The 144,179-nt window shown below is 38.3% G+C and overlaps 1 protein-coding gene across 4 annotated transcripts; it reads left to right on the top strand.

The window, feature by feature from the left end:
• Positions 1-28,656: 28,656 nt before the first annotated feature.
• Positions 28,657-141,526, top strand: LOC105481321 (cullin 3). Of its 4 annotated transcripts, none has more exons than XM_071073457.1 (16): positions 28,657-29,067; positions 56,942-57,139; positions 78,842-78,955; positions 99,648-99,808; positions 101,111-101,225; positions 103,178-103,406; positions 108,102-108,247; positions 108,938-109,114; positions 111,210-111,380; positions 111,960-112,067; positions 114,512-114,636; positions 117,180-117,276; positions 119,365-119,499; positions 133,427-133,613; positions 137,131-137,276; positions 141,059-141,526. In XM_071073457.1, exons 1-16 carry the CDS (start codon positions 29,002-29,004, stop codon positions 141,188-141,190), a joined length of 2,307 nt encoding a protein of 768 aa, XP_070929558.1. In that variant the 5' UTR covers positions 28,657-29,001; the 3' UTR covers positions 141,191-141,526. The 4 variants fall into 4 exon arrangements, with proteins under 4 accessions (XP_070929558.1, XP_070929560.1, XP_011739130.1 ...); XM_011740828.3 differs by lacking the exon at positions 28,657-29,067 and adding an exon at positions 51,837-52,263; XM_011740829.3 differs by lacking the exon at positions 28,657-29,067 and adding an exon at positions 58,357-58,482 and having other exon boundaries at positions 57,009-57,139.
• The last annotated feature ends 2,653 nt before the right edge of the window (positions 141,527-144,179 follow it).

Below are 144,179 nucleotides of genomic sequence, written 5' to 3'. Positions count from 1 at the left end.
AGAATCAAACACTGCACCCCTCATCTTGCTGTTCAATTCTCTTAAACTTCACTGTGGCTAGGATTCTATGTGTCACTTCCTGGGTGAAGGGAACAGCCTTATGAGGACAATCGCCAGCTTTCGGAGGGAGCTCTGCCTGCATCTCTCTTGTTTCCTGTCTCCTCTCTCTCTCTCTCTCTGTTTTTAACCCTTTCCCCTTCACTGTTCCATTCCCTAATTTTTTCCCAGGACTTTCACCCTTCCCTAAAGAAATCATCAAGTAAATTCAATTCCACAATCCCAGGCATGGAATGCCAATAGCAATAACAATAGTTAACATGGATGGGGTTTATACTACATGCCAGGGGCTATGTGCTCAAGGCTTTAGCATGTTATATGATGCTCAAGGGAATTATTATTATTATTATTATTATTTTGAGATGGAGTCTTGCTCTGTTGCCCAGGCTGGAGTGCAGTGGCACGATCTCGGCTCACTGCAACCTCCATCTCCCGGATTCAAGCAATTCTCCTGCCTCAGGCTCTCGAGTAGCTAGGACTACAGGCACGTGCCACCAAGCCTGGCTAATTTTTTGTATTTTTAGTAGAGATGGGATTTCACCATGTTAGCCAGGATGGTCTCGATCATCTGACTTTGTGATCCGCCCCCCTCTGCCTCTGAGTGCTGGGATTACAGGTGTGAGCCACCATGCCTGACTGGGAATTATTAATTCTATTTTATGTTTGAAGAAGCTGAAGCTCCAGATAAAAAGAATGACATTCCTGGTGCCATAAGGCTGTAAGATTCTGATCCAGACCTCCTGTCCTGGGCTTTCAGCCACCATATCACCTCTTCTTTCTCCCCTAGCCACCCAGAGCCATCATCTGCTCTGAAGAAGAGAGAGCTGGGGTCTGACTCAGGCTGTGAACACCTGCCCCAGGGAAGGAAGGATTAGGGATGGGAAGAAGCAGAGGAGAGAGGAGGTGAGAGTCATTCTCCCAGGGTGCAACTCCCCCACCTACCCTCCCCTAACACGTCCTCTGCAGAACCAAACACATCCTGCAACACAATGACTCATCTCCTTCTGAAACTTCATCTGGGGGTAGAATACGAATAGAAATTAATGTTCTTCCCATTAACATAACTTTGACTTTATTTCTTACAAATGAATATCCTCATCTTATTCGGCCTAGAAAGCATTGTCCTGACTTTTTCCTAGATCACATCATGAAGTATCCCATAACACGAAGCCCAAATCATCTTTCCCGAGAGGGGAGATGGGGGAAGAAAGGGAGAATGGAGAAAAGAGTCTCTGTGTTTCCTTTCATAGTATAAATGTATGATACATTTTGATTAAACGTTGATGACTTTTTAATATTGTCTTTAGAACTCTACATGAAATAGGGAAAATAGCCCCCAGAAAATGAATCCTGATGTACAGTTCTAGGAATTCAGGAATACCCAGAGATATCAAATGAATGGGGATGGGTCAGGCGCAGTGGCTCATGTCTGTAATCACAGCACTTTGGGAGGCCGAGGCAGGCAGATCACTTGAGGTCAGGAGTTCGAGACCAGTCTGGCCAACATGGTGAAACTCTGTTTCTACTAAAAATACAAAAATTAGCTGGGCATGGTGGCGTGCTCCTGTAGTCCCAGCTACTTGGTAGGCTGAGGCAGGAGAATTGCTTTAACCTGGGAGGTGGAGGTTGCAGTGAGCTGAGATTGTGCCACTGCACTCCAGCCAGGGTGACAGAGCAAGACTTCGTCTCAAAACAAACAAATGAAAACAGCAACAAATGTATGGGGATGGATGGCTCCATCTACAAGAGGCTAACTTATGTTCATAGAGACAGGGCCTATGTAAGCCTGCTAAGTGACCCAGCCTCCCGCTCCCTGGAAATCATCCATGCGATGGTAACCACAGTGGCTTACAAAAGTTAAATAAAATAATAAGAAAAATAAGCAAGGCAAACATGCATTCATAGATTTATAATGTATTCAGGGCAAAAAAATCCATTCAAAGTTAATTGCTAAGCAAATTAACAGACTAACTGAATTGTCTGGAAATGGTTGTTTAGTTATGGGTAACATAATGCAGTGTGTTAAATACAAACTATTGCTGACCCTAGAGGAACTTTTATTTAAGAAGGGGGAGAAATTATGCCTTAAAGCACTCGTTTTGTAAGTGCTCTGCCGTCTGTTGGGGTGAAAGACTATATAAAGGCCAGTAATTACCATTATCACTAATTATCTGTCACTAGAAATCTTTTTCAGTTTACCATTAGCATTAAATTTAAAGCAAGAAGCAGACTTATCAAATCCTAGAGTAGATTTGTATTCTCTATAGAGACATGCAGTTTACAAAACACTTTGATATTCTAATGTGGACTTTAAGGCCCAACATATAGTATGCAAGTCAGCTGTACCTCTGTACATGAAACTGCCTGTCCAGTCTTCAGAACCATAGGGCTATATAATCTGGAATCTGTTAGGTTCTAGGTAAATGGCCAATTACCAGACAGACTCTGGTAACTGTTAGAGGATTAACAGATATTTCTAAAGGAGACTCTGCCCCTGGCATGGAGGTCACAGTCCTTCACAACTCTTAAGATTCAGTGATTCTGGGCCATGAAAGAAAAAGATTATATGTGTTTAACAGATGAATAAAACACTCATTCACTTACCTTATACCATTCACACAAATGCTTAAAACAGTAGTGGGCCCATAGAAGAAACCTTATAAATGCTGCTGCTGCTGTTGTTGTTGTCATTGTTATCTGTATTTGTTGTGTAATGGCTATTGGCTTCTTGGCTTGGATTTTTAATTAGGTCATTTGTAGAGATCTACTAGCTTTATTTTAAAAGTGTTGAAATAACAGATAATCTATTTTTTTTTTTTTTACTAACTTACTAAGTAGACTCTTAATCTAAGTAGACTTCTTTCTACATTATTTCAATTTGTGGATTGATTTCTCTTTCAATGCACTGTAAAATGAAATTAACCTGCTATTTGACTCGATCCTAGGGTTTACCCAGGAACTAAATAATATTTTCTAGAAAAACTTGGCAGCTTCCCTCCATGGTGTATCCTCAGACATTAGAGACACCCTAAAAAATCTAAATGCCTCAGTCTGGCATTTAAAATGCCCTTGACAATCTGATACTAGAATGTATCTCCAGCCTCATTACCTTATTGTCCTCTATGTATATCTTGGGCTACAATAAATCCAGACTATGTAATGATCCTTGAACATCAGTCTAATTAATCTAGAAAATTTACTGAATATGTATATATATAAAATATCTTTGTTTTGTGCTTTTGTTGGTGCCATTTCCTCTTACAGAAGTTAATTTCTTCCACATTTTACCCACCCACTAAGGCTGTGGTAGATAGGTCTTAAGAAATGTATCTGCCCAAACTCCCTTCCCTGATAAATGCCATCCTTCACCTCAGTCCACTAGAGCTGCTAAAGGAATGGGCAGAGGTGACCATGTGTTGATCATGTGCTCCCTCTCCTACTTTCAGCTGAATTAATCATGTTGGGTGCATAGCTGACCCAAATTCAACCAATCAGATTCTTCTCCTGGGAATCTGGAGAATAACAGAGTCAGTTCAACATAGAAAGCTTTGTGAAAGCTCATCTAGGGTCTGTTCACAGGTCAACACCATGTCAAACCAAAGTCATGGGCAAGACAAAGCTATGGATGATCAGAGACCAAGAGTAAGCAAAGAAAGTCAGTTTGCCAAACAGAAGAGAGCATACTTGCAAAATGATGCATAGAAGAAGGATCATGCAGCCACGTAAAGAAAAAGGAATGATGATCCTCAGCAGCTCTTCAAGTTGCAGCTCCATTCCCAGCTGTGTCTCATTTACGTGAGTGCGCTATATCCTAAAAATAAATCTTTCAGTTGGAATTAATTTGAATGGATTTCCATCCCTTACAACCATTGAATTTTGCTTTTAAAAAAACACCCCTGCTCAGATGACAATTCTTCCATTACACTTTTCTGAATCGTCCCAGCTCAGATGATTCTTGCCTTGCTCTGCTATCTTGTCATGACCTGTCTGCTTTCCTGTTCTCACTGCCTCCCCACCTAGCGGCTTAACCCCCCATCCTAAGCCCTGGGATAGATGTTCTACCCTCCAAGGACTAGGAGAAGGCCTAGTTCAATCGCCTAGCACTACTCTGATCAAAGTTAAAACAGATAGATTAGTTTGTTACTATGACAAAACTCCCACCTCTACCCTTACTTTGATAATTTGGTATGTGAGATCCTCCTAAATTGATCCTACCTTGACCTGACCAGTTATTTTCTGAAACCCCAGTTCTAAGGCCAGGGACTCTGGTGGGCCTCCCTAACCTCGTGAAGCTGCTGGTGTTAGAGCAGTGGTTCTCAACCTGGAGCGATTCTGCCCCCAGAGCGCATTTCCACAAAGGTTTTTTGTCTGTTTGTTTTTTTTATTATTATACTTTAAGTTCTAGGGTACGTGTGCATAATGTGCAGGTTTGTTACATATGTATACATGTGCCATATTGGTGTGCTGCACCCATTAACTCGTCATTTACATGAGGTATATCTCCTAATGCTATCCCTCCCCCCTCCCCCGACCCCACAACAGGCCCCGGTGTGTGATGTTCCACTTCCTGTGTCCAAGTGATCTCATTGTTCAATTCCCACCTATGAGTGAGAACATGCGGTGTTTGGTTTTCTGTCCTTGCGACAGTTTGCTGAGAATGATGGTTTCTAGCTTCATCCATGTCCCTACAAAGGACATGAACTCATCCTTTTTTATGGCTGCATAGTATTCCATGGTGTATATGTGCCACATTTTCTTAATCCAGCCTGTCATTGATGGACATTTGGGTTGGTTCCAAATCTTTGCTATTGTGAAAGTGCCGCGATAAACATGCGTGTGCATGTGTCTTTAAAGCAGCATGATTTATAATCCTTTGGGTATATACCCAGTGATGGGATGGCTGGGTCAAATGGTATTTCTAGTTCTAGATCCTTGAGGAATCGCCACACTGTCTTCCACAATGGTTGAACTAATCCACAAAGTTTTTTATCACAACCTGAAGGGGAGGGGTGCTACCAACATCTAGTGGGTAGAGACCAGGGATGCTGGTAAACATCATACAATGCACAGGGCAGCCCCAACAACAGAGAATTATCCAGCCCCAAAAGTCAATAATGCTGAAGTTGAGAAGCCCCACTTTAAAGTACTGGGCAAATGACTTTGAGCAAGTGATTTAACAATTTTACGTTTCAGAATCTCCCTCCATAAAAATACAGATATATTTCCTGTGAAAATATCATAGGACTGAACACAGTGCCTTTGGAGCTTTAAGTATTCTGTCAGAATTATTTTTGCACAATGAAAATAAGCATGTTAAATGTTTATGCTTATTAATAATCCTTTCCTTATTCTAGCTATACAGTGAGGTTGGAAAAACTCTTGGCAAAGATTAATTCCATGTTTACTAATCCAACCTTTCAGAATTCTAAAGCCTTTGATCATATGCTCCTCTTGATTTTTTAAAATAACACTTTTAAAATAAATTATTTTTACTGGGGTAGAATATACATAATATTAAATGTACTATGTTAATGATTTTTAAGTATACAGTTCAGTGGTATTAAGTATATTTATACTGTTGAGTAAACATCACTCCCATCCATCTCCAGAACTCTTTTCATCTTACAAAACTGAAACCCTATACCCATTAAAGAGCGATCCCCCAGTTCCCCACGTCCTAATCCCTGGCAACCACTATTCTACTTTCTGTCACTATGATCTTGACTATGCTAAGTGCCTCATATAAATGGAATCATACAGTATTAGTTTTTCTTCGATTGGCTTATTTCCTTGTGTAAAAATTTTTAAATTTTTGTTTTAGATGGAGTTTCACTCTAGCCCAAGCTAGAGTGCAATAGCATGATCTCAGCTCACTGCAACCTCTGCCTCATGGGTTCAAGTGATTCTCTTGCCTCAGCCTCCCTAGTAGCTGGGATTACAGGCACCTGCCACCACGCCCTGCTAATTTTTGTATTTTTTGCAGAGACGGGGTTTCACCATGATGACCAGGCTTGTCTCAAACTCCTGACCTCAGGTGATCTGCCCACCTCGGCCTCCCAAAGTGTTGGGATTACAGGCATGAGCCACTGCACCCGGCCTTCTTTCCTTTGGCATAATGTTCTCAAGGTTCATCTGTGTTGCAGCATGTGTCAGGAGTTCATTCCTTTTTGCAGCTAAATAATACTCCACAAATAAGTAAGTATGTAGATTTTGCTTATTCATTGATCCACAATGGACATTTAGGGTGTATCTACATTTTAGTTATTGTGAATAATGCTTCTGTGAACATGGGTGTACGAATATCTCTTCAAGATCCTGCTTTCAATTTCTTTTGGTATATACCCATAAGTGGAATTGCTGGATCATACAGTAATTCCATTTTTAGTTTCTTAAGAAACTGCCATAGTATTTTTTACAATGGCTCTACCATTTTACAATTCCACCAACAGTGCACGAGGGTTCCAATTTGTACACATCCTTTCCAACAGTTGTTATTTTCTGTTTCATTTGTTATTTGTTTTTTATGGTAGCTGTCCTAATAGGTATAAGGTAGTATCTCGCTGTGGTTTTAATTTGCATTTCCCTGAAGATTAATGTTGAGCATCTTTTCATATGCTTATTGGCCATTTGTATGTCTTTTTTGGAGAACTGTCTATTCAAGTCCTTTGCCCATTTTTGAATTGGGTTGTTTAGTTTTCATTGTTGTTGAGTTTTAGAAGTTCCCCATATAGTCTAGATATTAATCTTTGATCAGATACATGATTTGCAAGCATTTTCTCCATTCCGTGGGTTACCTTTTACTCTGTTTAGTGTCTTTTGATGCACAAAATGTTTACATTTTCATCAAGTCCAGTTTGTCTATTTTTCCTTTTGTTGCCTGTGCTTTTGGTGTTATATACAATAAATCATCACCAAATTGAATGTTGTGAAGATCTTGTCCAACGTTTTCTTGTAAGAGTTTTATAGTTCATTCATATTCTCCTCTCAATTTATTTTTAGAGCTTTATTTTTCCAGATAAAGTCTTTAGCCTGGCTGGGCACGGTAGCTCACGCCTGTATTCCCAGCACTTTGGGAGGCCAAGACAGGCGAATCACGAGGTCAAGAGATAGAGACCATCCTGGCCAAGATGGTGAAACCCTGTCTCTACTAAAAATACAAAAATTAGCTGGACGTGGTGGCGCATGCCTGTAGTCCCAGCTACTTGGAAGACTGAGGCAGGAGAATCGTTTGAACCTGGGAGGTGGAGGTTGCAGTGAGCTGAAATTGTGCCACTGCACTCCAGCCTGGCGACAGAGTGAGACTCCGTCTCAAAAAGGGGAAAAAAAAAAGAAGTCTTCAGCCTAAACATGTGCTGGGTGCTGGGTAAAATACACACAGATAAATTACCCATTGACAAAACCCAAAGGTAGTTAGTGTGTGCACATACACACACATTTTAGAGTATCACTTGCCACTAGAAATAGAAAAAGCTTTTAACAGCAATACAGAAATAATGCTTCTATGAACATAAGTGTACAAATCTCTCTCTCTATATATATTCTCTCTATAAAATATATATGTATATATGTATATATCTATACACATACACACACACGATAGAATAGGCTAAACTGCTAAGCAAACAGAAAAATATATATAGCAGTTCAAACCAGAAAAGTTGATTTCTTGCTTAACATCCAAAATAAATATATATATATATTTTTGAGATGGAGTCTCACTCTGTTCCCCAGGCTGAGTGCAGTGCAGTGGCGCAATCTTGGCTCACTGCAAGCTCCACCTCCCGGGTTCACGCCATTCTCCTGCCTCAGCCTTCCGAGTAGCTGGGACTACAGGTGCCCGCCACCACGTCCGACTAAGTTTTTGTATTTTTAGTAGAGTCGGGGTTTCACAGTGTTAGCCAGGATGGTCTCGATCTCCTGACCTTGTGATCTGCCCTCCTCGGCCTCCCAAAGTGCTGGGATTACAGGCATAAGCCACCGCGCCCAGCTCATATCTGCTTCTTTTTTTTTTTTTTTTTTCGAGATGGAGTCTGGCTCTGTCACCCAGGCTGGAGTGCAGTGGCCGGATCTCAGCTCACTGCAAGCTCCGCCTCCCGGGTTTACGCCATTCTCCTGCCTCAGCCTCCCGAGTAGCTGGGACTACAGGCGCCTGCCACCTCGCCCGGCTAGTTTTTTTGTATTTTTTAGTAGAGACGGGGTTTCACCGTGTTAGCCAGGATGGTCTCGATCTCCTGACCTCGTGATCCGCCCGTCTCGGCCTCCCAAAGTGCTGGGATTACAGGCTTGAGCCACCGCGCCCGGCCTCATATCTGCTTCTTAACCACCTTCTTTTTGGAAGTGACACACATAGCTTCTACTCTTAGGTCTGGTAATAACTAGTCATGTGGTCATTCCTAGATGCAAGACAGCCAGGAAATGTAGCCCCTGCTAGAGCAGCTGCCTTCCAGTAACTGTTCTATGTCTGCACTCTCCAACAGGGTAGCTATTATGTGGTTATCGGGCATTTGGAATTCGGTCGTCCAAACTGAGATGCACTATAAGTGTAAAACGCACACCAGAATTTAATGACTTAGTATAAAAATAAGAATGTAAACATCTCAATAATTTTTATATTGATTACATATTGAATAGCAATATTATATATAGCGTTAAATATATTACTAAAATTGATTTCACTTGTTTTTAAAATATTCTTAATGTAGCTATTAGAAAATTTTAAATTACACATGTGGCTTGCATTCTATTTCTGTTGGATACTGTTATAGAAATTAGCTTTCTCTGTTACACAGATTATCTTATAGAATCAGGATAGAACATACATCTGGGCCACTCACAGAACTACAATGAGGAATTGGAAGGATCTCTGAAATCAAAATGTGTACTCTCTCTTTTTCCTTTTTCCTCCCTCTCTCACTGGAGCCACATGGTTACTGGTCTTTGACTACCTGCTGGCTTTGCCCTTTTTTCCTCTCTCTGCCTCTACGTGTATCTCCCTCTCTTCCTCTGTCTCTTTCATCTCTGTTCCAAGCCACTGTGTCCAGGAGGACGGGGTCATGTGGCTTGCTGTGCATTCACCAAAAGTAATGGTAACAGGTTCTCAGGAAGAGGGCACAGCTAGGTCAGACAAATTGACTGACATGTTTGCTTAGCATATAAAATGTGTAAACACGATATGGGCTTGGCAGCTGTCAACATTCCCCAGTTTTTACACTTAACAGACTATATTTGCTTTGAGGCCTTTTGTAAGTACTCTGTTGAATAGGTGACAAATTTAATCTCAGAGTGTATTATTTAATTCATGTCATCACTAAAGAAAACATGTAACTAATCTTTCTTTCTGGGGCTTGTACCAGTGCCCAGAAATAGTCAGCATCACTGATAAGCCTCAAATTTCCAACAGTGTACCTTGAACTCAATGCCTATTCATATAATAACAGACTTTGCCCGTGAGACCAGGCTCACCATATGCATCAATTATATGAAGCCATCAAGTTAATAAATGGGTGACCTACCCCCAGATAGAACTTTCTTATAGGTCTGGAACTGTCAAATTTAGTTCCTGAGGGTGTTTTGGGCTGGTCTCAATAAATGGATGACCTTCCATAAATGAGTTGATGAAGAGCAAAGAGACATAATTCAATCAATTATTATTGGATTACTTTATAACCACATCATTTTCTGTAATTTAAGAAATGTATCCAAGTGGCCCCTGTTAGAACATATACATGTGACCTACAGATATTATTAGATTACCAGATGCTTTTATATCTTCAGCAAGTATTTTTGTGCCAGACAGTTTCCTAAATCCATTCTCATCATTAACAATTTATCAGAAATAGATTTTTTGAATATTATCTTTCCCGAGGAAAAAAATGGGGCCCATAAAAAATGGAATAAAGAGTAGCAACTTTTGTTGAAAGATAGGATTTGGTTCACTTTAGAATATACCCATGAAAAGTAAGCTTTAGTGGGATGCTGCAGAGGAACCCCAAATAGATCGGATGTGGCCTAGGACCCTGGGCACTTGGGAGGGAAGGGAGGTAGGAGATAGTGCAGAAAGAGAAGGCAGTGGTGGCCCCCAAAACACTTTCTGCCTACTTTATCATTCTGATGGAACTTGAGCTTTGACAATGATACTCTTCTTTGCTGCTCCATTTCACAGCTCAGCTTTGGGGCTATGGTCTTCAAAGTCGGTAGGAATATTCTAAGTTCCTGAGGGTCTTTTGGGCTGGTCTCAACAAATGGATGACTTTCCATAAATGAGCTGATGAAGAGCAAAGAGATATAATTCAATCAATTATTATTGGATTATTTTATAACCACATATATGCACTAAAAGACTATTTAAAACATTTAAAAACATTAAAACACTTCTTAACCTCCATAAATCTGTAATACAATTTGAACTTATTTTTTAAACTTGGGTTTAGCATTTAGCTGAATTTCATTAATTTCTCCTCCCTAATAGCCTGAATATTCTGTTTAAGATAACAACATTTGGTTCACATTATCTATAGCAATATATATTTCTTTCATATATATTAATATATTTTTTCAGGCTGGTATTCAGCAGGAAGGAAAATGGCTAGGAAAACTCAATAAAAATAGTGTCACAGTGTATATGGATTCAATTGATAGGAAATTTTATTCTACCTTTTACTTAGAAAAAATTTTTAGGTCAATAAGACATCAAAAGCTTTTTAAAAGTTGACTAATGGATTAAGAGAAAGTTTATAGGTTTTTACAACTCTTGTGGTTCATAGCAAAAATTAAACACCATTTAGTAGAGTTCAAATTTAAGATGTTTAAGGTGGAAAAAAAAACAGTAACTAGAAAAAAAATTTAACTAAAATTTTCATTGCAAAAAATTATGACTAATGCAGAAAATTAATGCAGAAAATTATGACTAATTTTATTTTGGCCTAAACACTGATAAAATATTTATGGAAAAATTATAACTTTCTTAACTTTTAACAATATTCACATATACATTGTGTTAAGATATCCTTAGACGAAAAAAGAATACCTATATGAGCAACTGCAAAAATGAAAGAAGGGTTTGGGGAAACTTCTTTAGCCAATTTCCTTAATATAAGGACTTGGATAATATGTAAAAGTGACTGGGATCTTTAAATAAGAGGTCAAGAGTGAAGACAGGGTAAGCCGGGTGGGTGCAGTGGCTCACGCCTATAATCCCAGCACTTTGGGAGGCCAAGGCAGGCGGATCACGAGGTCAGGAGATTGAGACCACCCTGGCTAATATGGTGAAACCCTGTCTCTACTAAAAAATACAAAAAATTAACCGGGCGTGGTGGCACACGCCTGTAATCCCAGCTACTCGGGAGGCTGAGGCAGGAGAATCACTTGAACCCAGGAGGTGGAGGTTGCAGTGAGCTGAGATTGCGCCACTACGCTGCAGCCTGGGCAACAGAGCGAGACTCTGTCTCAAAAAAAAAAAAAAGATCGAGTAAGCCAAGAGGACTGTTGGCTTACTAAAATAAAAGAAAAGGGAGAATAAAAAAGAATGTTACTAAGGTAGGAAACAGGCAAATCTATAGACCTCTGAGGAGTTGGTTTCCATAAATATGGGCCTCTTTCCCAGTAAGTTGTCACTTCCTACATGCGCTGTTTAGCTTAATAGTAGAATTTTACCATAATCGAAAGTTAAGTAGGCTTACTAAAATTCTTGCGTATTTTGTTTTGGCAAATTCCATAGTTACTATGCCAATTCGCAGGAGTCTGACATAAATGATACATAATGCTAGAAAATTGAGTTTAAAATACACTTCTATTTTATATTCTCATTCCCATAATAGAGGAACAGAAAATTGAGTCTAATGCTGCTGTGTTACTGACACTTCAAAAAAGATTTAATTAGTTTCTCTGACAAAGCAGTAAATCTTTAAATTAAAGAGTTCAGGAGTGCTGAGCCCCATAAATTCTCTAAGGAAATTTAAATAGGAATAAGTTTTAAACGCATCCTTCTGGTGCTTCCCATGAGGCAGCCAGTGCTGCCCCTGGACAAATGTCAAACATAAATATACCTCAAATTTAGAAGACTCAATCACAGGCATGTAGTATTAATAAAATAACATTTCACGATGTTAAGAAATTAGAAGTCAATCTCCAAAATGCTGGAGAATGAGACAGAAAAAAAATGTCAATAAATACAAAAGGTCACCTTCTTCTACAACAATAAACAACATTTCATAAGTGCTTATGAAATACTATGGCTTATTTTAAGTGTTTTACATGGACTGAGTTTTTAATTTTTTCATCAACCCTATACGATTGAGGCTATTATTCCCATTGTACAGATGAGGAAACAGGGGCATAAACAGATTGAGTAACTGCATAAGACTATACTGCTGGAGGGTATCTATAGCAAAAGCTGTGGCTGTGCCAACTACATTCCCTTGGGCGATGCATACCCAAATCTCACATCTACCTGCCAGGGCCTGTGGCAGTCTATTTTGTATTGTGCAAGGCAGACCAAAAAAATCCAGGACTAGAATCAGTACCTACCCTCTTCCAGGACCCATTAACCAAGGACTCGTGCAATTTAGTGTATAACATCCAGCTCCCTCACCCCTCAAGTAGGAAAATCAGAGGCCCATGTTCTGTATTGGCTACCAAGAGCTCCCAAATAAGATTAAACTCTAGCTATCCACAGTCATAACTCACTTGAAAATTCATCACTTATTGTCTGCCTTCCCTCTCCATTCCAACTTTCTCAGTTCCTATCACAGATTCCTAAGATCACCTTCCAAATAAACTAATCTCACTCACATCCATGTCTCAGGGTCTGTTTCTGGGAACCCAAACTAAAAGGGACCACTATTCAGGATTAGAACCCAAACAGCCTGGCTGCACAGTCTATAAGATTAATCACTACAATACACTGCCCACTCTCAAAAAGTTGACACATATTTTGTGAAAATTGTCTCAAGTCACGATAGAAGGAAAAACCATTCCCCATTTTACATCCCAACTTCCTGTCAAGAATTGTGAAGGGCCTGAGATTTTATTTTTTGCCAGCCAACAAGTTAGCCTGCCACAGAGTATGATAAAGATTGTTAGAAGACACAAGACTCGTGGGGCAGAGGCAAGAGGCTTTACTACTCACAGCAAGAGAAGTAGACAGAGCATCAGCCTTTTCACCAGTACCCCAAGGCCCAGTTCCCACAGGGCAACAGGGACAAGCCCAGATAGACAGCTGCACATACAGCTGATTGTATTATGGTAGAGAAACACTAAAGTTAGGGAACTCTAATCTTTTATACTGAATAGTAAGCATGCCTGCTGTTTGCTCCGCAAAGAGACATTCTCTCCGTCTTTCAAGGCTGTTCTATAAAAATCATTGAAAAAATAGTCTGTAATAAAGGAAATCAGTGCCTCACTTGCAACATGTGCAGATATGCAAGAGATCAACGGAAAATTGTCTTCCAGCACTTCCATATTCTGAAATCAAGAACGATGTTTATAGTTTCATCATACACTAATAACGTACAATTATGCCTGATAGAAAATGGCAAAAACAAAGGGTAATTTTTTTAAAATGTTGATCACCTTGTTCTTTTCTGTCTTTGCTTTTTTGTTTTCAAAGCATAAATACATTTTGATTTGATACCCACAATAATCCTGTCAGGTTAGTATTTTATAGCTGATGGAAAACTGACTCAGAAGACAAAGTGTTTCACTGACACTCATCTAGTGAGTGATGGGGCTGAAACTTAAACTCAAGACTTCTAACTTCAAAGCTGCCAAACACTTGACTAATTGTACTGGAATCAATGGACAACTGTCTAGAACTTAAAACCTAAGAGGAGATTGAGTGGCTCTCTTCGTTTCTTCAATGCTGCCACACATCCACATCAGGATTTCAAAAATAATACTGAAGACAAATCTGGGGGAAAAGGGATAGATTGTAAGTGGAGGAAAGGACACAAATGTTCTTTTTATTTTTTAATGTTCAACTCCCCTTTCCTCTGTTCATGTGTTTTTAGGGTGGTTTGTACCATGGAAATCAGAGGAAAAAAAAAAAGCCCAGGAAAGCTATGGGTTTAGAATTGAGCTGTGAAACAATTTCCAGAATTATCAGAATTACGGCATTTTCACCCAAATGGCTGCAATATATATGTATTAAATACTTCAGAATTTCATGCCTTTTTCCCACTAGGGAAATCTGCAGAATATGAGTTCATTCAGAAGCTCAAGCTAATGTTACACTGTCAGACATACTGTTTGTAGCATTAGGGTGCCCCTGTTTACTGCATATATGATGCCTGAAAAAAAAAAAAGTATATAGATCAAATTCTAGTACATCAAATTAGAATTAAAGTGTATTATGGAAAATTTTTACTTAAAGGAATCTTATAGCGAATCCATTTCGTAAAAAACAGCTGTACTTAGCGACACACAGTGACTAGTGGGAAAGCCTTGACCAAAGAGTAGAAACCCTGGGATTCTAGTGCTGCTGAACATTTGTGTCATTTGTAACAAGGGGTGGGGACATTGAATTAGATAATCTCTAAAGGTTTCCAGTTCAGTTTTGCCTTTCCTGGAGTGCTAACAGCATTGGCTGTAGACCCAGACAGATAAGAGTTTCTGTATCTGCTGCTTACTGGATATGTACTCTCTGAACGTTATATAACCTTCTTACGCTTGTTTCCTAACTTGTAAAATAAGAATAATTCCCCACAGTTCAAAAGACACTTATATTAAATTAGATAACATTTATTTTTATTTATTTATTTATTTATTTATTTATTTGAGAAGGAGTCTCACTCTGTCGCCCAGGCTGGAGTGTAGTGGTGCAATCTCGGCTCACTGTAACCTCTACCTTCTGGGTTCACGCCGTTCTCCTGCCTCAGCCTCCTGAGCAGCTGGGACTACAGGCGCCCGCCACCACGCCCAGCTAATTTTTTGTATTTTTAGTCGAGATAGGGTTTCATCGTGTTAGCCAGGATGGTCTCGATCTCCTGACCTCGTGATCCGCCCGCCTCGGCCTCCTAAAGTGCTGGGATTACAGGCATGAGCTACCGTGCCTGGCCTAAATTAAATAATATTTATTGCTTTGTGCAGTTCTTGGCACTTACTGGGCACTTGATAAATTGTAACCAAAGTCATTTTTAATTCTATGTTTTCATAATCAAGTTCACTTAATGTGAGATTTTCTATAATACAAACATTTTCTGGACTCTTTTAAATAATGTCTGACTACAAGTAATTTAATTCATGCATTCATGTTTTTCCCAACATTTTATTGAAAATTTCCAAACCTATTGTAAGGTTGAAAGAACTGTGCAGTGGTATTATCACTTATTTTTCTACCCGTCCCTATATCCATCCAAAATCCTTATTATTTTGATGCACGTCAAATCAAGTTGAAAACATCAGTATACATCACGCCCAAACATGTCAGCCTGCATATTGTTAAACAGAGTTTAGGATAAAGAGTTGTTTGTGGTTCTTTTTTTTCCTTTTGAGCTAAAATTTCACATATAATAAAAGTATGTATTTATTTTTATATTTTAAGGTGATTCAGATATTCAGAATTGAATCACCAGTTATATTTGCTGTAACACAATGCATTAGAATGGCTTTAAAATCTGGTGTTAAAGGGAAACCTCACCCTATAGGCCAGCTGAAACACACCAAGTTACTCTTTAGTTGACTGATCTATTTGGGCACATGCAACTTGATACACAGTATACCCAAATCCAGAAAATGATAAACTGCAATAAAAGAAGTTCTACTGTGGTTACTAAAAAAGAAAAAAATATATCTTAACCATAGATGGGACATTTAAATAAATATAAATTTTCTGGTGAACTGAGAAAATTTTTTCGCTTCAAAACTTGTTGAAACTTTAGCTCCTTTCTCTAACAGAGAGAGAACACTTAGCAAAACTAAATCTTTTCTCGAAGATGGTGGTCATGAGTAAAGATCATAGTAACACACAGAAATAGAGAAGTTGCAGATGGCATGGAAATTGACTGACTCTGTGGGACCCCATACCCACCCCAAACCACGCATGAGAGTTGTATTGCTGTATTGGTTTGTTGGTTTGGTTTTGCATATAGATATATATATATATATATATATATATATATATATATATATATATATATATATAATTTTTTTTTTTTACCTGTTTATTTTGATGGAATTTATTTCACCAGAGCAGAGACAACAAAGCCTGATTCTTAGGTCCTGGTTACTTAAGGTTTTTCTATATACTGTCCTAAATTCACTTTGAACACACTGGGAGCTTTTTCAAAGCGAGGGGACAATTCAGCAGGGCAGTCAGGAACTTGGGTCAGAAATGCAGCCACGCACACTTCCCCCCGGAGTTCTGCCACCTGCTAGCTTTATGACCTCAGGCAAACCTCTTCACCTTGCTAAGGTATGAGTGTTTTATTTTGTTTTGTTTTGTTTTGAGACGGAGTCTCGCTCTGTCACCACACTGGAGTACAGTGGCCTGATCTCAGCTCACTGCAACCTCCGCCTCCCAGGTTCAACTGATTTTCCTGCCTCAGCCTCCCGAGTAGCTGGGATTACAGGCATGCACCACCATGCCCGGCTAATTTTTGTATTTTTAGTAGAGACAGGGTTTCACCATGTTGGCCAGGATGGTTTTGATCTCTTGACCTCATGATCCACCCACCTCAGCCTCCCAAAATCCTGGGATTACAGGCATGAGCCACTGCGCCCAGCTGGTGTGAGTATTATTACATTTTCAGTCTATTACTGAAAACTGTAACATGGTAGTTTATCAAGGTCTTAAGCATAGATTCGCCATTTTTCAGTCATGCAGCAACATCCGCTTAATGCCTCCTAAGTGCAGAACACTCAGAATGATAACAAAAAATATTTATTTTAAATTTCCAACTTTTAGGAGCTTCATCCCATTATCTTGCGTAATTGGAATAAAATGTTTGAAATAGACTATTCAACAGAAAGATGACATAGTTGTGAAATATCTGACTCTAGAATTGGACAAACCTGAAATTAGACAAAAGGGTTTGAATTCCTCTCTCATGACTTACTTATGTGGTGACCTTAAGCAAGTGACTTCACATGTCTCTGATATGACACGTTACTTAATCTCTTGGAGATAAGACTTTCTTATCTGTAAAATGAGGAAAACAACAAAACACAAGCAGACATTTACTAAGTGCTTATTATTTGCAAGGTGCCGAGTGAAGCACACTCCAACATCCCCTAGCTCATTTAATTCTCATGACCATCTCGTGAGGCAGGTACTGTTACTATCCCCTCCTTTATGTTTTTAAAAAGGAGCACCCAGGGGCATTTGGCTAGTTAGTACAGAGCCCAGGGTTGACCCCAGTGCTCTCTGTCACAATACTATTATAATAATACTCAGTCACACAGGACTGTGTGAGCATGACATAAGCAATGCAGCCATGACACAGGCACACATGTGGTGTTTTATCAGTGGTAGCCCTCCGTTCTGTTGCGAAAGTATGCCCCCGAGAAAATGCCAGAAATTGTACCTTAGATATTTCCTTACTTTAGGAAATCAGGCCAGGTGCGGTTGCTCATGCCTGTAATCCCAACACTTTGGGAGACCAAGGCGGGCAGATCACCTGAGGTCAGGAGTTCAAGACCAGCCTGGCCAACACGATGAAACCCCATCTCTACTAAAAATACAAAAATTAGCTGGGTGTGGTGGTGTACAGCTGTGATCCCAGCTACTCGTGGGGCTAAGGCAGGAGAATCAGTTCAACGTGGGAGGTGGAGGTTGCAGTGAGCCAAGATTGTACCATTTGCACTCCATCCTGGATGACACAGCAACACTCCGTCTCAAGAAAAAAAAAAAAGGCCGGGTGTGGTGGCTCATACCTGTAGTCCCAGCACTTTGGGAGGCCTAGGCGGGCAGATCATGACGTCAGGAGATTGAGACCATCCTGGCTAACACGTTGAAACCCTGTCTCTACTAAAAATACAAAAAAGTAGCCAGGCATGGTGGCACACACCTGTAGTCCCAGCTACTTGGGAGGCTGAGGCAGGAGAATCACTTGAACCTGGGAGGCAGAGGTTGCAATGAGCTGATATCGCGCCACTGCACTCCAGCCTGGGTGACACAGCACGACTCTGTCTCAATTAAAAGAAAAAAAGGAAGTTAGTAAATGTTTCCCAAAAAAGAAGCGACTAATTACAAATAAATCTGACCTGAAATACGAACTTCTATTCCCAAAGGGAAGTTTCCTTGTTATGCCAGCTGTTCACGTCTTAGGGAGACACATGCACTTTTGCTACCAAATTGTAAAGACAGGGTCAAGCGCTTGAGGGGTTCCACAATGACTGATAAAACATTTTTGCATCAGTCGAGTATAAACATTTCTGCACTAAACATCCCAATACCAAATTCTCACATACCCCCTCACTCTTCTTAGGAGGGTCCAAAATGAACCCAAGATTACACTTTATTCTTTGGAGATGTCTTGATTAATTTGTAATGTAATGTGCCAGTTTCTTACCAACAAGCAAGAAATGAAGAACTGAATCCCAGCATCCTTCTCAGGAGGCAGATTATGAGAAGAAGAGCTCCCAGAAGGCCACACGGGCCCCTCTCCTGAGAGTCTTATATTTGTGGTTTCTTACCCATATATTGGCTCAAGTAGGACACATACTTGAATCTGTCACATTATTTTTCACGTGTTTTATATAGATGTGTCTGTCTTACTAGAAAGTTTGGCAAAATGATAAGGCAGTTTCTTTTTCTTTTCTTGAGATAGGGTCTCACTCTATAGTCCAGGCTGATGTGCAGTGGTGCTATCACAGCTCACTGCAGCTTGACCTCCTGGACTCAGGTGATCCTCCCACCTTAGCTTCCTGAATAGCTGGGACTATAAGCACACACCACATCTGGCTAACTTGAAAAAAAATTTTTTTCTGTAGGCTGGGTGCGGTGGCTCACACCTGTAATCTAAGCACTTTGGGAGGTCGAGGCTGGAGGATCACCCGAGGTCAGGAGTTTGAGATCAGCGGGCCAACATGGTGAAACCCCGTCTCTACTAAAAATACCCTGACTCTACTTGGGAGGCTGAGGCGAGAGAATGGCTTGAACCTGGGAGGTGGAGGTTGTAGTGATCCAAGATGGCGCCACTTTACTCCAGCCTGGGTGACAGAGCAAGACTCCATCTAAAAAAAATATAACTTTTTTTTTTTTTGTAGAGATGAGGCTTCATCATGTAGCCCAGGCTGGTCCCATAGTTATCTATTGAGTCTACCTGAGCATGAAGCTAATTTGGTTTCTGTGATTTTGTGCGTTTGGTTTGCTTTATTTTTGGAGCAGAGCATTTTGGAGGGTAAAGGGCTGCTTGCTCCCCAAGTTGCATTGTGTAGGCAACCACCTTGTTCTCATTTGCCTGTGGCTAGTTTAGTCTATAGATCACATAAAAGCTGGTAACAGGGAATAAGATTTCTCCAAGAGCTTCTGAAAGAGCAGCCCACAACCCCTGACAGGAGAGTGCAGGTGTTTGCGGAAATGTGCATGCCCATGGTAACTTCTGCAACAAGCCTCACCTTTCCGTGGGGACCTGGCTATGAGGTACTTTTCTTTGCTCTCATCATCCGAGAACTGTTGTGGATGAGAACTATTCTTTCAGTGCAGTTTGAAGCCTGAGATCATGCACATTCATTAGCCAAACACTATTTTATACACACACACACACACACACACACACACACACACTCTTCCTCGACATTTCCCTTCCTACTCATTAATCTCCATGTAAATCTCTTCAGAAAGAGATAAACAAACATGCTCTGTACTAATAAGCGGTAGCGGTTGACTCCCAAGATCTATTCCACCTCTATGACTAGTATTAACTATGCCCGTACCCCTTGGCACTGAATGGATTAAAACAGGAATGTAACCTAGTCTTGGCTGATGAGCCATGAGAGAGAGTCTCCTGCCTCTGGGAACAGTTTCCCACCTCATAGTACAATAGTACAGACCCACAAGAAGGAGGCAGTCTCTCTTCTTCCTCTGGTCTGGACTTTGTTGTGTCTGGGATACCTATAATGACTGCAGCCACCTTGCCACCAGGCAAGTAGGAGGCCAGGGCCAAGAAAACTGTCACAACGTTGGGCTGGGGCCCTGCGATGTAGCATGCCTGGAATCCATCCTGCCTCTGGACTTCGGCTATATGACATATTTGATTATGCCAGCTGGAGTTAGGTTTTCTGTTACTTGCAGTGGAAGGCAATTTAGCTGATTCAGATGCTATTTAGTTGCTATAACAGAATACCTGAGAGTGAGCAATTTATAAAGAAACAAGGTTTATTTAGCTCACAGTTCTGTAGGCTGGAAAGTACAGAAAGCATGGTGCTAGCATCTGCTTGGCCTATGATGAGGGCCATGAGCTAGGTCAAAACATGATGAGGATCAAAGGGGAAGTGAACATGTGTGCAGAGAGATCAAAGAGGAGGAGGAATCTCACTTTATAACAACCTCCTTTCAGAGGATTTTTTTTTTTTTTGAGACGATGTCTCACTGTCACCCAAGGTGGAGTACAGCGGCACGATCATGGCTCACTGCAGCCTTGACTTCTCAGACTCAGGTGATTCTCCCATCTCAGCCTCTCAAGTAGCTGAGACTACAAGCACACATCACCATACCCAGGTAATTGTGTGTGTGTGTGTGTGTGTGTGTGTGTGTGTGTATTTTTAGCAGAGGTGGGTATTCGCCATGTTGCCCGGGCTGGTCTTGAACTCCTGAGCTCAAGAGATCCGTCCGCCTTGGTCTCTCAAATTGCTGGGATTACGGGCTTGAGTCACTGCACTTAGCCAGGGGAATCTATTCCTGGAGCACTAGTCCAGTCTTGTGAGAGTGAGAACTCACTACAGCAAGAATGGCACCAAGTCATTCATGGGGATCCGCCCCCATGATTCAAACACCTCCTAAGAGGCCCCACCTCCAACACCGCCACATTGGGCATCACATTTCAACATGACTTTTGATGGAAACAAAAAAACCATAACCAAACCACAGCAGATGCACTATAATTTTCACGGGCAAACTTAATTGTTAGCAGTCATCCAATGTCATGTATTTCTCCAGTTACTCATCTACTCTATTGCTTTGAGTAATTATAATTACTAATATGCTTTGAGTTCAAAGGTATTAGTTGTTGATATAGACGAGAGTCTGCTGACTTGTTTTAAAAAGCAGTATTTCGCCGGGCGCAGTGGCTCACGCCTGTAATCCCAGCACTTTGGGAGGCCGAGGCAGGTGGATCACAGGGTCAGGAGATCAAGACCATCCCGGCTAACACAGTGAAATCCTGTCTCTACTAAAAATACAAAAACAAAATTAGCTGGGCATGGTGGTGGACACCTATAGTCCCAGCTACCCAGGAGGCTGAGTCAGGAGAATGGCATGAACCTGGGAGGCGCAGCTTGCAGTAAGCCGAGATCACGCCTGTGCACTCCAGCCTGGGCAATAGAGTGAGACTGTCTCAAAAAATAAAAAAATAAAAAATAATAATAACATAAAAAGCAATATTGGGCCGGGCGCGGTGGCTCAAGCCTGTAATCCCAGCACTTTGGGAGGCCGAGACGGGCGGATCACGAGGTCAGGAGATCGAGACCATCCTGGCTAACACAGTGAAACCCCGTCTCTACTAAAAAATACAAAAAACTTAGCTGGGCGAGGTGGCGGGCGCCTGTAGTCCCAGCTACTCAGGAGGCTGAGGCAGGAGAATGGCGTAAACCCGGGAGGTGGAGCTTGCAGTGAGCTGAGATCCGGCCACTGCACTCCAGCCTGGGTGGCAGAGTGAGACTCCGTCTCAAAAAAAAAAAAAAAAAAAGCAATATTGCTTGTATTCAACTAATTTGTAATCCTTCTCTATCCCTCCCACAATTGCTCATTAGCATGTAGCACTGGTTAGTGTAACATTGAGAGTAGCCATGAAAATTCATCAAAAACCAATGGGCCAGGCGCTGTGGCTCACGCCTGTAATCCCAGCACTTTGGGAGGCCGAGGTGGGTGGATCACGAGGTCACGAGATCGAGACCATCCTGGCTAACACTGTGAAACCCCATCTCTACTAAAAACACAAAAAATTAGCCAGGTGTGGTGGTGGGCACCTGTAATCCCAGCTACTCAGGAGGCTGAGGCAGGAGAATGGCCTGAACCCAGGAGGCGGAGCTTGCAGTGAGCCGAGATCGTGCCACTGCACTGCAGCCTGGGCGACAGAGCGAGATTCTGTCTCAAAAAAAAAACCCTTCTTTACTAAAAATACAAAAAATTTGCTGGGCATAGTGGCCCACGCCTGTAGTCCCAACTATTCAGGAGGCTGAGGCATGAGAATTGCTTGGATCCAGAAGGTGGAGGTTACAGTGAGCTGAGATCGCACCACTGCACTCCAGCTTGGGAGACAGGGCAAGACTCTCTCCACAAAAAAAAAAAAAAAAAAAAAAAAAAAAAAGGCAGAAACTAGTAAACATGCACGTATCACTTACCAAACCTAGACTGAAAAAACAAAGACGAGATTAGAAATTAATCATAAAATAACTTCTAATATTCTTTGAGTTCAAAGTATGTGTGGGGTGTTGTGTTAAATACTTTATCTACATTATTTGATTTAATTCTCAAACTAGTCTTATGAGGTTGGTACTATTATCAGCCTAATTTTACTAACGAGAATAAATGGGGCTCACTTCACACACTGCAGAATTTGGATTAGAACCCAGATAGTCTGACTCCAGGACTGGCACTTTTAACCGTGGTGCTCTATTTAGTTTTACACTTTAAAGTATGAGTTAACATGGCAATGCACAGAGCCACTGCTAATCTACGTGGTGGCTTTGTGCAAATCAGAAAAAAACAAAAGGCCCTGCCCACCTCCAGAGCAAATGCAGCTCCACAGCTTCAAAGCTTAGAGTGGAGGTGGCGTCTCTGACCAAGCAAACAGGTGCTACGTCCTCCAGGTGATAACGGCCCTTGCAGGGCACAGGCCTTGGAAACACAGGCCTAGTCTCCATTTGCCTCCTCAGCTAGACACCTCCCTACAGTGTACAGACTCTGTAACTCTATGAGGGGCTTTACCATAATTTATATTAATGTATGTTTTTTACTGTTACCACTCTAAGGGCTTGTTTACAAGCTCTCCACACGAACATCCCTTGTTAGCCTCTCCAGATCTAATGTCCGCCTTTCTCCACCCTGGACAGTTGTACCCTTGTGACTTTTATGGATTCCATCAATGGCTCCCTTGAGCTCTGGCTTCCAGTTAGGTTCATACAACGGGAGGCACCAGTCAGAAATCCCACGGAAGGAGGAAAGTGAGGCGGGTATTTTGTCTGTGGGCAGCCTTCTCACTGTGCCAGAAAGCAACAGTAGCTTTGGTTCCCCGCTAACGCCTCAGGTTGTCAGGCAGCTCTCTCCCACAGTAACAGCAATAATCTCTGGTGGGCCACTTCTCCCCTTTTGCCCTTCAAGCCTGGAAGCGGTGCAAGGTCCCCCGCTGTTGCTAGTCCTAAGATGCTTCATCATCCCTTGATCACGCTCTATCTCTACCCATACTCTATGAAAGTCCCGTAGTTAAACTTCCCAATTTCCCTGTTGGAGTGAGCCATCTGTTTCCTGCCAGGACGTTGAGTGACACATGGGGGAAACAAACTTTCACTATTTTAAGCAAAAATGGAATTTGGGGAAGGCATGTTTGGAGTCACAGAAACTAGGGGAGGTAGGAGGACCAGGGTTGGAGAAGAAGCAGGAACTGGAGGACAGCTGGAAAGTCGAGGAGCAGGAATTGCAACTAAAGTCATTCTGTGGCAAGAGCCCAGGCCACCCACTGCCACTGCTTGAGTGCCCACCAACCATCCTGTGTCCTTCAGTCACCTACTCAACAGTCAGAGCTTCTAGGAGAGGGTCTGATTGCCTGTGTCTCCCACTCAAGAGTCAGAGCTTCTAGGAGAGCGTCTGATTGCCTGTGTCTCCCTATACCTCCACTCCCAGGCCGAACTGGGCAGAGGACGGGAAAGATCAGGCCCCTCTGACTACCGTGGTAGGAAGTGGAAGCCACTATCCACCAAGACCACATCCAGTGGGTGATTCCTTTAAAACAAGAGACCAGGGTACTAATAGGAAATACCTCCTCCCCTCCACAAGAAAGGACAAACATCACTATACTAATTAATAGAAGAATATGAAACCGCCTTTACAACAAGCATCTAAAGTAGTTTTTTTCCTCAAAAAAACCCAAAGATTCATGTAGAGATAGCCACTTCTCAATGAGAATTTCAGTAACAGAGAAGTTCCATACCATTTTCAACCAATGTCTCAAAAATGAAAATTCTTTAAAAGGTTTTTAACTAGGTTTGATGTCGAGTTGCTGGTTTTATCCTAATAAGGTGTCCACTTGTCACACCATTGCAGAATTGCCCATTAAAGGGATTCTTTTGCCCAATATCCAGCCATGAAAAAATGAGAGGACTCAGAGACCAATAACTTAAAAATCAATTTACTCTAGGAATTCATGTCATCTATTTCAGGCTAGAAATAGGTCCCAACAATTTTTTTTTTTTTTTTTTTTTTTTTTTTGAGACGGGGTTTTGCTCTTAGGGTCCAGGTTGGAGTGCAGTGGCACGATCTTGGCTCACTGCAACCTCCACCTCCCAAGTTTCAAGTGATTCTCCCGCCTCAGCCTCCAAAGTAGCTGGGATTACAGGTGCCCGCCACCACACCTGGCTAATTTTTTTTTTTTTTTGTATTTTTAGTAGAGACGGGGTTTCACCACATTGGCCAGGCTGGTCTTGAACTCCTGACCTCAGGTGATCCTCCCACCTCAGCCTCCCAAAGTACTGGGATTACAGGCATGAGCCACCATGCCTGGCCTGGCCCCAACAATTTTATATCTTTTAGTCTCTTAAAGGTTCTTTTCTTTATGAGGGCTCCTTCTCTCAGATTCTGATTTCTACCAGCTCTAGATATAAGAGTTAAGAATATAGTTTTTTTAGGAACTGAAGACAATGGGGTATTCACCAACAATATGTCATCTTATAATGCACATGGTACATGCTACTACCCTAAATATATACAACTCCACATCTAATGGCCTATTACACTTATTAGTTGCCTAGTAGAGACAAGAAAGTAGAAGATCTAGCCCTTCCATTCCAGGAGCTGATAATATCTATACATCTTTGCCTTCCAACTTGAAAAACATTTTCTTTCTCTTAACATAGTCTTGGTCTACTCAAAACCATTGAACAGGTCTTTCAAATGGAAATGGTAGGCTTCGAGCTGTTTTAATAACCAATATCTGTACAATAAAATCAGCAGATCTGAAACCCTGATTAAAGTGACTTGGTATCCTGAATACCTAGAAACTGATGGTCGAGAAGAGGCTATTACTTCCTTTTACCAGCTCCTCACACCTTATATTGCTCTTTTACAGACTGGGATGTAGAAAAGGGGCTGGCCCACCCAAATGCCTGATCTCTCTGAATGCACGTGCTCCATATGCATAAATGGAAAGAATAAATCGAAATGAGGCCACTGTTTTCCTGTTTTCCTGTTTCAGGACACTGTCAGCATGAGTAGGAATATCAATCGCCAGGCATGCAAGATCTAGTGAGTTCCTATTCCAGTGCTGCTTTCTCTGCTAGATCAGGTGGCAGTTTGTAGCAAAGCAACATCCTGAAAGTTTATTTGCTATTTGCAAGTCAGGGAATATGATTGGGCACAGAAAAATAGTCTACTACTGCTTCAGAAAGTATTTCATAGACATTTTGAGGATGTTGCTTCCATAGGAAAGAAAATATCTGATTTCTGGACTGAAGTATACACAAAGTTGGGGCCAAATCCAACGTGGGTCTGTGGTTTACAAACTGTGAGATGTGAAAAAGGATGTGATGGCAGGTCCCATCTGTCTCATTCACCCTAGTTCCTGACATACAGTAGCCATTCAATAATAATTATTGAATAAATGAATAACTGAACAAATAAATGAGCAGATTTCTTAATGACAAATTCATTTTGAAGCATTTTTTGGTTAAGCAACACCAATATATGAAAATCTGGGTTCACAAAATAAATACATTAGAGTTACTATACTTACTATATGCTTTACAATTAAGTTGAAATATACCTTAATGTAGTGGGTTTCTAAATGCTGGCCCATGAGGTCTCCTTAGGTTCATAGTGAAATAAGAAAAATTAGTGTGACATATTGTCCATCATGAGGCTGTTCAATTCAAGGAACTGTCCTTTATTCAAAAATGAATCTTCCCCCATTTCTGAGGTTAAAATACTTTTTAATAAATGATGGGCATAATCTATGCTAGTTGTTCCTTTTTAATACTCTTGCCAATATAAAGTTGCCAAACCTATATTGACTCCCTTGCTTATCAGAAAATATTTTATTAGTCTGAGAGATCCAAACGTCGGCGACTGGCTTAGTTTCCAAATATGACTCATTTTATAAAAGCATACAAGTGCTTTTGTTGTTGTTGTTTTTTAGAAACCTATCTATTGAATAAAGGAAGTAGTATAACCTTGGCTTTAATGCCCATGTTAATGACAGCCAACAGGTGGTAAGTTGCTGCTCCATGCCTAGCTCTCAGGGCTTTTCAAAACATATTCATCCATTTAAATTTCACAGTAGCCCAAGGAGGAAGTATTGTTATTGTCTCCGTTTCACAGATGAGGAATTCTAGGGATTGTCAACTCCATGCCCCAAAGGATGCACAACACAGCTAGCAAAGTGGCAGAATTGAGATTCAAACAATGGCTCCAAGAACATATATTCTTTTTTAAAATGTATTTTTTTGGTTTCTTTTTTTGATTCCTCAGAGATCCCTACTCTGAACATATATTCTTACATTACTAAGAAACTGGGTCATATGAGAGTACAACGAAGAGAAAAACATTGTTATTATATTATAATGTTATGGAAATGGAGGTTCAATTAGCGTAGAGATTATAAACTCCTCTTCAAGACTGACATTATCTTACACTGAAGTCAGAACCTCTCCCAATGTTAGTTTATCAACTCAATTCTTGATAACCTATTTTTAGCTTCAGTATTTGCAGATACTGTCTTAAGCAACATTGTTGCTTAAGCTCCTGCTTTAATTAGCCAATTCCAAAAATCTCCCACAAAAAAAACCCCAAGAAAATACGGTATTTGCAATGGAGTGTTTCAACCAAGAAGGGGCTTTAAGCGCAACACTCAAAAGCTTAGACATCAGGATTAAGTTAATTTAGGGCAAATTCAACCTTATAGTCAACAAATAAGTGTATTTCACTTTATATTAAGTTTGTTATGTAAAAGTATTAAAATACCAGCTTCTAAATGTAGCTATCCATCCCCCAAACAGATGCTTCTTTAAAATAGGAAGAACACAAACTTTAGTTGGAACTCACATATTCCCTTGCAGAGTCAGAAACCCAAACATAACAGCAATTGGGCAAGTAGGTAAATGAGGAAGTACAATTCATAATAAATGGACAGCAAAACCGATGAGTCAAATTAGACATTTTGACTATAAAGCGACCAAACGCCTCTCCCCAAAAACCAAAAGCCAAAACCTTTTCAAATATACAGCAACTGAATCAGACGGTAATTTTGGCTTTAAAAATCTACAATACTCTTGGTAATGCTAGAAATGATTTATCTGGTAGGTTAAAGTTAGGTATCTATCATTCCACTTAACATCATTTACCAAATGCTGCATTTCATTAATGGAGCTGTCAGTTTATTCTGATGGTAATGAAAAACAGGTTTTAACATTAATAAGCCCTGGGTCCACCAGAAAATAACAGTGAATCAAGAGGTCCTGAGGTTTATGCAGTTTAAGGTAACTCTGTAGATTAAATTTCCACCCTCCAGTCCTGAGAGCTGTGGTGTACACCCTCAGTCCGAATACCTTGTTGAGCATACAGGACAGTCATTTCCGACACTGCAGGTAACTCCTGCACAGACTCTTCATTCAAGTTGCTGGCTTCTGCTCAAGTACCCATCCCTAGCCCACATGCCCTAGAAAAACACAGGAACCAGTTCGGGACGTAGTTATGCATCCAGCACCCCACGCTCCTCCCCAAGACTATCCTCCTGCCATCCCAGCTCAGTGGGGCCCAGCCCACTACAATCCAGCTCCCGCTCTCCGAACTTCCCCCGCCCACTCTCCCCACGTGACCAGGACCCTCCCAACCGCCGCCTCGAGTTCCACCAATCAGCAACCACCTCCGCCCAGAATCCGGGACCTGGCGCTCCTCTTTCAAAAAGGCAGCTTAATCCTCCCTCCCTCAGCCACGCCCCCTTTCCGCTTCCCCGCCCCGCCGGTCCCTCCCACTTCCCTCAATTCCCTGTTCCCCTCCTCCCCTCCGGTGGCGCCCTCCCGCTCCCGGGCTTCGCCCCGCCCCACCAGGGCAGCGCGCTCGCTCTCTTCTCGCGAGATCTGAGCGTCCCCGCCGCGGCCGCCGGGCTCCCCCTCCCGTCCTCCCACCTCCCTCCCCCGGCATCTCTCACTCTCCGGCTCTCCTCCCTCCCTCCTCCCCCCTCCACCCTCTGGGCCGGATCTCGTCTCGCTCAGGCGGAGGAGGAGAAGGAGGAGGAGGAGGACGACGTTCGGCCTGCGCAGTGAGATGTTTGTCCGCCGCCGCCGCCGCCGCCATCGCAGAGGAGCGCGATAAAGGGAGCAGAGCCGGGCGTGAGGGGGACCCTGCGGAGCCACCGCGCCAGCGCAGCCCCCCAGCCGCGTCGGAGCAGCCGGAGCCCGAGCCGCCGCCGCCGCCGCCGCCCCCGCCGCCGCCGCGGCTGCCCAGGGGCCGGCCAGCTCCCCAGCCCTGCCCGGGGGCCGCGCCGCCCCCAGCGTCGCCCCTCGCCTGCCTGCCCGCCTTAAATGTGACACCGGCGTCGCGGAGCGCGACCTGAAGCCGCCGCCGGGGAGGGGACGAGCACCATGTCGAATCTGAGCAAAGGCACGGGCAGCCGGAAGGACACCAAGATGCGGATCCGGGCCTTTCCGGTGAGTCTCTCCTCGGCGTCCGGGACCCCGGGGCCGGGGGCCGGGCCGAGAGCCGCACGCGAGGCCCGGGCTGAAGTCCCCCAACAGGCCGCAGGCCCGGCCTCCCCTCCCCCACGCTCGCCGGCCGCGGGGCGCGAGCCTTCCCGGCAACCGGGCGGCGCGGGGCCCCGGCGCGGCCGCCCTCCCGGGCCGTTCCCCGCGCCGGGAGTCCGGGCCTGGCGCCGCGCCCCCGTCCGGGAGTTGCTTCTTCAGCCGCTCCACGGGCGTCGGCTGCGGCCGGAGCCCCTCGGCCGCCCCACGCCTCCCCACGTTGCCGGGGTTGTAGGCCCAGGCTCCGGCGCTGTTAGCAGCGGCGAAGTCCTCCCTGTGTGGGGCGTGTGTGGAACTTTTCACGTGGGGTTTCGTTACACTTTCAAAAATTACCCAGTCTAGCTTGTAGGGTGATGAAGGGGCTGCCCTCTCACTCTGCCCCCCTCCCCAGGCCCTGCCCCCGAAGCAGTGACAGTGGTTCCACGGAATGCTCAGTGGTCATAAACTAGTAACATTGGGTGTATTTATAGCGTCTTTCATCCTACAAGCCTCCTAAACACTTTACAAACTGTTGTGCAGGATTGCCTCGCCACTCGGAGGAAGGCCGGGTGGGAGGAAGCAACAGAGAGCAAACCGGACAATTGGTTCTCCATTTCTCAGCCTTGGGAGCCCAAAGAATGAGTGTAGTCGCCTTGCAGAGTTGCTTTCTTTCATCACTTTCAGTGACAGCAAACGTGTTCTGTTCAGAAACCTTTTCTTTTTTGGCATTACGTTGTGTCGTAGCCTTGTGGTGTTTAGCATATAGGGTATAACTTTGGGTGTCATATCTGGTTCGTCCACACTATGGCAAGCAATTAAAATGTATTGTTGTTAACAAACTGGACATACTTGCCTATGTCGCTACAATAAAAGGCGTACGTCAAGACAGACGAACTAGCAATCGGACAGAAGATTTTAGAAAGCAAAATTAGAGAAAGATTTTGGTCTTCCCTTCTTAGATTCATAAATACTTCGTATGATGTGCAGGCGAAAGAGGGAGGTTTGTTGTCACTTTTTAAAGAGAGCTTTTCCTGAAGTGCAGTTGCCTGAGAAAATACTTATATTAATATGATTGCCCCAGTTGAGTCAAGTAATTTAGTCTCAGAGAACATGAGGACCTCTCTGAATTCCTAAAATTTAAAAAGATACAGCTCATGCAGAATTCTGAAATTGCAAGAACATAAATACTAAAATCAGTGTGCGAAAACCTCTGCTTTGTGTAAATAGGTACGGTGTATTTAGGAGAATTAAGTGTTTTGATAATAATTAAAGATTTTTGGAATGTTTCGAACTTTTTTCTAAGTAAACATGAGAAATGTTGACAATAGAGTACTAACGAAGCTTACTAGTATGTTTTCCCTTATGATTGGGCACAGAGCTGGGTTATGAATTTGTGATTAATATTAATTTTCCTACTAAATTCTGATCACTTTAGAGTTTAGAATTACTTAGAATTTTATGAAGTTAATAGTTTTATACGACAGGTTTTCTTTTTCTTTTCTTTCTTTTTTTTTTTTGAGACAGTTTCGCTCTTGTTGCCCAGGCTGGAGTGCAATGGCGCGATCTCAGCTCCCAGCAACCTCCGCCTCCTGGGTTAAAGCGGTTCTCCTGCCTCAGCCTCTGAGTAGCTGGGTTTACAGGCAGGCGCCACTATACCCGGCTAATTTCGTATTTTTAGTAGAGACGAGGTTTCTCCCTATTGGTCAGGCTGGTCTCGAACTCCCGACCTCAGATGATCCACCCACCTCGGCCTCCCAAAGTGCTGGGATTACAGGCGTGAGCCACCGCGCCCGGCCTATACAACAGATTTTCTAGGAGTGTTTGCGGCCTTACACTACTCAATTCTTGAAGTCTTACGTTCTGAATAAGATTTTTTGCTAAAATGTGGAGGAACTCAAATTTGACATCAACTCACTCAAGTGAATGGCGTTCTGATTGACCAGCTGTACGTTCATCTATGTGTAATCAAACTCTGACCACTTCAGGTTTCCCTGCTCTTGCCTGTTTTGCCATCATTTAATTTGTTCAGTAAATATTGAATATTATGTGCCAGGCACTGTTCTGGGCGTCTGTCAGGATAGCTAGAAAGACCGAGATCCCTGCCTTCTGGAGCTAATATTGTTGGGGAGAAGAGGTGGGAGAGAATTTCATTATTCCTTTAGCTGACTAGTATAATAACGTTGTGTGATACGTTACCACATAATACTGGAACTTAATTTTTTTTTTTAGCTTCGTTATGATTATGAGCTAATTTGGACCCATTCTGTCTATGACTTTTGCAGGTTTTTCTGAAAACCTTACAGAAGTAAGTGACTAGTTTTGATATTCAGTAGTTAATAGCTGCTGATTTCTAAAAGAATTTTTCATTACTGTTTAATAAGTATTAATAACATTCATAAGTAGTTCCCATTGAAAAGAACTATTATAGTTTATGACCCTTTGTTACAAATATATATATATCTCAGTGGTAGGGTATTTCATAGTTTTATCTTGTTAACCGTGTGCTTATGGACCTTCAGAATTCCTGTCTTCCAGATTAGCAGTCTTGTGCATAACTACAGACTGCATGAGTTGCTGGTCAAAAGTAGTTAATGCATAGTATGCCATAAGGAAAAAATATGGCTGGGTGCAGTGGCTCACGCCTGTGATCCCAGCACTTTGGGAGGCGGAGGCAGGTGGATCACCTGAGGTCAGGAGCTTGAGACCAGCCTGGCTGACATGATGAAATCCCATCTCTACTTAAAATACAAAAAAATCACGGGGTGTGGTGGTGGATGCCTAGTAATCCCAGCTACTTGGGAGGCTGAGGCTGGAAAATCGCTTGAACCTGTGAGGCCGAGGTTGCAGTGATCTGAGATAGCGCCATTGCGCTCCAGCCTGGGCAACAAAAGCAAAACTGTCTCAAAAAAAAAAATTGTTTATGGTTATACATATGTACATCCTTAATTGTTTATGGATCCACATATGTACGTATTTTAAAATAACTGTATTTTACATCTGTTGTTTGGATATATAGTTACTATAATTTAAGGGAAACTATAGTTTCACCAAAAGTCTTAAGCACTCGGCTGGAGAAGGTGGTTCACACCTTCACACCTGTAATCCTAGCACTTTGGGAGAGGCAAGCCGGGTAGATCACCTGAGGTTAAGAGTTGGAGACCAGCCTTGCCAACATGCAAACCCCTGTCTCTACTAAAAATACAAAAATGTACCAGGTGTGGTGATCACACACCTATAATTCCAGCTACTCGGGAGCAAAGGCACGAGAATCATTTGAACCTGGGAGGCAGAGCTTGCAGTGAGCCAAGATCATGCCATTGTACTCCAGCCTGGACAACAGAGTAAGACTCTGTCTCATAAAAAAAAAAAAGAAAAATTGTGTTTAAGGTGGACAACATGATGTGTTGATAATGTATGCATTCTGACATGCTTACTACCATCAAGCTAACACAAAATCACCTCTTTTTATTTTTATTTTTTATTTTTTGAGGTGGAGACTCGCTCTGTAGCCCAGGCTGAAGTGCAGTGGCATGATTTCGGCTCACTGCAACCTCTGCCTCCTGGGTTCGAGCGATTCTTCTGCCTCAGCCTCCCGAGTAGCTGGGATTACAAGCATGCACCACCACGCCTGGCTAGTTTTTGTATTTTTAGTAGAGACAGAGTTTCACCATTTTGGTCAGGCTGGTCTTGAACTCCTGACCTCCTGATCCGCCCGCCTTGGCCTCTCAAAATACTGGGATTACAGGTGTGAGCTACTGCACCTGGCCAATAGTTCTGGTTTTTTTGTCTGCATGATGAGAACAATTAAGATCTACTTCCTTAGCAAATTTAAAGTATATGATACAGTGTTATTAACTATTCTTACCGTGCTGCACATTTGATCTCCACAATTTATTCATCTTACAACTTGTACCCTTTGATCAAAATCCACCTCCCCATTTATTTCATTCCCCAGCGTGGGCCACAGAGCACGCTGTCTTAAAAAAAATAAAAATAAAAAGTCTCAAGCACTCTTCTCAGGTTGTTTTACAAAATTAACTCGTAGAAAAGTATAGAATTATGTTTTGAGACTGTTTTGTTTTCATTGCAAAATAGAGTGGTAATTGAACTTACTGGATATTTTATAGATACTACTCCAGATAAATTTCCATCAATAATGTCAGATTCTTTTTAGTGTTTTGAGTGCATTTTTTTTTTTCTTTTTTGAGACAGAGTCTTGCTCTGTCGTCCAGGCTAGAGTGCAGTGGCATGATCTTGGCTCACTGCAGCCTCCACCTCCTGGGTTCAACCGATTCTTGTGTCTCAGCCTCCCGAGTAGCTGGGACTACAGGTTTGTGCCACCACATCTGGCTAATTTTTATATTTTAAGTAGTGATGAGGTTTTGCCATGTTGGCCAGGCTGGTCTTGAACTCCTGATCTCAGGTGATCCGCCCACCTCTCTTTCCCAAAGTGCTGGGATTATAGGTGTGGGCCACCGCATGCAGCCTTAGTGCATATTTTAAGTATCATTGTCTGTAGAAGTTATAATACACAGTTTAATGCACAATTTGCATTTTTAAGTAGACCTTTTCCTAGAAATTCTTTTTAAGATGGAAGACAATAAGGAAGTTTCTGTTTTTGTAAGCTGTTGACAAAGGAAAAGTTTATTCCAGTTTATAAGCTTTCGTGCATTGCACAAAGTATATCATTTCACATCTTTTTGATAATGTTTAAACTTTTATTTGTATGCGAAGAAACAACAAGGACCATATAACTTTTTAAAGAAAGGAGGCAGTAATTGTGAAACTCCTGGAAATAATGTGGGTCTGGATCAAATAATCTGCCCCAGGGAGTCTCTTTCTTACTCCTGGGCTTTGTTCCACCATGTAGGATTAGTTGCTGTCAGGTAAATCTTTTATTATCTTTATCTTTGAAAAGTGATTTCTTACCATTTTTACTGTATGGGGTTTTGTCCATATGGGTTTGAGGAGCTTGATTAGAGTTGGAGGGGTTACATTTGAATGAAAATGCCGTCCTGTCCTCTGTCAAACAGTAATGAAGCCTTTCTTGGCCTAGCCTTCAGAGTTTGGGAAACCTGTTATGAAGGTGAGTGTCTCCAGAATGTAATCATGCTCTTAAGATCTCTACCTTGGGGTCCTGGAAGTAGCTTCAGTTAGTTTATAAAAAGCTTGCTAACTCACCATGAGAAAGAGTGTTATGATGAAATGCCCACTCCCTAATGCTAGATGAACTCCACCTGTGTAGCATGGACAGCAACTGTTTGGAAGTGATTGTTGGCTGGAACATACAGAGACTCACATTAGTGAAACAGTTTTATGTTCATTTGTGATATACTTAACAGGAAAGAGTCTAAGGGCAGATGGGTACAGTTAATCTTTTTTTGTTTTTTTTTCTTCGAGCTACAGAAATATTTGTTAGATTTGAGGGAACAGCTTCTATCTTCATAGTAGGTTTCTCTTTCTTAGGGAAGGTAGTTGTTGCATAGTACTACCTGGACTGGTGCATAGAGGAAAGCTGGATGGTAGTCTTGCAGATCACACAGAGCAGAGAATTAATTATAAATTTGTTTTTCATTTTTCATGTTACAAAACAAGGTGAAACAGATTCATTAAAGTGTTACACTCAAACTGATACTGTTTATAGTTTTGGGACAGCCAGTATTGTCATAGCTGTCAGTACCCCTCTGACTTTAGAAGTTAGAAAAATAAAAGCATACAGTTGTTATTAACAAAGTATTTATTTTGCCTTGTCTTTCTAGATAGCAATTCAGAGGAACCTGGAAAATTATTAGTTCCAATAGTGAATTAGAAACTATTTAAGTAATATGAGATATAATGTAAAAATTTGGCTTTTTAAGTAATACATAAGTCACAAACTTGATTCAGACAAATTAGAGACTGCTTCATTTGTTTGTACATCATTCATTAAATGAAGTTAAGGGATGAAAGCATTTGTCCAGTTCGGGAAGATTATATGATTAAGGCTAGAAAAAGTGGTATGCCTTTTCGTTATATTGTACATTGGGAGACTTCAGCGGTAATTTTTTGTTATTTTCATTCCAGAGTACATGGATGCTCTTAAGTAGTTTTGTTAGGTTTATATAAAAGTTACTAGACAATTTGTAGTTTTAAATAATGCAACTTTTTTAAAAAGTAGTTCTTGCTGGCCCATTGTAAGGTCAACAAAATGTAAAGGTATTACTAGTAAGAACAAATCACTGAGTTAACACATAGTTTTTCATGACTATCATACTTTACTTCAGTTTGCTTAACTGTTTCCCTATTGCCAAATATTTGGTTGATTCCAGGGAGTCCATATTTTTTCTATTAAAGAAGATTGCAACTGCGACTATTTAGACACATGAATATTTGAGCCCGTCTCTGATTATGGAATTATTGAGCTGAACATAACTGAAATATATTACCTAATTGACCTCCATAAAGGTAATAATAATAGCTAACACTTTCTAAATGTTTATCATGTACTCTGCATGTCTAAACTTACTCATTTGAGCAACTCTATAGAATACTATTGTCTGTTCTACAGATGAGGCTTTGCACGACTAAATAATTTGCTTAAGATATTCTTCCAAGTGGCAGAACTAGGATTCTGACCCAAGCAATCTGGCTCTGAAGTGAGCACTCTTAAGAATTAATTGTATTTCCCAAGGTTGTATCAGTTTAACTTCTGTGTAGCAGTGTCTTACCCAACATAATGTATGTTTAATTTTATAGGTGAAAAAATAGTACTTTAATGCTTTAATTTGCATTTCTTTGACTACTTAGGAGAACAAAACTGTGAATAGAGAATTTTCATGTACTTTTGCACTGGAGTATTCAACATACGAATATAGGGATGTGACTAAAAAGTAAAGAGACTGAAAGCATAGTAGTTAAGAGTGTGGGCTTGAATACCAGCTCCACGTCTTTCTAGCTGCATCACCCTTTTTTTTTTTTTTCTTTTCTTTTTTTTTGAGACTGTCTCGCTCTGTCACCCAGGCTGGAGTGCAGTGGCGCGATCTCAGCTCACTGCAACCTCCGCCTCCCAGGTTCACACCATTCTCCTGCCTCAGCCTCCCGAGTAACTGGGACTACAGGTACCTGCCACCACGCCCGGCTAATTTTTTGTATTTTTAGTAGTGACGGGGTTTCACCGTATTAGCCAGGATGGTCTTGATCTCCTGACCTCGTGATCTGTCTGCCTCTGCCTCCCACCGTGCTGGGATTACAGGCGTGAGCCACCGCGCCGGCCTCTAGCTGCATAACTTTTAACAAGTTAACTTAACTTCTTGTAGTTTCAGTTTTCCTCTATGTAAAATGAGACTGCTAATAAGACCCACCTTACAGGTTTGTTGTGTGATAAATAAAGCTTTAAAATAGAACTTAGCACATAGTTAACTATTGTTATACCAATATTTAGCCATGATTAGGCCAATATTAAAAATTGGATGTTATTTTTGCAAGCAGTTACATTGAATGCCATACACTTATTTGAGCGGTCCTGTCATATTATTGTACAACTTCTAGAACTTAAGTTTTGAAAAGCCTGCAGAGCCAGTTTGTGAACTGTGCTAAGAAAGCATTCTCAAAGGATATGGGTTTAGTACCACTGGGACACTTAAAGAATCCTGTTGGCTCTTGAGGGGTGGCTTCAAAAACAGAAGTTCCTATATGATTCACACATAATCCTTGGAATAACTGTGTAACCTCTCGTAACTTTATTGAAGGAGTAAATACTCATTTGGTTTGCATGTTCTATAATATGTACATTGAGTGTTCATCTAAAAACACATCTAGTTTTTCTTTTTTCCTTCCTTTCCTCCCTTTCTCCTCCTTCTCCTCCCCTTCCCCCCCCTTTTTTCCCCCACTCCTGAACTAGGTTGTGGTCCCTGTCCAAATCTTATACTAGACACCCTTTTGTACCCACACAGCATTTAGCGTAGTGTGGGTGGTTAGTGAATGATTGATTAAATGAGAAACTAGTCCTCTAAGCTAAACCATAGTAATTGATAAATTCAGTAAGTCAGTACAAATGATGCTCTGAAATGTTTGAAGTTTTCTAGCTCTAAGTGGTGAAGTCTTAAGATGTAGTAGTGTGTCATTAAAGATCTTGTGGCACTTTCTGTATGTAGCAGGGTAGTCAGCCTAGTCTCCTGGAAAAATGAGTTGAAATTATCAGTGACCCTGAATTGGGAGTCAGAAGGCTTAGTCTGTGGTCCAGTCTTTCTGTTTACTAGCTGTGCTCTACATTTCACTTCCTCCACCAGGACTCCCCTTCACATCTCATCCCTTTCTGTCACACTGTTAAATTGTACACTCTGGTCCCCTATTTCTCTTGCAGATTAATTTCCCTGTATCTTCAGCCTATTCCTAAAATTCTCTTGATTTCTTTCCACCTGAAACATGGCTTTGCCCTGAGGATGCAGGTTTATCTTTTTGAATTGAGGTTTTTATTTTTCTTACAGTCCTTGAATCATTGGGCCCAGATGTGGTTTATTGCCATGTTCATCATCTTTTTTGGCTTGAGAATTACCCTGCTGCTCTCTCCCTATGACCATCTGACTTCCTGAACTCATGCTTCCTCAGTCATTGAGGAGTTTAATACCTTCCTCACAGATACTATGTTAATACATTCCTCACAGATATGTCTGGCCTCTATCTTAATTTTGTTCATTGCCTGTGGAAGTCATTTATTTATTCAATTTAAAATACATTTATTGTGTGTTGCTGCTATGGGTCAGGTACTGGATCTACAGTGGCAGTCAGGCTTGTATTGCAGGGTTCTTCACGCTGTCTTAGAGCTTGTCATCCTACTGCTTTAAAAATCTTCCAGCTCCAATATTGCATTCTATCCTAGCTCTTCTGTTTGTTAGATGTAGGACTTTGAGCAAATCACTTAGTGTCTGTCTGTTCCCTCTTTTGTAAAAAGGAAAAAATGATGATACCTACCTCATAAAATTGTTTTAAAGATGGAGTTAATACATATAAAGCTCTTTAGAATAGTACTTGGCACATACTAAGCATTATAAATAAATTCAAGCTGTTATTATTTAATTATTCTATCTTGTTGCTTCGTTCCTTCTCACATTAATGTGCCCTTTGGTCTCGGGAAGACCCTTTCATTCTCCCAAGCCATGGTGCTTTCACTTCCACCTATGTTACCAGTTGCCTCTTTCTTACTACCTCCCCAGAACAAGGCCAGAAATAGCAGCAGAAAGTATCTTGGATCCTTCCACCTATTTGCTCCCACTGAACTTATTTTCTAGCTGCTCCTGGAGAAAATTGCAAGACAGTGGTCTCTAATTTAGCTGGACTCTCATTGCCTCTGAGCAGTTTCTTTTGTGTCCCAGGTCAACTTCCTCTCCCCTTTCTTGCCTGAGCTATTCCAAACTTTAACATTGTCCCTAAGCTCTCTATTGAGAATTCTCTTACTGCTCTTGAAGAAACCTAACTGCTACATCACTGTGAAAAAGGAATGTAATTAGGTGAAAGTTCAAAGTTCTTTCAGCATTCTTCCCTTTCAATTATATTATTTAATCTGCATCCTTATTCATTCTCGACTCCTTCCCTCTGGTCTCAGTGAAGGAAGATGTCTTTTCCCTGTCTTCTGCATTATAGTAACTACCTCCTTTCACAGCCAAGATTCTTGAGAGAGGAGTCTGTGTTTCCTTTTTTAGAGCATAGTTTTCTTGAGGCCTCAGTCTTTTTTATGACTTTGATCAGTACGGCAGTATGCACCCAGCATATAGTACACAATGTTGAATAAAGAAACTAACAGACTCTTTAAGTTTGTTTCCTCCTCTTTAAGATGAGAACTACAGCGGTCTTTCACAAATTGTTGAGGATTAAATGAAATCATACCAGAAAATGCTTTCTAATAGTGCTATCACTAAGACATTTAAAAGAATTTCCCAATGATAAAATCAAAATTTTCAACTATAATTCTGTTTCATGTAGGGCAGTTATTTTCAAACGTTTACAGGGAGCCTGGAGGGTGTCTAGGACCCAGGAGGCCTAGGAAGTGTTAAGTAGAAATCTTCCAGATCTCCCTCTGTGGTCCTTAAGAGCAGCTCCTGTGTTACCATTTGTATGTGGGGTTTTGTAAAAGATTTCATTTTAAGAAATTCTGTTAACCATTGCTTCAAAATCACTAGTTATTAATGAATCTTTTTTAAAGATGAGGAGAATACTATTTGCTCAACTTGATAACAGTTAATAGGAAATTGAGAACTGATCCTATAGTTGCCTTAACTCCTAATCCAAGTCTGTTGCTACTAGACAGCATTCTGTTTTTTTAAATTCGGTTTTAAAGTTGGAAGTGTAACTAAGCAAAACTTCCTAATTTGACCTCCATTTAGTACTTGTAATCATTGAGAAAGGAATGGACCCAGATTTACTCTTTAAATGAGAAATGTTACTGCTGAGCAGATGAATAAAGCGACTTCAAAGGGGAATTTTTACCTGCTTTAAGAAAATACAAGATTTCTTAGCGATACTTTTTTATAAAAGCAAGCCATCACCGCTAAGAGGAATTCTTTGACATATGTGTTTTTAAGTCATTCTTACCTAGAACAGCTCTTAACTGAGAAACTCTTAGCCTCTTCTGTTTGCCCTGTCCTCTCCAAAGTGATGGTGAAAAATTCCTTTTTCTTTTTCATCTCCAATTCCTTTCCATTTCCGCTAGAGGTTGTCTTATAAGATTAGTGACAACTTGTTGGATGTCTGACTTGTGGTAGGCTGTTTTAGATACTTTGAACTAATTATCTGAAATCCCCAAAACAATTTTAAGTATGTTGTTGTTACTCTTGTTTTAAATCTATTTGGGTCTCGGGGAGGACTAGTAAAATATTTATGATATTACATATACAGCTGGAGAAGGGCAGAGTTGGGATTCAAATTCCAGGTATGTCTGACTGAAAAGTTCGTGTTGTTTTCATTATACAGAAAATTAATTCTAAGGTTACGTTTTTAATTATTAGCCAGGGGCAGATCTGGGGACCCTGAAGCTTATACAGTGCACTACTCTCTTTACAAAAAGAATCTAACTTTAGGTTCCAGGTGTTGGAAGGAGACTTCGTAAGCTTCCTTTGTAAGCTTAAGTAATGGCTTTAAGTAAATGGACCATTTATAAAAGGAAAAACTTTGGAAATGTGCATTGTTCAGTAACATTTGAATATATAACTTGTTTACGGGGACCGTAGTGTGTATTGACTTGAATAAAACAGTCAAAAGCATAACCTGTAAGAAAGGCTTATTATTACTAGTTGACCTATTTATGAGTTAACACTTTGCTACTCTAAATTGTAAGGCTGACTACACACATTAAAAAAAATTGGTTAATAGAAATCTAAGTGTATACTTTGCAAAAAGTGATTCCTTGAAGTTAATATGTTTAAAATACTTTGATTTTTAATTTTTTGTCTCTAAGAATATACTAAAGTGATAAACAGTGAAATGTATTGGAAATACAAGGATTAAATTCCCTAGTAATAATTTGCTACTTTTGGTGTATGCAAATGAGACATGAAAGCAATATGCTTTTTTGATGAATGCTATCACTAGCCAAATAAAATAATAATTTGCGTGCTCTTATTTATGTTAGTATTTTGATTTTTAAGCACTAAAAGTGACTCCTGTAATCTTTTTGTGGTGCTATAACAAAATCCTGCAGACTGAGTAATTTATAAAGAACAGAAATGTATTTTCTCACACTTGTGGAGACTGGGAAGTTCAAGATCAAGGTGCTGCAGTTTCTGCTGTCTGGTGAGAGCTGCTGTCTGCTTCCAACACCACGTCTTGATGCAGTTTCCTCTCGGAATCCTTTGGTGGGGAGGAATCCTGTATCTGCACATGGCAGAGGCAGAAGGGCAAAATGTAAACTCTGTCAGCCTCTTTTATAAGGCCACCTAATCCCATTCACAAGGGTTCTACCCTTATAAGTTAATCACCTCCCGAAGACCCTACCTTTTTTTTTTTTCTGACTCTCACCCAGGCTGGATTGCAGTGGCTTGATCTTGGCTCACTGTAGCCACACCCTCCAGGGCTTAATGGATTCTTTCACCTCAGCCTCCTGGGTAGCTGGGACAACAGGTGCAGGTCAGCAGCTATTTTTTTTCTTTTTCTTTTTGTAGAGACAGGGTTTCACTATGTTGCCCAGGCTGGTCTGGAACTACTGGGCTCAAACGATTGCACGCACGTTGGCTTCCAAAAGTGCTAGGATTACAGGCGTGAGCTATTGCACCTGAATTACCGTACCTTTTAATACTGCTAAATTGACGATTAAATTTCAGCATGAATTTTGGAGGAGACACAGACATTCAAACCGTGGCAGAGACTTTTGAGAGAATCTGTTCTTTCTTGCACAGATGAGGAACAGAGGTCTAGAGAAAGTGGTTTACCAAGGGATACACTCCTGACTTGAATTTATGGAAGAACCATGACCAGAAGCTTGATTTCTGGTTAAAAGCTCTTTCTCTTTAGCAGACTGAAACAAACATGTAGCCATAGTAACTCAGTGTTAACACTGGCCTATTTAATTATAAAATGGTTTCTCAGTATTGAGCACTCTGATGATTTGAGTTGACATGGTACTCTGGAGGGACACTCAGCTTAGGACCCTTGGACTCCTTCATTGCGCTGTGTGATCTTGGATAAGCTCCTTAGCCTCAGTTTCTTCGTTGTAAAATGAGGAGGTTTTAACTTGGGGTTACCTTAGGCTCATTTGAGCTCCAAAAATTTCAGTAAAAGACAGTTATGTGTTTGTACATAAATCTAGGCACCAACTACTAGTGTTTTCCTGTGGCCTTTGAAATATTTTGTGTGATGTTGCAAGAATTACCTACTTTTTTAGTCTTAGATTTTTCTTTAAACTATGAATGGTATATTTCAGTGATGATGGTTAAGTTCCAATGTGAAGCAGTGGGAAAGTTAGCTGTGTTCTTGTGTGCATTTTTTTGGTGAGTTGACAGTTGCAGGAAAGTTTTAAACAGGCTTATAGCAGATTTTTGTAACAAAATTTATGTCATAGATCTTTTGCTGTCATATCTTATTTGATTACAGTTAGAGTCATTCAAAGACAGCAAACTATGGCAGTTCAGTATTTTGTATGTTTTTTTCCTTTCCCTTTGGGTTATGTGTAATTGATTTAGGTACAGTCAATTTGTCATTGTCTTACAGTTTATAGAGTTTTTATACATTATCATAGAAGAATGTGTAAAGAGTAATTTTATATACATGTGACCCATGTATAAATAGTAGTGTTAAATAGTATAAATAGTAATGTTTTGGATTTCATAGTATATTGGGAAATACAACAAATTTTATAGTGTTGATTTTAGATATAATCACTCATTTTCTTAATACAGAGGGTCTGTACGTATGATGTCTGAATTCTAGTTATGATGACTACTGTGTTTTTTGGGTAAAATGTGTTTAAGGGAATCCTGTAACATCTCTTTTTTTATGGGTAAAAATAGCACCAATCGTAGAACAGTGACAAGCTTTTTACCTCAATGAGAGTACTTACATTATTGTATCTTACTTGTTGTGATCATTATCACATTTTGAAATGTTATACATACTTTTTTTTTCCATATATGCGAAAGTCATTCACAGATATAGTTAAAAGAGTTGTTAGTACTTTTAGCTCAATTGCTCCGTGACTTAAATGCACTTAAACAGGCTAATCTGGAAGCTTGACCTTGTGTCTTTGAAAAAATTGTTTCAAATTTCCCAAATTCTCAAATTGAGTTTTGGATAGCCTACTCATGTTGAGGACTGAAATGCAAATCATAATTGAACCTTCTATTGAGGATTTAACTTTCTCATTATGAATGTTACTGTTCTGTAATGATATTAGAGCCCAATTGAATTTTGATCAAGTTGTGATTTCATGGAATTGTCCCATGCTGCTGTGCTTTTCTAATTGATAATCTTTTTTTTTCTTTTTCCTTGACATCAGCTCTTTTTTTGGCAGCACTCCTCCACTCCCATCTGTTCTCCACTGTAACCAGAGAAACCAGTTAACCAAACATCAGTAGTTTTTACATGCAGTTTTAAGTCACTAATCAAGGCTATATGTCTCTTCTGCATGGGCGGGGAAGAAATAAACAAACATATTTATTGAGCAAGTGCTGTGTGCCAGATGTTTTCGCAGACTTTCTTAATTACCCCACAGTTCACCATCTCACATTTCTCTGGCCAGGAGCAAATGAGGAAAGTGAGCTTTGAAAGGTTAATTTGTTCAAAGTCTGTTTGAATGTGTCCCGCTGGTCTGTTTTTCTCAAAGCTTGGATCTTTGGCTGTATTTTTGATGGTTGATGTTGCTTAAGGAATAACTGATGGATAAATGGTATTATTGCAGATGTCATAAGTAATTGTATACTGGTTGGTCATCAAATAAGACTCCTTATCGTTAACTGCAAATGGACTATATTCAGATCATATTTTTTGAATATTATCTATACATTGTGCTGTGCATTGTAAGGGATACACTAACATAAAGGAAGAGAGACTTTATCTACTCTGAGGTGCTTAGAGTTTGGGAGGGAGCTTCCTTATCTGATTTTAAAAATACTGCCATTCCTCAGATACTTGTACCAAAGCTTTTTTTTTTTTTTTTTTTTTTTGAGGCTGGAGCTTGAAATTAAGATCAAGTATTTTTGCTTGTTTATTTTTTTTCTAGCTGTGTCATTCTGAATTGCCTGGAATTTCAAATTCTCACCCTTTCCCCCACCCACCCTGTTCTAAATTTTTTCTTGTAGAAAATTATTCACGGAGGACTGAAGACTTCTTGTCCTTTGTATGTAGTAGATGTTAAGAATTCGCTTCTTTTCATTTTAGTTTTAATTTGTCTCATGATGTAGTTTTCTCTCTTAGTAATCACAGAAACTTCAAGATGTGTAAGTATATAATAGACTGACATGCTTTCAAATTCAGGCATTTTGAAGGTTACAAATCAGAAGTAACGTAAATGAACAGATTTTGCTTTAAAGAAAACAAAGACCGTTACAGACTTATTTTTGTCATTGATACTTTACTGATGAGGAAATTGTAATCCTGGATTGGAGGGAGGTAAGGAGGCAAAGATCACTTTTAAAAATTAAATTCTTGACTTCGTTTTTAAAAGTCTCACTAAACTATATGCATTTAAGAATCCTTAATTATATCTTTCCTTTAAAAAAGCTTTTGTTTCTTTTTCTGCTGAATGAATTTACTTTGCTTGCTGATCATTTTGTAACTTGGCCTTCTTGGGGAAGGGTCCTGTATACCTCTAATAATTAGATAGCAAATATTATATGTTTGTATATATAGATGATAAATATGTGTGCAGTTTATTGTTTTGCTGAAGCATTGGTTGCTAGATCCCTTAGCGTATTTGCAGTTATTGCAACTTAATCAGTTTTATCAATGGGATTAAAGCCCTGCTCAAATAATTTAGAATGTTACTTTAAAAGAATGTTACTACTCTTTAAAAAAACACATTAATACATAAAGTTAGAGCCTTTAAATTTTATTGTTCCTGGAATGAAGTATAGCCTAAAGTTTTTATTGTTAACATACTGATGAGGTGAGAGTTGAACATTTAGTCATTTTAAAAAATTTTCGATAGCAGTTAGTGTTGCTTCTGTGTCAGGGATGGGCAAGTGGAAAGATTAAAGTTCATTAGTAACATCATTATTTTGCCAAGGCTGTTGACGTGTATTTGATGCCAAGACCCCATCGTGTGGATGTATTAATCTGCACTTGAAGTCCATTTCATTTGATACGTAGTTTTTGGACTTGTTTGTTTTAGGGATAGATTGTAGCTTATTGATCCGCTTCTGAAGGGCCTATTTCGTCTGCCATTTTTTTCCCAGTTAATATTTATTAGTAAAATTAATGATTAAGCAGCCTTCTGAGTGAGGCCTTTAGTTAGGTGAATGGGAAAAATCTGAAAATATTGCTTGATGTAAAATTTAAAAGTGTGTTACTTGTACACTAATTCTGTTAGAAAAATATTTGATTATTTAAAAATTAGATTACTTGCTGAGGGTAAACACATTCAACCATTTTCCTGTATCATTGTGACTTATAAGTAAAATGTTTGTGTTGTCAAAATTACATTGGTATAACATGAGTAAAGTGTATTTATTCAACAGACATTTGTTTACAACCTTCAATGTGGCATTGAAGAAAAATGCATAATCACTTAAGAAGCTCATAGTCTAGTGAAAGAAGATGCATAAACAGATAATTAAGCTATATGGGAGTGTAGTGGTGGTTACAAACTGTCACTAGTAGTTATAGACTATCACCACATTCCCATATAAACAAAAATACACTACAGTTTATTTAGTGTATAGTTAGGTAAATATAGTTTACACTATAAAATATCAGGGAAGAACTGAGAAGAAGTTGTTAACTTTGCTTGAGGAGTTCAGCAAAGGATTCCTGGAGGTTATGACACCTGAGCTGTGTTCAGAAGATATGTAAAGAATCAGATAAAGAAAAGGCAAAGCAAAGGAGGACCAAAAGCAGGGGGAAAAAAAAGATATGGGAACTGAAATAAGTGGGGAGGGGCTGTGACAGTGATGGAAAGATAGTGAGAAATAGCAAGTTGTGTAAGAATTCCCATTGGTTTAATGTTGTTAGGAAATACATGTCAGACAGGTGTGGAGAAGTGAGCATAAACTAGGTCTATGCCTACTATGCTACCATAGAAGGGTTTTGAATAGGGTCGTGGTATGCCTGTGTTTATTTTGATTGTGATTTTGAAGGAGTAGATTCCATGACGTTGGAGTTCATAGTGTTTGGAAGGCTTTTGCAATGAAGTGTGAAAGTTTTTGGTTTTTTTTTTTTTTTTGAGATGGAGTCTCACTCTGTTGCCCAGGCTGGAGTGCAGTGGTGTGATCTCTGCTCACTGCAAGTTCCACCTCCCCAGTTCACACCATTGTCCTACCTCAGCCTCCCAAGTAGCTAGGACTACCAGGCGCCCATCACCACACCCAGCTAATTTTTTTGTGTATTTTTTAGTGGAGATGGGATTTCATCGTGTTTGCCAGGATGGTCTTGAACTCCTGACCTCATGATCCGCCCACCTCTGCCTCCCAAAGTGCTGGGATTACAGGTGTGAGCTACCGCGCCTGGCCCAGGTGAAAGTTTTAAGACCGTAGTAAAGTTGACCCTTGAACAACATGGGTTTGAACTTCATGGATTCACTTACTGCATGGGTTTTTTCCAATGACTATATTGGAAAACTTTATGGAGATTTGAAAATACTCACAGATGAAATGTGTAGCCTCAAAATAACAACAACAAATAACTGTTACGAATGCATACAGTGTATGTAGATGCTAGTCTGTGTATCATTTACGACCAAAAAATATACACAAATCTATTACAAAAAGCTAAAATTTATTAAAACTTAGGCACACACTTACAGATTGTACATGGTGCCATTTGCAGTCAAGAGAAATGTAAACAAGTGTAAAGATGCAGTATTAAACTGTAACTGCATAAAATTAACTGTAGTACATATTGTACTGCTGTAATACATTTTATAGCCACCTCTTACTGCTAACAGGGTAAGCTCAATCAAATGTTGCAAGTATGCACTTAAAATGCCTTGTGGCTAGGTGCGGTGGCTCACACCTGTAATTGGAGCACCTAGGGAGGCCAAGGCAGAAGGATTGCTTGAGCCTAGGAGTTTTATTTATTTATTTATTTATTTATTTATTTATTTATTTTTGAGATGGAGTCTCACTCTGTCGCCCAGGCTGGAGTGCAGTGGTGCGATCTCGGCTCACTGCAACCTCCACCTCCTGGGTTCACGCCATTCTCCTGCCTCCGCCTCTCGAGTAGCTGGGACTGCAGGCGTCCGTCCCCACACCCGGCTAATTTTTTTGTATTTTTAGTAGAGACAGGGTTTCACTGTGTTGGCCAGGATGATCTTGATCTCCTGACCTTATGATCTGCCCACTTCGTCCTCCCAAAGTGCTGGGATTACAGGCGTGAGTCACCGTGCCTGGCCCAAGCCTAGGAGTTTTAAGACCACCCTGGGCAACAAAGCAAGACCCCCAGCTCTACCAGAAAAATTTAAAAAATTAGCCATGCATGGTGGCACACACCAGTAGTCCCAGCTGCTCAGGAGGCTGAGGCGGAAGGATCCCTTGAACCTGGGAGTTTGAGGCTGCAGTGAGCTATGATTGCACTACTGCACTCTAGCCTTGGTGATAGAGGAAGACCCTGTCTAAAACAGAAAAACATCTTGTGACTAATATCTTCATTGAGCAGTTTCTCTTTGTAGTACAGTAAAAATTTTCTTTTGCGGTTTTCACATATTTTTCATTATGCTTAGTGGAATACTGTAAACCTGGAATAACCCAATGGAACCCATTCGACGTGCCCCTAGTGAACCTGGAAGTGCTCCTACAAAGCAGAGAAAAGTCATGACATTACAAGAAATTGTTGAATTGCTTGATGTGCACTAGATTAAGTTCTGCAGCTGTGGTTACCTGCCATTTCTAGGTAAATGAAGCCAGTACCATTGTTAAAAGGAAGTTTGTGAAGCCGTCACTACACCTGTGCCAGCTGGTGCAAAAACTTTGTGCTTTTTGCAAAATACTTTTTTTTCTTTTTTTTTGAGACGGAATCTCGCTCTGTCGCCCGGGCTGAAGTGCAGTGGCGTGATCTCAGCTCACTGCAAGCCCCACCTCCCAGGTTCACTCCATTCTCCCACCTCAGTCTCCGGAGTAGCTGGGACTACAGGTGCCTGCCACCACGCCCAGCTAATTTTTTTGTATTTCTAGTAGAGACGGAGTTTCACTGTGTTAGCCAGGATGGTCTCGAGCTCCTGACTTCGTGATCTGCCTGCCTCAGCCTCCCAAAGTGCTGGGATTACAGGCGTGAGCCACCGTGCCTGGCCTGCAAAATACTTTTTTATCTCATATTGAATATGCAGCTTGTATGTGGGTGCAGAATTGCTGTAAGGAAAGTATAGTTAGTGATTCTAATATGAATTGAGGAAAATGAAGTCATTACATGACAAAGTCAAGGGAAGGTGAAGGATCTAAAGCTGGAGAATGTAATGCCAGCAAAGGATGGTTTGATAATTTTAGAAAGAAGTTTGGCTTAAAAAGTATCAAGGTAACAGGAGAAGCAGCTTCTGTCGATGAAGAGGCAGCAGACAAGTTCCCAGACACCATCAAGAAAATCATTGAAGAGAAAGGTTATCTGCCTAAACAGGTTTTTGATGTAGACAAAAGGGCCCTATTCTGGAAAAAAGTGCCACAAAGGACATTGGCTTGTAAGGAAGAGAAGCACATACTAGGGTGTACAAGGCAGGAAGGGATAAGCTAACTCTGCTGTTTTGTGCAAGTGCAGTTGGGTTTATGATCAGGGCTGACTTTATCTATAAATCTACTAACCTCTGAGCCGTGAAGAGAAAAGATAAATACTGGCTGCCAGTCTTTTGGTTGTACAAGAAGGCCTGGACTTCTTTTTCTTAATTGGTTCCATCAGTGCTTTGTCCCTGACGTCAGAAAGTACCTTGTCAGTAAGGGACTGCCTTTTAAGTATTTTTTCTATTGGACAATGCACCTAGCCACGCAGAACCTCATGAGTTCTTCATCACTGAAGGTATTGTATCCTTGACCTTAAATAAAGTGTTTTAAATTCAGCCTGTAGATGGGGAAGGTGGGGGGTTAATACGTACCTTTAAGGCTCATTAAACACAGTAGTAGTAATCTATGGAAAAGATTGTCATTGCTATGGAAGAGAACCTCAATAGAGGGAACATGATGAAAGTCTGGAAGGGTTACACCATTGAAGATGCCATCATTGTTAAAAAGCTGTGAAAGCCATCTAGCCCGAAATGATAGATTCTTGCTAGAGAAAAACTGTGTCCAGATGTTGTACATGACTTCGCAAGATTTATGACAGAGCCAGTCAGAATCCTGAAAGACAGTGTGGCTGTGGTAAAGTGGGGAGTGAAGGGTTTCAGGATATGGATCTTGAAAAAATTCAAGAGCTAATGGACGTCACACCAGAAGAATCAACAGAAGATGTCTTGATGGAGATGAGTGCTTCTGAACCAGTGACAGATGATGAGGAAGATGTAGAAGAAGCAGTGCCAAAAACCAAATTGACATTAGAGAATCTGGCAGGAGGTTTCTGATACTCAAGAATGCTTTGACTTTTATGACATGAACCCTTCTGTGATGGTGGGCACTGAAATTTAAAAAGTGGCACAAGGATTGGGACCAGATAGAAACATTTTTAGAGGAATGCAAAAGCAGAAAAGTTAGACAAATTACAATGTGTTTTTGTAAAGTTACAGAGCATGGCTGCCTCTCCTGCCTCCCCTTCTGCCTCTACCTCCTCTATCTCTTGTGCCTCTGCCACCCTTAAGACAGCAAGACCAACTACTTCTCTTCCTCCTGCACCTCAGCTTACTGAATGTGAAGACCAGAAGGATGGGGACCTTTATGGCAATCCACTTCCACTTATTGAATACCAAATACATTTTCTTTTTCTTAAAATGTTCTTAATTTTCTCTCTGTTGCAATGTTATTAATATTTTTTCTTTTTCTTATTCTTAGAATACAGTGTGTAATATCTGTAACATACAAAATAGGTGTTAATAGACTGTTTATGTTATTGGTAAAGCTTTGGGTCGACAGTAGGCTATTAGTAATCGGGGGACTTAAAAGTTACACACAGTATTTTGACTGCACAGGTGGTCAGTTTTTCCTAACTCCCACGTGGTTCAGTGGTCAACTGTATTCGGGATGAAAAAATGGGAACATATTTGAGAAATATCTTGGGCTTAATGTCAGTAGTACTTGATGATTGAATAAGAAGGAGATGAGAGATAAGAAAAAATGTAAGACTTCTGCTTCTAGCTTGTATAATTATGTAGTTTGTATTGCCACAACTGAATTAGAGATTACAGGAAGAAGGTTTGGGCAGGTTTGAATGGTGAGTTCACCAGGGATTTTTGATGTGTTGAGTTTGATCTGTGTCTGGAGCATTTGATTGGAGACATGTAGCAGGTGGTTGAAACAAGAGTTTTAGACATTGGGGGGAAGATCTGGGCAGGCAGTATAGATTTGGGAGTCATTAATGCAAATACCAGTACAGAAGTCCCCCCCATCCACAGGGATCTGTTTATTCCAAGATCCCCAGTGGATACCTGAGACCATATAGCCCTGAGCCCTGTATGTACTGTTTTTTCCTATGACATTTAATTTACAATTTAGAAATAATAAGAGATTAGCAACAACAATAATAAAGTAGAACAATTATAACTATATTGTAAAAAAAAAACATGAATGCCGTCTCTCAAAATAATCTTGTACTGTACTTAACCTTTGTGATAGTATGAGATGATACACTGCCTATGTGATGAGATGAAGTAGGGTGAATGATTGTGGCCATACTTCTGTAGTTTTGAGTTGTGACAGCAAAACTAGTGCAAATTATTTTTCCTTCTCCACAGTTTCATGGATAGAAGATGTGTTCTTTTTTGTTGTTGTTGTTTTCTCCTGAGACAGAGTCTTGCTCTGTTGCCCAGGCTGGAGTACAGTGCCATAATGTCAGCTCAGTTCAATGAACCTCCACCTCCTGTGTTCAAGTGATTCTTGTGCCCTAGCCTCCCAGGTAGCTGGGATTACAGGTGTGTGCAACCGAACCCATCTGATTTTTGCATTTTTAGTAGAGATGGAGTTTCATCGTGTTGGCCAGGCTGGTCTTAAACTTGTGGCCTCAAGTGAACCGTCCGCCTGGGCCTCCCACAGTGCTGGGATTGCAGGCGTGAGCCACCATCCTGGCCAGAAGATTTGTTCTTAACATAGATCTTAGCAATCTCAGCTTATCTTTTTTTTTTTCCTTATTAAGTAGAGAACTTTCACCTTTTCACTTAGAGGAAGCACTTTATTGCTTCTCTTTGGCATTTCTGAATTGTCAGTGTCACTACTCTTGTGGTTTGGGGACAGTATTAAGTAAGATAAATATTGCCGGTACACAAGCATTGTGATTTTGATCTGATAAACCAGATGGCTGTTAAGTTACCAAGTTTTTACGGGTGTGTAACATAGTGTAGAAATGCTGGACAAAGATATAATTCAGGATTCACATCCTGAGTGGGATGGCACGAGATTTCATGATACTGCATAAAACGGCATGCAATTTAAAGTTTATGAATTGATATTTCTGGAATTTTTCATTTAATATTTTCAGGCAGTGGTTGATTGCAAGTAACTTAAACCAAGGGAGGTGAAACTGTAGATAAGAGTACTATTATAGTTTATCTTCTTTAAGATATGGACAAACTTGGGAAATCTGATAAAAATTAGGGACCTACTCTCCAGAAAAGTGAACTCATAGTATACTTGGAAAGTTTTGTTTATTGTTTTAGGAACCTCTGGAATCCCTTGCAGTCAATCTGGAGTCTCTTAAGTTTTAGAACCCTACATGTACGGCTAACAGATGTAACCATGACAACGAATGAAAATACATAGGGACCCAGTAGAGAGTGAAAAGAGCCAAGGACAGAGTTCTGAGGAGGAAAGTGATTTAAATGGCTCTGGAAAAGTAGTATATAAGAGATGTAGGGGAATAATGTTTTCTAAAAGAAAGCTACATTATACTGAAGTGCATTTATCATAGTGGTACTTTTAAGGTGCCTTTGTTTTAGTGCATATCTGTATATTTGCTAAGTTTGAAAAAGCTGTATTTCTTTCTGACATTTATTTGATGACTGTTGATGAGAGTTCAAGAGACTCTATCATTGGGCACTTTCCTTAATTGATGTATGAGGGATTATATTGTGCCCTGGCTGCATTAAATCTGCTGACATTCTCATTTAATCTTCATGACAGCCCTTTGAGATAGATACTGTTATTGAACCCAGGACTTAATTTTCTCAAGGTCACATGGCTTGTGAGTAACAAAGCTGTGGCACAAACCTAAGCCTGTCTGACAGCAAAACCTATGTTCTCTACCAATATACTATGTTTACCAAGATAATCAGTGACTCATACTGTGATGTTACTTTACCATATTAGCACAATGGAATGTGACGTTAGTCCACTGATACGGACTAGGTTTGGGGATATATAAGCTCTAATCCCAGCTCTGTGATTTTGGGTAAGTCATTTAATCTTTCTGGGTCTATTTTCGTTGCTGTCTTTTTTTTTTCTTTTTCTTTTTCTTTTTTTTTTTTTCTTTTTTTGAGACAAAGCCTTGCTCTGTTGCCCTGGCTGGAGTGGGCTGGCACGATCTTGGCTTACTTCAACCTCCACCTCCCGGGTTCAACCAATTTTCCTGCCTTAGCTTCCTCTGTAGCTGGGATTACAGGCACGCACCACCACATCCGGCTGTTTTTTTGTATTTTTAGTAGGGATGGAGTTTCACCATGTTGGCTATGCTGGTATCGAACTCCCAACCTCAAGTGATCTGTCCACCTTGGCCTCCCAAAGTGCTGGGATTACAGGCGGGAGCCACTGTGCCTGGCTCTACTTCTCATTTGTTAGAAAAATTTTTAACCTTAGCTATCACCAGAAGAACATTTTTTCCTGTAGCCCCATCTCTTATCTATCAATAAGGCATGAATTAAAAAAAAAACAAAAGACTGCATACAACCTTGTGTAGTAAAACAACTCTTGATGTATATATGTATGTATATAGGTGGCTCACGCCTGCAATCCCAGCACTGTGGGAGGCCCAGGCGGACGGTTCACTTGAGGCCACAAGTTTAAGACCAGCCTGGCCAACACGATGAAACAACTCTTGATGTAACGTATGTATATATGTTATAATAATGTGAGAGTACTTGTACAATGTTTGAGGCCTCTTGGTTTATAGTTTTAAAATTCTTCAGCTTCTAGTGGAAAAATTCAGTAATTTACTCTGGGTAGAGACCTTTTCATACTTTTTTCTGGCTTTCAGGGGATTTTAGGTTATAGAGCCTGAAAAGATCATTTGATGTTTTGCTCAGCTATTAGCAGTATAGGTATCTTTGAGGCTTATAGTTGACATTAACTTTGCTTTTTTTTGAAATTGTTCTGAGTATTTCGTTTTATCTGTTTGTTAATGTCAAGGGGTAGTGTCTTAGTTTGCTTTATTAGAACCTCAGCATATGCAATCAACAAACTAAAACCACATTGCACATACATAGCTATGGTATCTGAGGCCATCATTATTGCATGGCCTTGAATCTTCTGTTTGTGAATAGCCATATCTGTGCATGTTAATATGGATGACATCCTGTCTATCAGGATATCTGATTAAAAATAGGTAGCAGTATAGGTGTAGGGGTAAATTCTTTTACAGTCATTTGACATCAGTCTGTGACAGACTTAGGTCTTGCATAGGATTTCGGTAAAAGAAAAGAAATTGTTCTGTTAAAGTTCCTTCTTAAGCTCTCCAGAAAAGATTAGAATAACAAGACTCAGTTTGAGTCATTTGCTTAAGGATCCTCTGGATTGAGAGTTGAGCTGGTATTTTACTGCCAGGGTGACTAAAATAACTATTTTGCCTACTCCTTCCTCTTTTCACATTCATACACATCAGACATGACTTCGAGAGTATTCCACTAACTCAGTAATTTTTATCCAGTTCAGATCAGAAGTATCTGTGAAGCTGATCAATGTTGCTTAGGTTGTAAATGGAGAACTTGGAGATTTTATGTGGCATTTACAGAGGGGTCATTAGTCAAATATTAGCAGAAAATCAGTCACCAAGTATGAATGCTTGTTATGTGCCAGATAGAGGCTGAGGAATTTGGCAGTGAAAAAAAGATCCCTGCCTTCATGAAGCTGACATTTGGTTGTAGAGAGAGAGACTAGGAAAATAATGAAGAATATGGGTTGGAGTTGGGGATCAGTAGTGAGGTGAGGCTGTTACTGTAAAGAAAGTGGGCATTTAAAACTTCACTGTAAGATGACAGTTGAGTAGAGGTTTGAGCCATGTAGGAATCTGAGGGAAGAACATTTCAGACAGAAAGAATAGCAAATACAAAGACACTGAAATGAGCTTGTTTGATGTGTGCCAGGGAGTGCATGGAGCAGAGTGAGCAAAGGGGAAAAATGGATGAAGTTGAGAGATTGTCAGATCGAATAAAGCTTATAGAACGTTGTAAGGACTTTGACTTTAACTCCAAGGGAAATGAGAAATCATTTGAGGATTTTTTGAGCAAATGAGTGACATGATTTGATTTATGCTTATAGAAGGTCACCCTGGTTTGCCTGATGATAGCAGGCCAGTAGTGGAGATAGAGACCAGTTGGAGGTGATGGTGGTTTGACCAGGATAGTAGCAGTGGAAGTGGTGAGAAAGAGTTGAATTCTGGGGATACATTTTGAAGTTAGAGACAACAGGATTTTCTAGTAGTGGGATCAGAGAGTAGTTGATGATGATCACAAACTTTTTGGCCGGAGCAGCTGGAAGGATGGAGTAGATGTTTGTTCAGTTGGAAAAGACTTCAGGGGAAACCAACTGAGGGAAAAGATTAGGAGTTTTGTTTCAGACTTGGTAACTTTGAGATGCCTTCTAGGCATTCAGATGGAAATGCTGAGTAGGTAGCTAGATATATGACTCTGGCATGTGACAGAGGGGGCTAAACAGAGAATGTATCAATTTTGAGATTGATTTAAAACCATGAGAATAGATAACATCAACTCCACCTAGAAACTGAGTGTGGCTAAAAAGAAAAAAAAAAAAAAAGAAACTGAGTGGCTAGATAAGGAATCAAGAACGTGAGCTTTAGGATTGGAGGTTTAGGTGATAATTAAGAGCCAGTAAAACAGACGAACAAATAGGAGACAGAAATAGAAGAAACACAAGAGATTGTAGTGTTTGGAAGGTAAGTGAGGAATTTGTTTCTTTTTCTTCTTCTTCTTTTTTGATACAGGGTCTTGCTCTGTCATCCAGGCTGGTGTGTAGTGGCACAGTCTCCACTCACTGCAGCCTCAACCTCCTGGGCTCAAGCAATCCTCCTGCCTCGGCCCTACTAAGGAGCTGGCACTACAGGTGCACGCCACCATGCCCAACTAATTTTTGTACTTTTAGTAGAGACGGGGTTTTGCCATATTGCCCGACCTGATCTTGAACCCCTGGTTTCAAGTTCTCCTCCTGCTTCGACTTCCCAAAGTGCTGGGATTAGAGGTGTGAGGCACCATGCCTTGCCAAATTTGTTTCAAGTATTAGAAGTGATCAGCTCTTTCAAATGCTGCTGGATAGGTCAAGTAAGAGGAGAACTGAGACTTTGACCATTAGATTTTAGCAATATAGAAGTCACTGGGGGCCTTCTCAAGAGCAGTTTCAGTGAAATGGTAGAGATGAAAGCCCTATTGGAGTAGATTCAAGATAAAATGGAAAGATGGAACTTGGAGACAGTGTATGTAGAATCTCCCCTGCTCGTTGCCTGTGGTTTTGCCATAAATGGAAAGAGAGATTAGATGGTGCTGAAGGAATATATAAGTTTGTGCGGATTTGTTTTTGACATAGGAAACTGACAACTTTTTAATCTTTTTTTTTTTTTTTTTTTTTTTTTTTTTTGAGACGCGATCTTGCTCTGTCACCCAGGCTGGAGTGCAGTGGTGTGATCTTGGATCCCTGCAGCCTGTGCCTCTGGGCTCAAGTGATTCTCCTACCTCAGCCTCCTGGGTAGCTAGGACTATAAGCATGCGCCACCACACTCAGCTAATACTTAAAATTTTTTTTTTGTAGAGACAGGGTCTCACTATATTGCCCAGGCTGGTCTTAAACTCCTAAGCTCAAGTGATCCTTCCACCTCAATCTCCCAGAATACTAGAATTGCAGGCATGAGCCAGTCCGCGTGGTAAAACTGACAGTTTTTAGTATGAATGGAAATTGTCTACCAGAGGAAAAATTCTGATGGTGCTGAGATGAGTGATTACTAAAGGGAGACCTTTTCAATAGGTGGTTTGGCATAGAACTAGAGATTTACTTTGTCAAATTTCATCCTGTGTAATATTGCCTTGGGTTCTTGTTAAAATGTCGAGTCTGTTTCTGTAGGTCTGGAGTAAGGCCTGAAATTCTGCAATTCTAACAAGTTCCTAGGTGTTGCTTATGTGTCTGGTCCTTACGCTATACTTCAAGTACAATAACTTGGCACTTTGAGCTCAAGATCCTAGCAGGTTTTATTGGCATAAAATCAGATTGGTTGGTGTGTGAATATGATTGGAATTTGTATAGTGTCTTATCAGGTTGTTTTTACTTTCTCAGTGGAATAGGAAGCAGTCATAATCATAGAATGAGGATGGAGGATATGGTATAAAATCATCTAGAAGAGTAGAGTCAGTAGACTAGTGGAATTGTGAGGTTGCATGAAGGCTGCACTTACAACGTTAGTGGTTATGAATTTAAACTCACATGGACCAAAAATATGGGCATATGTTATTCTTCATTTTCTTTCAGCTATACGGATATATGTCAGGAGTATGTGGGCTGTTGGGATTTAACTTGGCAAGTATTTTGGTGGGAGAGAGAGAAGGGGTAAGTGACTTACAGGTATATAAATCATTATGATTTTATTTAAAGTGAAGAGTTCTGCTCCAGGTAAGATTGGAGGGAGGTCTTAAAAGATTTGAAATTGCTTCTAACAGATTTAGAAACTATTTTTAAATGTATCCCTTTTTTTCCCCCCTGTTAAAACAGGTTGTTAATGTTCTTATGTGTCATACAGTTATAAAATATTTACTATATATGGACAAAATATAGAAAGACTTTCAACCATTGGTTTTTTTTTTTTTTTTTTTTTTTTTTTTTTTTTTTTTGTCTCTTCTCTCTCTTGGATATTACAGATGACCATGGATGAAAAATATGTAAACAGCATTTGGGACCTTCTGAAAAATGCAATTCAAGAAATCCAGCGTAAGAATAACAGTGGTCTTAGTTTTGAGGAGCTCTATAGAAATGCATATACAATGGTTTTGCATAAACATGGAGAAAAGCTCTACACTGGACTAAGAGAAGTTGTTACCGAACATCTCATAAATAAGGTATCAAACTTTAAAGGACTGTTGCTAATACTATATTGAATGTAGAAAATCCTTTATACCATATTGCACTTTGACTGGAACTATTCTTTTTAAAGGCACCAGAGCCTATAGAAATTACTAATTCATGACTATTATAAGCACTCATGAAAAATTTATAATCAGCTAAATCGAGAATTTTGATAATTGAGAAATGAAGTTTGTGAGCTATAATGCATTCTATAAATCATAATGAAGCAAACTCAGTAATTCACAAATGTTTGTTAATATGTTAATTACAAGGAATTTTTTTCCTTAAAGTGATTTAATCAGCCCATTTTTACTTTCTCATTTTTCTGTATATTTGAACACAATAAAACTACGTTGTTTAAAAGTATTTTTAAGACAGTTCGCTAACTAAAATTCACTTTAACTGAGTTCTGTGGTACATGTGAATTTTTTTAAAAGATAAATTATTGGTGGGCTGTGGACATTATTACAAATGGTTCTCTGATTTCAGAATGATATATTTTTTTTAGAACAAATGTTTTTATAGAGCGAACTCTTCCATTGCATGTAAAATGTAATTTCATTTAGAAAATAACTTCTGTTACAATGCCTTGCTTTAAGATTGTCAAATAAAATGTAAAATACCACACAGACTGATAAAAACTTCTCATAGTCTTTATGTGGTATTGGGGTATTTATTTTTTAAATTTTATTTTGAAAAAAAGTTTTATGAATAGCACGATGTGAACTCTTGTGTACCCTTCACCTAGATTCACCAGTTGTTTACATTTTGCTACGTTTTTTTTGCCAGTTTTTCTGTTGATTACTGTTATCATTATTATTATTGCTGAACCATTAGAGAATAAGTTTTAGATTTCATCTACCCTAAAAGACTTTGCAACATTTCTTTTAAGAATAAGGAAATTATCTTACTTAACCAAAGAACAATGATCAAAATCAGGCAGTTTAACAATATAATACTGTTGCCTAATACATTCCTTATTCAGATTTCACCAATTGTCCTGTAGAGCGGTGATTTCCTTTATAGCAATTTGTTTTCTGATCCAGGATCCAGTCCAGGATCTCATGTTCAATTCCTCAGCCTTTCTTTGTCTTTCAGCACATTGACATATTTGAAGAGTATAGGTCAGTTGTTTTGTAGATTATCCCTCAGTTTTTGGTGTGTCTGATTGTTTCCTCATGACTAGTTTCAGGTTATGCATTTTTGGCAGGAATAATACGTAAGTGATGTTGTGTCCTCAGTGCATCACATCAGGAGGCACTTGATGTCAGTTTATCCCATTATTGGTGATGTTAACTTTGATCATTGGTGTCCGCCAGATTTCTCCACTGTGAAGGTACCTTTTTTCCCTTTGTAATTCATAAGTAATCTGTTCAGATATATTTTGACACTGTATGAATAATCCTGTTCCCTAGAAACTTTCATGTGATGGTTTTGGCGTCCATTGATGATTCTTGCATGAATCATTATTACTATGGTGGTTCCAAAACAGTAATTTTCTATTTCTACTCTTTCTTCTGTAATTTCTTTCTCTTAAAGGGAATTACATGAGCCATGCAGTTAGTATCTTATGAAGCAAGGTGATTGTTCTTCACACAATCAGCAGTTTTTTATTAAGTGCCTATTATGCACAGCTTTCAGTGATAATATAGTGGATGCAAAGAGATACATACTGTCCTTTCCTGGGGTTTTTGTTGTGATGTGAGAGATGGATGATACACACATTGAGATAACTGTGTGAGGCATTATATAATTAAGTGGCACGTGAGTTCCTTAGGCAATAAATGGCTTAAGAATTCAAACAAAGGAGAGGTTGCCCTGGGCTATAAGATTTTATGGGAAAGGATGAAATTGAGTTGAGCCTTGAAAAATATTTGGGATATATATGAACAGTGTGGTGGAAGGCATTCCAGGGTGGCAGATGTTGTGAAATTATATAGAGATGAACTGGTTGGTTAAACTTACGTGGTAAGTAGAGTTTGAGGCATATATTAATTATGGGGATTAGTAGACTGTAGTGTTACAAAGATGGTTTGGGAACAGATTGTAGAAAAATTTGGGTGCCAGGCTAAAGAATGTGGACTAAACTGTAGACAGTTATTGGAGGTTTTTAAGTGGGTGATAATGTGACAGAATATTTGAAGATGTGCTTTAAAGTGGGTGATTATGTGGCAGAATATTATGAGGATGCTTTAAATGTAAAATTGAGAGGAGGTTTATAAAACCAGGAGAAGACCTGGAAAGATCTGGGTAAAGTGATAGGCTAGAAATGAATGGATGATGTCAGAAATTCTAAACTAAGTCTAGACAAAGCTTGCTTACTTGGAGAATTACAGTGCCACCAATAGAATTATAATGCCACCAATAGCAAATACTATGAAGTAATAGTGGGAAACTGACTTGAAATGGATAGAGAATATGATAAGTTTTGTTTAGATTATATTGAAAATATATTCTCACTTGGAAGATACCTTATCAATCATTTTGCATGTGAGGAAAATTGAGTGTGAGATCATAGTAAGATGCCCAAGTAGAGATATCATATGTTTGGAGACACATAGATTTAGAGCTTGAGCAGGAACTCAAAATTAGATGTGGAGATTTGGCATTTGGTAACATATACTGAGGAACAAGTGTTGGAGTTCAGAAAAGAAAGAGCCCAGAGCCAAAGGATGAATCTTAGGAGCAAACTATAGTAAGTAGGTGTGGGAAATGGAAAAAAACAATTTAAGAAATTTGGCATCAAAAGAAGGACAAGTGGAAGCGTTTTGTTTAAAGCTGCTGAAGGAGAGAAGGTTGGAACAGCCAAGTTATTGGATATAGAGAGTATGGGATTAAGAACAATGGAAAAGAAGTAAACTTAGAAGAGGGGCATGTTCTCATTTGCCGGAGGTTCTACAGGGAATGATAATGAACACAACTTTTATTTAGCATTTACTGTGTGCTAGACCCAGTTCTAGTGCTTTTACATGTTTTAACTTAGCTAACAGTCACAGCCCAATGTTGCAGATACTACTATTATGTCTGAAAACAAATGAAGAAACCGAGGCACAGATAATTGGTCATTTGTCCAGATCCATGTAACTATTAAGCGACCTAACTGGAACTGAATTCAGGCAATGTGGCTTTAGTCTGAGCCCTTGAATTCTCTGTGGATCTGCTCCTAAGGTAGAATGATCAAGTTGGAGTATGCTGAAATTCAGTGAAAGGGGCTTCAAGTTAACTGACTGTAAAGCTCTAGTCCTTTAAATTCTAGGAATCCTTTAAATTTACTTATATGTACAATAATGGAGTTGGAAATAATATCCCTGAGATTCTTTATTTCTAAAATTACTTTGAATCTAATAAGCCATCCATTTTCTGAAAATGAGACGAAGAGACTTGGAGTAGCCTTTGTAAGGGATATACTAAGGAATTGGCAAGTGAAGAAAAAGATAGCTTAGTAGGAGTTGGCCTGTGTGCAGTGTCAGTTTTTTTAAAGCTTGGGCATAGATGCAGACGAAAACATCAGTAGTTGTGTGTTAGGGTTGAGAAGTGGCTCATCCAGAAAGTGAGGAGAAGAGAGAAGGCCAGAGTGTGAGATCAGTGTTAAGGTGACCGAGTTTTGGGCTCAAATATGGTCAGTTTGATGTTGAAGATATGGTCCAGTAGATATTGAAGTTATGTTAGCAGTCACTCCATGAGAACTCTGAGTTTTAGTGTATTATGAGTTGCTTAAAGTGGTCCCATATTTAAGGTTAACTGTTGTCTTCATCATCTTAAGCTACTGTAACAAATACCATGAACTGGGTGCCTTAACCAATATTTCTCACCATTCTGGCAGGTTCTCACTTGCTGAGATTAAGGTGCTTGCAGGTTCATTTTTCTGGTGAGAGTCCCCTTCCTGGTCTGTAGACAACCACCTCCTTGCTGTGTCTTCACAAGGCAGGGAGGAGGAGAGGTCATGTCTCTCATGTATCTTATAATGGTACCATCCTCTTAATGAGGGTACCATTCTCAAGATTTAATTGCCTCCCAAAGGCCCCACCGCTAAATACTATCACATTTGGGGTTAGGGCTTCTTAATATGAATTTGGAGAACACAAGCATTCAGTCCATAACAATTATCATTTCAGAATATAGGCAATTTTTATATTATATTACCCAAAATATACGTTCAAGTTGATTGTACTAAATAAATTTTAAAATATACAGTATATGCTAAATTCTTAAATTTACTTTCCTTATACATAGTCATTAATGATCATTGCCAGCATCTGAAAATGTTCTTTTACTTTTTCTTTTGTTTCACACTCATTTGACTAGTCAGTTTTTTTACTAGGAAATGTACCAATTTCAGCATGTCTGTTCATTGATTATTTAAAGTGAATTAGGTTTTGAAGCCTCTGCTAGTTTCTGTGCTTTTGTTTTCATGTTTACTCCTATTTTATGAAACAGTTTTAATAATCATATAAACGCAGTACTACTGTATTGAATGGGACACTACCGAAAGAGAACTATTAACTGATAGGTAGGACCATCAGTTACTACCTTTGTCTCCTAAGGTAGTAAGTCTCAGTTTGTTCTACTAAATGGGACTTAGGGATGTTACTGATACAGTATGCAAAAGCGTAGTTTGCATGAAAATCAGTATTGCCTATCTCTGCATTGCATCTTTTGACTAGAAGGTGAGATATTGTTTCAGGGTTCTGTGGTATCAGAATACCTACCTTTAATCTCACAAAATATATCTTTTTTTGTTGTTGCTCTGAAAGCATTACTGTTTGGTCTGCTCATCAGTTTTTAATTCACAGTGCTTTTGGCAGTTAGCTGAACTGCCTGACAAACCATATATTTATTTATTTTAAAGCAGAGTGCTTTTAGTGCTATGGTGTACATAGCCAAGACCCATCTTTTCACGTTGAAGAATTCCAAGGAAATACAATTTTTACATGAACTGAGGGCTGGTTTGTTATATAATTTGTTGGTACTTTGATTTCACGGTGAAGATAGTGAACATAGTCAAACATTTTGGTAAAGTAGCACAACACAAACTCCCAGACAACAGATGACGGGAGGCTTCAGAGAGTACATCTCTTTGGGATGAAAGTAGCTTATTGTTGGCTTTCAAAATAAGTTCACAAAATTGAAGGAGGCATAGAAAATATAAATATTGTTTCTCTAATAAAAGCACTTCTGGTAGGATATTATTTTTCTTGTCTCTGGAAGAGTGTTTCCTTTGAGGAAACTGACATCCAAAGGAATTTAGTTCATTTCTCAAGACCACAAGGCAAAATTTAGGGTGTAATGTGGCCTTTATACCTCACCATAAAAAAAATCTTGATTTAGAAAATGAAAACATTTCAACTTACACAGGAATTTGTTTTTTAACTTTTTTTCTAAAGTAAAAAAGCATAGTAATGGAGGAAAAAAGTTCTGTTTTTCAGATTTAAAGACGTTTAGAATATATATCATTTTGTCAAAGTGTCAAAGGTATCCTGTAAGACTTTTTCTATCCCAGAATTCAGCATTCAAAACTGTTTGCCAGGCTCTGTGCTAGGTGTGAGGAATATATTGGTAAATAGAACACATCTGGTTCCTGCACTTACGAAACAGTAAACAGGTAAACAAGTATTTAGTTATATAATCAAGAAAACGGGATACAGTGGTAGAGGAAAAATGATAAAGACAACTACATAGGTCAAGAAAGGGCTGTTTGAGGAAGTGGTAGTGTTTAAACTGGGATTGCAAGAATGAGAGAGAGCTCACAAGAAAAGTGGGTTGAAGAGTATTCTAGGCAAAGTAAATGGCTATACAATACTTTTTTCTGTAAAGGACCAGATAGCATTTTTGTTTTTCTGAGCCATACATTCTCAGGCACAGCTCCTCAAAGTCTGTTTTTGTAGCACAAAAGCAGCAGCAGACCAAATGTAAATGAATGAGCATGGCAGTATTCCAGTAAAACTTTAAAAAGGCAGCAGGCTGAGTGCAATGGCTAACACTTATAATCCTAGCACTTTGGAGGCTGAGGTGAGAGGATTACCTGAGGCCAGCAGTTTTGAGACCAGCCCAAGCAACATAGTGAGACCTTGTCTCTGCAAAAAAAAAAAAAAAAAAAATGGCTGGGCCTGGTGGCTCTCTCTTGTAATCCCGGCACTTTGGGAGGCTGAAGTGGGCGGATCACGAGGTCAGGAGATCGAGACCATCCTGGCTGACACAGTGAAACCCCATCTCTCCTAAAAATACAAAAAATTAGCCGGGCACCTGTAGTCCCAGCTACTCAGGAGGCTTAGGCAGGAGAATGGTGTTAACCCAGGAGGCAGAGCTTGCAGTGAGCCATGATCGCACAACTGCACTGCAGCCTGGGCGACAGAGCAAGATACTGTCTCAAAAAAAAAAAAATTAGCCGGCCTTGGTGGCACACACCTTTAGTCACAGTTGCTCAGGAGTTTGAGGCTGCAGTGAGCTGTTACTGAACTACTGCACTGCAGCCTGGGCAACAGAGTGAGTTTAAAAAAAAAAGAAAAGAAAAGAAAGTGGGAGGCTAATCTTTGCCACTTCCTAAAGTTATTGAATAAAATCCTGTCATAAGTGGGGAGCTAAGAGTTGGTAATGGAGAAGAATGGGACAAGGTGGGATTGCAGAGAGAAGCAAAAGCTAGATCATGCCAGGCCCTGAAGCCGTGGCAGAAGGCTTTGTAATTAATTATATGTACATTAGGAAGCCATTTAAGGATTTTAAGCAAGATCAATAAGTTAGAGGGCTTAACAGTTGAAATAAGGGGAGTAATCCAGTAATTCAGGTGAATAACAGTGATATTTACACTACTATAGTGACAGTTAATGATTGAGAAAATTTTAAAATGTAAGATATATTTTGGATATAGAATGAAAGTTACCTGCTAGCAGATTGATTATAGGGAATAAGAATCAGTGACAAATCTAAGATCAGTTTTAGGTTTTTGGCTCTTGGCTAACTGGCTGGTGATTTAATTTTCTGATACAGATTTGGGGCAGACAAAGGAGCTCCGTTTTGAATAGGTTAGTTTTAAGATACCTATAAAATTTGATATGCAAATCAAATTATCTGAGAAGTTTGAACTGGAAATGTGTATTTGGTAATTGTGAACATATATATGGTACAGGTTGAACATCCCTAATCCAGAAATTCAGAATGCTCCAAAATCCACAACCTTTGGAGCGCCAACACGATGCCACAGTGGAAAATTCCACAGCTTATCTCATGTGACAGAGTCACAGTCAAAGCATACCCAAAACTTTATTTCACAGACAAAATTACTAAAATATCACATTACCCTCAGGTTATGTGTGTAAGGTGTATATGAAACAAATAAATTTCATGTTTACACTTGGATTCCATCCCCAAGATCTCTCATCATGTATATGCAGACACTCAAAATCTGAAAACTGAAACACCTCGGGTCCCCATGCATTTAGGGTGAGGGGTACCCAACCTGTATTTAAAGCCCTGGAAGTAAATGAAGTCACAGAGACAAGAGAAAAGAGGGCCTAGGATTGCACCCTGATGAATTTAAACACTTAGTGTTCAGATACATTGAGGATTGCAGTGGAGACTGAAAAGTTGCCAGTTAGTGGTACTTAAGACTTAGCTCTAACCTTACATTATAAGATGATAATATTTGACAGGTATTTAGCAGAGTTACAGTTTTTCACAGCCTTTTTGCGTGTGTGTGTGTGCGCGCGCGCTTCTATGTGTATATGTATGTATTTCAGATACTAAAGCACGGTTTTAAATTTAGGAATAGTAGGCCGGGCGCGGTGGCTCACGCCTGTAATCCCAGCACTTTGGGAGGCCGAGGCGGGCGGATCACAAGGTCAGGAGATCGAGACCACGGTGAAACCCCGTCTCTACTAAAAATACAAAAAATTAGCCGGGCGCGGTTGTGGGCGCCTGTAGTCCCAGCTACTCGAGAGGCTGAGGCAGGAGAATGGCGTGAACCCGGGAGGCGGAGCTTGCAGTGAGCCGAGATCGCGCCACTGCACTCCAGCCTGGGCGACAGAGCGAGACTCCGTCTCAAAAAAAAAAAAAAAAAAAAAAATTTAGGAATAGTAATAATTAGTTTTGCTACTTGTGGGCACGTTAAAGGTGGAGCCATCTTCTTTCATTCTCCTTTCATAAGGTTTCTATTTGGGATTCAAACTTGACAGTCTTTAAGCTTGTTGTAGAGTAACAAAGGACTTGCCTTTTCTTCTAACTCCTGTTGAGCACTTTAATAGTAAGAAGTAACCTAGATGCAGCTGCAGTGGGAAAAGTACTAGGTAGAAAATAGAACTGAGCATTGGGACTAATTCTCTCAGTAATAATCTTGAACAAATTACTAAACCTTTCTGGAATTTAAAGTATTAATCTATAAAATGAGTTTGGGGTTGGTTGTTTTAGCCCAAAGAACTTTAAAAATTATGATTATGTGTCTTGATAAGCTTAGGTTATTAAGACTTAGGAAGATAATAGTCTCTAAGGCTGTTTATTCCTGTGCCATGTGTTTGGAATAAAAACATTTCAATTTTTTTTCTTTTCTTTTTTTTCCCCTGAGACAAGGTCTTACTGTTGCCCAGGCTGGAGTGCAGCGGCGCCATCTTGTCTCACTGCAATCAACCGCGTAGGTTCAAGCAAATCTCCTGCCTCAGCCTTCCAAGTAACTGGGATTACAGGCGTGTGCCACCATGCTTGGCTAATTTTTGTATTTTTAGTAAATATAGTGTTTTGCCAAGTTGTCCATGCTGGTTTTGAACTCCTAGCATCAGTGATCAACCCGCCTTGGCCTCCCAATGTGTTGGGATTACAGGTGTGAGCCATGGTGTCCAGCGTTTTTTGTTGTTGTTTTTGCTTTTTGGAGACAAGGCCTTTGTGTTTCCCAGGCGGAGTACATTGGCAGAATCTCGGTTCACTATATTCTCTGCCTCCCAGGTTGTAGTGATTCTCTCACCTCAGCCTCCTACATAGCTGGACTATCGGCGCGTGACACCATGTCCGGCTAAATTTTTTTGTGTTTTTTTTTGTAGAAACAGGGTTTCCACCATATTGCCCAGGCTGGTCTCGAACTCCTGGGCTCAAGTGATCCATCTGCCTCCCAAAGTGTTGGGACTACAGGCATGAGCCATTGTGCCTGGCCTCAATTTTTAATTTTCTTGAAGTCAGGGGAGAAATTTTAGTTTTAATATGGGAAGAGCTTTATTATCTCAATTTTGTAATGCTTAGCGGTTTTCTTAGATTTACCTTATGCTTAATTTCATTTTTAATACTCCATAGTAATAATCAAATAACATGGTAACCTCATAAATGAACCTATAAAAATTATTGAACTTTGAAAGTTGGTTTCTTAGAAAAAAAGCTGAACAAACAAAAGTTAACATTTAAAATTAACTTGTCTTTTTAGTTATTATTGGAAAGAACATTTATTCTAGTGGTTTTCAAAGTTTTTCTATCTGTATGTCCTATTCTTCAAATAGTATCTTACTTCCATCAAATGGGAGGAAGCCAGAATAAGAGGAGCTTCATCCTGCTCAGTTTTCATTTATTCAGAAAACTGCCTGTTGAGCAAGGCACTGGTGTAAGCATTTGTACTATATCAAGCAAAGATTCCTGCCTTTGTGGAAGTTATGTTTTAGACTTACATACTTGGATCTATGCCTTGTAGTCTTAATCTGTTCTAAGCACTTCTGTTTTACCGGTAGGGAAATTGCAACCTTAAAGGGGACATAGTTTCAAGTTTTCAGTGACTTTCTTTTTTGAATTTCTTTGTAAACTGCAGTGTCTTTTCGTAGAACAAATAATACCTCACCATTTATCTTCGGTACCAAGGGTTTTATTTGCTGAAAATGCTGTCTCTGTGTAAACTACTTTTTCAATATATTTTTCTCCCTATTTCTAGAGGGGGAAGAAAAACCAGTTTTAAGTTGTATATTTGTTTGGAAATGAAGTTGGTAACTTTAAGGTAAACTGTGAAGTTTTCTGTATGTCAATTTCTTAAACAGACTTTTATAATAAAGCTTTTGGAGTGCTTTTCCCTTTCTAGGCAAATATTAAGTAATTTAATGGAAAACATTAATGTTTTTAATGGTATTTACATACGATATGTAATGACTGCAGTGAGTTAAGGATATTGATAGAAACACTTGGGACTAAGATTTTCCTTAGCAAAGACAGATTGATTTCAGAGGCCCACAGAGATTGAGTTTCTCCTATGTTTCAGCCACCCAAAAATAAATAAGACATGATTCTTGCCAGCAAGAATCCCATAATTTTAGTGAGGTAATCAGATTTGGGGGGGGGTATTTTGCCTGAGGAATTCTGGGCAAGGTAGAAGGAGACTGTCACTTTCGATTATACTTAAAGCATTACTCAAGATTCATCATGTGAACAAAGCCAAAATATTATCCCGATAACAAGGAGAGAAAGTTGAATGAGAAAAATGGCAGGTAGGTATGAGCATAGTGAGATAGATCAGTGTAGATGGAAGGTGAACATGCTGTTCTTAGTATAGATGAACAAAAGCATCTTTGAATGTTTTTGTAGGAAATGAAGATAGTAAAGTGGATTGGGCTAGATTTGGAAAACCATTGTAGGAGATTTGAGTTTTGTTCTGTTGGTGGTGGGAGCCATTGCTTTATAAGCCTTAGAAAGGCTGACTGCAGTGGAGAAGATGTAGTCAGGTATTTAGGATGAGTGCCATTTTCAGTGCCTTGTTGCTGCTTGCTGATTTTTAGTTCTCATGCTGTCTTGTCTTAATGTTTAACTTAAAAGTTGTTGGAAGGTACTCAACCCATTATGTTTTTTTGGGATGGTGGTGACAGGAGTGAGAAGAGACTGTGAGCCAGGTGTAAAAACTGTTAATGGGTATGATACGGGGATAGTGACCTAAATATAAATAGTGTAATCCCAAAAGAGACAGAGACTGTTGGGGATAGTGTATGGAAGAGATTATTAGAGAGTCAGAAAAACAGCATCCGTGGGATATGAAGGACTTTGGAAATTGAATGGCTTCTACTTTGAAAGGGATGGAAGAGAAATGATGTTGGGGGAGAGTGACGCTTAAAAGTGTTGTTTTGACAAGTTTGCCCATGTTAAGTATCAGCTATTCTGCTTAAGTTGTTAGGTAGACTGTAAGTACTTTGAGGGCAAGTACCGCCCCCCCCCATCCTATTTCTGTTGTATTTTTTAGTGATAGTCTTCTACTGTTACTAAGTAAGTGAATAGATGAACTAGGACCTGTTCATTTATCTTTGTGTCTCCTGCTCTTTGCATGTGATTGGCACTCAGTTGTCTGTTGAAATGAATCTTTGAGAAGAATACTACCAGCAGTCAAAATGGAAACCACCATGGTTCGTAGCCAAAAATAGCTGAGATCTATTTTTTTTTCTCTCTCTCTGTTGGGTAATACCTCTCCCTACTCAAGTTAATTACTAAACCTAACCACCATTTAGAAGCACAGGTGATTATCGGGCTATATGCCTCTGTTTTTTTGAGATTGAAGTCTGTCAGTCGGCTTAGAACCAGATCATATAATCTTGAGAAACCGTGGTTCTTTTTTCTATCATACTCAAGAGAACAAAAGACGAGTTGCTGTGTTGTCATGCTTTGTGTATGTTTTCCTGATTAATTCTGTCAGTTTGCCTGTTACTAAGTTTAACCATGATACTAATGCTATAATAGTTTTTAATGTATATCTTAACCATTGGGAATAGGATACTTTACAAATAATAAGTCATAGTGGTGTTTTTCTGTGGTGTACTGTCATTTTTCTATCTGCATTCCTTTCCAACCAGTAAGTAAAAAGCTATCATTTTTCATAGTAGTATTTTGTACTGATTGAGAAATCATTATTTTTCTAAGTCATACTATTTTAAGAACACTTTGAAAGCATATTTGAACTAAGAATGCCTTTAAAAAATGTCAAATTTCATGTGATTTTAAAAACAGTATTTGCTTCAACATGTAGCAGATTATGTATGAAATTGTGAAAGTGTATTGTCCTAACACCTGTTCTGTGTTCCTTCTTTAAACTTTGTAACTTTTTTGTAGTGCTATTTATTGTATTCTACTTTGTATTGAGGTCATTTGAATGCTAATATTCAGCTCCCCCTTCTCCCCTCTCCCTCAGAGATTGTAAAGTGGCTGAAAGTGTCTTGTATTCCTCATAGTGCCTAGCACCCTGCTTTGCCTGCTGGAAGCAAACATAAATACATAAATTGTCAGTCTGGGGAAATATTTAGTATACTTTTGAATGGGTGGTTGATGTCTGATAATAGGACTTCATTTCTTTAAGAGCTTCATTTTGGACACTTGAAGCAAAGAGTAAGAATGGGGAATATTTCCACTAAGAATGAATTTGATTTTGAAATTGAGATTAGTGTGTTTTTTGTGAAATGCTGTAAGTTACATTACTGTGTATATTAGAAAGTTACTTAATGAAGAATCTTCTGGCAGCAGTGGAGAAAATGTTTTCCCTACAGTGGCTATCTTACGGTTTTTTTTTTAAGGATACTGGTATGATTTTCCTGATCACTATTGCCATCTTAATTCTTAAAGTTAATTAGAAATAATGAGAATAACACAGTCTACTGTATGAAAAGGACAGTGAATTTTATGTCATTCAGGAATCTCATCATTAGTTAATTCTTGGAAAGTTTAAAATATCTACAAAACTTTAAATTAATTATCTTGGCCTTAGTAGAAGCTTGTTTGAGATACAGAAACCTTAAGATTGCTTATGTATTGTGAGAGTAACATCTGTTAACCAACTTTATATTAATTGTACAAATAATTGGAGTTTGGCTGCGTTACGAATTCCTCAAAGTACGAGGTAAAAGAGTTCCTTCCAGTTATTCAGAAATTTCTGTCCTTTAGAGGAAAAGAAAGCAAGCGTCCCTGTTCCTGACCTGCCCCTATTTATTATATATGACTTCTGTAAAAATCGCAAAACATTGCAATGTTTCTTTTTAATGTTTGAGTTCAGGAATTCTCAGGGTGAGGGAAAGAGCCATGAAGCTTTTTTTCCAAACAGTTGTGTCAGCTGTCCTCTATACCTTATGACTTGACTCCCATTGTGATTCACTTTCTGTAGTAAGCCACTTTTATTGATAGGTTTGTGTCATATCACTGTGGTGTGATAAGGTGGAAAAATTTTGAAATCTTCAAGCATTATTTAATGGCATTCCTTGGGAGAATAAAATTTATATAACTGGCAAAATTTATAAAGCGACAAACCCCCAGACCACATGTGATTAATGCAGGACTGAAAAAAGTATGTTTTAAGTGGAAATTTAAATGCTATTTTTATTTTTTTAAACTTTTTTTTATATGTGTAAGAATGTTTTTGTAACATTATTTGTAATGGTAAACTAAAAGCAACTTATCCATCGTTAATAAAGTGATTGAAGAAATTATGGCATTAAGTGCTGTTTTTGTAGGTCATAGTAAATGTTGCATGTTTTTGTATTGCGCTGTCTTTAACAGATGAAACAGGCAACATGTTTTGGAATTTAGAGCCAGAAAGATAGCAGGCATCCAGTGGCTGTCAATTATTTTAAAATAGAACCCCTAATTTTAAAAATCATACAAAACTATTATAAATCATATTTAATCAGGGGAAATGAAGTCTTTTTGGCACTAGTACTAAGTAAGGCATTTCAGTGGAACAAGACATCATTGATCTAATCAACCATAGTCATATCACAGGTAAAGAGGTGCTACAGACTAGATAGGTTAGGTGACTTGGTCAAAGTCCTTAGTTAGTGACTTCCTGGGCAGTTGTCTGCAGAGAGGTTGAGTATCCCTAATCCAAAAATCCAAAATCTGAAACTTTGTTTTGTTTTGTTTTTGAGATGGGAGGGTCTCACTCTGTCACTGTAGCTGGAGTGTAGTGGCATGATCTTGGCTCACTGCAGCTTCCACCTCCTGGGCTTAAGTGATCCTCCCACCTCAGCCTCCTGAGTAGCTAGGACTACAGGCATGCACCATCACGCCCAGCTAATTGTTTGTATTTTTGGTGGAGACAAAGTTTCGCCATGTTGTCCAGGCTGGTCTCAAATTCCTGAGGTCAAGTCATCTGCCCACCTCAGCCTCCCAGAGTGCTGGGATTACAGGCATTGAGCCACCACACCTGGCCAAAATCCGAAACTTTTTGAGTGCTGAGATGATGCTTTAAGGAAATGCTCATTGGAGCATCTCAGATTTTGGATTTTCGGATTAAGGATGCTCACCTGGTAAGTATTATATCCAAAAATCTGAAAAAACCGAAAATCTGAAAAAGTCAAAAATCCGAAGCACAAGTGGCCTCCAAGCATGTTGGATAAGTGATACTCAACCTTAGATGATTTTGATTATCTTAGCTTCTGGGTGAATGTTAAAATACTATAGATTTATAGAATGACATACCTTTGAGTTATTGTACCTTTGTGATACTTTTTAATGTCCTGGTATAATTAGGATGTGCTCCATGTTATTATGTCTCATTTTATGTTTTTAATACACGATAAGTATTTTTTCGATGGACAGTAATGGCAAGTATAAATTTCTGTACTTTGGGAATTTGTCTTTATTTGGACCTAATGTTGTCCTGAATTTGGAGACTTGTTTACCAAGGAAGTCCTCAATTTTCAATATTCCATATCATCATTGATTATGTGACTCTGTTTTAGTTTCAGTGAACTTTAGAATTAAAGTTCTTAATTTGTTTTAGCTGATGATTTCTTTGTTTTACCTAGACGTTTAATTAGGATTGGCTGGCTGGGATTTTGCCCCAGGCATTGAAATTTAGAGTGTGAAAAATTTTAGTTAATGATTAAAAGCAATTCTGTGCGTTGTGGGGTATGGGAGTACTGTGCACATTATGTCCTTTAGCTCTTCAGCTAGCCCAAGAGCTGCTGGCCCAGTATCAGCTTCCTTGTCAATCCACGGAGATCCTTGAGAATGAAAACTCAAGGGCAGAGTTTGGGAGCATGTAGCTCCTGGTCATGCCAATGCCTGCTGTTCTCTCCTGTCGTCCTCCTTTCCAACTCCTTTTGTTTCTCTTTACCAGTAATTTGACTGACTTGAGGATGTGTGTATTGCAGCTTGGACATTAATTTATCATTAAGCAGGTTTTATTATACAGTTGAAAATAGGCCAGACACAGTGACTAATACGTATAATCCCAACACTTTGGGAGGCCAACGTGGAGGGATCATTTTGAGGCCGGGACTTCGAGACCAGCTTGAGCAAAACAGACCCCTTAGCTACACACATGCACACAAGCACGCACGCGCACACGCATGCACGTGCGCGTCCCAGAAGTGCTGGCGTGCGCTGCTGAAGTCCTAGCTACTTGGGAGGCTGAGGTGGGAGCATAACTTGTGCCCAGGAGCTTGAGGCTGCAGTGAGCTATAATTGTGTCACTGTACTCCAGTTTGGGTGAAAGAGTGACACCCTGTTTCTTAAAAAAAGAAAAAGGTTTCCTTTTGACAGTAATTCCACTTTAATCTTTGCTAAGGATTTAAATTTTAAAAATGCAAGAAAAGCTATATCCACAGAAACAAAGAATAGGCAAATTTGAATTGTTGCAGAGTGGTTCATAAGGTTGATACACTCAAATTGTTTAACAATTCTTTCATTGTTTGGAATTTAAATTGCTTTTATGAATAAAGCTTGTGGCATCATAGCTTATGTTTATGATAAAATCATAAAACAGGACAATATTCAAATAATAATTACTTCAAATTTTTTTAAATTAGTGTATAATAAAATTGGCCTTTATTTTCATATATGTCTGTGAATTTCAACACACATATAGATTCATGTCACCACTGTCACGGTTGATATAGAACAGTCGATTGACCCCAGTAAACTTCCTGTTACCCTTTATAGTTCTCTTAATTCCTAGTTCCTGGCAACCACTGATCTGCTGTCTAACACTATAGTTTTGGATTTTTTTTTTTCGAGAGTGTCATATAATTGGAATTATAGTTTGAAATCTTTTGAGACTGGTTTCTTTCATTCAGCAAAGTGTCTGTTCAAGTCTTTTGCCCTTTTTTAATTTATTTGCTGTCATCGCTAAGTTCTAAGAGTTTTTGGTTTTTTTTTTTAATATATTCTGGATACAAGTCATTTGGTTTTTCTCCTAGTGTGTAGCTTCTCTTTGTTACTGTGTCTACAGAACAAAAGTTTTTAGTTTCAGTAGAGTCCAGTTTAGCATTTTTTCTTTTATAAATTATGCTTTTGGTATCATTTGCTTAAAATTATCAGATGACATCTTCTTCTTACATTTTATTGTAATGTAACCTTTTTCTTTGGACTACTATGGTGCATTGGAAATGATATGATACAGCTAGGTATTTTCTACTAAACCAAAAGTTAATATTAAATGTTAATCAGTGGCATTAAAAAGTCAGGACTCTTCTCACTCATAAGTGGGAGTTGAACATTGAGAACACGTGGACACAGAGGAAAACAACACACACCAGGGCCTGTTTGGGGCTGGGAGGTGAGGGGAGGGAACTTAGAGGATGAGTCAATAGGTGCAGCAAACCACCATGGCACACATAAACCTGTGTAACAAACCTGCACATTCTGCACATGGATCCTGTGTGTGTTTTTTTGTTTGTTTTTTAGAAGAAAAAAGCAGGACTCAGAATTGCATAAGTGCTATTATTACAACAATATAAAAACATGTTCATGTTGAAGAAGTTCTGCAAAGGAAAGAAACAGAAATGGCTAGTGTGGGAACCAGTGGTTTCCTAGTCCTGGATGGTGTATCAGAATCACCTGGGTAGATACTTTAAAATTAGGGTTGTCTTTTGATCTTGGGTGGCCCCCAAATGTTTCTTCTTCTTTCTTCTTTTTTTCTTTCTTCTTCCTCTCTTCTTCCTCCTTCCTCTCCCTTTTTTTTTTAAAAAAAATATAAACTTTATAATATATATATAAATATATATAAAAATATAAAGTTATTTTTATAAAAAATATAAACTTTGGATTTTAGAGCAGTTTTAGATTTACACCAAAATTGAGTGGAGAGACTGGACACAGTGTAATGCCAGCACCTTGGGAGACGGAGGCGGGTGGATCACTTGAGGTCAGGAGTTCAGGACCAGCCTGGCTAACAAGGTGAAACTGTGTCTCTGCTAAAAATACAAAAATTAGCCAGGCGTGGTGGTGCACATCTGTAATCCCATCTACTAGTGAGGCTGAGCCAGGAGAATGACTTGAACCTGAGAAGCAGAGGGTGCAGTGAGCCAAGATTGCGCCACTGGACTCCAGCCTGGGCAACAGAGCGAGACTCCGTCTGGGAAAAAAAAAAGTGATGGACGGAAGATACTAAGATTTCCCACATACACCCCTACCCCAACATATGCACAGCCTCCCCCCATTGTGCACATCCCACACCAGAGTGGCACATTTATTACAGTTGATGAACCTATGTTGACAGGTCATCATCACTCCATAAAGTCCATAGTTTACATGAGGGCTCACTTTTGTAATGAACTCAGTCTATGCGATTAGACATACATTCACTAGTATAGTATTATACAGAATAGTTTCACTGCCCTGCGAATCCTGTGCTCTGCCTACTTATATACCTATTTTTTTTGCTGTCTCCTTTGTTTTGCCTTTTCCGGAATGTCATATAGTTGGATCATACAGTATACACCCTTTTCAGGTTAGCTTCTTTAACTTTGTAATATGCGTTTAAGTTACCTCCATGTCTCTTCATGGCTTAATAGCTCATTTCTTTTTAGTGCTGAGTAATATTCCATTTTCTAAATGCAGTACAATTTATTAATCCATTCATCTGCAGAGGAACGTCTTGGTTTCTTCCAAGTTTGGGGAATTATGAATAAAGTTGCTTTAAACACTTGTGTGTGGGTTTTTGTGTGGACATAAGTTTTCAACTCATTTAAGAAAATACTCAGGAGTGTGATTGCCAGATTATATGGTAAGAGTGTGTCTACTTTTGTTAGAAACTGCCAAACTGCCTTCCACAGTGACTGTACCATTTTGCATTCCCACTGGCAGTGCATGAGATATTCTGCTGCTGTACGTGCTTGCTAGCATTTGGTGTTGTCAGTGTTTTGGCCATTCTCAAAGGTATGTAATGGTATCAGATTGATGTTTTAATTTGTAGTATCCTAATGACATATGATCTTCTCAAATGCTTACTTGCCATCTGTATATCTTCTTTGGTTTTAAAAATTGAGTTACTTTCTAAGTTTTAAGAATTCTTTATATATTTTGGATAATAGTTCTTTATTAGATTTGTCCTTTGCAAATACTTTCTCCCAGTCTGTGGCTTGTTTTCTCATTCTCTTCTCTGAAGTCTTACTTATTTTTAGAGATAGGGTCTTGCTGTGTTGCCCAGGCTTGCCTCAAACTCCTGGGATCAAACAATCCTACCCCCTCAGCCTCGTGAGTAGCTGAGACCACAGATGCACTACTGCATCATACTTAAATCTGTTTGTAAAAGCTCTTGAGTGACTCTGATTCTCTGCCTGATTTGTGATCCACTATTTTGAGCTTTCTCTTTCTTCCTTTGCAATGCTAGTGCCAGGCACAGCCATCAGTTCTCCATCACTCATACTTCATTTCATCTTTTTTGTCACAGCTGGTCCCATCCTGCTCTCAATTTCTCTGGTGTTGCTACTTGTTCTTCCATGTCTCTCCCTTCAAATTTCAACTCTTTATCTGTGTAATTTCATTATAGGTTTTCTTTAATTATCTGTTCATACTTAATCCGTAGGTCGTTTTGGTTCTGGTACCACCTGTAGAGCAGGGTTCCCTCCCATTTGCCTTGCTGGTGCAGAAAGTAGGTAATTGTGTTAGGCCATGAGATTAACAATGTTACCCTGGGAGGGGTATTTCCACCATATTTCCCATGCTTGCTTGCTTTTTCAATTTTTTATAAGATGTTAATAATTTGTAAAATAAAGATCTTTTTTTCACTTAATGTGTAGTTTATGTGCCAACTTAACCATCTTTTTAAAAGCTTATTTTAATCTTCATAATCTTCATCTCATTCCTACCATTTTATTGTGTATGTTTGAGTAAATATCTGTTCACTTTCAACTACTTTTCTACAGAAATGTTAGAGGAAACATTTTTTGTTCATAGTGTAATCTGAATAAGAAGACCTTGCAGTAGTGTATCTAAGGCATTCATTTTATTTCTTTTAGTCATGAGTTTGTGTGTGTGTGTGCATAATTGAAAAATAAACATAAAATTAGCTCTTAATTGCAGCTATTTTCTGCTAGTAAAATTCACTGTTATTGGTTGGTCAGGATAATTTTTTGAGGTATGATGCAAATAAGGCAGTTATTTATGACACAGTGTACTAGTAGATCACATTTTATTTTGCTGAAAGGCAGGTATAAATATAAATGACAAATATGTAAATACTTAATAGATTTTATCATAAAATGTACAAATCAGTGATTTTAAAGAACTTGCCTTATTTTATAACGTTAACTTTTTATTTAATTGGTCAGTGTTTCATTCATTCAACAAATATGCAGGCACATTTTTGTGTTCCAAATTCAGGGTGATTTTAATGTAGTTAACATTTAACTTAATTTTATAATGTAGCAGTATGTAGAAGTTCATGTAAGTCCTTAAGAATAATTAATGGACTTGATAATCTGATGTTTCAAATACGTTTTTTTTTTGTATGTAGTATAGATTGCCTTTGCATTGTCATGATTTTAATTTAATTGCTACTCTTCAGTAAAGGAATACAAAGCTTGGTGTAAAATTTTGAAAATAAGCACGTTTTCAACTTGCTGGGTTTTTGTGGGGGAGATTTGCATCTGACAAGTGCTAGATTTAATGAGTTGAAACAAATGATACATTATTCATTTTGTATTTCTATTAACTAACGATATAGTTAAAATTTTTGGAATAATTTCTGGATGATGTAACTTGAAGTCATGGAGCTTAGTCTTGTCAACAAAAGATTAAATATATGATAAAATTCTAAATTATGTGGTATAGGCCTAGTGATTTTTATACTGTACATTTAGTAGACTAGATGTATTGTCTCATCATTAAATCTAATAACCTCATTTTCCCCAATATGTAGGAAAAGATTCTGTTTTCCTAGTTTGAACTTGTTCTTCCACAGTGTGTTGTGTGTATTTTCTTTGGCACTTTTAGCCACTTGTTCATATTAGATCTGATAACAGAATGGTGTTTTATTTGTGTATTTATAATTGTTTCAGAGGTGTCTATATATCTCAACATACGTTAAGTAGTTGATGTTTCTCAGAAAGCACCATAACTTCAGCATTTTCCTAATCTGAAAAAGTGTAACCACTATTAGAAATTCTCTATGGTAAAGGATATTTGGAGATAAAATAGTATTGTTTAGGCTAGAGTTATTGAGAGTTTTTTGAGCTGGATTATGGAAGGTTGGTTGGATTTGAATAACTGTAGAAGTTGGCAGTATAGTCCCAAAGTGTTACAGGAACTTAGGGACAAACACACGACGACTTTGTGATAAAACGAGAACCAGAGTCTGGATTCTGTTTCTGAGTGAAATGGTCTTTCTACTGGGCAGCTAGCATAGCAGGAAGGAGTAGTGGTCAATAACATTTTATCAGGATGGTACTAAGCTTGTGGACTGTGGAAAGGAATTCTTGAAGTCTTGAGTAGTCTTTATCAGGGTTGGATTAGAAAGACATTTCAGACTTAAGGGAACTTTATGTGCAAAAGCAGATACCCTGAAAGTGCTGACGTTGGAGGTGAATCATGGCATTGGAGGGCAGGGATATGAAATAAATGGTATTATATATACCAAGCACTATTCTAGGTGTGGGATATACACATGGAAAAGACAGAAATCCTGCCACCATGGAGACATTTACATTTTAGTGGAAGAAACAATAAACAAATAAATTGTAATATTGTAGGTAATGATGAATACTATGACAGGAAACAAATTGTATGATGAAGAAGTAGAGCTAGGGGTTCTTTGAAATAATTGGTTGGGAAAGACCTCTCCAGAGACAAAATTTGAACAAAACAAAATGAGTGGGACGAGCCATGTGAATTGCAGCAGAAGGAATGGCAGAGCACAGTTGCTGTGTTTAGTAAAGAGGCCATTGTAGCTGAAGTGTGCTAAGTAGTTTATTATAGAGTGTTTACTGAGTACTAAGCACTGTTTTAAGTATATTACTAGTGTTAATTCAATTCTTAAAACAATCCTACAAGAAGAATGCTATTTCACATATAAGGAAACAGGCACAGAGATTAATTTATCCCAGGTCACCCAGTTTGTTAGGGAGCTGGGATTGGAGCCCAGGTAATTGACTCCAAAATCAGTGTTCTTAACCATTATTCAAAGTTGGGGAAGGGAAGGTGTAGTAGGAAATTTAGCAGTAGCATGGAGCCAGTCTTACAGGCCCTTGTAACTTACTATAAGAATATAGGATTTTACTCTGACAATGACGTTAAGTCATTGGAGGGTTGAGAAATACCTAGGAAGTTGATTTATGTTCTGGAGATCAGAAGAGAAGTCTGTACTATACATATACATTTGATACTCATCTGTGTATAGGTTATAGCTTAAAATATTTCTACTAGCCTATAACATTTCTTTGATTTAAAATTAAGGATTCCACTTCATTATTTTATTAAACAGATATGTGCATGCCTATATATATGAGTGTGTGGATGTGTGTGTGCAAACTAATGAACTCTTCTGTTACTAGGTGCGAGAAGATGTACTAAATTCATTGAATAACAACTTTCTTCAAACGCTAAATCAAGCTTGGAATGATCATCAAACAGCTATGGTGATGATTAGAGACATACTAATGTACATGGTAAGTAAAGCTTTTTTAATGTTTTCTTCCTTTAAGCAGTTAAGCATTTGAAGGCTGGGCCTGTAATCCCAGCACTTTGGGAGGCCAAGGTAGGCAGATCATTTAAGGTCAGGAGATTGAGACCAGCCTGGCCAGCCTGGCAAAACCGTGTCTCTACTAAAAATACAAAAATTAGGTGCAGTGGTGGGCACCTGTAATCCCAGCTACTTGGGAGGCTGAGGCAGGAGAATCGCTTGAACCGGGGAGGTGGAGGTTGCAGCGAGGTGAGATCGTGCCACTGCACTCCCACCTGGGCAACAGGGTGAGACTCTGTCTCAAAAAAAAAAGGAAATTAAACATTTGAAAACACAATGACTTTCTGTCTAACTTATAGTACATCTCAGTGTGGAAGGTGGTTTTTGTTTTTTAAATAGTACTTTCTTTGTAAGGGCCAGCCTAAGCCTATGTGAATAAAAATCTTAATTGTTCACATAGTTAGTGAATGCTTAGAATGTGAAACTGAAAGGGAATGATTTAATTTTTTTCTTAGTATTTAGCACTTGTCAGTGAAAAATGTGGAAAAAACCATATTAACATCTCTTCTTAAGAGTTGTTGAATGACAATATGAGAAACAAAAGCTGAATATTCTCTTACAAGTTTTTACATCCTAAATTATTTTTTTTTTTTTTTTGAGATGGAGCTCACTCTGTCACCCAGGCTGGAGGTGCAGTGGTGCTATCTCTGCTCACTGCAAGCTCCGCCTGCTGGGTTCACACCATTTTCCTGCCTCTGCCTCCCAAGTAGCTGGGACTACAGGCACCCACCACCACGCCCAGCTAATTTTTTTTGTATTTTTTAGTAGAGACAGGGTTTCACCGTGTTAGTCAGGACGATCTCGATCTCCTGATCTCGTGATCTGTCCGCTTCAGCCTCCCAGAGTGCTGGGATTCAGGTGTGAGCCATCGCACCCAACCCAAATCCTAAATTCTTACATCTTCAGTGAGAGAGGATGTCATATTAATACAAGTATTTTTCCTGATAATCATACTCTCATAGCTGCCATCTATTTCTCTTAATAGTAAATTATTGCAGTGCACTATTGCAGCTAGTCTTGTTTAAGGATATTAGCTTCTCCACGTGTATATTCCATTTTTCACCAGCTGTTGCTGTATTTTATTTTTATCAGTCAAGAAAAAAAATCCTGTTCAGCAAGCCCACTTGGAAAACACTGACTTTGATCTAAGCTGTTTAATAACTTTCAGAGAGATTAAATTATCAGTTAAAAAAAAAATTGGTGTTATAGAATGACTCTAGATTCATTAAGTTTAATTATTGTATCACTCTAAAATTAGCAAGTTAATGACTTGTTTTACTTCAGGGTTTATGTTTGTGTATTGGATATAATTATTTTTTCCCAAGGTTTTGCCTTTTTATATTTTTATTTCTAGTTTTTTTAGTTTTAATGTAGTGATGAGAGCTTGTCCTAGTTTCTTTTATTTGGTAGAATAAAGCAATGTTGGAAAGAATTTCCAATGTGAACAAACAACTGTAAAGTTTTTTGTTCTGCCCTGTGATTTCAGTCAGGCCTGTTACCCCTGGTTTTGTAAGGGCTTAGTGGCAAAGGGGGTCAGGGAGAGGTCACTTCACTTTTAAGGGATTTGATAAAAGGTATAACATATTATTTAGCTTTTCTGAGCATCATTTTTCTCATCCAGTTATAAATTAACCTTGTGTTATCATTTTGAAGTTAAATGAGATGGTATGAGACAACATGTATCATGATATCTGGCATATAAATTTGAAATAAGTTAGCTTGTTGCTGTTTTCGAAGTTCTAGATACGGTGAGTCTTTAAATTGCATCCTGACTATCTAACATTAAGATAAAAAACCACTTGTAATCTTACAGTTTATTCTGTTGACAAAAGAAGTATTTTAAAATTTTATACACATGCATACTCTGATGTTATTTTTAAAGTCTGTTTTGTTTTAGTCCTCTGCCTCCCTTTTTTTCTTTCTTTTTTCTTCTTCCTCTTTTTTTTTTTTTTTTTTTGCTGTGAAATCTCAAATCTTGAATTCCAGGTCTACATGTGGTCAAGAAGTTAATTATTTCATGCTTCAGGTTCCTTGTCTATAAAATGAAAATAATATGGGGTAGAGTAGTCATGAGGATTAAGCAGAACTATTCATGTAAAGCACTTGTAGGGCTTGGCCCATAGTAACATGCTCATTAGAGATTAACTGGTATTATTTCTTGTCCCTTCATCTTTTCATCAAACCCGTTTGGTTGTACCACAGTGCTGCATGAACTGAAAATTCATACAGGGTAGATTGATGCCACTGTTTGTCGCATCAAAGACCTGTGGTCAACCCTTCACACTGCCCAGCAGTTTCACTCTTTTTCGTTAGTCAGCTTGCTCCAGCAGTTATTTCTCTTCAGACCTCCCGCTCTGCCTTGGGTTCTCTCCCTTGTAGTAAATGATATTGCCTTCTACTTCTCAGAGAAAAGAGAAAGCATCAGGTCGGAACTATGCTTATTTTTTGCCACTAAATCTAGAACTTTACTTGTATTTTCTCCTCTTTTATGTTTTTCTTTTTCCCTCTCTTAGTAGAGGGTGGTGTCCTCTTCTGTCAGAGGCCATGTCTCAACCTGTGCTATAGGTCAGTCCCCTTCTACCTTGTCATGAACCTTAAGTATTTTAGGGTTCTGCCTTTCATATTGGATCTTAACCAACATTAAACATGTTCAGGCCACTCACTCAATCCTCAGAATATAATTCCATTAAATTCTCTGGTGAACCCCTGCGCTGTCTCCCGGGATCTCTCATCTGTCATTCATAGCTAAATGTGTCATAAGAAATGTTGACATTTGCCATCTTCCTTTTCTGATCTTTCATACACTTTGAATACATTATAGTTAAGCTTCTACCTCAACTATCATGTTTGGTTTTGCCCTTACTAGTATCACCATGGTATCTGCATGTCAGAATACGAAGAGACTGCTAATCCCCATTCTCCTTGATTTTTTTTTTTTTTTAAAGCAGCATTTGTCATAGTTGGTCATTCCTTCCTTCTTCTAACATGTTTCCTTGATTTCTGTAACAAAGAACTCTCTTTGTATGCCTCCTACCTGCCTTTTTACTGTTTTTAGCCTCTCCTCCTCCAACTACTACTAACTGCCCCCACCATCTCCCCTTAAATAGAGGCATTCTTGGGATTTAGTCCTAGATGTTCTTCTCATGGTATGCGCACTCTTCACCTTCGGGAGCTTCATGTGCTTCTGTGCAGATGATTCCCAAATTATGTTTCTAGCTTCGTTTTCTGAGATTCAGACTCATATATTCATTTGTCTAGTTAATGGAGCCTTCATTCTCTGAAGTACTTCAAACTTGGCACGTCCAAATGAGCTCATAATCACTGTCATTCAGTTGTTCATACTGAAACCTGAGAATTATTCTTTTTTATTTTTTTTATTTTTTGAGACAGTCTTGCTCTTTCGCCCAGGTTGGAGTGCAGTGGCGCTGTCTCGGCTCACTGCAAGCTTTGCCTCCCGGCTTCACACCATTCTCCTGCCTCAGCCTCCCAAAGTGCTGGGATTACAGGCGTGAGCCACGGCGCCCGGCTATATTCTTGTAAGTTTCTTCTTTCTCCCTCCATTATCTGTTGCTAGACTCTGCCATTTTCTCTTTATTGTCTATTATTCAACATCAAACCACCTTCATTTCTTTCTTGAAATATTCAGTGTTGCTAGTCTTACAGTGTTCACTGGGCTTTTCTCTGTTTTCCATATTGCTCCCAGGATTACTATTTTAAAGCCTAATCTGATCATGTTACTGCCCTGTTGAAATCCTTACCTCTCATCTTGGAATTCTTTTACATGTTTTCTGTCTGGAAATGTTTCTAGAATTTTTTTTTTTTCCCCTTAATGTCACTTGCTCTACTTACCCTTTATGTCTTACCTTATATTTCTGGTAAGCTTTCCCTGACCCACGTACTCCCAGCTGGCTGCAGTTGCTCTCATTGTACCTAGTACTATTCCTTTGCAACATTTATCACAGTCATTAAGGACCCAACAGCTCAGTGTGTAGTTTGCCCACTAGACTGTATGAGGATGGAAACAATGTTTGTGTCACTATTACCTCTTTAATACCTACCACAGCTCCTTGTACAAACTAGGCACTTACATATGTGTTTAATGAATTGGTGCAGATGTTATATAGTATTTTTTTTTTTAAATAAACTACACTTTTTAAAAATGCTTATTAAAAATAGCTATTTTAGGCCAGGCACAGTGGCTCACACCTGTAATCCCAGCACCTGGGGAGGCCTAGGTGGGTGGATTACTTGAGGCCAGGAGTTTGAGACCAGCCTGTCCAATGTGGTGAAAGCTCGTCTCTACTAAAAACACAAAAAATGTGCCAGGTGTGGTGGTGCATGCCTATGATCCCAGCTACTCGGAGGCTGAGGCAGGAGAATCGCTTGAACCTGGGAGGCAGAGGTTGCAGGAAGCCAAGATCATGCCACTGCACTCCAGCCTAGGTGACAGGGTAAGACTCTGATGCAAAAAAAAAAAAAAAAAAAGGCTATTTTAGATTCAAAAAGAAAGTGTTGATACCTTCATGTTCTACAAGATAAATTTTTAAAATTTTTCATATCCTTCATTTACTTATATTGCCTTTTTATGTGTAGTGTTCTAGGGTTAATTAAAATGTACTTAAAAGTACACTTTTATGTTTTTAATTTTTTTGAGACAGGGTCTTGCTCTGTCGCTCAGGCTGGAGTCCAGTGGCACAATCTCAGCTCACTGCAACCTCCGCCTCCTGGGTTGAAGCGATCCTCCTGCCTCAGCCTTCTGAGTAATTGGGACTACAGGTGCGCACCACCACACCTGGCCAATTTTTGTATTTTTGGTAGAGATGGGGTTTCACCATGTTGGCCAGGCTGGTCTCGAACTCCTGGGCTCAAGTGATCCACCTGCCTTGGCCTCCCAAAGTGTTGGAATTACAGGCGTGAGCCACTGTGCCCAACCAAAAGTACATTTTAAAATTAAGGTAAAATTTAATATACGTTGAAATGAATTAAACTGTACGAAATGATTTTTGACAAACATATGCACCTAACCAATACCTCATCTAAGATAAAATAGGTTTTTAATTTTTCAAAAATCAAAAAAGTTTTCTGTGGACATCTCCACTTTTTTTTTCCTTTTTTTTTTCCGTAAGACTTTACCCTCAACCTAGACTCTTAGGTCATATTACCAAGTATGCAGGTTTCTTGTGATTACTGGCTCTAACTATTGGGATTTTAGATCTTAGGCCCAGAGCAGAAGGAGAGAAGAAACTTCGTTGTCTGCCCACCCACTACCTACTCAGCTAGCTGACTTTTTTTTTTTTTTTTTTGAGATGGAGTCTCACTCTGTCACCCAGGCTGCAGTGCAGTGGCACGATGATCTTGGCTCACTGCAAGCTCCGCCTCCCAGGTTCACTCCATTCTCCTGCCTCAGCCTCCCGAGTAGCTGGGACTACAGGCACCCGCCACCACACCTGGCTAATTGTTTGTATTTTTAGTAGAGATGGGGTTTCACCGTGTTTGCCAGGATGATCTCCATCTCATGACTTCGTGATCCGCCTGCCTCAGGCCTTCCAAAGTGCTGGGATTACAGGCGTGAGCCACTGTGCCCGGCCTAGCTGACTTTTACTCTGACAAGGAGGTGTCTGTGTCTAAAATGTTATGCATGATACTCTGGGACACACTGCCTCTTGAAAATGTCAATAAAGTCACGGGTTACCTGGTGGAGATATGCATTGTTCAAAATTTGCCCCACATAACTTTGTTGTTTGGCAGGTTTGGTGTTGCAAAAAGTCAGGTCTACATGTCTCTTGATGGAACATGTGGCCTCTAGTTTCTGCCACTCCACCCCTTCCTAATGTTTGAGACTTGCATTACCTGTTTGGCTCCTGAGTTGTAATCCCTGCTTTACTTATATTTGTTAATTTGATTCATCCTTTTTTTTTTTTTCCTTTTATTTTTGAGACGGAGTCTCGGAGAGCAGTGGCTGGATCTCGGCTCACTGCAAGCTCTGCCTCCCAGATTCATGCCATTCTCCTGCCTCAGCCTCCCAAGTAGCTGGGACTACACGCGCCTGCCACCACGCCCAGCTAATTTTTTTTTTTTTTTTTTTTTGTATTTTTAGTAGAGACGGGGTTTCACCGTGTTAGCCAGGATGGTCTCAATCTCCTGACCTCGTGATCTGCCCGCCTCGGCCTCCCAAAGTGCTGGGATTACAGGCATGAGCCACCACGCCCGGCCGATTCATTCTTTTATTAAAGAAGTAACTCCGTGTTTAGCTTATAAGATAGTTTGGGACTGGTTAATATGTTTCACTTTCATTTTAATTATTCAAATGATTAATGATTGGGAAAAGATTTGATGTTACAGAAAGTCTGTTATATACATTGTTACAGCCTGAATTATTGATACAATCCATAAGTATTTATTAATATTTGGTTCATTTTTCTCTTTCAAGCTATGAAAATGAATATAATATTAAGGAAAATTATAGATAGTATCCCATAGGCTACTCAGGCAATTACAATTAATGTCAAAGGGAAAAAATCATTTTCTATCTTGATCTTCTATTAAGAAGGCTAATAGAAGAATTGCTACACAAAACTTTATGGAGAATTTCAAAGGTATTTTTCTGTTTCTTCTTGAATTTGTCTGTATTTCTAATCATTTTCACAAACAGCAAAGGTAGAGTAGTATTGCAAATTATTCTGAATGGAGATTAGAGGGAATAAATTCAAAGGAATGGGGAGAGAGTAACCCAAGAAAGGAGGGTCACTGCTTCTTTGAGCTATTTGGAAAGTTGTCAGAGATGGGTAAAGAGATGAAGTGGAGTGTAACAATAAATTTATGAAAAGGAGAGAAGCTGAGGAACTCTTTTTTGGTATTCTAGTCTCCTTAGTAAGGTAGAAGGTAGGACCATCAGTTTAGGGTGACAGAAGCATATGAGTTGTGAGCCCTTAAGGAGTGTGGTAGGCTGCCCCCCAGCCCCCCAATCCCAAAATATGTCCATGACTAATCTCTGAAACCTGGGCATGTTAGCTTTATATGGCAAAAGGAACTTTGCACATGTGATTATGTTATGGATTTTTACATGAGATTATCCCAGGCTGTTCCCCTGGACGTGATGTAATCATACTGGTTCTTACCAGAGAGATGAAAGAGTCAGTCAGGGAAAAAGGGTGATATGATTGTAGAAACAGAGACTGGAGTGATGCACTTTGAAACTGGAGGAGGGGGCACCAGCCAAAGAAGACAGATGACCACTAGAAAAGCAAGGAAATGGATGCTCCCTGAGAGCCTCCAGAAGGAGCCAGCGCTGCCAACATCTTTGCTTTAGCCCACTGAAACTGATTTCAGTTTTCTGAATTCTAGAATATAAGAGAATAGATAAACCACAAATTTGTGGTAATTTTTACAGCAACAATAAGAAACTAATACAAGGAAAAAAATGGAATGCTCACTGTGCTGTGATCAACTAAGTGTAAATAAATGGATTATCTATAGTTGTGAGGGGCTGATTTAGGTGAGTTGGCACAAATTTTGTATAGTGGAGCCAGTTAGAGTTTGTACTTTTTCCAGGGTACTTCGCAGTCTCAGAGAAGAGTGTTCAAAATAAGGAAAACTCACTGATAGAATTTTCCCTCTTGGGTGTTGGGGAGAATTCTAAGATAGCGTTTTTGAAATGGTTGCTGTGGGTCCTTGCTGTTAAAGGAAGGACGTGAATCTCATATGGTCCAGGAAATAGAAGTATTACATATTTGGAATCAGTAGACCTGGAGATCTAGTGAGAATGAGAAGCAGGATCTTTCAAGTGTAACAGAGTAGGAGAGGTGGGAAGAAAAAGATGATCTTCAATGCCAGAGTTATTTGATGTCTTCTAATGATGAGGTTCAAGGTTTGCTTATATCAGCGTGTGGCTGAAGGGAATCTTGATAAAATGGAAGATTAAAATTTAGGCATCTGTAAGGAGTGTGTCAGATTGCTCGTTAGTGCAAATGTTGTGGTTACCAAAGGTAATAGGTGGCAAGGAGCAGAGTTGAGATGAATACTATAAGCTATTTGCTAAAGCTACCATGGAGAATTTGTGTGCCTTTGTGGAGGCCAGAAGATAGGATGAGAACATAGAGATGATGGAGTCTGTGGGTCTGTGTTTTCTCCTTAGATTTTGATGATTTTAGCTCTTTAAAAAGTTTGTTCACAGTATTCTAGGTTGCACATTTAGAGAATTTTGAAAATAACTGTATTCTGGAAAAGCACAGATAGATTAAGAATTTTCCTGGCACCTTCTCTGCTTTCAGAATGATGTACTAGAAGAAAACAGGATACAGTGACTTTTCGGCTACACCTCTTCAACATTTTGTCTGACTTGACTTTGCTTTTGTAAGAAAGGTCTTTTTAAGACAGGCTTTCCCCATTCGTGCTCTAATTTTTATAGCTATGACTGACCGGTGTCCGATATCCTGGCATCTTTTTATAGTTTTGTCAGAAGCCAAGTACTAGGCCTTATGTCTGGGAAACCAGGGCATCATGAAATACTGTGAAGGTTAATAATGTGCCTGATAATAAGAGTTTCTTCCTTCCTTAAATTCCTGCTTCTTTTTTGTTTTATTTAATTTTTTCTTGCTATTTAAAAATGTTATTTAATATTTTTCAGCTCCTATCTGAAACAGATTAATAGAAAAGTAGAACAGTAAACTTTTTTTTTTTTTTTTTTTTTTTTTTGAGACTGAGCCTTGCTCTGTTGCCCAGGCTGTGCCTTGTGAACTGTTTTTCTGAGTGTATGCAGTGATGATTTTAGCAGTCCATGCCATTAAGTTTAGGAAGGCAAGTATTTGGTGTTTATTACTGCCTAACATGAAGTGTAGACCCTGTGGTAAGTAATAGAGCACATTATTTCTTTTCTTTTTTTTTTTTTTTTAAGATGGAGTCTCCCTCTGTCGCCCAGGCTGGAGTGCAGTGGCGCAATCTTAGCTCACTGCAGCCTCCGCCTCCCTGGTTCAAGCGGTTCTCCTGCCTCAGCCTTCCAAATAGCTGGGATTACAGGCACCCACCACCACATCCAGCTAATTTTTTGTATTTTTAGTAGAGACGGGGTTTCACCATATTGGCCATACTGGTCTCGAACTCTCGACCCCAGGTGATCCACTCGCCTCGGCCTTCCAAAGTGCTGGAATTACAGGTGTGAGCCACAGCACCCAGCCCAGAAATACATCACATCTTGATAGAGTAAAGGGAATGAACTTTTGTACATAAAGTGGACTCTGACAATGTGCATAGGAAGTTTGGAGTAGTTAGAAAAATGTTTAATGTGAATTAAGAAACTAGTTCCTGCTTTGTCATTAATTTGCTTAAGTTATTTACCCTCTCAAGAGTCTTGCTTCCTTATCTGTAAAATTATTGGACAAGACCTCTGATTCTTATCTTTTGGGAGAATGATCATATTTCGTGAACTGTCTTCTGGAAGAGGCAGGCATATGTGCATCCACATACTACAGAACACATACTTTGTGCAGTTTCAAGGGGTTTATGGGTGCCTGAAAGCCTGTCTAAGGAATCTGTAAGGATATGTTGATTAGATTATTTTAAATGTTAGAGCGCTTTTAGCTCTAAAGTTTTATACCATCTTAAAACTGAAAGTGAACAGCTAGATGTGGTGCCTGAGGAATTACAATAATGAAGGAAGAAAACAGGAGATGTGGGTAGATTAAGTTGATCACAGTTTCTTTAGGAACTCTTCGAGTGGGTTAATGTAAGCCTTCCTTGGCTATAGTCTCCCCAGTACTGCTACTCAAAAGAGCAAATAATACTGTCACCTTTGGTGCGTGCCAGGCACTGTTTAAGCAATTTATGTAGATTGATTTATTTAATCCTAACAATATTATTTTATTATTATTTTTGTTATTTTTAAGCAGTACTTTGGGAGATCAATAAAACAAAAAAAATGTGTTTCTTTGAAAGTAAATGTTTTTCCGAATACATAACAAATATCATTTATTACATACCTGTGTCACTGTGCCACGTTTTAAATACTTGACCTTAAAGTTGAATGTTTTCTCCATTTTTGTGAATGAAAAACTGAGGTTAGAAAGATTAAGAACTGAGGTTAGAGAGACTAACCTGTCAAAATCATACATTTGCTAAATAACTGGAGTAGAACATTGGGTTTAAGCCTTTGAATTTGCAGTGTTTGTGATTGAAATTTGAATTTAAAATTTGATTCTAAAGCTCATCGTCTTCACTACTGTGCTGTATCAATTGCCTCAGTGCAGAAGAATTACATTAATTGACTCTGTTTAATAGAGTTTATGATAAACCCAGAGTTTTAACATATATCACTTGTTCCATATATTGAAGCATTTAGTTTGTTTACATTTAAAATAATTATTGATACATTTGGGTTTAAATTTACTGTCCTATTTTTTTCTCTCATCTGTTCTTCCTTTTCTCAGCGTTTTTTTTTTTTTCTTTTGCTTTCTTTAGATGAATAAGTGTATTTTATTATCCCCACCCCCCATTAGCTTATTATTTACATGTTGTTGTTATTTTAGTAGTTACCGTAGAGATTATATGCATTGTATTAGTTTTTTGTTTTGTTTCTTACCACTTTCTGGGTAGGGTAAAGGTCTTAGAACATTTTGACTTCTTGGGGTTTTTTCTTTGGTTTTTATACTTTTGATCCTGGGTTGTTTTTGTTGTGTTTTGTAGGGGAAAGGGTCAAGCATGGTATTTTAAAATTTGAATTCCAGTATTGTGTATAAAAAATTGTGGAGGCCCTGGATGATATCTTTCTCCAAAGTAAATTGAATTTTGTTCTGGCAGGCAGGTAGAGTCAGATCACCATGATCTAGTTGAGGCTAGCTTTTAGGCTTTGTTAGTGTTGATCTGTTAACAGTTTGCCTTTATTTCCAGGACATACCTATTCACAGAGCATAGTTCCTCTGGGGTCTGAACTGAAAGAAAGCCTGAAGTGTTTGCCAGGTTGCCTTCTGAATTAATGTTCCTAGAATTCTAACAGTTGTGTCTTCAGCACAGATCTTCAGCCTCCCTTTGATACTTTCTGTTTGGATTCTTGGTGTCATCACCCTCGCTTGGGGTGCTGTATCAGTAAACATCTCAGTGAAAAATTTCTTGCAGAAATGGTGGCTCTTTGTATTTCTCTCCTCTTCAGAACCTTGACCCTCTTAAGTCCTAGCTGCTTGGTAACCAACCCCACTTTTGTCTTTCTGGTTGGGCTCTTATTTCCAGTCCTCCAAATACAGCAGATGACGGAAGGGAACCAGTGAAGGCTGGTATGGGGCTCCTCTCAGTATGTTTGCCTTTTCTCCGGAATCTTGGCCCCATAAGTCTGGGTTGCCTTTGTTACTCTTGATGCTTTTAAACACGGCGGATTTTTGGTTTGTTTTTTTAATTGTGGTCAGATACATATAAAATTTACCATCTTATCCTTAAGTGTGCAGTTCAGAGCTATTAAGTGTATGTTCACATTGTTGTACAGCTGTCACCACCATCCTCTCCAGAATTCTTTTCATCTTGCAAAAACTGAAATTCTGTACCCACGAAACAGTAACTTTACATTTCCCTCCCCCGCCCAAGCCTCTGCCAGCTACCATTCTACCTTCTCTGTTTATGATTTGATCACTCATTACCTCATGTACGTGGAATCATAAGATGTTTGTCCATTTGTGACTGGCATCTTTCACTTAGCATGTCCTTAAGGTTCATCTGCATTACGGCTTATGTGAGAGTTTACTTTCTTTCTAAGGCTACATAATACTGCATTGTATGTGTAGACCACATTTTGTTTATCTGTTCATCTGTTGATGGACACTTGAGTTGTTTTCACCTTTTGGCTACTGTGAATAATATTGCTATGAACACGGATGTACAAATACCTCTTCAAGACTGTGCTTTCATTTCTTTTGGGTGTATACCCAGAAGTGGAATTAGTGGGTCCTATGTTAATTGTTTTTTTAATTTTTGAGGAACTGATATGTTGCTTTCCACAGCAGTTATACCATCTTAGGTGCACGAGAGCTCTAATTTCTCCACATCCTTGTCAAAACTTGTTGTTTTGTTATTTTGTGGGGGGGGTGTGTGTGTGTGTGTGTTTTGATAGTAACTCTTCTAATGGGTATGAGGTAGTAGCTTTTTATTTTCATCCAGCTTTTGTAGTTGTTCTTCCTTCCAGGGGAGTTGGTCTTACAAAAGCTTTTCTTTCAGTGCTAAAGGTGGAATAACATTTTGAGGTAGATGTTATTTTACAGATGAGGCAACTGAGACAGATGCTAAGGTCACATCTAGTAAATGGCAGAGACAAGACTGAAACAGAGGCTGTCTGGTTCTTGAATCAGTGCTCTGAACCACTGAATTGTACTGCTTCTCTAATACAGGTCTTCTTTCCTAAAAGATAGTCTTATAAATTCATTGCTGTAAGACCTCAAAGTGTGATTAACTTTTTTTTTCCTCTGACCTCTAGATTATTAAATTTGAAGTAGAAGTAGAGAACAGTGTTTTTATTTTATGATTTATTGCAGTTTACACAACTTTAGAGAAACATGGGTTTGATTTGTCTAATACCTTGGTAGACAATTCTTAAATGAAAAGTATTTTTAAATAGAATTTTTTCACAACTATGTTTTTCTTGTTAAAAATTTTCAGACCCCTGAGAAGGATTTTTTTCTCTTCTTTTTCTTTTTTCTTTTTGAGACGGAATCTCGCCCCGTCACCCAGGCTGAAGTACAGTGGCATGATCTTTACTCACTGCAAGCTCCGCCTCCTGGGTTCACACCATTCTCCTGCCTCAGCCTCTCAAGTAGCTGGGACTACAGGCTCCCACCACCACGGCCAGCTAATTTTTTTGTGTTTTTTAGTAGAGACAGCGTTTCACTGTGTTAGCCAGGATGGTCTCTATCCTGACCTCATGATCCACCCACCTCAGCCTCCCAAGAAAGATTTTAAGAAAATTTTACTGTGATGGAAACTCTGAGCTTTTCAGTAGTGGCTAAGTCTACACCAGGTTTTTTTACACCATATCATATGCTTCTCTACCAAATTTATCAGTAATATTTTTATATCTAGAAATGTTAATCTGTCTGTACAATTTACTAATTCATAAGTTACTGGTGCTGTTTTAGAAATGTAGTCAGTTACTGGCATCGCGGAAAGTGTTGACACAGTTCTTTAAACTTGGATCTAATTATAATTAAACTTTTTCCCCCCTACTATGATTCTGCAGTAGAAACTTTTTGCTACTTTTCTGCTCATTTAAAATTTTTCTATTTCTGTCTTCATTGTGTTAAACCTTTTTAAATCTGTATTTATTTCATTATTTGAAAGTGAACTCTATTTGAAAATGTTTTATTACTTGTTAATAGAGGATTACCCTAGTGATTGCATTTGGTAAGGCAGGTTCTAACATGTTCTGATAGACTTGCTATAGTTATTTGCCTCTTTTTTTTTTTTTTTTTTTTTTTAATTTTAAATATGAGTTTAACTTTTCAGGGTTTATCTCTAGCTTACTAGCAGAATAAGTATTTAATATTTATAAAGATTTTTTAACCCTGTTTACATTTGTCTTTTCCTGTCCTCTTTCACAGTAGTAGACAAAAACAGTTATAGATGTTCTTAGTATGAGAATAAGAAACTGAAAGAAGAACTGTTTAAGAGTTTGATTAAGCAGCTTGACAGTTAACTTAAAAAACCAACTTTCACAGCAATTCACACATGTTTAACTCTTTTTTCCCCCCCCTAAATAAATAGCTACTACTGGCCATATGTGGGACCAGGCAGAGTATAGGTGAATGAGTACTAACAAATAACCATCCTTGGTCTATTAGTAGTAGTATTAAAAGTACTGAACTACTTTGAGAGGCCGAGGCGGGTGGATCACATGAGGTCAGGAGTTCGAGACCAGCCTGGCCAACATGGTGAAACCCCGTCTCTACTGAAAATACAAAAATTAGCCGGGCATGGTGGCACATGCCTGTAATCCCAGCTACTAGCGGGGCTGAGGCAGGAGGATCACTTGAACCCAGGAGGCGGAGTTGCTGTGAGCCAAGATTGTGCTACTGCACTCCAGCCTGGGCAACAGAGCGAGACTCCGTCTCAAAAAAAAAAAAAAAAAAAAGTACTAAACTACTGGACTTTAAGCAAACATGTTATTAAAAGCTCCGTTAAACTTTGTAATAGAACCAGAGGACTCTTGTATTTATACTAAACTTTCGGAGTTGAATGTGATCTAAAGGTTAGTTTTAGAATTTGCTTCTCGAACACCTGTTTACTCATAGTTACAAATGAAACATTACGATAGGAATGATAAAATAACAATTTTTAAGTTGTTTCTTTCCTTGGGTGTACCATTAATTTTGCCCAGAACCCATTTATCCTAGCTTGCTTTTCTGTAACATAATGACTGTGAAAAATATTTACTAAACTTTTTTTGCGGGTAAATTAAGAGTAATAAGAGTTAAATTGTTTTTTGGACTTCATTTTCAACTTTGTTTTTATTTTAACTTTTATTTTGATTTGTTGGTAATGCCATTCCCTGAGTAATGAAGCTATTTAGCGCACTTGAAGAGACACCCATTGACTTTGTGTAGGTTTAGCTTCAAAAGGAACTGTGTTTTTGCATCTTGTGTCTTGACACCTTTGAGCATACTTTTATGTGTTGAATTTGATTTCTTATACATCATTTAACTATTTAGGTATGTTGGTAAGGTGAAGAGGAAAAGGCACATCTTTGCCAAGATGGTGGAAGTAGTAATATCTGTGGTCTTGTAGGGCCAAGCATTTTGTTTGTTGGTGTCCTCGTGTCTTCTGGGCACGCAAAGAGTCCTAGGTCTTGAGTAAGCATTTGCAGGAGTTTTCCATGGAGGTCACCTGGTTGAGCTTTCCTTTTCTTGTGGCTTAGAAAGACTCCATTTCTCTCCACTCCAGCTCCTGGAGACCTGCCTGTCCTAGTTGATGTTTTAAAACAGGTGGTGCTTTTGTATTTTTTATCCAGCCTTTATAGTTCTTGGCAGGGAAGTTGGTCTTAAAAGCTATTTATTTTCAGAACTAGAAGTGGAAATGAGTGGAATAGCATTGTGAGATAGATGTTACAAATGAAGTGCTTATGTTACAAATGAAGTTGGTTTATCAAGCTTACTGTATGGATGAAGTCCGATGCAGAACCAGCTGTGAAAAAGGGGTCATGAGATGTGTCCCCACCATTGGCTCCTGTCTAGCTTGTGAAAGTTTTTGCTCATTGTAGGCCTGCTTGGGCAAGGAATAGCAACCCTTGAGAGAGAACTGTAAATAGAGATTTAAAATGTGATTTATCTCTGTGGTGATGAAACTCACATCTCTTTATATAAATATAATGCTTGACTCACATTAGGCTTTCAGACATGTTTTTCAGAACATTTTATATTTAAAATGCCTGTTTTGGCTTTAAAAAGGCAGATAGAAGCAGCCACCAACTTTCTATCTCTGCTAAGCTCTCTTTAGTAGATAAGGACTAATGTCAAACTCATACTACATTTTGGTCAGATCGTGGGGTTAAGACACTTTAAAGTCAGTCTTTGATTTTTTTTTTTTTCTCTTTTGGAATGATTTTTAAAATCTTTTTCATACTTTGAGATTGCTAGAGGTTAACCGGAGCTGGGGCTTTTAAAAAATCTTTAAAAATAGACACATAAAAATTAAAACCTCACAAGAATTTAAATGATACTAGAATCATATCATGTGCATATCACAAGTTTACTGTGAATATATGTCTACATTTCTGTTTAACATATGCACACATAAATACTCAAGGGTTACGCATCTGTACCCTTAATTGTACTTGATGGTAATTAATCATATGTGTCAGACATTTAATATAAATGGTTATTTAGTATTACTATTAATAGTTCTATAGAGCCAGACTTAAGTTTCTGTGTTTCTTCTCCATTTATTAGCTCTTTGTTATCTATAATGAAATTTTAGAGTTATCAAGTTTTTCTTAATATTATGTGTCATTTAATTATAATCACACACATCTTGACTGTCTCAAGTTGAAAGACAAAGGCTTAGCTCTTATACCACGGTATCCTATGGCTTTAAACATTGTATGTTCTGCCTGCACCTTCCAGCTTCAGGTTGATTTTATCTCATATCCAAAATGCTTGTGACCATAAGTGTTTTCAGATTTCTCATTTTTGGGGGATTTTGGAATATTTGCATATACATGAGAGATTGTAGGGATGGAACCCATGTGCTAAACATAAAAATCATTTCTGTTTTGTATACACCTTATATACATAGCCCAAACGTAATTTTATACAATATTTTAAGTAATTTGTACATGAAATAAAGTTTTGGCCGCAACCTGATGCATGAGGTCAGTTGTGGAATTTACTTGTGGCATCATGTTGATGCTCAGAGTTTCAGAGTTTGGAGAATTTTAGATTTCAGATTTTTGGATTGGAGTGCACAAAACTGTATGTGTTCTCATCTCATGCCTTGGCTTCCTTTACTGAAGCATCATTTTCCTCTATACACAGCATACCTGAAGAATTTATCAGTTGTGACTGGTGTCTTTCTGCCTTTTTGCCAGAGGGCTTAAGATAGCAGACATAATAGGCCATCAGGTAATAGATTTACCTCCTTTAGTAGTGATACCATCACTGCGCTTAAAGTTGGGACGGGGGAAATCCAAGCCATGGGAGACCGATAACAAATAGAAAGGGAAGAAGTAGTGAAGTGTATTTGTATTTGATCCTGCACGTATGTTATTTTTTGGTGGAGGATTAAGCTTCATAGGAAATATATTAATGTTTTAGAGAGTATCTTTACCAGCACTTTGTTTTACTGAGGGCCACAATGAATAAGTGACTTACTTAAGGTCACATAGCCAGTTAACAATAGAGCCAGGATCATATAAAGAATTCCTAACTTCACATCAAATGTTGTTATTATTAGAGGTTTTGTATTAAAAAATTTACCATAACTGTTAGATCACCTTTAGAAAAGTTTGATAATTTCCATACAGTCCAGTAATTCCTCTCTTAGAATCCACCCGAGAAAAATGAAAGCATATGTCCACAAAAATATTGTACCCAAATATTTATAGCCACATTAATCATAATAGACAAAAAATGGAAATAACCCAAAATATCCGTCAGCTGATAGATAAGCAAAATGTAGTATGTCCATGCAGTGGAGTGCTGTTTAGCCCTAAAAAGAAGGAAATACTGTTATATGTTACAACATTAATAAGCCTTATAAACTTTATGCTTAGTGAAGGAAATCAGACACGAAAGATTACGTATTACAGGATAATTCTATGAAATGACCAGAAAAGGAAATTTATAGAGACTGAAAGCAGGAGTGAACAAAGGAATTGTCAGAATTGCAGTACTTTCTATTCTAGCTGCAAATCCTGATGAAGGGTTCTCTTACTACTGTTAGGCTACTTTTCCAGTATAATCTTCCATATTCTTCACTTACCAGTTTAACTTTGTGCTTATTGAAGTTGTGTGGTATTTTTCAAACCTGTGTATTTGAATTGTACTTCTTACTATTAATATATAATTTAATATTGTGTAAATTGATAAAATCTTGTGAAAAAATAAAACTTTGGCAAGCTAGGTTGAATGCTTTGTAAAGACTTCATAAAAGCAAATGGCTACATACTGGTTTGAATTAAATGTAGGTAATTTAAGACATTGGAGTGAAAACAGTAACTCTAGAAGGATTTTACATTGAGATTACTTCATAAATGCCTCTAGTTCATGCTTCACCTTAATGAAACTGAACTAGGAGTGCTATACAATTTATTATGTGTGAGTGTTTATAAGCACACTATTTATTTTATTTTATTTTATTTTATCTTCAAAATGGGGTCTTGCTCTGTCACCCAGGCTGGAGTACAGTGGCACAGTCTCGGCTTACTGCAGCCTCCTCCTGCTGTGTTGAACTGATTCTCCTGCCTCAGCCTCCCGAGTAGCTGGGACTACGGGCGCGCACCACCACGTCCAGCTTTTGGTATTTTTAGTAGAGACATAGTTTTACCATATTGGCCAGGCTAGTCTCAAACTCCTGACTTCAAGTAATCCCAGTGCTTCAGCCTCCCAGAGTGCTGGGATTACAGGCGTTAGCCACCCCACCTGGCCTGTACGTATACAATCTTGAACTTCAGTCACAGGACTTATTTTTCAGAGAAAGTCCTGATGTCTGAATGAACGTTTATATTTTTAAATTAAAATGTTTAAGATGCAAGTGTTTGTATATGTTATAATAGTTTTACTGTTTTTACTAGCTGTCTTTAACCATTCAGATAGTGGTTTTGATCACATTGGTTAAAAGGTATTCTCCTGTCTCTGGTGCTTTTCTGTACAATATATACTTATATGTAGAACTTAGAAAAATCAAATTTGTAAAATAATTTAAGCAGTAAGAGTGATTATTTTTATAATAAAAGGGATTCTTGTTGCTTTTTGAATTATTTATGCTAGTTTTTATTATGTACATATTCTGTGCTGAGAAGTAAAACACAATTACCATGACAGTAGGGAAAGGTTGGGCCTGGAGGTCTTATGAGATGAAAGAGGAGGTTTACAGGTGGTGGATCACGAGGTCAGGAGATCGAGACCATCCTGGCCAACATGGTGAAACCTCATCTCTACTAAAAATACAAAAATTAGCAGGGCATGGTGGCGGGTGCCTGTAATCTCAGCTACTTGGGAGACTGAGGCAGGAGAATCGCTTGAACCTGGGAGGCAGAGATTGCAGTGAGCTGAGAACACACCACTGCACTCCAGGCTGGCAACAGAGTACTAAAAAAAGAATAGTAGCCATCAAAAGAAAGGAGGGAGGCTGGGCTCGCTGGCTTATGCCTGTAATCCCAGCAGTTTGGGAGGCCAAGGTGGGCGGATTACAAGGTCAAGAGATCAAAACCATCCTGGCCAACCTGGTGAAACCCTGTGTCTACTAAACATACAAAAATTAGCTGGGCGTGGTGGCAGGCACCTGTAGTCCTACGTACTCAGGAGGCTCAGGCAGGAGGATTGCTTAAAACAGGAGGTGGAGGTCGCAGTGAGCCAAGGTCGCACCACTGCACTCCAGCCTGGTGGCAGAGCGAGACCCCGTATCCGGAAAAAAAAAAAAAAAAAGAGGGATGTGGTCAGAGGGAAACTTTGAATTTAAGATCTGGAGGATGGAAGTGTGAAGTCCAAAAACTTCGAAGTCATCAATGAAAATTTTGAACTCATGAAAACTGATGTTAAGATTTGAAAACTGTGAGCTCGTGCTGAGATTATATAGAATGTAGAAATGTGAGCACTAAAGAAGATAATATAAAAAATAGCTTTCCTTGTTATTAGGTGTATACCATCATACAAGATGAACGAAAGGAGAAGGTTGGAGGAATGATGTCATAGGAAGCAAGGACTGCATGTAGAGAATTTAATTAAAATTGTTTGGGGCCGGGCATGGTGGCTCACGCCTGTAATCCCAGCACTTTGGGAGGCCAAGGTGGGCAGATCGCTTGAGGTCAGGACTCTCAAGACCTGCCTGGCCAACTGGTGAAACCCCGACTCCACAAAAACATAAATTAGCCAGGCATGGTGGTATATGTCTGTAATGTCAACTACTCAGAAGGCTGAGGCAGGAGAATTGCTTGAACCCGGGAGGAAGAGGTTGCAGTGAGCCAAGATGGCACCATTACACTCCAGCCCAGACAGCAGAGTGAATGAGACTCCATCTCAAAAAAAAAAAAAGAAGTTTGGAAAGCTGATTAATAATATTCTGGTTACATTGTTAATATGGTAGAGCTCTCTTCATGTTCACCTTATCGTTAGCTATAACCTATAGATGCATGTTCAAGAATCTGGTGAAAGTTATGGGCTTTCTTTCCAAAGTACTTAAGCGTGAACAAACATGTAATAACTTAATAATTTTAGAAGACTTACAGACCCACGAAAGCCCAGAGAGATCCTTGTTGAGATGAGAAGGGAATTAAACAGTAGTTTTATTTCAGTGTGTTTTGCTATCAGTATGGATTTTCAGGGAATGCACAAGACCGAACTTTTATAACCAACACTTCTGGGTTATCTGTGCTCTATTAACTGAGATATCTATAATCATGTTGGTAAGAACTTGAAAGTATAATCTGTTTGAAGTGCAAGTAAGTAGAGGTGTTTTAATTATGTAATACTTAATGCTGCTCTATTATATGCATTAGAGCCTTTTAATATTTATCAGTAACAGTCTAAGTTGTATAAATCCGTACTTTATTCAGCTCTCAATTTTACTTCCAAGAGTATGTTCTTCAAGTACAGTATTTAAGAATGAACCTTGTTTGAATATGCTGTGGCTTTGGGGAGAAAGTGTGCTGCCTGTTTACCTTTTTTACTTGCTTTTTTGTTTCTGACTGTGATGCTTCCTTTGTCCCCTTTTTCTTAAGGTAAATGGGCCACCATTTATACATTGTCAGTTGTAAAAACTTAACTTTATATAACTTGAGAGGTGCTAGAAAGTTCCACATTACTTAAGATCGTTTGAAATGTTTCTCACCTGAAAAATGATTGCTTTTGGAGTTTTATTTCCTTTATTTGTTATTGTAGCACACAATAATTATTATGTTCACAAGAATTGTACTCATATTTATATGACTTTAACTGTAGGACCGTGTATATGTACAACAAAATAATGTGGAGAATGTCTACAATTTGGGATTAATTATTTTTCGAGATCAAGTTGTACGTTATGGGTGTATTAGGGATCATCTACGGCAAACTCTGTTGGATATGATTGCAAGAGAGCGGAAAGGAGAAGTTGTAGACAGGTAAAATTTCTCTTTACTCTGGTGGTTTTGGTTTTAGTGATTATATTTTGAGAACAATTCTCTGTCTTAGTTTTATTAAAATAAATAAAAGTTTGAATGTTCAGCACATTGGGAAAATCCTCAGAAACTTTGTATCAGAGTTAACAGTTACCTAGAATTTAATTTGAAAGCACACATCTTTTATATTTTTAGAAGAGACTATCCTAAACTTTTATTTAATATGCTTTTCAGCTAGTCATCACTTTTGGCTTTTCATTTATTTTTCATGCCAGCATTTTGTTTCTTTTTTTCTGTATAATAACTTTTATTTTTTTTTATTGATCTTTTTCTTTAAGGGCTTTTGTCTGTCCATCATTCCTAACATTTTTGAAGAAAACTGTCGAACATAGCCTAAAATGACTAGGAACTGCTGTGCCCCTTTTAAATCAGAGTTCCTCCCCCTTCATAACAATGATGGCAGTGTCATTTTGGTGATGCTGCAGCTAGAATGGCTTGAAATACAAGATTTTTTCTCTCTCTTTATCTGTTTTCAGAAGAGCTGTTAGATGAAAACGTGTAAAGTTCTTTTTATTTCAGCTTTGGTGCTTGATCAGGATTGTCCAAAATCCATTTAGTGCAAAAAGTTATATTGCCCAGGAGTAGCTATATATTGGACCCATGTCTGGCAGTACAGCTTAATATGCCTGTCTCCCTCCTTCCTTCTGGATGAACAACCTCTCTATGTTTTCAAATACATAGAAATATTTAGACATTTTAATTTTCTTTAAAAATTTTGTTGTAAGCCGGGCGCGGTGGCTCACGCCTGTAATCCCAGCACTTTGGGAGGCCGAGGCGGGCGGATCACAAGGTCAGGAGATCGAGACCACGGTGAAACCCCGTCTCTACTAAAAATACAAAAAAAAATTAGCCGGGCGCGGTTGTGGGCGCCTGTAGTCCCAGCTACTCGGGAGGCTGAGGCAGGAGAATGGCGTGAACCCGGGAGGCGGAGCTTGCAGTGAGCCGAGATCGCGCCACTGCACTCCAGCCTGGGCGACAGAGCGAGACTCCGTCTCAAAAAAAAAAAAAAAAAATTTTGTTGTAACAGAGTAAGAACACCTTGAGATAAATAGCCGTGCAGTCAAGATATGCTTTCCAACTTAAAATTAGGCTAAATCCTTTTGTTTTACATGAGTGGCCTGTGGGAGATTGGTCACTTCAATAGAAGTTAAATGTCCTGAAGATACTTTTACCTACTACTTTTGTAATTTTTATGTGAATTTTTAATGTAATTTAATTATCAAGTGATACAACTTTTTTCAACAGAGGCGCAATAAGAAATGCTTGCCAGATGTTAATGATTTTAGGTCTCGAAGGAAGATCCGTCTATGAAGAAGATTTTGAGGCTCCTTTTTTGGAAATGTCTGCAGAATTTTTTCAGGTAATCTGTGAAAATGTTAATAATCTTTTAAGATGTTCTTAATGTTATTTAGTTACTAATTGAACTATTTTGACCTTTTTTGACTGCGGCCCATTGAGGGAGGGGCGTATGCAAAAAATGCCCATCAGCACACCTACCTCACATTCTGACCATTCCACTTAAGCAACTCATCGATAACAAATTGGAGAGCTTGAACTTACACACATGGTTTTTAAAATTACAGAGATAATCCTTGAACAGTGTGGGGCATAAGGACGCTGACCCTGCTGTGTGGTCGAAAGTCCACATAACACTTTTGACTCCCCAAAAACTTAACTAATAGTGTGCTGTTGAACGAAAACCTTACACATAACATAAACAGTTGATTAGCATATATTTTATATATGTATTGCATATTGGATTCTTACAAAAAAGTAAGCTAGAGAAAAGGAAGTGTTATTAAGACCATTATACAGAAGATAAACTATAATTTACTGTTCACTAAGTGGAAGTGGATCATCAAGGTCTTCATCCTCATCTTCACATTGAGTAGGCTGAGGAATAGTAAGACGATAGGCTTGGTCTTGCTGTCTCAGAGGTGTCAGGGGAGGAAGAAAATCCACTTCATGGACCTGTGCAGTTCAAACTTGTGTTGTTCAAGGGTCAACTGTATGTTATAAAACTGTAAACTTAGAAATATCCTTAACATTTTACTCTATCTAATATTATGAATTATTTAAGTACCATAAATTCACAGCAGTACATCACCAACAAAGTCTCATCTGCAGGCTTTTAGTCACTTAAATTACTAGTAAAACACACATAAGGATATGAATGATTCTGTAGTGCATATTTGCCTTAAAGGTTGTTGATTAAAAGGTTACAGGCCAGTGAGTACTATTGATAGAAATTTGCAACAGTGGTCCAAACCAACTAAATTGCTAAAAGTAAAGCTAAACTGGTACTAATTTGTAATGAAATGATGATAATAATAACTGAGTACCAGTAAGCATAAGATAGTATTTATAAGGTAACTGTAACCAGGCATTTTTCCTGAATACCATAACTATCTGAGCATAACATAACGTAGCATAACATAACATTCCATAACAGTAGGAATTTTGTAGTGTTGCCAAAACAGATGTATTAGTAAGAAGCTAAAATGTTGGCCGGGCGCGGTGGCTCACGCCTGTAATCCCAGCACTTTGGGAGGCCGAGGCGGGCAGATCACAATGTCAGGAGATCAAGACCATCCTGGCTAACACGGTGAAACCCCATCTCTACTAAAAATACAAAAAATTAGCGGGGCGTGGTGGCAGGCACCTGTAGTCCCAGCTACTCGGGAGGCTAAGGCCGAAGAATGGCGAGGCGGAGCTTGCAGTGAGCTGAGATCGCGCCACTGCACTCAAGCCTGGGTGGCAGAGCAAGACTCCTCCACCTCAAAATAAATAAATAAATAAATAAAAAGATTATTAGTTATTTAAAAACTCTTTTTCTCAAACGTTAGTGTATATGTTTACTCCGTTGAGACTGGGAGTGGGATGGCAGGAAGACTTTAGTAACCAGCAGTATGCCAGCAAAGCGTATGATAAACATGATGAATCTTTCTGGTTATAATTTTGCATTCAGACAAATCAAAAAAGAACATCCCACTCTATCTTGGAGTCAGATGCTTCTATATTTTTGACCCTCACTGGCATATATATTTACTTTTTTGGCTATTTTTTGGAGTGCATTGGCACAGTTTGAAAAACATTGTTTACAGGTAATGTTTTAATTTAGTATTATGTAAACACCAAAGGCTTTAAAGGATATAATTCAGACTATATCAATCTTTGTAATGAGAGATTACACAAAATCCTATTAGTACTTATTTTACTTAGGTTGATTTATTATAAACATTATAGAAACCCCAGCTAAGAGCAAAAACACCTTTTCTTCTATATTAAAAAAATTACATTTTTAAATTGCAGATGGAAAGCCAGAAATTTTTAGCAGAAAATAGTGCTTCAGTATATATAAAGAAAGTAGAAGCTAGAATTAATGAAGAGATAGAACGAGTGATGCACTGCCTTGACAAATCAACGGAAGAACCAATTGTGAAGGTAGTTGAGAGGGAACTCATTTCCAAGCACATGAAGACTATAGTAGAAATGGAGAATTCTGGGCTAGTACATATGTTGAAAAATGGAAAGACAGAAGGTAAGTGTTACCGATTGAAAAATAATTAAATCCTTATTCTGCCTTATCGATATTTTTAAAACTTTCCTACATTTAAAGCAGGTATCAGTTTTCAAGAAGTTGTGTATATTGTTAATTTGTCTCCGCTGTTAACCTGGGTGGGATTTCCAAGCTTGATACTGTCTTACCAATGAAGATTTTAGATATTTCTAATGAATTGAGCATTTCCTGTCTTTAAGTCTCATTTTATGTTTTTCTTAATCCAGAAGATAAAAAGTGTAACAGTATTGGTGAGCCCAATGAGCTCCTCATTCATTCCTGTACTTGTCGTATACCAAAGGATGTGGGCTGTCTTTATTCCTACATACTCTTGGGGTTTTGTGATTCTCTTAAAATCTTAAATTTCCACCTTAGATTTTTGTAGACTTTCCTTTGGGATTTAGTTGTGATAGGGTGCCAAAAATGCAAAAATATTTATGTCTTCCATATTGATAACACTTAGATAAATTAGATTGGTTTGGGGAACACTGAAGTTACAGAATGGAAAAGGAGGAAGGAGGAGTGCATAAAAGTAAAAAACATTATTGAGATAACTAACATTTATTTTTTGTAGCTATTTTATCTTTATTTCCCTGGGGTAAAAAAAAAATTGTGACAAGTATCCTAGAAGAAATTACAAGTTAAAAGAACAATAACCATATCTTCTATTCTTAGTTTCTGATGCTTTGATTTAAAACTTTGCCTTTATCAGTGATATGGTATTAGAAAATAAAAAAACATGGTCCCTTGTTCTCCTGCTTCGTAGATGAAATCTGAGCGATATTTTATCCACTTCTTTTTAGTAAAAGAAATACGTATTGCCTCTTGGGGTCATGAGCTATGTAGGGAATGAAAAAAAGTTTTTTAACAGAGAATTATGAAGAGCAGGAGGATACAAGAGAAGGGAAAAAGAAAGCTGGTGGGAAGTTGAGCCACGTTTCTCTCTAGTGGAATCCTTACCTTGTGTTTTAAAATTGTTAAATTTTTGTATATATGATAAATCCCTGAAAAGTGATATATAATTTAGAAAAAAAAAGAAAAACTAGAGAGACTTCCTTTTTAAAAGACTATTCTGTTAAACCTTTTTTTGTAAAAGCAAAAAAAAAAAAAAAAACAAGTCATCTAGTATGTTTGCCGTGTTTCCTAAAATTAAGGTCTAAGTCTGGGGTTGGCAAGCCTTTTTTGTTCTTGTTGAATAAAATGGCTTGTGAGCCATGCAGTCATAGTGAGAAAATAGTCATAGACAATAACAAATGAATAAGCCTGTGTTTCTATAAGACTTTATTTATGGGCCCTGAAACTTAAATTTCATATAATTTTTATGCGTCACTAAATAGTATCCTTTACAGTTTTTCCTCAGCGATTAAAAATGTGAAAACCATCCTTAGTTCATGAGCTGTATGTACATAAATAGGTGGCAGGCTTATTTGCCCCACGGGTTCTAATTTGATGACCCTTCTCTAAATGGTCTCTGGTAGACTAGGACTTCATGCAAAGCATTTGCCCTGCTTAAACAAAATGAGTATTGATAAATTATGTAATGTACTGTTTAGGTATTGAGTGAATGCTTTCTTACCTACCTTAGGGGCATGTAGGGAGGGATGATTAAATGGGCTGGAGATGAGGGGCTAGGAAATGTTTGATGGAGAGGTTGTTGGGCATACCTGAATTACAGCATCTCTGTAACTTGTGTGGAGATATATGTAAAAGGTGTCAGGTGTGCCTATCATGGCAGGCACTTAACGTGAATGAAGGAATATCATAATAGTACTCACCAGAGTTCTCCTTTATTTAGTACCTTAGGTTTCCAACAACACAGTAGCTATCTGTGATTCTAAATTAAATTTTAAAATCCTGTTTTTCGGCCGGGCGCGGTGGCTCAAGCCTGTAATCCCAGCACTTTGGGAGGCCGAGGCGGGCGGATCACAAGGTCAGGAGATCGAGACCACAGTGAAACCCCGTCTCTACTAAAAATACAAAAAATTAGCCGGGCGCGGTGGCGGGCGCCTGTAGTCCTAGCTACTCAGGAGGCTGAGGCAGGAGAATGGCGTGAACCCAGGAGGCGGAGCTTGCAGTGAGCCGAGATCGCGCCACTGCACTCCAGCCTGGGCAACAGCATGAGACTCCGTCTCAAAAAAAATAAAATAAAATAAAATAAAATCCTGTTTTTGTCCGGGCAGTGTGGCAAACGCCTGTAATCTCAGTACTTTTGGGAGGCTAAAGTAGGTGGATCGCTTGAGCTCAGGAGTTCAAATTGGTGATACCCTGTCTCTATGAAAAACACAAAAATTAGCTGGGCGTGATGGCACATGCCTATAGTTCCAGCCACTTAGGAGGTTGAGGTGAGAGGATCATTTGAATCCGGCCAGGGAGGTCAAGGCTGCAGTGAGCCAAGATCATGCCACTGCACTCCAGCCTGGGTTGCAGAGGGAGATGCTGTCTTAAGAAAAAAAAGGGGAACTGTTGTCTTTAATTTTTCTGAGCTTCCACTAGAAACCTAGTGGCAAAAGATCTTAATTGTGGTAGACCCCGCTCTTGGAAAAAAGTTGCTCTTGTTGAGAACATATCAGAGGCAACTTCACCATTATGAAGCCAAATTCTCATAAATCAGAAAACGAAAAACAGTTTTCTCACTGTGAATGGAGGATAAATTGGATTGTTATTAGATGCAGATAGCGTTATGAAATTAAGTTCAAATGGTATCTTTTTTTTTTTTTTTTTTTTTTTTTGAGATGGAGTCTTGCTCTGTCACCCAGGCTGGACTGCAGTGGCGCGATCTCAGCTCATTGCAAGCTCTGCCTCCCGGGTTCATGCCATTTTCCTGCCTCAGCCTCCCGAGTAGCTGGTACTGCAAGCGCCTGCCACCACGCCCGGCTAATTTTTTGTATTTTTAGTAGAGATGGGGTTTCACCGTGTTAGCCAGGATGCTCTCCATCTCCTGACTTCATATCCACCCGTCTCGGCCTCCCAAAATGCTGGGATTACAGGCATGAGCCACCGCGCCCAGCTGGTATCTTAACTATTTTATTAAGTGTGTATAGAAATAATGATATTTAATTTTTGAATGCCAGATTACCATTTACTCTTTTACCTTCTCTTTACCCTGACATTTAAATACAATGAAATTGTAGTAATTTATGTCAACTAAATACACAACGTGTAATATCTAAGCCACACTTACAACAAAGGAATGAAATAGACATTTTGTTAGAGGTATTTGGTGTGCCACGTTTACTGTGGTATGTGTCCATACATTGTTGTTGCATTTGTAATACCTGTTTTAAACATGGGAAACTTGGTTGTAATTTATGCTAAGCATGTGAGAAGCTATAAAATTGCCATGTGTAGGTTACTATGGGCATATATTATTAATGGAAACTAATAAATTTGCTGCCGAAAGTCACTGAAATAAAGATTAGTAAAACTTTGTCAGACTTGCTTCGAAATATTTTTAAAATACATACAACTTTAGTTTAAGCTCTAAACTACTCTTAGAACTGTAGACCAAGGTTGGCAAATTAGGGCCTGTCCACCAAATCTGATGCACTACCAGTTGGTTTTTTTTAAAAAAAAAAAATCTAGTATTTAATTACACATGAAAATTTATATAAATTTTCAATACCCATAAAATTTTATTTGAAACATAGTCACACTCATTAATTTATGTATTGTCTGTGGCTCCTTTCTTGCTATAGTGTCAGAGTAGAGTAGTTAAGTCAGAGATCTATGGCTCACATTTAGAAATATTTATTATCTGATGCTTTACAGAAAAAACATTGGTCAGCCTCTGATCTAGAAACTCTAACTCCATTTTAAAAAGTTATTGATTGTAAAACTTTTAAAATTATCATTGTAAAGTTCTGACACTGTGTTCTTCCAGCAAGTTGTTATTATAAAGAAACACTAGACATATGGGAAAACTGTATTTTAAAATCTATATTTTAGTCTTGTGAAAAATGATATTGAAAAATGGATAGGATCCAGAGTTTTCATTCTAAATTTAAAAAGTGTAGTGAGAGAGACCAAATTTTGAAGTACAGATACTGGCTTAGGATGCCACCTGGGAAACATTAGGGATTGCTCTGAAGAAAATATTTAAGAAGTGGTGTTTATATTATACATTTCATAAAAACTTTACCTGAGGTGTAATGAAGTAAATCTTAGTATAGTTCATTTGATTTGTTTTCATGATTATCAGTTAAACCTTTGGAAATACCCACAAGACTTAAATTGGTTTTAAAATTTCTTCCTCATTACAGGGACTATCAATTATATCTTACTTAGTGACCCTTTTTGTAGATGTTTTGTAGTGTCATTAGGTCTGCATTAGAGTTATGTAGGATAAAGTATTTATGAACTCAAAACTGCAGTTGCCATGTTTTTGTGACATTGTTACGGTTTTTGGCATCTCTTCTTCCATGTAAATTTAAATTTGCTAGGACATTTAATTGATACTTTCAAAGCATCTCGTCTAAAAGTTGTGTTTTATAAATTACAGTAATAACCATTAACTAGCCTACTTTTTCATGTTTTCATTTTGATACATGTATATTTTTAATAGTCATGCGGTCAGTAAATGGGGGTAATGGAGAAATAAGCTTCTCTAAGTATTATAGCGTGAACACAGATTCGTGTTTTTTTCTTTAATGTAGCCAATTTGTGTTTTCTGATTTGTAGATCTTGGTTGCATGTACAAGTTATTTAGTCGTGTGCCAAATGGTTTGAAAACAATGTGTGAGTGTATGAGTTCCTATTTGAGGGAGCAAGGTAAAGCTCTTGTTTCTGAAGAAGGAGAAGGAAAGAATCCCGTTGACTATATCCAGGTAAGTAAACCCAGAAGATGCTCTACATTTATAATAAAGGCAATTTGACAAGTGCTAAAACGTATTTTCAACTTAATTGTCCCAGTCGTAAATTAATAGTTGTAATTATCCTAAGTATTTTAGGATTTTGCAAGGTGCGCATATTTACATCAGGGAGCTAAAATTCAACTGCTACTTTTCATTTAACTTCTCTGATGAAGATCTTGTTTAAATAGTCTCAATAGCGAATGTGAGGTTCTTTGGTATGCCTTAGTGTTTCTATACTGTAGTATATTGGAATAAACAACTGTTTATTTTTTGTTTGAAAACGTTTTGTTTTCAAGCAGTACTGTGAATAAATTATATGCCGTGTTTTTGTGTTTTAATATAATCAGCTTTTTTGGTACATTTTTTAAGCTAATTTTTTCCCGGGCTAACCCATTCCATGAAGACAGGAGAATGAGAAGCAGTGAGGAGGTTCTTTGGTTCGTTTGCATTGTGTTAATATATATATGGAAGTTATAATACCTCTCTCATTGACATTTTTAATAGAGGCTTAGATATAGGCTTAAATAATATCAAAGCTGTAAGTTTAAAAATGAATATACATGTTTATTACCAGCAAAGTTAAGATAAACATACATGGTCATACGTGTATTATTTATGGAAAAATTATTATAATGTGTCCTAAATTTTGTTTTTATTTCTAAGGGTTTATTGGATCTGAAGAGTAGGTTCGATCGCTTCCTCCTGGAATCATTCAACAATGACCGGCTCTTTAAACAAACTATTGCGGGTGACTTTGAGTATTTTCTCAACCTCAACTCCAGGTCTCCTGAATACCTCTCATTATTTATTGATGATAAGCTGAAAAAGGGAGTCAAAGGGGTAAGTAGTAATGCATTTGAAAATAATATTTAATTTTATTTAAAGATACAAAATTATATGTAAAATTAGGACATTTCACAGATAAAAATTAAGCATGACCCATTGCTGTGCTTAAATGTGTGCCATGGTGTATTAAAAAATAGTTTGAAATACTTGACATGCTCAAAAGTAGTTAGACATTTCACTTAATGTGTAATTGGCTTCAAAAACAAGCAACTGGATGGGCTTGGTGGCTCATGCCTGTAATCCCAGCATTTGGGGAGGCCAAGACAGGAGGATATCTTGAGGCCAGGAGTTTGAAATTAGCCTTGTTAACATAGTGAGACTCCATCTCTACAAAAAAGAAAAAAATTAGTGGCACATAGTGGTATACACCTGTTGTCTCAGAGGCTGAGACAGAGGATCACTTGAGCTCAAGAATTCAAGGCTGCAGTGAGGTATGATCGCACGACTGCACTCCACCCTGGGCAACAGAGCAAGACCTTGTCTCAAAAAAACTGAACAGCCGTCCAGGTGTGGTGGCTCATGCCTGTAATCCCAGCACTTTGTGAAGCCAAGGTGGGCAGATCACCTGAGTTTGGGAGTTCGAGACCAGCCTGACCAACTTGGTGAAACCCCGTCTCTACTAAAAATACAAAATTAGCTGGGCATGGTGTTGGATGCCTGTAATCCCAGGTACTCGGGAGGCTGAGGCTGCAATGAGCCGAGATGGCGCCATTGCACTCCAGCCTAGACAACAATAGTGAAACTCCGTCTCAAAAAAAAAAAAAACCCTGAACAACTACACAGCTGTAGTTGGTTTTAAACAGTCATTTTTGTGACTGAGAGTTAGGCATGTTGAAAATAAAGAACTAGAAAACTTTCTAGTAGTACAGAGTGTTGTTTGCTCTCATCTGATTCTGGAGGTTGTGTGTCAAACAGTAATTGGATGCCAAGAATGTTAAGGCATAGATAGAATACATCTCAGAAAATAGTTAGTGTAGCTTAATTTCAAGACTTTATGATATATGATATCTCTGGAACCTGGGGAGCTCACGACAGCATGGAAAATTAACTGAAGCATGTTTTGCTCACATCTGAATTGGTCTCTCCTGACTTCGTGTTGGAATTTGTGACACCAAAGGGAAAAGCAACATGTTGTCACAGGTTTTACAGGCAGTAGCTGCAATAAGGAAACAGAATCACTAAGGATGCACAGAATAGAAAAGTCTATTAATTTACTCATTCATTTAGTCTTCCATTTTTCTAAATATATTAATACAACCTGTCACAGAATCCTTTTGCCCTTATTAAAAGTAAGGGCAGCCGGGCGCAGTGATTCACGCTTGTAATCCCAGCACTTTGGGAGGCCGAGGCAGGCGGATCACCTGAGGTCGGGAGTTCGAGACGAGCCTGACCAACATGGAGAAACCCTGTCTCTACTAAAAATACAAAATTAGCTGGGCGTGGTGGTACATGCCTGTAATCCCAGCTACTCAGGAGACTGAGGCAGGAGAATAGCTTGAACCCGGGAGGCAAAGTTTGCAGTGAGCCAAGATGGTGCCATTGCACTCCAGCCTGGGCAACAGGCGTGAAACTCCCATCTCAAAAAAAAAAAACAAAACAAAATAGAAATAAAAAAATAAAGTAAGGGCAATGGCCTTTTTACTGTTTGGATTATAACAAATTATTGCCTTGTGTTTGCACAATTTAGGCTGTGAGCTTAAATGAAAAATTCCATCTTTTGGCTGTGTAAGTTTTTGCCTGCATATGCAAAGCCTTCATAAAATAATCTCTGTGACTAAAATTTCATTTCATCTGTTCTCAGTCATCCCTTAACCCAGCGCTATATTACCTTATGCCTCCAATTCAGTGGTAGCCCTCTATGGAATAGAATTCACTCCAACCCCTCATTCATGATGCACTAAATGAGAATGTAAGAATGATGCTACTATGTGAAGTAGGAGACCCTCATCAAACCATGTCCCTTTTTCTGATGTATGTCAATCAGATACCTGTGTTTTCAAACAATATTGTTTTTAAGCTGTAAGTGAACTGTAGTACTACTTTTGTAGAACTAAAATTGTGTAATTGTTAAATCATCTTCATTTTGCAGCTAACAGAGCAGGAAGTAGAAACAATATTGGATAAAGCAATGGTCCTTTTTAGGTTTATGCAAGAAAAAGATGTATTTGAACGTTATTATAAACAACACTTGGCAAGGAGACTTCTCACAAATAAAAGTGTTTCTGATGACTCTGAAAAAAACATGATATCTAAGTTAAAGGTAAGGTATGTTTTAGATGGAATAGAGTGCACCTAACTGATGTTTATCATGGTTGTGTACTGACAACATGTGATTAGAAATTATTTGGTTGATTATTAAGTGTTTATTTCTAGAAATAAAGGTAGATTGTTTTGGAGAAGAACACAGACTACACTAACATTTGTTCAAGTTCAGGGACGTTCATAGTTTGCTAGAATTTCTGTTGGTGTGTCAGGATACATTCATGGAGGCCTGGAGGGGAAGATTAGTAAAAGGGAAACAAAGAGGCTTTTGCCATGTAGTTCTTTTTCGCATAATGTGGTCCATAGAATACTTGCACCTGAATCACCTGAGATGCTAGTTAAAAACAGAGTTCTGGGCCCTACCTTTCAGGGCGTAAGTTGGACTCTCTGAAAGAATCTGAGAATTTGCATTTTAAAATCCTGAAGTTTGCTAACCACAGGCATAGAGCAACTACTGGAAAAATTTACAAGAAGATTATCAGGGATAGCAATAACATGAAATAGTTTCTTTCTTTCAATACTTCCTCACAGAAAAATCTACCATTTATTTGTGTAAATTTGTGTTTTTCCTCCACAGACTGAATGTGGATGTCAGTTCACGTCAAAACTGGAAGGAATGTTTAGGGATATGAGCATCTCAAACACAACGATGGATGAATTCAGGCAACATCTACAGGCAACTGGTGTAAGATTCTGCATTAATATCTACTTAGATATTCATGTAAAGTCTTTTGTAATGGGCGTTTTCATCCACTTAGCAGATGACAGTTGTTTCTTTAAATGTCATTAGTGACAACATGTGTTTTGTCTGTACTTAAATTATTTTCCTTCACATTACCTCTTTTTCTGTGTTCATGTTAAAATTTTTTATTCTTTTAAAATTTAGTTTCTTCTTCCCACTTGAAGGAATACACTGACAATTTAATAAAGAGAATTATTCTGTTGTTAATAAAGATAATACACATCTGTTACAAATTGTGGAAAGAGTACTGGGCTTACACAAGTTTACTAAGTTTCAGTATTATTCTTTTCACTTTACCCCAAGATTGTGTCATCTTGGGATAGTCACCTGACCTTCCTATACCTCACTACTGTCATTCTCCTCTGTCAGTTTAGCTTAAATGGGCCTTATATCCTAAGCGTGCGTAGCAGGTGAACTGAGACTATAAAAACATAGAAATTAATGTATTATAAATGTGTTTGGTATAACTCCTCAAAGGTGGTGAGCTGGAACTTCTATGGCTTTGGAGTCTGATGGGCATTTTGTGAGCATTTAATGAAATTCAGAATTTAGTTTCATTTTTTTACTCTGATTTTCAACTTAATCTTAAGTTAGGAAATAGTACAGTTTTTAAATTTTTTAAATCACCAAGTACCACTCTATAATTAAAATGCGTCACAACCGTTTAACAGATTTGTGGGTCTTTCCTTTGATATCTGAATATGAGATCATCACTTCTACTGGTTTCATAGGCTCACAAACCAGATATGTGAAAATACCTAATTCTGTAGAATAACCATTTATTTCTGTGAAAACATTCTGACTTTAATGTAAATAGTTGTATGATTTGCTTTATAAATATCAGTGTTTACAGTTGAGAAGAGCTGAGAGGAGGAAAGATGCAAGTCCGTGACAAATTTCAGGTGGACAGGAAATGAGTAGTGCAATTATCCTGGATTTTGTTTTTTTTTTTAGATTGTTTAGGAATGTGTAGTTAAATCTAATATATTGATATATTTTCTTGTATTTTTTGTTTGCTATAGTAAGTTTTTAAATTTTTTTCTTCCACTAATCTTACACATTGAAAGCTATAGGGATGATTGGGGTAGATCCCATGCATATTGATGTGGGTTGAATGGACTGACCACTTTGTTACCCTCCCTTCCCCTAACCAACTTGCAAATGTATAAACAGTTCTCCACTTCCCCCAGTATACCATGTAAGAGTCTCTTCTATGATCCTCTCTTCTCTGCGTCATCTAAGTTTTTTATTTCCAGTTTCCTTAAAGTAATAATTTAGTGGATACTTGTGAAGAAATATGAGTGTAGAATGCTTCTTGATATTCATAAACTCTGATTCCTGCCCTTAAAAATTTATATTACTAAATCATTGAGGCAAGATAAAAATGAAATGATGATTTATAACACATTGAGTATCAATAATAAAGATAATATTTAATCTTTAAGAGTTTTTGTTGTGCTTCGTTGTTTACTTAAAAATTTGTTTAAAAGAAGAAAATAATTGTGACAGTGATACTAGCTTAGAAGTAGTTATTCATTGTACAGATATTTGTAGAGCACCTGCTTTGTAGCACTGGGTCTATAGGGTCCTATGCAGAGGTTGTTGGAATGTGAGCTACATGTTAAAACACAAAGGTTTTAGTTACTTTAGTTGAAATAGTTGCTGGAATATTAGAAATATGTGTTAAGATGGCAAAAATATTTTAAAACTGAGATGAAGGATATTATGCTAGAATTTTCTCTAAAATGATATAATTGACCCCCTTGACTTTTTATTTGAAAAGGCCCAAACTTTTCTGTTCTCAGTGATAACAGTAAGACTTGATTCATGTGTCAAAAACTATTCTTTGGTCAGTGTTTTTAAATTAACATCATAAGCAATAATTATAACTATTTGCCATAGCAGTTAAAATTCGGGAAACACTGGGTGGGTCTGACATTTAAGAAAATCTGTTTTTTTGCCGGGCGTGATGGCTCATGCCTGTATTCCCAGCACTTTGGGAGGCCGAGGCGGGCAGATCACCTGAGGTCAGGAGTTCGAGACCAGCCTGACCAACATGGAGAAACCCCGTCTCTACTAAAAATACAAAATTAGCCAGGCGTGGTGGGCATGCCTGTAATCCCAGCTACTTGGGAGGCAGGAGAATCGCTTGAACCTGGGAGGCAGAGGTTGTAGTGAGCCGAGATCGTGCCATTGCACTGTAGCCTGGGCAACGAGCGAGTCTGTCTCAAAAAAAAAAAAAAAAAAAAAAAAAAAAAATGGTTTTTTGTTAGATATTAGACATGGAGCTAACTAACTGCTTCAGTAAATCTAACACAATGTCTTAACAGAACAGAAAGCAAATCCTAGTTAATTTTGAGGGGACTATCTCTTTCTGTTTTACATAGGTATCTTTAGGTGGTGTTGATCTTACAGTCCGGGTGCTCACGACAGGATATTGGCCCACTCAGTCAGCCACACCAAAGTGCAACATCCCACCAGCACCAAGACACGCTTTTGAGATATTCAGAAGGTAAATCAAAATCAGACTTTGTATTACTATGTACAAATAAGTGTTCAAAATTAAAATGAATTCGAACATTAATATCCATAATTGAGGATGAATGTATTCCATTTATTACCTCATGTTCAAAAGGAACATTTATCCTGGCATGCAGCAATTTCCCCCTCTATAGGATCTTGATGAATAAAGTAAAGCAGGCATAATTTATCTCTAGAAAGATTGTTTATATGCTGGCATTTGAAATGCCTTTTATTTAGAGCAGTAGTGAAAATGGAAAAAGAGAAAGTAAATGATGATGGAAAACCAGACCCAGAGAATTCCTTGAACTTTCTGAACACTTCAGCCAATTTGCATTGTTGGAAATATGTGGATACCTTATTCCCACTAGTACTCAGAGGCTCTGAGATAGCAGTTTTGATGAGGAAGAGGAGCAAGATGAAAAAAACAAGAGTGATATGCAAGAAAAAAACAGAAAAAGATCCAAGCAAATATCTTTTTTGGGCTGCTGAAAATAATTGATTTACCCAGTGTGGAGACTACTTTGTGAAAAGACCACTCGTGTGAACACTAGGGATGAAGATGAGTATATCACCCCCTTCATCGAGCAGCCTAAGGTGGACACTTAGACATTGTCTGTGAGCTGATTGCGCAAGGGGCAGATGTTTTTGCAGTGACTGTGGATAGCTAGATACTCCTGCAAGGTGCTTATAAGTGGAATAATACCAGAGTGGCTTCTTTATTTCTTCAGCATGGTGTAGATCAGTTACCAGTGACCAAACAAAAGGCCTCCTGACCCCCTTGAATCTTGCTGCTGGAATCAGAGACAACAGAGATACTCTAGAACATCTGCTCGTGAGCTGTTAATCTCGAACCAGATCTGAAAAAACAACTGGGAAGAAACTGCATTTGATATTGTCAGGAGGACCAGTGTCTGTCACGACCTCTTTGAAATCGTGGAAGGCACTGTACAAATTCTTCACCTTAGTCTTAATGATTCTAGCAATTGTCTTAAGTTTCCAAGTACCAGTGCCTTCTTTGTGTGGGATGTAAAATATTCCCATAATAAAAGGTTGACATCAAACATCTTACTACAAAAAATTCATTGGTACTCATTAAGATGTTCTTCCAGGTGAACTGCCTGACCTTGATGTCAAAATGTATTTGAAAGTTGTTTGACTATATCTTCTTGAATGATTTCTGTGGAGTTTGTGACTTTCATCAGAAATAATTTCGACTTGCCTATACTTAAAAACTTGACATAGGTTGTACAGAAACTAAAGATATTTTTGGTGCTGATCCGGGAGATAATATATTTTTAAGTAGCGCATATCCTGGATCTTTGAGTATTCAGCATATTGACATGTATCTTTGTAAGGCAAGGTAACTAAGATTTTAACTTAAAAAGCCTCAAACATTCTGGTGCTATCCCAGCTGTCTTCTCTACATTACCATAGCCAGTTGCTTTCATTTTGAACCAGAAGCACTAGCATATTACTGACTTGTAGCTTCATAAATTAAAAAAATAAAAACTAGATTTGTCTTTTAGAACATACACGATTTTCCGGGAAAGCAGCTAGGTGTTTAATCCATGAATCTTGTATACTGTCTCCACCACCACAATTCACATAATCCTGTGGACAGTCCTGCTTCACCCTGGTCAACTGCATCATCCTTATTGTAATAGTGAATCAGTATAACCCTTTAGACATGCACACAGATACACCCTGTTGCAAGAGTTCACAAAATATCTGCTGTCCAACTAGTTTTACTTGCCTAATCCCACTGGTTTAGGCACTGCTTATAGTCTCTTGAGTTCACAGAAATGTCGGGTTTTTTCCCTCCCCAAAGTCCTCATTTTTTACAAACTGTAGAAGGGGAAAACGACAAGGGAAAAGGAATTCTAAGAGTGAAGGGATGGTGGTTATACTGGGGCAAGAACCACAGAGTGGCTCAGGCTTTGAAAAAATACAGTGTGGATAGTGACAAAAAAACATAAATATAAAAATTCAAGAAAAAGTACCAGTTCTGAACAACAAAAACAAAGGGAGAGTTTATCCTTTATAATTTTAATATGTAAGAAAAAGTTACATAAACTTTTCTCAGGAATATTTTATAAATGCCCTTTGTTCAGCATTAGTGCATTGAGTATTTTTTGTACTGTGGTATAGGAGTGTATTTTGTACTGTCGATGTCTACTACTGGCTTAGGACAAATTGATTATTGGGTTACTGTGGAGAAAGGTGGTCTTAAGAACAGCAGGGGCTGAGCAGCAGTAGGTTGGGCCAGAGTGTACAGTAGAAATTATTTAGTGTGCTGCCTTTGTCATTTAATATCTAGCTGAGTTACTTAGGGCTCTCTCAAGGTCTCTCCTGTGGAAAGTTGCACCTGAACTTGATTCCTAAGGTTTCCTTAAACTTTTAAAATCCATACACACACACACACACACACACACACACACACACATACATGTTTAAGGGATGTTATCCTGTGGTTTGTAATTTCAAATGTGTAAGTTTGTTTGATTTGCTAAAACCTGGTTTGATTTGCCGAAGGTTCTACTTAGCCAAACACAGTGGTCGACAGCTCACACTCCAGCATCATATGGGTTCTGCAGATCTCAATGCCACATTTTATGGACCAGTTAAAAAGGTAAATATTGATAGTTTGAACATATTATGTAACTTAAAGTTAGTCTGTTAGAGCTGATTTGTGATTTATGTTGACCTGGGTAAATTATTTATTTCTCCTGTTTCTCTGCCTGTCTCACAAGTTAGAAAGGTTAAAAATCCTAGCTTTATTACTTATGTTCTCTCAGTTGCTAACTGCAACTTTGAAAATATGAAGACTACACCAGTATAGTCGTCACTAAGGACTAAACATTAGGAAAATTACATATTTTATTTATAAAATTAGGTTTAAGAAAATATTGCGTAAAATAGTAAAATGTAAGTTGATTTCAGGACATACAAAGCTGTGAGCCCCTTTTCAAAATTCTGTTACCTATAATCTTTATTTCTAATAAATCAAGATTGCGAAGATTAACATTCGAGGTTTGTTAAATATACAAATGTTATTAAAGTCATTTAAAAATTAGTATTGGACCAGTAATTTGCCTTCACTTTTAAAAAGCAATCACATTTTTATATCTAGATTGAGAGGTTTAGAGGAATAATTTATTTTCATTACTTGATGTGAATCAGGATTATTTGCCTTCAAAAAATTCTAAGTCTTCTAGAAAAACTGTAGAAATATACCTAAATTGTCATCTAGGCAACAAATAAGTTTTAGATTTTAATGAGAATTTTACTAGTTTGGTATGATGAGTCACTGTTAACATCAGTTTTTAAGTATTGCTGAAAATGCCTATAAAAACATTCTAATTTTGATATTTAATTGAAATGGGAAATAGTACTTTATAGTTCATTTAGTTAAATAATATTCGACACATACATTTGAGTGTAAGTGGGAAGGACAAGGAAACTAAAGAACTTAGCTTTTAATTACTGCCTGCTTTTGTTTTAAAAGATAGGTTTTCTTTCCCTAAATACTCATGTTCTTTTAAAGTTTATTAAGCAGATCAGTAGATTTTTAAAACATATGCATATGTTAATTTTTGAAGAATTAGAAAGTTCCAATTTGTATCCTTAAATCATAAAGCAGGAATAGGCTTTGAGAATGGCGCTTGCCCCTTGCTCCCCTGGGCCCCATGCTATGCTATGATATTTTTTGATCTCTTACTGTGATCAGGTCACACAGAAAGAAACCTAATCCTGTTACTTTTGGTGGTAGTATAACAGTAGTGATGTTTTGTAAGTCCATTATTATTATCATCCCATAGTGTACTGTTAAAATAATTTTAGCATTAAATATAGGGAATTGATTAGTTACTTGCTCAGATAACATTAAAATGTTCACAGTGGGGGGACAGGAGACAGTCCTAAATGTGTGTGTGTTGGGCGGTGGGGGGGGTCTACTACTAAAAAGTAGATTTCCGGGCCGGGCGCGGTGGCTCACACCTGTAATCCCAGCACTTTGGGAGGCCGAGACGGGCGGATCACGAGGTCAGGAGATAGAGACTCTCCTGGCTAACATGCTAACATGGTGAAACCCCATCTCTACTAAAAATACAAAAAATTAGCCGGGTGTGAGAGGCAGGAAAATGGCATGAACCCAGGAGGTGGAGCTTGCAGTGAGCCAAGATCACGCCACTGCACTCCAGCCTGGGCGACAGAGCAAGACTCTGTCTAAAAAAAAAAAAAAAAAGATTTTCTTTATAGAAATAAGTTACATAGTTTTTGTTGAGGGGGAGGATGGAGATTATGGGACCTGTTTCTGAAACATGCTGTTAAAGTTACCAGGAAATTGGTCAGCTGTGGTGGCTCATGCCTGTAATCCCGGCACTTTGTGAGTCCGAGGTGGGCAAATCACTGGAGCCCATTAGTTTGAGACCAGCATGGGCAGCATGGCAAAACTTGGTCTCTACAGGAAATACAAAAATTTAGCTGGGCATGGTAGTACACACCCATGGTCCTAGTTACTCGGGAGGCTGAGGCAGGAAGATTGCTTGAGCCCAGGAGGTTGAAGCTGCAGTGAACCATGTTTGCGCCACTGAACTGCAGCCTGGATGACAAAGTGAGACCCTGTAATGTACATACATACATATGTACACACATAGGTACATAAATGTTACCAGGAAATGATTGTATCTTTGTTTATATTTTTTAAAAAATGAAACAGGAAGATGGATCTGAAGTTGGTGTTGGAGGTGCACAAGTAACTGGCTCTAATACACGGAAGCACATATTGCAAGTTTCCACTTTCCAGATGACCATATTAATGCTCTTTAATAATAGAGAAAAATACACATTTGAGGTATGAATTGTGGTTATATACATTTTAACTGTGTTGTTTCTAACTCACTTTTTACTTGTTTCTTATTTGAGTAACCCTTGGAGAGTCTCTTTGGAGACCTTTAGAGAAAACTGTGTAAAATGGATCATGGAACTGTATGAACATCATACATTTATTGAGTTGTGTTTTATTATTTTTAAATTTATAGAAGTATTTTTATATAAAACATATATAAGTAGACAATTTGATGAGTTTTAAATGAGTGCACCTGTGTAACTACCATCACAAGACTATTGCCCAAAAATATAGAGCATTACCTCCAGAATTGCTTTGTACACCTTGCCAGTTCATTCCCTCCTACCACCTCAAGCCCCAGACAGCCAGTGACCTGCTTTATATCACTATAAATTAGTTTTGGTTTTTTAAGACTTTGATGTAAATGGAATAATGCATGTTGTCTGTATGCTTTAATCCTTTTGTCAGTTCACCTGTTGATGGGCATTTGGGTTGATACTGGATTTAGGCTGTTATAAGTAGAGCTAAGTGTTTAACATTTTAAGAAACTGCCAAACTGTATTCCAATGCAGCTATACCAGTTCTCATATTTGCCAGCAGTGCAAGATGGTCCAGTCGCTCCACATCCTCCGCAGTCTTTAGATTTTGAGCCACTTTAGTTGGTGTGTAATTGTGTCTCATTTTGGATTTAATTTTCTTTTTTTTTTTTTATGATGTTGAGCATCTTTTATGTGTTAATATGCCACTGATATATCTTGTTTGGTGAAGTGTTTATCTTTTTTGGGTTGTTGTCTTACTACATTATAAAAGTCCTTTATAAATTCTGGATACAAGTCCTTCATCAGATATATGTGCTGTGAGTATTTTTTTCAGTCTGTTGCTTGCCTTTTCATTTTCTTAATAGTGTCTTTTGAAGAGCAGAGTTTTAAAATACTGAAAAAGTCCAGTTCATCACGTTACTTTTTGTAGTTCGTGCTTTAAGTCCTAAGAAATTATTGCCTACCCTGAAATTTTAGCGATTTACTTTTATTTTTTCAGTAGTTTATAATTTTAGCTTTTACATTTATGTCTACGATGAATTTTAAGTTAATTTTTTTATATAGTATAAGGTAAGGATTAAGATACATTTCCCCTCACGCAGTCAGTTGTTGGTTCCAGCATCATTTGTTGAAGGCACTGTTTTTTCCCACTGAATTACCTTGTCGTCATTATTTAACAATCAATTGATCATATATGGGTGGGTCTATTTTTATGCTGTCTGATCTGTTTCATTGATTTCTGTGTCTGTCTTTATGCCAGTTTTTTGCTGTCTTGATAGTGCAATCATTTTTCTCTTCACACCCATGTTGTTTCATTAGAGTAACTAATGTTATAATATGCTTTTTATTTTTTCTTTTCCTTTTCTCGCAATTAAAATATGATTTGATTACATTAAATCCAATTAGTCATTTCCTGTACATTTAAAGGGTGTTTTGGGGTTAAAATGAAGGTCATGTGATTCATATTAAGTTGAAATTTAAGGTAATGAATGAACATTTTGAAAGACTCTTAAAATTAATTCCGTATTTTTACTTAATTGAAAACTTTTGAAAATTGTCATATACAGGTGAACACAGGAAAAAAAATAGTATGTTTGAAATTAAGAGCAAGAGTAAGTTCTAGGCCTATTTAATATTCACGTCCATACTCCCATTTATGTGTCCCGTTTATGAGAGAGTGTGGAAATTAGTGTAATTAAGAGAGCATCATTTTTATGTGATATATTTAAAGGGAATGCTTGAAATCTAGGTATTTTAATAGCTCAATTGCTAAATTGAGAAGTTTTTCTCATGTATTTCCATGTGAGTCTTACCTAGGGAATAACCTTGATTTTTTTTTTTTTTTACTTTTAGTTTTATTTTATTATAACCTTGATTTTCAAGCACAAGTTATATTTGATTGAGTCCCAAGAATATTGATTAAGCGAGCATTGAGTACCTTATTCAAACCTAGGCTTTTCAAACAGAGGTGGAATTAAATTATCTCTAACAGCTGTGTTTGTGTAGTCATTTTTTAATCTGCAGCTCTTAATGGATAATATATTTGAAACCAAATTAGCTACTTGGTAAATGCAAGAGTTGGTTTTCAGAGTCCTGGCTTATAAAGAACTGGTAAAAAAAAAAATAATGAGATAATCAAAAATACAAATTCATTTTTTAAAGCTGTTATCGGAATTGTTGGAAATTTTAGTGGTTCAAGCTTTTCTCTTTCCCATCTGACTTGGGATCATTGATGCTAATGAGCAGTTATTAGATGGAAAGTTAAAATTAAGTAGAAAATCTCTCTAAGTTTTCCAACTTCAGCTAAGTCACAAAGCAGAAACTGATTGTCGTGTATATAGGATGCCATGCGTATGGCTCCAAAGCTTACTGGCTGCTGACACCTCAAATCTGGGGCATTGTGAGAAGGCATGAGAAATGCATCTTTGCTCACATCATGTGTTTCTCTACAGTCCATTGCTTATGTTTTATTAGCCACTTTTTTACAGAAATCACCTCCACAAATTAGTGGAGATAGTTAAAAGTATTTTATTATAATAATTTAAAGGAAGGTGAACTTTTATTTTTGAATATTCTCTGAGTTCAGTAAGATGGTGTATTATTTAATGCCACATGACAAATCTCAAAAGTTAGTGATTTAAAACAACCACTAACAATGTATTATCTCTCATGGTTTCTGTGGGTTAGGGATTCAGAAGATACTCAGTTGGGTAGTTCTGGCTTGGGGTTCATGAAGTTGCATTTAGATGTTGTCTGGGGTTTTGGTCATGTAACGGTTTGACTGGAGCTGGAGAATAGCTTCCAAGGTGGTTCACATGGCTGGCAACTTTGTTCTGGATGTTGTTAAGCGGCCTTAGTTTCTCTCCACATGGGCCTTTTTGTGTAGCTCTTTGTCCTCAAATCTTGGTGGCTGGTTTTCCCAAGAGCGAGCAATCCAGAAGACCCAGGCAGAACCTGCAGTGCCTTTTTTTATCTTTCCCTGGAAGACACCTAGTGTCACTTCTCATTTTCTTGGTTGCCCAAGTTAGCCCTGATAGAGTGAGAGGACCACACAAGATTAACATATACCAGGATTATTACACGCTGTCATAGAAGCCGGCTACAACAGTTGGCATTAATTTGTAGTGTCATATTTAATCTGTAGTAGTCAGGCTGCTGCTGAGGTTTTTTCTTTTCATATTTTTTGAATGGATAAAGGTAAGTTTATTGTGATTTAGAACAGCAAAAAATAGGAAATACGTACAGTGGTAGTCTGTGCCTTGGACTTTAGTAATTAGCAGTGGGTTTTTGAAAGAGGTATGGATAAGAACTATTAATACATATTTTTCTTAATGTTCTTTATTTTTTATTTTATGAGAATGAGTCTGAAATTTAAAAACTATGGACAATAGCACTATTAGTGTCAGAATTTAAATAGAAAATTTAACAGTAATATTTGATCTTCAATAATTTATAGCAATCATGAGTGACATAACTTCACAATATGAAAAGGAAAATGAAAGTACAAAGGAAAGTAGACAACTCTGGAATCATGGAAATCCCTTACAAATTTATTGACTAACCAGACAATTGAAAAGGGGGATACAGAAAATTTGAATAACACAGTTAGCAAGTTAAAAATTGAAGGCTGTTTAGCGAACTTTGAACTCAGAAAGCAAAGTAGATGTACTGCTCACAGGAAATATCTGAGGCTAGCATAACTTTTTTGCTAAAACTGAGCAAGGAAAATACAAAAGAGAAAGCTGAAGGTTGTTCATCATTCTGCCTTGCTCCTTAGATCCTAAGTAATATACTAAAAGTATAAATCTCAATATTAGCAAGTCATTTTCAGTAGTGTATTGAAAGAATAATGCACTGTGTTCAAAAAGGATTTATCCGTAGAATACAAAGAAGGATCAGCATAGGAAAACTTTTTGAAAATATCTTAATTATTAAGATATTGTAATAATTGTAAAAATAAGCAATTGCCTAATTGCTAGTCACCATTTTAAGGAGAAAACCATTTGATCTGTACAGATGAACAAAAAGTATTTGATACAAGTCAGTCCTCATTCCTTATAAAAGTGGGGGACTCATTGCCACCTTAGAATGGAATGCCCTTAATGTCATAAGGTTGTATCTGATGACAAACTTAAGCATTATAATAGTAGGACAATACTAGACAACTTTCTATTAGACTTAGGAACAAGATGAAGATGCCTATCTTTACTACTACTGTTACACCTTGCTCTGCAGGTCCTAATATACTAAGAAAAAAAAAGGAATGAAATTTTTAAGTATCGGGAAGAAATTGAAAAAATTGTCAAAATCTGTAGACAGTATGATTGTCAATTTGGCAATACATGATAATCAGTGAGAAAACATTTCTTTAGAAGAATTTTGTTGGAAAAAAAAATACCCTTTCTGTAAACCAGCATTAATCAGTAAATGACATGAAGAAAAGGATGTTTTATTAAGAATCATAACCTTCCAGGAATCATTTTAACAAGAAATGTGTGGACAGGCCACTTACACTAAGAAGACAGTAAAAGCTAAAGAATATGAAAGGGTAAATATACCCAAATGGGAGAATTACATGTTATAAGTGTGCTGTTTTTAAAAGTCGCCTATAAATTCAAGGAAATCTGAATTGAAATTTCCAAAATATACATTGTTTTAAATAAAACTCGACAAGCTGATTCCATAATTCATCTGGACAAGAAAATGCACAAGGTTAGGCAAAACTACTTTTGAAAAGGAATGGGGTTTTGGGTAGGAAAGCTCAGTAAAAGGGGAAGGAATTTGTCCTAATAACAAAACATACCGTATCACATTTCTAAAAATTTTTAGTTTTTATGGGTACATAGTACATGTATATATTTAGGGATACGTGAGATATTTTGATACAAGCATATAGTGTGTAATAATCACATCAGGGTAAATGGGGTATCCATCATCTTAGCATTAATTATTTCTTTGTGTTATGAAAATTCCAGTTGTATTCTCTGTTATTCAAAAACGTACAAGTTAGCGTTATTTTAAAATCATAGCTCATTTGAACAAAAGAGAGTCCAGAAGCAGACTGTTATATTTGTAGGTGTCTGGAATGTGATAAATTTCTCTCTCTCTTTTTTTTTTTTTTTTTTTTTTTGATTGTACTTTTAAGTTCTGGGATGCATGTGCAGAACGTACAGGTTTGTTACATAGGTATACATGTGCCATGGTGCTCTGCTGCACCCATCACCCATCATCTAGGTTTTAAGCCCCGCATGCATTAGGTATTTGTCCTAATGCTATCCCTCCCCTTACCCCTTACCCCCAAAGGCCCTGGCGTGTGATGTTCCCCTCCCTGTGTCCATGTGTTCTCATTGGTCAGCTCCCACTTATGAGTGAGAACACGCGGTGTTTGGCTTTCTGTTCTCGTGATAGTTTGCTGAGAATGATGGTTTCCTGCTTCATCCATGTCCCTGCAAAGGACAGGAACTCATTCTGTGGCTGCATAATATTCCATGGTGTACATGTACCACATTTTCTTTATGCAGTCTGTCATTGATGGGCATTTGGGTTGGTTACAAGTCTTTGCTACTGTAAATAGTGCTGCAATAAACATACGTGTGCATGTGTCTTGTAGAATGATTTATAATCCTTTGGGTATATACCCAGCAATGGGATTGCTGGGTCAAATGGTATTTCTAGTTCTAGATCCTTGAGGAATCGCCTTACTGTCTTCCATGATGGTTGACCTAATTTACACTCCCCGCAACAGTGTAAAAGCGTTCCTATTTCTCCACATCCTCTCCAGCATCGGTTGTTTCTGACTTTTTAATGATCACCATTCTAACTGGCATGAGATGGTATCTCATTGTGGTTTTGATTTACATTTCTCTAATGACCAGTGATGATGAGCTTTTTTTCTTATGTTTGTTAGCCACACAAGTGTCTTCTTTTGAGAAGTGTCTGTTCATATCCTTTGTTCACTTTTTGATGGAGCTCTTTTTTTCTTACTGTAAATTTGTTTTAAGTTCCTTGTAGATTCTGGATATTAAACCTTTGTCAGACGGATAGATTACAAAAATTTTCTCCCATTCTTTAGGTTGCTTGTTCACTCTGATGATAGTTTCTTTGCTGTGCAGAAGCTCTTTAGTTTAATTAAATTGCATTTGTCAATTTTGGCTTTTGTTGCAGTTGCTTTTGGTGTTTTAGTCATGAACTCTTTGCCCCTGCCTATGTCCTGAATGGTATTGCATAGGTTTTCTTCTAGGGTTTTTATGGTTTTAGGTCTTACAAGTAGTTTTTTCTATCTCTGTGAAGAAAATCAATGGTAGCTTGATGGGAATAGCATTGAATCTGTAAATTGCTTTGTGCACTATGGCCATTTTCACAATATTGATTGTTCCTATCCATGAGCATAGAATGTTTTTCCATTTGTTTGTGTCCTCTCTTATTTCCTTGAGCAGTGGTTTGTAGTTCTGCTTGAAGAGATCCTTCACGTCCCTTGTAAGTTGTATTCCTAGGTATTTTATTCTCTTTGTAGTAATTGTGAACAGGAGTTCACTCATGATTTAGCTGTTTGTTATTGGTGTATAGGCATTCCTGTGACTTTTGCACATGGATGTTGTATCCTGAGACTTTGCTGAAGTTGCTTATCAGCTTAAGGAGTTTTTGGGCTGAGACAGTGGGGTTTTCCAAATACACAATTAAATCATCTGCAAACAGAGACAATTTGACTTCCTCTCTTCCTGTTTGAATACCCTTTATTTCTTTCTGTTGCCTGATTGACCTGGCCAGAACTTCCAATCCTATGTTGAATAGCAGTGGTGAGAGAGGGCATCCTTGTCTTGTGCCAGTTTTCAAAGGGAATGCTTCCAGCTTTTGTTCATTCAGTATGATATTGGCTATGGGTTTGTCATGGATAGCTCTTATTATTTTGAGATATGTTCCATCAGTACCTAGTTTATTCAGTGTTTTTAGCAGCTAGGGATGTTGAATTTTATCAAAGGCCTTTTCTGCATCTCTTGAGATAATCATGTGGTTTTTCTCATTGGTTCTGTTTATGTGATGGATTACGTTTATTGATTTGCATATGTTGAACCAGCGTGGCATCCCAGGGATGAAGCCAACTTGATTATGGTGGATAAGCTTTTTGATGTGCTACTGTGTTCGGTTTGCCAGTATTTTATTGAAGATTTTCACATTGATGTTCATCAGGGATATTTGCCTGAAATTTTCTTTTTTTGTTGTGTCTCTGCCAGGTTTTGGTATCAGGATGATGCTGGCCTCATAAAATGAGTTAGGGTGAAGTCCCTCTTTTTCTGTTGTTTGGAATAGTTTGCGAAGGAGTGATACCAGCTCCTCTTTGTACCTCTGGTAGAATTCGGCTGTGAATCCTTCTGGTCCTGGGCTCTTTTGGGTTGGTAGGCTATTACTGCCTCAGTTTCAGAACTTGTTATTGGTCTCTTCAGGGATTTGACTTCTTCCTGGCTTAGTCTTGGGAGAATGTATGTGTCCGTTAATTTGTTTGTTTTTTCTAGATTGTCTAGTTTATTTGCATAAAAGTGTTTATAGTATTCTCTGATGGTAGTTTGTATTTCTGTAGGATCAGTGGTGATATCCCCTTTATCATTTTTTTATTATGTCTATTTGATTCTTCTGTCTTCTTTATTAGTCTGGCTAGGAGTCTTACCTATTTTGTTAATCTTTGCAAAAAACCAGCACCTGGATCCATTGATTTTTTTTTTTTTTTTTTTTTTTTGAAGGGTTTTTCCGTGTCTCTTATCTCCTTCAGTTCTGCTCTGATGTTAGTTGTTTCTTGTCTGCTGCTAGCTTTTGAATTTGTTTGCTCTTGCTTGTCTAGTTCTTTTAATTGTGATGTTAGGGTGTCGATTTTAGATCTTTCCTGCTTTCTCCTGTGGGCAATTAGTGCTATAAATTTCCCTCACACACTGCTTTAGCCGTGTCCCAGAGATTCTGGAACGTTGTGTCTTTGTTCTCATTGGTTTCAAATACCGTATTTATTTCTGCCTTCATTGTGTTATTTACCCAGTAGTCATTCAGGAGCAGGTTGTTCAGTTTCCATGTAGTTGTGCGGTTTTGAGTGAGTTTCTTAATCCTGAGTTCTATTTTGATTCCACTGTGGTCTGAAAGACTTTGTTATGATTTCCGTTCTTTTGCATTTGCTGAGGAGTGTTTTACTTCTCATTAGGTGGTCAATATTAGAATAAGTGTGATGTGCTCAGAAGAATATATATTCTGTTGACTTGGGGTGGAGAGTTCTGTAGATGTCTGTTGGTCCAGAACTGAGTTCAAGTCCCTGAATATCCTTGTTAGTTTTCTGTCTCGTTGATCTGTTTAATATTGACAGTGAGGTATTAAAGTCTCCCCCTATTATTGTGTGGGAGTCTGAGTCTCTTTATAGGTCTCTAAGAACTTGCTTTATGAATCTGGGTGTTCCTATATTGGGTGCATATATATTTAGGGTAGTTAGCTCTTCTTGTTGCTTTGATCCCTTTACCATTATGTAATGCCCTTCTTTGTCTTTTTTGATCTTTGTTGGTTTAAAGTCTGTTTTATCAGAGACTAGGATTGCAACCCCTGCTTTTGTTGTTGTTGTTGTTGTTGTTGTTGTTGTTGTTGTTGTTGTTGTTTTGCTATTTGCTTGGTAAATATTCCTCCGTTCCTTTATTTTGAGCCTGTGTGTGTCTTTGCACATGAGATGGGTCTCCTGAATACAGCACACTGATGGGCCTTGACTCTTTATCCAGTTTGCCAGTCTGTCTTTTAATTGGAGCATTTAGCCCCTTTACATTTAAGGTTAACATTGTTATGTGTGAATTTGATCCTGTCATTATGATGCTAGCTGGTTATTTTGCCCATTAGTTGTTGAAGTTTCTTCATAGTGTCAATGGTCTTTACATTTTGGTATGATTTTGCAGTGGCTGGTACCGATTTTTCCTTTTCCATATTTAGTCCTTCCTTCAGGAGCCCTTGTAAGGCAGGCCTGGTGGTGACAGAATCCCTCAGCATTTGTCTGTCTGTAAAGGATTTTATTTCTCCTTTGCTTATGAAGCTTAATTTGGCTGAATGTGATATTCTGGGTTGAACATTCTTGTCTTTAGGATTGTTGAATATTGGCCCCCCACTCTCTTCTGGCTTGTAGGGTTTCTGCAGGGAGATCTGCTGTTAGTCTGATGGGCTTCCCTTTGTGGGTAACGCAACCTTTCTGGCTGCCCTTAACATTTTTTCCTTCATTTCAACCTTGGTGAATGTGATGATTATATGTCTTGGGGTTGCTGTTCTGGAGGAATATCTTTGTGGTGGTCTCTGTATTTCATGAATTTGAATGTTGGCCTGTCTTGCTAGGTTGGGGAAGTTCTCCTGGTTAATATCCTGAAGTGTGTTTTCCAACTTGGTTCCATTCTCCCCGTCACTTTCAGGTACACCAATCAAACGTAGGCTTGGTCTTTTCACATAGTCCCATATTTCTTGGAGACTTTGTTCCTTTTCATTGTTTTTTCTCTAATCTTAACGCTTTATTTCATTAAGTTGATCTTCAGTCTTTGATATCCTTTCTTCTGCTTGATCAGTTCAGCTATTGATACTTGTGTATGCTTCACGAAGTTCTCGTGCTATGTTTTTCAGCTCCATCAGGTCATTTATGGTCTTCTCTAAACTGGTTATTCTAGTTAGCAGTTCCTGTAACCTTTTATTCAGGTTGTTAGCTTCTTTGCATTGGGTTAGAACATGCTCCTTTAGTTCAGAGGAGTTTATTGTTACCCACCTTCTGAAACCTATTTCTGTCAATTTGTCAAACTCATTCTCCATCCGGTTTTGTGCCTTTGGAGGAGAAGAGGCATTCTGGTTTTTGGAATTTTCATCTTTTTTGCCCTGGTTTTTCCTCATCTTCGTGGATTTATCTACCTTTGATCTTTGATGCCGATGACCTGCGGATGGGGTTTTTGCGTGGACATTCTTTTTGTTGATGTTGAATGTTACTGCTTTCTGTTTGTTAGTTTTTCTTCTCACAATCAGGCCTCTCTTCTGTAGGTCTGCTGCAGTTTGCTGGAGATCCACTCCAGACCCTGTTTGCCTAGGTATCACCAGTGGAGGCTGCAGAACAGCAAAGATTGCTGCCTGCTCCTTCCTCTGGAAGCTTTGTCCCAGAGAGGAACCTGCCGGATGCCAGTCAGAGGTCTCCTGTGTGAGGTGTCTGTTGACCCCTGCTGGGAGGTGTCTCCTGTCAGGAGGCATGGGGGTCAGGGACCCACTTGAGGAGGCAGTCTGTCCCTTCACAGAGCTGGAGTGCCGTGCTGTGAGGTCCACTGCTCTCTTCAGAGCTGGCAGGCAGGAATGTTTAATTCTCCTGAAGCTGGGCCCATAGCTGCCCCTTCCCTCAGGTGCTCTGTCCCAGGGGAGATGGGAGTTTTATTTACAAGCCCATGACTCAGGCTGCTGCCTTTCTTTCCGAGATGCCCTGCCCAGTGAGGAGGAATCTAGAGAGGCCGTTTGGCCACAGCAGCTTTGCCACCTGCCCACTTTGAACTTCCTGGAGGCTTTGTTTATACTGTGAGGGGAAAACCGCTTACTCAAGCCTCAGTAATGGTGGACACCCCTCCCCCCACCACGCTTGAGTGTCCCAAGTCGACTTCAGACTGCTGTGCTGGCAGCGAGAATTTCAACCCAGTGGGTCTTAGCTTGCTTGCTGGGCTCTGTCGGGGTGGGACCCGCTGAGTGAGACCACTTGGCTCCCTGGCTTCAGCCCCCTTTCCAGGGGAGTGAATGGTTCTGTCTCGCTGGGGTTCCAGGTGCCACTGGGATATGGGAAAAAAAAAAAAAACTCCTACAGCCAACTTGGTATCTGTCCAAACAGCCACCCAGTTTTGTGCTAGAAACCCAGGACCCTGGTGGTGTAGGCACACAAGGGAATCTCCTGGTCTGCGGGTTGCAAAAACTGTGGGAAAAGCGTAGTATCTGGGCTGGATAGCACGGTCCCTCAGGGCTTCCCTTGGCTGGGGGAGGGAATTTCCTGGCCCCTTGGGCTTCCCAGGTGAGGTGATGCCCTGCCCTGCTTCTCCTCACACTTGTGGGCTGCACCCACTGTCTAACCAGTCCCATTGAGATGAACCAGGTACCTCAGTTGGAAATGCAGAAATCACCCGCCTTTTGCGTTAGTCTCACTGAGAGCTGCAGACCTGAGCTATTAACTATTCGACCATCTTGCCAGATCTCAAATTTGTCATTTCTAAAAACTGAATTTAATTGTTTGTTTATTTGTGGGAGTGAGAAGAGGGTAGTATTAAGACCTCAATTCCATGGATCACATCAAATACAAAATTCCAGATAAGTGTGAAAATCTAAATATAATTGCAAATCTATATAAATAATAAAAGAAAATTTTGAGTATTTTGGTAACCTTAATGTGAGAAATGTCTTTTAAAAATTTATTACAAAAATAACAAAGGAAGAGACTAACAGATGTAACCACATAAGTGATAACACATCTATATAAGATATATTAAGTTAAAAATAGAGACTAGGAGAAATTATTTATAATGTATAAAAATTGAAAACCATAATCTATAAAAAGCATCAGTTAAATCAGTATGAAGAGAAACAATTGAGTATAAAAACATGCAAGGAATATAGATAGAGAAAGCATAGAAGATTACAGATATCCTGTAAATATAAAAATATTTTTTCCCATAGTGGTCATGGAGAAGTACAAATTAAAATAATGAAATTTCATTTTTAGCCAAACATATGAGCAAAAGAAAATCTGGTATTGAAGAAGATGTGAGGGAGTGGATATTCATGTACTATTGTAGGGGGTTACATTTTTAAGCAACTTGAAAGCAGTTCATTAGTATTTATCAAATACCAAAAAAAAAAAATTTGAGACAGGGTCTCATTCTTGCCCACACTGCAGTGTAGTGGTATTATGTCTCACTGCAGCCTCAACCTCCCAGGTTCAAGCCATCCTCCCACCTTAGCCTCATGAGTAGCTGGGACTACAGGCTAGTTTTTAAATGTTTGGTAGAGAGCAGATCTTGCTGTGTTGACCAGGCTGATTTTGAATTCTTGGGCTCAAGTGATTTTCCCACCTTGGCCTCCCAAAGTGCTGGGATTACAGGCATGAGCCGCCGTGCCTGGCACAAATATAAAATATTTATAACTTTGAGGAAGCAAGTGCATTTCTAGAAATTTGCTTCTGAAAAACAGGCTTTTGTGCTCAAAGTCAGAAATGCATGTACCGACAGAACATTGGATCTAGTCTCAATCTCCACTTGTGTCATGATAGAACAGTACTGTGGAATTCCTTGTAGCTTTAATCTCTTTTTGCAAGCGGAAAAATCTGAAGAAATTAATACAAAAATTCATGTTATCTCATTTAACACTAATACTGGTGTATAGGTGGATGTGTTCACGTACATTCATGTATATGCATATGCTTGTATTCATGTGTATATATAGATGAATAGGAAAAGGCAGAGTGCAGGTAGAATAGTAATAGTAAAGATAGGCATCCTTATGTTGTTCCTAACTCTAATAGAAAGATGTCTAGTATACTACTGTTAAGCTTAACTCTCTCATTATATGTACAACCTTATGACTTTAGGGGCATTTCATTGTAAGGCAGCTAAGAATTCCCCACTATAAGGTTTGAGGACTGACTTTTATAAAATACTTTTGATAATAGTTACCTCTGGGAATGATCTGTAATTTTAAAATATCACCTAAGGTTTTTCTGGTTCATTGAATATGATTAAGCAATAACTAAAATATGTAAATAAATCACTTAGTGTGTATGTAATAATAAACATCTTCATTCTAATAATAGCACCTATTTTCTGGGATTAACATTTATAGTATTTGAAATGCCTAAAGTAGGTAGATATAACCAGAGATTATTTGAAGAAAATGAATATGCAGAATCACTGAAAATCACATTTCTCTGAATCCTTGCTTACCTGACAGTTTTTTAGAAGAACAGAACTGTTGCTCAAAGACTTCTCTAGAGAGAATGACTCTCCAGATCAGTTACTCATATAATCTGAATATCTTCATGCCCACTCTTCGTAAGCTGCTTTTGAGAAAGAGACAGCTGTATACAGTTCATCAAAACAATAAATCCTAGTGTCAAGACTTTTAAAACTCAAAATCACGTATCACTATAGACATGTAGAGACTAAATCATAGAACTACAGTTTTCTTACTGTCCCACTGACATAACAGAATAGTGAATTTAAAATTACACAGCATTCTTTACCGAGCTGCTTTTTCTCCCCTAGTATTACATTTTATTCATACCATAATATGCAGAAAAGATTATCACCTGAACTTCAACACAGATTGCTTGTTGATTTTTATGTTTAATGTAATTTACAGGGTTGGTTTTTTTTTCTTCATTTGGTCATAGAAGCTTACATGTGGTCAGTTTGGATGGTAAATTTTCGTTGTATGGTAGAAGGCCTGAGCTCAGGCTTATCTTCCTTTTTTCTATGAAGGAAATTACTAAGCAAAAGAGGAGTATGGATAAACTTGGATGGGAGACTATAAAATATTTCTAAAATTAGCAATTATATGTTGGTTAACACTTTATTTTTGCAAAACTAAATGTTAAAGTAGGTTCCTGATAATCTCTACTGGATAACATTTTTAGATTAACCATTGTATCTCCTGAAACAAAAAGTTACTTGTCTTTTTAATATTATATAATTTGAATCACCCTTTCCTCTAGTTTGTTCAAATAATGAGATTTTAATGATGTGTCATAATACTCAAGATAATTCTTTTTTGTGCATTATTTATTTAATGGAATTACCTCTTTTTATCTACTGCTTGGTCAGTTTACTTGCTAATTAACTAATTAACTTTAATCTTTCAAAAAGTCTAATTATGTTAATCTGATGAAATTTCAGGAAATTCAGCAAGAGACAGATATCCCTGAAAGAGAGCTTGTTAGAGCCCTACAGTCCCTCGCCTGTGGTAAACCAACACAGCGGGTTCTAACAAAAGAACCCAAATCAAAGGAAATAGAAAATGGTCATATATTTACAGTTAATGATCAGTTCACATCCAAACTACACAGAGTCAAGATTCAAACAGGTATCTGGAATTATATTTTTCCTCTCAAAAAATTATATATTTTTCTCTTTAGAAAAAGAATCTCATCTGTTGGATTTCTGTCTTTAAAAAATACTCCTTTTCTGGTGCTGCATGGTATTTAGGCTTAAGAAAAAAAGCAGCTTTTGTTGATAAGTATTTGTATGAAAATGCATTTGAATCCAAGTACAGTAAGCATTTTAAAAAGTAATTTATGGTGTGAACAAAGCACTTCTTTCCATTTTTTTTAACAAATAGAATACAACTTATGAACCTATTAGTACTTAAAATTGTTTTTAACTGGTTAATAGTCAGTGGAAGTCTTTTTAAAGCTGATTTAGAGGTTTTTCAGAATTGGGAGACCTATGTAAAAGTTTGATGTTTGGATGTTGCTATTTATATTTTGATAAATATTTTTTGTTTCAAAATCTTAAAACTCTTATCATCTTTAATTTAAAAACAGCAATGATACTGATGTGAATGATTTTTAGTAGAGCCATATAAGTTGATAGTGAAAATTCTATTCATTAAGTATTTAACATAATGTAGGATGCTTGTTTTCTGTGTATTTAAAGGGGAAAAAAGGCACTCCACCCTTGCTGATTGATGTTTAAAACTAATTGCTACTTGGCTTAAAAACTAGTATTAGATAGGCTTCCTAGTCCTAATATATTCATTACAGCCAAATATGTGTGCAATAAAACAGTGTCCTAAGATAAATAAGATGATCTTTTAAATGACTGATTTGCTGATATTAAAAGTTATTTATATTGTATATTATGATAGTCTTTTAAAAAGTAATGTTAAATATACAATTGATTACCAGATTACATGGATTCTAGAGCTTTATATGCACACTTAAATTTTTTTTTTTTCATTTTGATCTTTTTGTTTTGTATGTATACTCTGTAGAGCAGAGTAGTGTCTCTGGCAGGGTTTTACCCCTTTTGTCTTGTAGTTGTAAACTGTATCATAGTAATCTGCATGAGCCAAGATTGGCCCATGTCTTGACATAAATACATATTAAGAATAAAGCAAACTATACTAGCGAGTGTCATGGAATAAAATTTATTTTTCTTCCAATGCAAGACATAACTATACATTTGGGCAGATACCAGTTTTGGATTTTAGGGCTCATTTGTATCCTAGAATTAGAGGAAAATATGTGGGAATATTTATCTGGATTACCTTACCCTCACCCTACTGTACCCTAAATAAGTTAACAGTCTTTGTTATCCCAGATTCTATCATGCCCAGCAATAATAATATCAGATATTAGTATTATGTTTAAAAAGAAAGAAGTCTTCATAGATTTTTAGATTTTCATGTTAAGTGTGCACACTTACATGTGTTTCTGGAGTACATGTATATAGTGTTTTAGGTATGTTCAAAACATATATGATGAAGAATTTTACTAGAGGAGCTTAAAAGTTCTTTTAAGCAATAAAATTCTATGAAGCAATGTTTTTTTCTTGGGAATGGTTTTTAAATGATTTTGGCTCTTACTCATAGTTTAAGTCAGAATTTTCTCTTTGGTGGTAAACATTGTGACCGCATTGGTTTTATTGTCAAAGGCTCACTAACATAAATATTCAAAGACTCAGACCCTACCTATTTATGCTGCTTTTACTGTAGCCAGTAATAAAAGTTCATGCAAAGAAGTTAAAGGAATTACTAAAATAACACTGCCTTTGAAAAAAATTAGATTAATTTTAATCTGGGGGGTTTCCAGAGTTGACAGTCTTCACCACCTGCCTTTCTCAAATTCCATCCCCCAGCATGCATATAGGTCATGTATAGGCACATGCACAGCAACCCCTTCTGCTGCACTCAAGTGAGGAGTATTGTGTTAGGCTCCAGAGTGAGTCCCTCCCCTCACATTTAAAAAAAAAAATACTCATTTTGAATCATTAGCACAATCTGACATCTATGTTTTTCTGCAGGTATTTAAGACGACGCTTATTTAGGTGACCAAATCCAGATGAGCCAAAGGGATTGTTTAAACAATTACTTTTTTCCCTGCAACTTTGTATTTTTTATTTTCAAATCCACAAAGTGAAAAGCACCATAATGGACATCAGTATGGCTGTGACCTACATTTACCAGTCATTAGAATTTTGTCGTCTTCCATGCCTTCCTCTGTGTGTATACGAACCCGTGTGTGTGTTTGCTACAGCGTTTGAAGTTAATTTACAAATATCTCAACAGTTTCCCCCTAAAAAACGTTAGCACACATCTCCTATATCATATCCAAGAAAATTAATTACATGTCATCTGTTTACACCCATATTGCCTCAGTTGTCTCAAAAATTTCTTTTATATCTCACTTTTTGGATTCATGATTCCCTCAAGATTTCCATATTACATTTAATTTTTATGTCTTTTTAGTTCCATTTAAACCAGTACCTCTTATCTTTTTTTTTTTCATGACGTCAACTTCTGAGGAGAAGCATCATAAGCATCATTCTTAGTAGATTATTTTCTTCGATTTTTCTTTTTTTTTTTTTTTTTTACTAAGATAATGATTATCTTACACTGGGGAAATGACACTGAAAGCAGTATTTTTATCCAAAGGATTCTAATTAGAAACAGCTGAATGGATATGCACACCAGAATGATCTTCTAAATTGTACAGTCTGCTGTCTCATGGCTATCTATGCCTGTGCCTCAGTCAGCAATGCCCCATGTGCTGCTTTGCAATTTTACAATTTCTACTTCCAGAAACTTCACATCTATCTCCTTTTGATGAACAAATAAAACCTCAGTTTTCTTTTTCTGCTGTTTCATTTGGAGCAGAGTTGCAGAAGAAGACGACTTCTGTATTTAATCCCTTAGCAGTTTCTTTGAAGACTATAGGGAAGAAGAGAGTGAGACTTCTAAAGATTGGAATCTGGGATGAATTTGTGATGAGGTCGTGACATAAAAAAGCATAATAAAATATACGGCAAGAAATGGTTAGGTAACAGAACTCTAGGGAGATTTTTGGCAAGGAGATTTTAGGAACTGACATCCTAGTGGTACTTTTAAATTATTTATTTCACAATCTTGGCAATACATACTCTTGTCTCCGCATAAAACCTTAGCGATTACAGCTACATTTTGAGTTAGTAAGACAACAGATACTCACCTATCTGAGATACTTTTGGTGAGTTTTAACTTGGAACCATGGTAATAAAATAATCAGTTGACCTCTGACAGTCATAAGCAATGAAAATTATTTACTGGCAATTTTACTACTGAATATTTTCAGCTACTATTTTTCTTCCAGATAAGAAATTATATTCTGCATAAAAACAAAATTGACTTTATTATCTCAAAGTTAAATTCCTCATTTTTGAAAAGGATAATTTAGTATTCAAGTAAACATTAAATGAGACACTTTTTGAATGTATACTTAAGTGTGTATATTCAGAGACTGAAATTGGTTTTTGTCTGTGGATTACATTGAATTATATTAAGCTTGCTTATAAACCAAATTTTAAAATTATATTTATGATCAATGTCTTTATTTCTATTTTAGTTGCTGCCAAACAAGGTGAATCAGACCCAGAGAGGAAAGAAACAAGGCAGAAAGTAGACGACGACAGAAAACATGAGATAGAAGCTGCTATAGTGCGGATAATGAAATCTAGAAAGAAGATGCAGCACAATGTTCTAGTAGCAGAGGTGAGGACTCTTCACGACTGGGCTAATATAGAAAAAAAAATTAACAAAATTACTGTATTCAACTAATTTTAAAAACAATTTTACAATTAAGAAATTCTAGTGATGTAACACTTATGAAATGTATGGTACTCACTTGGTAATTAAACATAATGATACATCCAAATATGTGCACACTCCCAGAACTAATGTGTTTATAACAAAAATAATAGTAGAATATTGTCACATGAAGTATTAAGAAAAAATTTTCACTGCTATTTAATACCTTTGTGTAAACAAATTCCCTTTATTTCTAAAAATTACTAATGGTTACCATTCATTAAATGCTTTCATTTTACAAATTGGGGAACTAAGGAGGGGAAGACCCCTTAAGAGGCCATTAAGGTAGGTGGGGGAGGATTAGGACCTGGGTAAAGTGTTGGTAGAGGGTAGAAAGCTGAATCAAGATAATTGGGAAGTAGAATTGACAGGCTTACTGATTGATAACGGGAAGTGAGAGGGAGAAGTTGAAGACACCTTTTAGGTTTCTGGCTTGAATGAGTAGATAGAGATTGGTTTCTGTAACCAAAAAGACAAGGGTAATGTAATGTGCCGCTGTGGTCCAGATGTCACTTAATATTGTTTTGTACAAGTTGACTTTATTGTATATTGGCACATCCAGGGGCAGGTGGAAGACAATAGACACGAGGGCTAGAAGTTGCATTGGGAATTAGCTATATGAGAATGCAGTTAAAACCACAGGTGTGGATTAAATTGCTCAGTGTTGGCATGTAGAGCAAGAAAGAACTATGGGATAGACCCCTCCCTCATCATTTTAGGAACGGTGAGTGTAACAACTAACAGAAACTCTTTAGAGCACTGGTTTTCACATTGTGGTTCTTGGAGCAGCTACCTCAGCATCACCTGGGAACTCATGAGAAACACAGATTCTTAGATTCCACCAGAGCCTGAGAATTGAATCAGAAACTCTGGGGATAGGGCCCAACAGTCTGGTTTTTTAACACGAACTGTAGGTGATTCTGATGTTTTTTCAAATTTGAGAACACTGCTTTAGGAGGAAAAGAAAACAAAATGTCAGTGCCCTAGCACAAGGGAAGAGAATTACAAGGAGTGAGTGGTCAGTAATATCAAAAATCATGGAAAAACCAAGTTGAATAAACACTTACTTTAGCAATTATGTGACAGGTTAACTTTCTCAGACATTTTCATTGGACTCGTGAAAGTGTATATCCAGTGGTAGTTCCTTGAGAGGGAAATGGAGGTGGAAACTACCAAGAGTGGCTTATTCTTTGAAGTATTGGCTCAAGGGAAAGGGCAGAGAGAGCAGTATTAGAGGATTCAGTGTAGAGTTGAAGGGTTTGGGCTTTTTTCCCCCCACAATGGGAGGATACTGAGGATGTTTATATCCTAAGAATAAGGAAGGGATCCTTAAAAACAAATGGAAAGAAATGAGATGAAGGGATCAATACCACATTCTAGAAAAGGAAACGTGAGGATTGTATAGGGAGTATGATGATGGTAGTGTACTGACACAGATGTTACTGAACATGCCTCTTCCTGAGAACCCAGGGCAGGGTGCAGGGGTATGTGCTAAGCAAGGTTTAGTGTAAGTATGGATGAATGTACATGTGTAGGGTGGGAATTTGAAGAACTTCAAATTGAAATGGCTTATTTTCTCTATGTAAAACCTGATATGAGCTTGGTGCAGGACTGGGTTGAGGAGTTTAAGGAGATTGTCAAAAATTTGAAATAATACTTGTCAAAGAATGGTGCTCAGGAACTTGCTGAACTTTTGAATACTATAAATTTGTGTTACCAGTCTACACCAGAGATTGGCAGATGTTTTTGTAAATGGCCAGTTGTAGCATAGATAATACATAAATGCATGTGACTCACAGTGGCTCATGCCTGCAATCCCAGCACTTTGGGAGGCCGAGGCAGGCAGATCACCTGAGGTCAGGAGTTCAAGACCAGCCTGACCAACATGGCAAAATCCCGTCTCTACTAGTAAATACAAAAATCAGCCGGGCGTGGTGGTGGGTGCCTGTAATTGCAACTACTCGGGAGACTGAGGTAGGAGAATTGCTTGAACCCGGGAGGCAGAGGTTGCAGTGAGCCGAGATTGTGCCATTGTACTCCAGCCTGGGCGACAGCGAGACTCCATCTCAAAAAAAATTAATAAAAATAAATACATATGACTGTGTTTCAGTAAAATTTTATTTACAGAAACAGATAGTGGGGTGTATTTGGCCTGTGACTGCAGTTTACTGATTCCTGGTGTACACAAGTGGTGTAACAACTACATCTTTACTCAGCAAAGAGCTCTGTGGTAGGTTGATAATGATATAGTATATATAGAATATAGGTTTAATCAAATAGTGTTTATGAGATAGAACCAAAAGAATCAGGAGTAGAAGGTCCTGTTGAGAGTGCAGCTGAAGTGATCTTGAATGCAGTTTAGGCTCTGTTACAGGGGAGAGAGCAAGTCTATAGGAGCTGTTAATAGGCTGGAAGAAAAGAAGGGCAAAGGGTGGGAGGTCTCAGGTGGTGGGTTGAGAGCAAGTTTGTAGATACTGGAGTGGTAATCCTGGAAGGATGATAGATTGTAGTTGCAGAGTGAAGTGCTGAATTTTCAGATTTCAAAGAATTATCAATCCATTATGGCTTTGGGAAATGAGCTGATCAACAAGAGTAGAAGCAAAGCTGGCTCACGGATGGATTTGAGCAAAGAACATGGACTTTGAAGTCAGAAAGGTTTAGATTCATCTCTGCTGGCTCTGTTATTTACTACTTGTTGATGTCAGTTTTCTTCTCTGGCATATTTTCCTCATTTGTAAAATGAGACAACTTTGCAGGGTTAAGAACATTAATTAAATAGGCCGGGCATGGTGGCTCACGCCTGTAATCCCAACACTTTGGGAGGCAGAGGCAGGCAGATCACGAGGTCAGAAGATCAAGACCATCCTAGCAAACACAGTGAAACCCTGTCTCTACTAAAAATACAAAAAATTAGCCGGGCGTGGTGGTGGGCGCCTGTAGTCCCAGCTACTCGGGAGGCTGAGGCAGGAGAATGGTGGGAACCCCGGAGGCGGAGCTTGCAGTGAGCGGAGATCACGCCACTGCACCAGCCTGGGCGACAGAGCAAGACTCCGTCTCAAAAAAAAAAACCAAACCATAAACTCATAACATGCAAAATGACTGATGCATAGACAGACTGTGACTGCTACTTTAGTTACTGTTTTATTATTATATGTAGCACAGTACTTAGAATCTGACAGTACTTGGAACAACAGAAGCACTTTTGATTGGGCATTATTATTCTAAGGCATTATGTCTGTTAACACATTGAGTGTACACGCCAGTGGGCCAAGGTCCCAGAGCTAGTAGTGGTGGAGCTGAGTTTATCCAGGTACTGTGAGTCCAGAGTTTGTGTTCTTAAATACATAGGCTACCCAAGTAATGTAAGTTTTGAGTGTAACCCAGAAGTCAGTAGATAACAGCATCAGAAGGTTAAACTATAGGTGACATATACTCACACTAACATAATTCCAACTAATTCATCTATTCAACTGCTGTCCTTAGCATTCACACTCTGATTTGAGGAAGTGTGTTGTAACCATACATTACATTTTCAGACAGAACCTTTTTAAAGTTTCTGTGCTTTTAGCTTTGTTAATCCAGTTAGTAAAGTTCAATCTCTCAGTGTTAAAATGACATATCAGTTCTGTTGAAAGATAGGAATTTCTATGTGTTTATATAAAAATGCTGTCTACTTTCTTTTTTAGGTAACTCAGCAGTTGAAGGCTCGATTCTTACCAAGTCCAGTTGTTATTAAGAAACGTATTGAAGGACTTATTGAGAGAGAATATTTGGCACGAACACCTGAGGATCGCAAAGTATACACATATGTAGCATAAAATGCGTTCAGAAATTTGATTTATTCTTGGACTGTACTCTTCGCATGGACTGGGAAGTTCTTTTAAATCATTAAATATTAAGACGACCATCTCTTCTATTAAATTACAGTACATGTTCTAGACCATTGAGATCAAGCCTTTACTCCCTTTGAGAGTTTTCAACAACAGTTGATTGAGCTTCAGGCTTTACAACGTTTATCCCTGTAGAGATCATCTTTACAGTTCCTCGGGAAAATGTGAATGTGCTGCGTTTTGTTTTCTTTACTGTATGAAAACAGGAAAATAAAACAAAAATTTAGAAAATACAGCTCATTAAAATAAAATTGTTGGATTTCATTTCCCCAGGTCTTCAGTGTTGATGTAAATGTGTTTTTGTAGTGTTGCTTAGCACTTTGCGCATTGTGTAAGTTGGGTAACAAAAATGGCAAAAGAAATGCAGAATTCCCAGTTATCTTGCTCTGAAGACATTTCTTTAGCTAGTCTTACTTAATTTAAAGGTTTGATAAATATACAAAGACCCAAGCATACAATTTGAGCATGCTGTATTCTACCACTTGCACTTACTAATCTTCTAGCCTTATGACCAGGAACCTTTGTTTTGGGCTCAAGTACACATCCTGATTTGGTTTTTCCCTATTGTAATTTGAGATTTCCCAGATTAAGTCTTACAATGATTAGGTTTTGTTCTGAGTTATTTCTAGAGAAAGAAAATATTTTAGTATGTATAAATTGTACAATAATTTTTTTGCTGTTGTACTCACTGCTAATAGTGGATTGTATAGGGTGGTGTTTTTATTTCATTTATTGTAGACAAAAATAAATGAATTTAGTATACACAAACCCACTAATTCAAGTATGTCAGAGCACAAAGTTGGCAGCTGGTTATATTTAATTCAGCCCCTCTGAAAAGCACATACACTCTATACTTTGTTTATAAATATCTTAGGTCCTCCCTGCCCCTAAATATATATTTTGGTGAAGCTGTGGTGCACTATTAATTTTCTGTTTCAAAATGCAATCTAAAGATGCAATAAATATGAAGACCTTGATAGTTTTAATGAAATCTTCAATTCTTGCAGCTAACTGTGTTTTGGAAAGTGATTAAGCAATATTTCTCAAACCTGATGATTCTTGGATATTTAGCTATTGTCCTCCAAAGAGTCATCGTTTCACGTTTTCAAAGATGTGCTTTGTGCTGAAGATTCTTGTCAGATATCCTGTGCTTCCAGAGTATTTTTATCTTCAATTTTATTTAATTTTCATTTTGTTTTCATAAGACAATGTTTCAGATATGTAATGGGGCAAACCACTATAGATTTCTGTTGGATAGAAAAATGAAATGTTACTAATAAGTTTAAATTGACCCTTCGTTGACTATCAGTACTGTTGATACATTTATTAGAATGTATGTCTCAGAAGATGGTTTCTGTTTAAATTTATGGTCAAGTTAAAACAACTGAATTCTAATACGGATTAAAAACTCCACATAAATATTTTTCCCCCATGCGTCTTGGGTTATAATTTTCCTTTTAGACTTGCAAATATGTTTTTATTGCAGTTTTGTCTCCATCTGTACTGTAGAATTATAAGCCTTGTGCTCTTTATCTCTGCATTTTCCACTTCTACATGATGCAATTAAGATGCCAATGAAAAATATTGTGAACATTGTTCTCGGGACACTTTTACCATACTTGAACAGTACTAGGTCAGGTGTAACATGGAAAGCTAAGGGTTTCACCTTCTGATTTTGACATAATTGGAAATTTTCTATAATGGTAAGGTGTTTATAGGAAAGTAATGTGATATTTCAGGTTTGAGAATTTTATTACTGCTTTCATTTCCCAATTAAATGATACTTGAACACCTGGGAAAACAGGACAGCTCAGATTGTCGAGTTAGTAAACATGAATGATGAAAAAACTACATTTGAAATCTCCAGAGACATTAAACATTTTAGTGCTAGTTTAAGCCATTAAAAGTAAAGTTTAAGTTTACATCATTGTCTCAAGTGTGGCTGTAAAAATCAGATCTAGAGTTTAGAGACATACTTGTTAATTTCGGAGCACAGGTTTGATGTTTATGCTTCTAAATATATTAAAACATTTCTGAATTGCAGTTGAGTTGAATGGTTGGAGAATGCTGACGATGTGATGCTGCACTGAAAAAATTGGTCACACAAAACGTTTATATGTTTGACTTCATAAGTATTATTTTAGGTCATAAAGGTTATAACAAAATACACTTTAACACTGCTTTCTTTTTAGCAAGAGGTCACAGATGCTATTTTTTTCCTCAGTTTTTAATGCTTTAATTTGAAAGAAAAATGCATCCTAACCATTCTGTCCTGTTGATACGGAGAAATTTTGGTGATTTATTAAAAGAGTTCTGAGGAGGATGGGTACATAGTTTTTCAACTGCAAAAATGATGTCATCTCTTCAGTAATTGTTAAAGTGTAATTCTCTGCCTTCATTATCAAGTCCAGGACAGTGTTTATTTTCAATCGTTACATTATTTAAAGACTGAAAATTCATTGCAATTAGAGAATGCGCAACCTCACAAAAAAGTGGTTGTGATGCAAGGTTTAAAAGGGAATGGTGGAAGGGATGCATGCCTTTCTAAAGGATGTGTTAAGTCACCTGTGTAGCATTGTAACTATGTGCTATCAGACCCCCAAGATGATGATGATACAGCTTCTCAGTAAGAATCCTTCTCATAGTGAAGCACTGTTGATGTGGTGTTCACTGGGTATGTTGGGTAGCAGGAAAGGCTTAGAACTGATTTTAAGATGGCTACATCTCTAGAAGACTAGTACACTAGCATCATCTTAGGCTTCTAAATTATTTAATTCCTCAGTTTGGAAAGCAGTATTAATGTTTACAGTTTAACTCATTTTCCATAATAAAGGATTTTTATCTGTCTACTGTAACTTAAGACATGACTTTTATAGCATAATTTTTTATAAAGTATGTGGTATATTGTGTCAATCTT

This window comes from Macaca nemestrina, chromosome 11 (genome assembly GCF_043159975.1).
Source record: "Macaca nemestrina isolate mMacNem1 chromosome 11, mMacNem.hap1, whole genome shotgun sequence".
Classification (NCBI taxonomy): domain Eukaryota; kingdom Metazoa; phylum Chordata; class Mammalia; order Primates; family Cercopithecidae; genus Macaca; species Macaca nemestrina.
This window is presented reverse-complemented; position numbering and strand designations above follow the sequence as displayed.

Excerpts from the sequence above, each read along its gene's own strand:
- LOC105481321 (XM_071073457.1), top strand. The coding sequence starts at position 29,002 with ATGTCGAATCTGAGCAAAGGCACGGGCAGCCGGAAGGACACCAAGATG. Across the intron at positions 108,248-108,937 it reads ATCCCGTTGACTATATCCAG|GGTTTATTGGATCTGAAGAG; the intron begins GTAAGTAAACCC and ends TTTATTTCTAAG. Across the intron at positions 114,637-117,179 it reads GCTTTTGAGATATTCAGAAG|GTTCTACTTAGCCAAACACA; the intron begins GTAAATCAAAAT and ends GATTTGCCGAAG.